The 120,567-nt window shown below is 42.9% G+C and overlaps 2 protein-coding genes and 1 pseudogene across 4 annotated transcripts; all 3 read right to left on the bottom strand.

Moving 5' to 3' along the window:
- Positions 1 to 28,241: 28,241 nt before the first annotated feature.
- TXNRD1 (thioredoxin reductase 1) lies at positions 28,242 to 92,492 on the bottom strand. Of its 3 annotated transcripts, XM_073021045.1 has the most exons (15): positions 90,503 to 90,611; positions 88,393 to 88,504; positions 66,304 to 66,426; positions 64,403 to 64,475; positions 61,823 to 61,942; positions 58,401 to 58,543; positions 57,886 to 58,001; positions 56,179 to 56,404; positions 53,470 to 53,562; positions 52,468 to 52,544; positions 51,239 to 51,395; positions 47,277 to 47,384; positions 44,249 to 44,344; positions 39,247 to 39,381; positions 28,242 to 30,173 (listed from the first exon to the last, which is right to left on the bottom strand). In XM_073021045.1, the coding sequence occupies exons 2-15, from the start codon at positions 88,486 to 88,488 to the stop codon at positions 30,111 to 30,113; spliced, it is 1,626 nt and encodes a 541-aa protein (XP_072877146.1). In that variant the 5' UTR covers positions 88,489 to 88,504; positions 90,503 to 90,611; the 3' UTR covers positions 28,242 to 30,110. The 3 variants fall into 3 exon arrangements, with proteins under 3 accessions (XP_072877146.1, XP_008002673.3, XP_037852533.2); XM_008004482.3 differs by lacking the exons at positions 88,393 to 88,504; positions 90,503 to 90,611 and adding an exon at positions 92,383 to 92,492; XM_037996605.2 differs by lacking the exon at positions 88,393 to 88,504 and having other exon boundaries at positions 90,503 to 90,605.
- On the bottom strand, positions 75,892 to 90,606 carry EID3 (EP300 interacting inhibitor of differentiation 3). Its single transcript, XM_073021046.1, has 2 exons — positions 90,503 to 90,606; positions 75,892 to 77,341 (listed from the first exon to the last, which is right to left on the bottom strand). Exon 2 carries the CDS (start codon positions 77,276 to 77,278, stop codon positions 76,163 to 76,165), a length of 1,116 nt encoding a protein of 371 aa, XP_072877147.1. The 5' UTR covers positions 77,279 to 77,341; positions 90,503 to 90,606; the 3' UTR covers positions 75,892 to 76,162.
- Positions 92,493 to 105,753: 13,261 nt separating the features above from the next.
- On the bottom strand, positions 105,754 to 106,595 carry LOC119623836 (large ribosomal subunit protein eL28 pseudogene; annotated as a pseudogene).
- Between the last annotated feature and the right edge of the window lie 13,972 nt (positions 106,596 to 120,567).

Genomic DNA, 120,567 nt, shown 5'->3' with positions numbered 1-120,567 from the left:
ACCCTGTGTGTCTTGTATTATAGCCTGGTCAAAGGCCTCAGAGTCTAGAGGGGAGGAGAACAAGTGCTGAGTTCAATCTGTCTGGCTTCAAGTCCTAACCCCACAGATTATCAGCTGTAAGACCTTGAACAAGTTATTTCTGCTTTCTGTACCTCAGTGTTCTCATCTGGAAAATGGGTATGGTAAGAATGACACAGGACTGACCTCACGGGGATGTTGCGAGAATTGAACATGAGTTTACTGCCTGTGACGCACTTAGAATAGTGCTGGGCATATAGAAAGTGCTCTATGACATTAGCTACAATTATGAAAGGAGGGGAGCCCACAAACCCCATTTGAGAGATTGGAAGTAACCGCGTGGTGGTTGCAGAAACTGTGGGTGGCTGGATTTTCTGGATGGTGGATAGACAGCGTCTCTGGCTACTTCCAAAGGGTCAAGAGGGAACTTTTCAGGGTGAGGAAGATGACACAGGGGGGCTGCAGGCTGCCCCTGGCCTCCCCCTTTCTGGGTCCCCTACTCATTTTCCCTTAGACAAACTCCCAGTGCCTGGAGTCCTCAGGGCTCCTGGCCTAAAACTACCCTTTCCATTGCATCCTCACTTGAGGAGGCCGGGGCTCAGCTGGAGAGGCCACCACAGGAGAGTGGGTGCTTCTGTTCGTTGTTGAGGAACCAGGACTGAGCTTCTAGCACAGGGTAGGTACTTTGTAACTATTTGTTAAATGATTAATTTTAATGAGTCAATCTTTGTTTTGTTTTTGTTTTGTTTTGATAGGGTCTCTCTCTGTCGCTAAGGCTGGAGTGCAGTGGCACAATCTCCACCTCAACCTCCTGGTTTCAAGCAATCCTCACACCTCAGCTTCCCAAGTAGCCAGGACTACAGGTGTTTACTACCACACCCAGTTAATTATTGTATTTTTTTCTTTTTAGAGATGGGGCCTCACTATGTGGCCCATGCTGGTCTTGAACTCCTTAGCTCAAGCAATCTTCCCTCCTTAGCCTCCCACAGTGCTGGAAATACAGGCGAGAACCACTGTGCCCGACCTAAATACCTTTTTAATTATCGTCATCTATCAGTGCCCAGATCTGCCTCATCTCTGGTCCTGCCCTTGATCAAGACCGTCCCAGCTGTGTCCTTCCTGTTGGGTCATGAACCAGGAAGCAGAATGGCCATACCCAAAATGGCTGCACCTGGGAATCCCCCAGAGGTCCTGTCTCCCCATTCCCCACCTCGACTTGAGAGATAGCAAAGGGAAAGAGAACATACTGGATGCAATAGTCAGATGCCTAAATCGTCTTCTTTATCACTGTCATTAGGAACCTAACACAAGGGCCCTGTGTCCTGGCTCCTCAATGGCACTGCACATATTCTCTCAGCTCTGAGGCTCTAAATAGCCTGCTTGTTAGGCTTAATGGGAGCGTCCGTCCAGAAGAGAGTGCTTGTGAAAGCAATGAAGGCTGAATTCACCCCACTCTTCCCCTCACCCTGCCCTCTGGAATGGATTATCCTTCCTGTGTGTCCCTCCGGGACATGCCACTACCAACACTTTAACAAACTTGTTCATCATTTTCCCTTTCCTAGCCCGTGAGTTTTTGAAGGACAGGGACCCTCTTCATTCATCATTTGTTTAGGGAACCCCTACCTAGGAGGTGGCTGGTACTACCCTAAATAAGGCAAGCAGAGATGAATAAGACACAGCGGAGGAATTTATAACTAGCCACCTCCTGTCTTACTCATCTCGGCATCCTCGGCATTTAACACAGTGCCTGGTAAATAAGACACATATTTGTTAAACAAGTGGATGAAAATCCCTAAATGACCCCAAATCAGGCTATGGAAGGTGCCGTAACTAAAATCCACTGTAGCACTGCTGTGGCAATCTAGGCCTCCTCCCCACCCCGCCCTCGAGGAGAGGCAGCGATGGCGACAGGACGGCTGTGAGTCACGTAAGGACTGAAGGCGTCCTTTATAGGGCAGATCAATAGCAGCACAGCCAGCTAGTGTTCCTCAGCCCAGTCCTGCCTTTTGTGGAAGAGAGACCTGCAAAACCGAGACCTGCCTTCCAGGAGTGGAAGTGGATTCACAGTGTCACAGTGTTCTTTGTTGTCGTTTTATTTTTTTCCCTTTTAACAAAAATTGGGTCACATAGTACATGCTATTTGGTAACTTTGGCTTCCCCCCGCCCCCCAGCACTTACTAGCTATAATGAATATTTTTTCCAGATTACTAAACTTACATATTAAGCACCTTTTTTATTTTTATTTTTTCTGAGACAGGGTCTTGTTCTCCCATCCAGGCAGGAGTGCAGTGGCGCACTCACAGCTCACTGAATCCTTGCACTTCTAGGCTCAAGCAATCTTCCCACCTTGGCCTCCCAAAGCACTGGGATTATAGGCGTGAGCCACCACGTCAGCCTTAAGCACCCTTTTTAATGGTTACATAATGTTCCATCTAAGGAATGTATATTACCCTTTACTTAACTGTTTCCCTGCTTTGAGATTTTAGGGCGGTACCAGATTTCTGCTATAATGAATATTCTTATCCTCAAATCCTTAGGAAAAATTCCTAGAAGAGGAATTGCTGAGTCAAAGAGCACACGCATGCTAACCCCTGGTGATAGTTATTGCTTTACAGAAAGATTTCCTATGAGGAATGTATGGGCAGCCCCCACCTGCCGTGAGCATTAGTGGACAATTTTTTTTTCTTTTTTATTATACTTTAAGTTCCAGGGTACATATGCACAACGTGCAGGCTTGTTACATATGTATACATGTGCCATGTTGGTGTGCTGCACCCATTAACTCATCATTTACATTAGGTATATCTCCTAATGCTATCCCTCCCCCTTCCCCCCACCCGACAACAGGCCCCGGTGTGTCATGTTCCCCTTCCTGTGTCCAAGTGTTCTCATTGTTCAATTCCCACCTACGAGTGAGAACATGCGGTGTTTGGTTTTCTGTTCTTGTGATAGTTTGCTGAGAGTGATGGTTTCCAGCTGCATCCATGTCCCTACAAAGCACATGAACTCGTCCTTTTTATGGCTGCATAGTATTCCATGGTGTATATGTGCCACATTTTCTAGTGGACAATTTTATACAGATTCACAGCCCTTGTCTGAATCCCCTGGGACCAGATGTGTTTGAGAATTCCGGATTTCCTAGAGAAAGAAAATATGAATTCTCTGTACTCTATCAGATTCCCAGCAGGGTCTAGGGCAGATCCACAATCTAACTCATTCATATTTGTTCAGGAAATCAAGTGAGCGTCCACAATCAGTGAGATAAATCAAGACCACAACGAGCCTCATGGCAGCTCAGGGCAAGTTTTCCCGTGATAAAGCTTTCCATTTGCAGAGTTTTTGCGGGTGGGATTTCTGGAGGGGACACATGCACCACTGTCAAGCTGCTCTGCTGCTTTGCAAGGGAAATTGACCTCGGGAAGACAGAAGGTAGTTCCGGAGAAAGATTAAGTCATCTGCTTGGGAGGCAAATTAGATCTGGGTTTCAATCCCAGCTTCGCCTACGATAAGCTGGGTGACTCTGGGCCAGTGACTCACCCTTTCTGGGCCTCAGTTTTGTCATCTCTGAAGAGTACCCCCATGCCAGAGCTGTGGAGATGACAAAGGAAAAGGTGTATGTAACGCTTGGCACACACCTCAATGGCGTTGAATCGATGGCCTTCAACAACTTGCCCTAGTAAATGGCAGAACCGGGAGGTGACAGCCTCTGCTTTTCCTGCAGTGCCAGGTGGGACCAGTTGAACAGTAAGACCCTTCTCATCCGGCAGCCCCCAGAGCCAAAGCCCAGAATTCCCACTATAACTCACACAGGCAGAAAGTCCAGAACTTTGGGTGGAAGGAAGGCCCAACAGGAGCCGCAGTGGAATTTCTCGCAGTGGCCCCAGATGGCTTCTGCCCACCTTGGTGGCGCTGGGGCACTCTGTCTCCCTGGCGCCCTACTTGGGTGGGGCCAAGTCCAGGCCAACCCCACCCGGACCTCCGCCAGGACCTATTTTGGTGTCCCAGTGTGTGGCTGTTGCAAATGAAAGCCTGAACAGTTTGATGCTACAGTTTCAGGAGTAGGTCAGCCCACCACCCCCCACCCCCATCCCCGAGCAGGACACCAGCAGGCCCCACAAAACATCAAGCTGCCTCATTGAGGACAGAGGCTGTCCAGCGGGAGGGGCTGTGAGAATGGGCAAAGGTGTGGTGTCCTCTGTCAGACCGCAGGTGGGTGCTGGGGTGGGAGGGGAGTATTAAGGCAGCAGGGGTGGCCAGAAGGGACACAGGTCTGCAAGGACAGGGTAGAGGGGACAGCAGGGACAATGTGAGGCCTCGTTCCATCTCATCCCACCCCCACAGACCTGGGGGAGTACAAAAATCATCCCTGGGTTAATTACAAAACTTGGGGAAAAAGAAGGAGGAGGAGAAGGAACAGAGCGGGAAATAAAGGCCTGAAAAGGCCTCTGTCAAATCCCTGCTGTTTACAAACCTTCACCAATACAGATTCTAGCACCTCCGTTGCTAAAGGCTCTTTGCACTGAGAACTCTTTCTGAGATGAGCTTGCCTTTGCCAAGAATAATTTTGCCAGGTCTGAGTTGCTATCCACCAGGAGGTGGGGAGATGGAAATTTCCAGAAGCCCCCTATCCAATGGGGCCTTTCACAACTCATTCAATAGACTCTGGAAAATAGCAAACCACCAGCTCATCTGTTTAGAAAATACTGCAGGGGTTTCTTTAAAAGAGTTTAAAACCTATTCTAGAATCCACTGTAAAGCATTACCAAAGGTGTTTCTTAATTGCTGCTAATTTTACACAGCAATGACTTTATCTCTAAATGGGCCTTTCAGTCTTCATCTATGTAGATATATATGTTTACATTTTTAAAATCACAGTATTATTAACAACATCCATAAACCTGTTCTCCTGGTTTGATAGTCCTCTTGTTAATTCTAATAATAGCATGTCATTTCATTGCATTCATGTACCACAGATTTCTTAACCAGACTATACAAAATAATTTTCTACCATTATAAACAATGCTGCAATGAACATCTTTGCATATATGCTCTTTTCACATACCAGCTGCTTAAATTAATTTTCAGTCATTTGCTAAGTGTATGCTTATTGGGTACCTACTATGTATGTTAGGCCCTGGGGTAAGTGAACAGAACAGATGCAGTCTCTGCCCCACAGTCTAAACGTTCTATATTTTAATAATTTTTGGATCTTCCTATATGGGGCTCAAATCTATTTTTAGAAATCTTCTGAGTTTAAAGTGGTAGCATTTGCAGCTGAGAAAGTGTACACTGAGGCCTGCCTGCTTCAGGAGCAGATGGAACACAAAGATTCCCGACATTGTTGGAGGTGGGGGCTAGTGAACCGCACCCCTCTCTTGCCTACTCATGGAGCCTGCCAGGGTCACAGGGATGGACAGCAAAGTGGCAGCTCATTTTTACAAGAGGTAGACTGGGGAACGGGAAGCTAGGGACAATGTGCAAGGCTGCCAAGACTGCAGCGCAGGAACCAACTTGCCCACCCATCACAGGGGCTGGTGGGGGGGCCTCTGCAGACCTCCATCCACCCCCAACCCCAGGGCCTGCCCCTCTGCACCCATGGTGGGGGCTGGCTCCCATGGGAGGGATGAGCTGAGCACGCTCACTCTTTCTCCTGAGCTCCCTAAATCGGGTAACTCTCTCCTCTCCTGACAGAGGCTGGGATGGTGCTCTCCTCTGGGGGCCCTTCTGAACGGACACACACATGGAGACCTAAAGCTCATGGGCAAGGTTGGCCAGTCTCTTCTGCTTACAGCTCCCTTCCCCACCTGACATGCACTCCTGACACCCACCTCCTCTCAAAGCCCAGCCTGGCCCTGCTGGGCTTCCAGGGCCTTGTCAGAGGTCCTTCCAGGCCAGGGAAGTCTTGGTACTTCCTGTGCAGCACCCAGGGGCTGGGAGATGGCTGGAAATGGCTGGATGGTGGGAGGGCAGGATTCCCTCTTCAGCCAGCATCTGCTTCCACCCTGGCCGCCTGGGACTGCCATTCAGGAAGGTGGTGGATTCAGGGGAAGATGATCAGGAGGCAAATCCCGCTCCCTCAGCTGCAAGCTGATTTTCTATCGCATCATCGTGGCTTCAGCATGGCTGAATTAACTGATTGAATCCTTCCTCTGTGCCAGGCATGGCACTGGCCTTTTAACATCTTCGTCCTATTGGATCCTCTGAGCAGCTCTAGGGTCCAGGAGCATTCGTAGTTTCTCCTTCATACCTGAGGGTGGATGACTTCTCCAGGATCACTCTACTAATGGGCAGCGATTGAGTTCAACCCAAAATGTGACTCCAGAGTTGTAGTTCTTCGCCTTTCTGCTTTGTCGTGTATACAGCACCTGGTAAGCCTTCCCCACCCCCTTCCCCAGTCTCTTTTGCTCCTTTCCTGAAAACGCATGAATTGCTTTCAAAACCACTTCTTGCATTAACAAAGAGGAAAGAAAGGTTCTCAAGATGTCTCTGAGACAAGGGGTCCCCAACCTCCAGGCTGTGGACTGGTACCCATGCGGTCTGTGGCCTGTTAGGAACTGGGCCCCACAGCAGGAAGTGGGGCGAGTCACTGTGGGCAAGTGAGCGAAGCTTCATCTGTTTTTACAGCCGCCCCTATCTCTGGCATCATCGTCTGAGCCCTGTCTCCTGTCAGATCAGTGGTGGCACTGGATTCTCATGGGACCGTGAACCTTATGGTGAGATGGGCATGCGAGGGATCTAAGCTGTATACTGCTTATGAGAATCCAACTAATGTCTTATGATCTGAGGTGGAACAGTTTCATCCCAAAACCATCCTCGCCCCCCTCACCCCCCGACCGTGGAAAAATCTTCCTCCATGAAACTGGTCCCTAATGCCAAAAATGTTGGGAACTGCTGTCTTAGACCACACAAGACATTCATGGTCATCATCAGGAAAAAAGCAGCAACCCTCAATAGCCAGACCTTCCATGTGCTGCTGGTTCACACGTAAGAATCGCCAACACAAACATAGCACATTCTAGATGCCAGCCCCTGTTCTCGGTACCTTACTCACCCAAAGTTAACTTATTTACTAATTAACTTTCCTTACTTCCCTAAGTTAACTTATTTTGTCCTTCTGACAACCACACAAGGGAGGTGCTGCTATTGCTACCCCCATTTTCCAGCTGAGGACGCTGAGGCACGGAGAGGTTAGACAATATGTCTGAGGTTACACAGTAAGTGATTCATCCAGGATGTGAACCCAGGATAGCTGGTGTTAGAAGCTGTGGGTGTAGCCACATTCTTCTAATTCCTTGTGATGAAGGAAAACAAAGAAGCCGATCCATTTAGGGAACCAGGATGCTGCGGTGGTTGGCAGTGGTGGTATTTCCGTCAGTCCTTTTGGCATAAATACCTCTAGATTATTTCACAAAACAGTCCCTGGGAAGCGTCCCTTATTTCCTAAAAAGGGGCGGCAAGGCGGCGGGTGGGGCTGGGTTACGGAAGCCCTTATTCTCCTTCTTAACCAGCAGACTCGTCTTACTCTCAAACCCAAGTTCTTAACCCTTCTTAGCCCCCTTATTGACTCTCCCTGATTCTCAAGTGTCTCCCTGCATAAAACATGCCATTTCCATAATGTGGCCTTTCTTACTTGTGGAGACGTCTCTTCCTTGCAAATATTGACAGAGCCTTTCCCTGCCGCTGAAGTAATACTCACCCCCACCCAGGCGGCATTCTCTGCTCCCCTGTACACCTTGAAGTGTATCTATAGGGTTGTTCGCTGATTTTATTTGCAGGAAGAACTGACAGGCCCCTCGGACTTGGAGCAAACAATGAACAGAACGAGGATTGAAAGAGGTGAGATTTTTAAAGTAAATGCTTTAAAAAGCAAAATGTGTGGTGGCTCACGCCTGTAATCCCAGCACTTTGGGAGGTTGAGGCAGGAGGATCACTTGAGCCCAGGAGTTCGAGACCAGCCTGGGCAACGTGTTGAAACCCTGTCTCTACAAAAAAAATACAAAAATTAGCCGGGTGTGGTGGTGTGTGCCTGCAGCCCCAGCTACTCAGGAGGCTAAGGTGGGAGGATCACTTGAGCTGAGGAGGTTGAGTCTGCAGTGAGCCTAGGTTGCACCACTGCATTTCAGCCTGGGTGGCAGAGTGAGATCCTGTCTCAACAAATAAATAAACAAATAAATAAATAAAGCAAATGCTTAGACTGCTTAATGACTATTTACTTCAAATCCAAACCTTCCAAATAGAAAAAAAAAAAAAAAGAAAAAAGAAAAAACAGGCTGCTTTAGGACGACTCACTTTGCTTTCCCTTTTGGCAGCTCTGATATTCTGCATGATGGCTAAATGATAATGAGCCCTTATGACAAGTATTGAGGAGAGACAGAGCCTGGGTGGGGTGAGGGGGCAGACATGACACACAGATCCATTTCGCCTGCCTGCCTTCACTGCCTAGTGGAGTCTCTGCTTTATATGCTGAGATAGACACTCTTCGTGTGCTCTATAGATTAGAAGAGCTAAAACTCACTTTCTCAGCTTCCCCTGCAGCTAGGGATGGCCCAGGACAGAGATTTGGCCAATGAGTTAAAAGCAAAGGTGTGTCAGGCAACACTGGGATGGCTGTGTAAAGGGTAGAGAGGAGGTCCTATCTTTCACCCCCTCTTCTTACTGCCTTACTAAATACAGACTTGATGGCTGGAACTACAGCAGCCATTTTGTGACTGTGAGGGAAAGAATGAGAAAATTGCAAAGAAGCAGATCCAAAACCTCTGACATTACTGAGTTGCTTCTCCAATGTCCTTATCCAACTGGCTGCAACTCCTTATGTCAGAAAAATGAACATATATTTCCTTAAGCCCCTGTTAGTGGGTGTTTGTTACTTGAAACCAGGAACACGCCTACTTTGGTGTTATTATCTCCATTATTCAGATGAAGAAAGTGAGGCCTAAGCCAATGAGTGTCTTTTTGAAGCTTACATTGTTAATCAACAAAACGTAACTGAAGTTTTTCCATGCTTTGTCCTGGCCTCTCCCCATTATTTCTCAGCTGCCTCCACCGGCCTGGCAGAAATTCCAAGCAGCAGAAGAATCTATTGACCATGAATGACTGGTGCTTCGTTCAAGCAGTTAAGGCATTTCCCTGGGTCAGTGGTCCAAGTGTCTGTGTGCAATCATAAGGCTTCCTCAGTGTTCAGATGTTACTCAGTTGGGCCTTTGCCATAGAAAGCGAACAGTACATTGTCTTAGCTGTCAGAAGCTTTGGGACTGTTCTTTAAGTCTGGCTTAAGTAATATTCAGTGACCTTTCCCTTCTCAGCTTGGAGGTATGGTTGAGAGCAGTCATTGGCACTCCCAGGTCCTGACCACCATCTTACTATACAATGGCAGGGAAAAGGACAACTGGACATTTACTGTGTCCAAAAGGGATGTAATGACCTTGGCCTCCTTCTGCCTGCGTAAATGCTTGTGTGGACTTATCCCTCACAGGTCGACCCAGCAAGACTTCTCCATTAACCCTTCTGCATGCTGGGCGGGTGGTTTCCTGGATTCTTTTCCTCAGTTCCCCAGTTCCCAACCTCCAGCTCTGGGCTATGGTGATTTTCCTGTTTACATATTCTTAAGTCCTCTGTATTGTATGTTGCCTCACTCATCACAATTGTAATGAAATCATGATGCATGCACCACTGTTTGTTTAAGGTTTGTTGCTCCTATTAGGCTGGAAGCCCAGGTGGGGCTGGGACATAGAAGACCTTCAGTGATGGTCTTTGGATAAATAAATGCAAGGATGACTGGGTGGTTTCAGTGGCTCTTTCTTCTTCCTGCTAATCCCCCAATCTCTGCTTCTCACTCCAGAAGCTGGCATGTTCTCTTGGCGTGCGCCATTTTTTCCTCTTTTTCTGACTTAGCTTTTGTTTTAGGCCTTGAGGTATGTATAGAGATAAATAATCATAATAATAACAATTAGCATTTATCAAGTACTTAGTATGGCCAAGCACTGTGCTAAGTGCTTTGTAAGTATGATCTCATCTAATCTACATACCCACTCTCTAAAGCAGATGCTGCTGATATTTTCATTTTATGGAGGATTCGGGGCACAGTGAAGCTCAGTTATTTTCTTCAAGGTCACACAGCTAGTAAGTGGCAGATCCAGGATTCAACCTGGACTCTGGGCTGCATGCTCCCCAAAATGCTCTCACTGTCCAACAGACATGGCCCTGATCATCTTGCATCCTCCAGCCAGGTTGAGGAGAAAGTTGTTACTCAAATAGTCCCACTGTATTAGGCAGGGTTCCCCAGAGAAACAGGAGATAGATGATAGATAGATGACAGATAGATAGATGATAGATAGATAGATAAATAATAGATAGGTAGATAGATGATAGATAGGAGATTTACTATGGGAATTGGCTCAGATGGTTATGGAAGCTGAGACGTCCCACCATCTTCCACCTGCCAGCTGGAGAGCCAGGAAAGCTGGTGGTATAATTCAGGCCAAGTCTGAGAGCTTCAGAACCAGGGAAGCCCACGGCAAGTGGGCAGGGGAGGCCACTGGTGTAATTTCAGAGTCTGAAGGTCTAAGAATCAGGAGCTCCAATATCCAAGATAGGAGAAGATGATGCCCAGGCCCCGAAATTCGCCCTTCCTCCACCTTTTAGTTCTATTCAGGCCCTCAACAGATGGGATGGCGCCTCCTGCAATGGTGAGGGTGGATCTTCTTCACCTAGACTAATTCAAATGTTAATGTCTTGGTAAAGGAATTTAAGGAGATGAAAAAAGAAAAAATGCTCATCTCTTCCAGAAACACCCTCACAGACACACCCAGGCATCATGTTTTACCAGCTACCTCAGCATCCCTAAGCCCAGTCAGGCTGACACCTAGAATTAACCATCACACCCACCATGAGCAGCACTGTGGAGAAAAATTCTGAGGGACGCTGGCTTTGCTCATCAAATCCTCTGTGACATGGGGAGAGCCTGCTGAGCACCAGGGCGGCTCCTTTCAGTGTCCTCCTGGGGCGAAGCCACAGTGGACACAGGGAGCAACCCTTCATGACCAGGTCCCGGTTTAGGTTCCCAATCCCTGGAACGCACGCCTGCCTGTAGGGCTGGAAGACGCTGCAGTGCTCCGCCTGGCCTCCCTTCTGGGACGCTGCTTTCGCCCAAGCCCTCATGCGCCTGGGCTCTCTGCAGGCCCCGCCCACTCGTCTTCATCCGGATTTCCAGGCTGCCTCTTCACAAGACGTCGACCAGCCAGGAGTTCTGTCCTCTGGACTTCACTTTAGAATCTTCCCACATAGTGCCGGGCACAGTGGCTCACACCTGTAATCCCAGCACTTTGGGAGGCTGAGGCAGGCAGATCACCTGAGGTCAGGAGTTTGAGACCAGCCTGGTCAATACGGTGAAACTCCATCTCTACCAAAAATACAAAAATTAGCCAGGTGTGGTGGTGGGCGCCTGTAATCCCAGCTACTTGGGAGACTGAGGCATAAGAATCACTTGAACCGGGAGATGGAGGTTGCCGTGAGCTGAGATCACGCCACTGCATTCCAGCCAGGTTGACTGAGCAAGACTCCATCTCAAAAAAAAAAAAAAAAAAAAAAAAAACTGGGCACGGTGGCATATGCCTGTAATCCCAGCACTTTGGGAGGCTGAGCGGGCAGATCACCTGAGGTCAGGAGTTTGAGACCAGCCTGACCAACATGGAGAAAACCCATCTCTACTAAAAACATAAAATTAGCCAGGCGTGGTGACACATGCCTGCAATCCCAGCTACTCGGGAGGCTGAGGTAGGAGAATCGCTTGAACCTGGGAGGCAGAGGTTGTGGTGAGCCAAGATTGCGCCATTGCACTCCAGCCTGGGTGACAATAGCAAAACTCCATCTCAAAAAAAAAAAAAAAAAAAAAAAAAAAATCTTCCCACATAGCGAGATGTAAAGGTGACTCAGCTGTAATCTACGTTACCCTCAGGGTGGTCAGCTGTCCTAATCAGGAGCATACATTTCATCAAGGTCCACACCCTAGAGGGGTGGCTGCGTGCTTCAGCTGTCTCCCTGTCTGATCTACACTGGAGATTTTGCTGTTTAGCAAGAATAAATGTTAGCAATGGGTTTTGTTGATGAAAATAGTGCCTTTTTAATGACTAGGATGGAATCCAGAAATGGGCTCTCTTTAGTAAAATTTGTGATTTTCAGGTATGCGGATAAGCTAAAATATTCTAGAGCCAGTCCCTATCCCTGTGGGAACAGGGTATAGATCTGGTGTTAAGGCTTGTGCCGTATATCTGGTTCGTAAAAGGGCCTGAGTCCAGCTGCCGGTTCAGAAGATGTGAGGACATTCGCCTTGGTAAGCCCGTTATCCAAGGTCCAGGTGGAGCACCTAACAGGGCAAATAATTGGGCCTCCTCTGGGTTTATCAAACAGGTTGAATGACTGCTTGGGGCCTTCTTGCTGGTATTGTCAATCGATTGGTGACATTTTAACCAAGTAGCAAGGTGGGGGAGTAACTTATCCTCACTACCTCTAACAGCTAGCAGCCTCTGATACCTACCAAAAATCACCTAAGTATTGTACAGTCAACCCAATGCCATAGGTGTGGGTCCTTTTAGAATTCCACGGGGGTTTTGTGCATAGCTTTAGAAACAGCTTTGACAGACAGTCTAAGTTCTTGATACTCGACAGCAGCGTTTCTCAGCCTCAGCACTGCTTCTCGTTTGGACTGGACAAGTCTTTTTTTTGTTTTTGTTTTTGTTTTTTAGACAAGGTCTTACTCTGTCACCCAGGCTGCAGTGCAGTGGCATGATTATGGCTCACTGCAGCCTCAACTTCCTGGGCTCAAGCAATCCTCCCATCTCACCCTCCCAAGTAGCTGGGACTATTGGTGTACACCACCATGCCCAGTTAATTTTTAATTTTTTTTGTAGATACGGGGTTTCAGTATGTTGCCTAGGCTTGTTGCAAACCCCTGGGCTCAAGCGATCCTTCTGCCTTGGCCGCCCAAAGTGGTGGGATTGCAGGCATGAGCCACCGTGCCAGGCCTGGACTGGAAAAGTCTTCGTTGCAGGAGCTGTCCTGTGCACTGCAGGATGTTTAGCAGCATCGTGGCCTCCATGCACTAGATGCTGGGAGAAACACCCAATTCCTGTGCCCAGTTGTGACAACCAAACATGCCTCCAGACATTGCTAAATGTCTCCTGCCAGGCAAAATTGCCCTGGTTGAGGATCACGGCTCTGGTACAGTAAGGTGAGAAATTCCAATACAGTTAATATGGCAATTAACCAAAGAAGGGGATCCTTCAACTGCCCGCTGGAACTAAGGCTGGGAACAACCATGTTGACCAAAACGCAGTCCCAGGTTTCCACTTTCTAGTGGAGAAACAACCTTAGAGATGATGGAGAAATTAGGTCTGGTGCACATCCTAATCTTTTTTTTTTTTTTTTTGAGATAGAGTCTTGCTCTGTCGCCCAGGCTGGAGTGCAATGGCGCAATCTCGGCTCACTGCAATCTCTGCCTGCCAGGTTCAAGCAATTCTCCCACCTCAGCCTCCCGAGTAGCTGGAATTACAGGCGCACATCACCATGCCTGGCTAATTTTTGTATTTTTTTTTTGTAGAGATGGTGTTTCACCATGTTGGCCAGGCTGGTCTCCAACTCCTGACCTTGTGATCCGTCCACCTCGGCCTCCCAAAGTGCTGGAATTACAGGTGTGAGCCACTGCGCCTGGCTGCACATTCTAATCTTTAAGTCATCTGGACATTTGGGCAAGAGCGCAATCCAAACACCCTCAGTGGAAGACGGGCCCTGGAACATGAGCCACTATTGCCATCCTGGCTGTCCCCGAGCAGTTAGCAATGCCGGAAAGTCCCACATCCCCATGGTCAGAAGTGGGTCTTTCCACCTGCGATTGCTTTGTGCAAGTGTGACATTTGATCACTGTGTAAATACTGGAGCATTCGCATCCTTGAAGTCACTTAGCTTCCCTGAGCCTCTATGCCTCCCTTTGGACGTTAAGGCTGGGAAGGCTTCTCCTTTTGTGCTGGACAGAATGGGTCCTTGTGGCATCTTTCCTCCAGCTCAAAGATCCATCTTCCTCCTCATGATGAATGCACAAGTGCGTCCGGAAGCAATATGCTGAAAGGTACCACGAGCCAGGCGTCCTTGGAGATGTCACTCCTTTCCGAATCCCATAGGGACTTTTAGGTGTCATGGCCCTCCTTGGAGCTCTGATAGAGACCAGCCACCATCTCCCTAGAAAATATACATGAGCACAGGATTTTGTATAAGGTTTCAGGGGCTTCACGGGGGACCCCTTTGGGAGTGAGTGAACCAGGTGAGGAAAATGTGGTTGGAGTCCTCTAAGACTGCTTTCAATTCCAACTTCTGTTCCTGGAGCAATGGTGGCCTCGTGGGGGAAATCCTGAGTCGGAGACCTGGGAGAGAGGTTGACTAAAGATGGAAACTGAGACGGCGTGAGTAGCACCAAGGCAGGGTGGAGAAGAGCCCCTCGAGGGCTGTCAGCTTTTCTGTTACCTCAGCTGGATGTGAAAGCGCCTTTACCATCTCCCTCTGCTGGTGGGTGCCCCACAGCAGAGAGAAGCCTCCGGTTTAGCAACTTCAGCTAGCAACAGCGTCAGGCCAGAATCTAATGCCAATGTTTTGTTTTCACATCTTTTCTTCCCCAAAGTCTTTGTTTTTATTGAATTCCAAAAGCCAAAAGAAGTATAAATGGAAATACGCAGGAATATTCCTTAAAAGTGGGCCCCACCCCTGCCCCTAGCCATTGGTTCTTCTCCCCACAGGTAATTGCTATGCGCCTCTTATATGTCCTTCCAGAAATACTTCATGTGTATGCAAGCTACCGAAATGTGTGTTTTTGCATTTATTTTAAAAATTAGTCTCCATGGCAAATGAGACTGGTTTCCATTTATGGTTTCAATCTATGGGTGTCTTTTAAAATAAATGTGTTTACATTGAAAAGAAGTAGGAATCACTTTGATGTATAGTGTTAGTAAATACAGTGATGACAAAACGTGTGACTGAGGCACACAATGACACAGACGGAAAGCTGCGAAGCCCACGGGGATCTGCTCCCAGCTCTGCTCTCTGCAGTGTGGGAGGCTGGAAGGTCCTCTGTTTAGATCCAGGCCCCCTGCTTAAAAGCAGCCCCCACCAAGTTCCCTTCTTCACCTGGGAAGGACAGAAAGACCCAGCTGGGGGCACAGACCCTGACCAAAAAGGATCCCAGCCATCGAAGGCATCTGTAGATGGGACCTGGCCAGAACATCAGGAGCATTTGGGGCCTCTCTGTCTCTATTGCTACATCCAAGGGAATGGCGGTTCACGTCAGACCATGCCTGATGTGTATTTGCATCCAGAAAGAACGTATCACCTGGATGCCATCCCTCCCCATGCTGCATGGGGGGCATGGGTGCAGGTGTGTACAACACACATACGTGTGTGCCTGTGAGCCCAGGGTGTGAGCCTCAGTAAAGGAGAGGAGAAGCTGCAGAAACAAAGCAGTGACTCAAAACTCCCTGTCTCAGCACAGCGCTGATCTCTCCAGCAGCACTTAATAGTTATGCATAAAACATGAATACTTATGCATGAATGAATTTCATTATAAATACAATTAACAATCTTGTTCTCAGATACGACACCTCATGAATCTAATGAACAAAGTTTACAGAGAGTCACATATCACTCTCCATAACTAAATTCAGATTTCAGGAGATGTGCATGAGGCAGTACAGGCAAGCCCTGAAACTGGGGCTTAGCCTGGGAAGGTTCTTGGCTTCACTCAGGAAAGAATTCAAGAGCAAGCCAGTGGTAGAAGAAAACAGCATTATTGAGGCAGCAGTGTTACAGCTCCATGTCTGCTCCTGCACAGCAGGGCTATACCCACTTTTTATTACATGCAAATTAAGGGGTTTTATACAGAAATTTCTAGAAAAGGGATGGTAACTTCCAGGTGTTGCCACAGCAATGGTAAACTGTCATGGCACTGGTGGGTGTGTCATATGGAGAGGTGACTTTAACTTTCCCCTGTTTCAGCCAGTCTCCACTCTAGTACAGAGTTTGAGCCCTGCCTCTAGAATAGAGTCCCGCCTCCTACCTCATATGCAGACTATCAAAATCAGCCCACGTAACTCAGAAGTATGTACAATTGTTATTTTTTTTTATTTTTTTTTTTGAGACGGAGTCTCACTCTGTCGCCCAGGCTGGAGTGCAATGGCTGGATCTCAGCTCACTGCAAGCTCCGCCTCCCGGGTTCAAGTGATTCTCCTGCCTCAGCCTCCCAAGTAGCTGGGACTACAGGCGCCCACCACCTCGCCCAGCTAGTTTTTTTTTTTGTATTTTTTAGTAGAGACGGGGTTTCACTGTGTTAGCCAGGATGGTCTCGATCTCCTGACCTCGTGATCCGCCCGTCTCGGCCTCCCAAAGTGCTGGGATTACAGTACAATTGTTATTAACAGCTTTAGAAGCTGTGTTGAATTCCAAAACGATAGGACATCTTTACCATGGCACAGAACAATTCTGAGATTAATTTAAAAAGGACAAAATAAAAACACACTCAGAAATGCATGCAACTGCCATAGTCACTGTATATCCCACTAATAGTCACTTACATAATAACAGGTTTGATTTTCCTAAAGCCACTGGATTCCTGTTCATTCATTGGTTGGAGGGATCACGTGACTCTCCTACCCAGCTGAGCCTTGGGGAAACCTACCTGAGCATCTGGCAGAGAGATGTTCACTGGGAGATAAAAACTCCAAGTTCCAGGCTCTACCTTCAAACAAATGTGTGCCTTGTTTCTCAGCAACCTTGAGAAGGCTGAGGCCACACCACAGAAAAATGTGAGTCTCATATGTTTGGTATATGAAACTACAACTATGTAGTTTTTAAAATAGACTTTGTTAGAGGAGTTTTAAGTCCACAGCAATATTGAGCAGAAGGTACAGAGATTTCTGTATACTCCCTGCCCACATACATGCACAGCCTCCCCCACTATCAACTTCCCCCATCAAAGTGGTCTGTTTGTTACAACTGACAAACCTGCACTGATACATCATTATCACCCAAAGTCCAGAGTTTACATTAGGGTCCACTCCTGGTGTTGCACATTCTACGGGTTTGCACAATGTGTAATGACATGGATCCCCCATTGGAGTATCACACAGAGTAGTTTCACTGCCCTAAAAAATAAATCTAGTTTTTATATACTAATTTTTTTTCACTGAGGTATAAACTGTAAGCTTTTTTCTCATATCATTAACTACTTTCTGAAAAATAACATTTAAATGGCTGTATTAGTTGGAGTACAGGCTAAGCAGCTATGCCAGAGACCCAAAGTTCAATGTCTTCAAAGAGTAGTGTGTGTAAGACATTTGTTCTTTCCCACCCAGCAGATGGAGGTGGGGGTGGGGGATGCTACAGGGTGTGGGTCATCAGGGCCCTGGTTCCTTCCAACTTGTTGCTCAGCATCTGCTTGCTTCTTGACTCATCTGCTTGCTCATGGCTGGCCTCCAGCCCTCCAGAGTGGGTGTCAGGTAATTCAGATGCAGGGGAAAGAGAAAGTGGAGAGCAAGTGTTTTTCTTACATGTAACATAACACATTCACATCCATTCTATCCCAGAGCTTAGCCACAGAGCAACTTAGTGTCATGGAGGCTGGGAAATTCAGTGCATAGCTGGGTACCCAAGCACATTGCTAAAATCTATGTGTGGGTAGAGGTTGGCGGGGCAAGGGGGGGTTCTACTACCAAAGGACAAAGGGAAGAAGGACAGAAGAACAATTAGATATTTCCAATCATTTGGATAAACTTTCTCCCATAGTTGGATATTTCAATTATTTTTCATTTTTCACTAATATAAATAATACTGTGAACACCCTTATACACCTAGCACCCCCTTCGTGCCAGCCACACTATTCTAAGCACTTCATGTGTGTGTTAACTTGATCCCCACAGCAACTCTGGGAGGTGAGCACAAATATTATCTCTATTTTGTGGTAAGAAAACAGAGGTACTGGGGGTTAAGTTACCCTGCTGCAGGGGCTGGGCTTGTAACCACTGCCTGTAGGAAAGCCTGCACAGGGCTTTCTCTTCAACACCCCTTTATTTCCATTCACTTCCCATTTCCCTCTCCATAGACGGCCCCTCTGATGCGGTGCATGTGTACTATTCTGCTTGTAAAACATGTACCATGGTTTCACGGGCATGCATTTTTAGTACACAGAAGCAGTTATAGGGGGCTTGGTCTCTCTTTCTTTCCACTCGCCTCCACCCATGGCATGAGTACTCCCCAAGTACTGCTCCACCATATTGCATCTGCCGCAGCCGACTCATCTATTCCCCAGTGAGGGCCATCAGGATGGAGTTCGATTTCCCCACACTGCACACGGTGCCGTAACGGGTGTCTTTGTGCACGTTCCCTTATGGATACACAGAATTTCTCTGGGGTTGAGAGGCAGGAGCCGTACTGCTGGGTCACGGGCTACACAGTGCCTGAGGTGTAAACACTGAGCAGCAAAGTCTCTTCTCCAACCAGCAGGGCCTGATGGTCCCCTCGCCTAGCTCATCATTTGGCATTAACCAGCTTTCTGATGTGTGCAAATCTGATGGCTGTAAAGCAATTTCTCATTACTTTAATTTGCCTTTCTTAACGACTCATGAGTTTGTACACCTCTCCTATCCTGGTAGACTTTCGGGTTTTATCTTTGGTGAACAAGCAGTTTTCAATGTCCTTTGCCCATTTTCTTTTGTGGTTCCTGTCTTCTTGTTGATTCGTCAGAGTTCCTTGAAGTCACCTGGGTCTAAATTCCTTATCGGTTTTAGACACTGAACTGTCCCCTCCCACATGGTCATCTCTCTATTAACTTTTTCCATGATGGTCTTCATGAATCAGAACTTCTGGGGCAACTGGCACATCAATGCTTTGCCTTTTGGTTTATGCTTGAGACCATGGTTTAAGAAACCCTCACCCACCTCTAGGTCACAGAGGTATTTTCCTATATGTACCATATAAATTGTACGGTTGTACCATATACATTTAGGTCTTCAATATGTTTCAAGTCTGTCTTTGTCATCCAGTGTTAGGTAAGGATCCAGTTTTATAGCTACACATATAGCAAGTAAGTTTTCCCAGAATTACCTGCTAAACTGTTTGCCCATCCCCCTTGATTTTCAAGCCCTGTAAAATTTTTTAGCTATGTGACCTTATTCATTCGAGCCCATAAACAAAGTGTGTTGCAGTAAAACTGAGCACCAGAGTGGCGGCCTGCTGTTCACAGGGATGGACACTAGGAGGCACACCTTCTCTTTTGCCTTGGAGTCACCTATGCCACATAGAAGCCACATAGTGTGAGCCTGGACGAGTGACTGACTCTGAACTTCCCTTTTTTCATCTAAAAAGTGGGTGTAGGGCCGGAGGCAGTGGCTCATGCCTATAATCCCAGCACTTTGGGAGGCCGAGGCGGGTGCATCACTTGAGGTCAGGAGTTCAAGACCAGCCTGACCAAAATGGTGAAACCCCATCTCTACTAAAAATACAGAATTAGCCGGGCATGGTGGCACACGCCTGTGAGCCCACCTACTTGGGAGGCTGAGGCAGGAGAACTGCTCGAACCCGGGAGGCGGAGGTTGCAGTGAGCTGAGATTGTGCCACTGCACTCCAGCCTGGGCAGCAAGAGTGAAACTCCATCTCAAAAAAAAAAAAAAAAGAAAGAAAGAAAGAAGAAGAAGAAAAAAGAAAAGTGAGTGTAGAAGAAAGAAAGAAGAAGAAAGAAAAGTGAGTGTAGCACCAGTTCTAAAGGTTCTTACAAGATTAGTGGAGCCACTGCGTGGAGGGCGTTTTGGATGTTCTTTCTCTGCCTGCAACTCTCATCAGTAACGCCTCTTCTCTTTTCATTTCCTCTCTGGGCCATTTTAAGGCCTTTATTCCTCTATGCACTTGTACTTCCAGAGCCCACATCATTCCAGACATAATGAAATGCATCACTTTCCCTCTGTCAATATACTTCATTTACAGACATACAGGAATCAGATTCAATTGCAGTTGATTGGCATAAGGCAAGTATGTAGGCATTTCGATTTGTCCATTGTAATTTTCTTCTGTTATTTTCCCTCATATTCTGGAGCTGTTTCAAAATGGTTTCAAAGGCTTTTGTAAACACTGGGCCTTTTGCTCATGGCACTTAGTGGGGATGAAACAGCCTCGCCTTCTCTACCTTAGCAACACTAACAGATCTTGTGGTTGTCATTCGTTTTTCTGTGTGTGGATATTGACTCAGAGCCCTCCACCTCTCCTCCCTCCTCAGCCCCAGACCCACCTCCCTGTCTTCTCTTTAGTGGACCCCACTGAGGGCCTGGCCAGGACTTTCCAATTGAGGATGAGGAGTGGCCATGAGGATTAAATGTTGCTATGTACATAGCACTTACAACACGACCCTACTATGCAGGGAGTAAGCATATGAGAAAAAGTGACTATTATTATTACACGATTTGGTTAGAATGGAGAGTGGAAAGGAAGGTGAGAGACAATTTAGTAGCAATTGCAAATCAGAGCAAAAGATAAAGGAAGCCTTTAAAAAGGTGGTTGCCATGGAAAAGACGAGACCAAAGAGAATGAAACCTGTGGGACTTCACAGTGTTCTTTCATTCCAATGATGTAGAAAGTACCGACAGTGTACTTGGGGCTGTTCCGAGAGCCGGGTTGATGGGAAAGCAAAGTCTAGTCTAGTCTTCCAAAGAAGAGTCCAAAGGGGCAAGAGGAGGTGGGAAGACGGCAGCCTCCACACAAGGCTTTGGTCTCCCCGCCCCCAAGCTCGGGACAGGCAGTTCAACAACAGAGGCCTAAAAAGTGGCTTCTCCGTTGGCCTGAAGAGTACAATTACTGCTCCTATTTTACAGAAGAGGAAACTGAGGCCAAGTGAAGTTAAGCACAGATAACTTGGCAAAAACTGCGCTGCTGGGATTCAAACCTGTGTGGCTTGGGTCTGGAGTGAGTTGGGAATTTAATCTGCTCAGAGTCCAGCTGTCTGTGAGTTCTGCAGGGCCAGGCGTAGGGTGAGGGAATAGGAAACTGAACTCTCAGCGCTGTTAAAGGACCAATCTCGCTCTGGGGCAGCATGTGCCTCCTTAGATTTTGCGGCGGGGGCCTCAACCTTGTCCCAGCCCTGTACCCGTGTGCCTTCTCTGCTCCCCACTGCCCCAGAATGGTGCCCAGCATTGGCCTGCATTTGGGCGCTTCTCTGTCTCCATGCCCCTCCAAACCCCGAACCTGGACTACATCCATGCTTTCACTTGCCAGGGGTCTGCCTGGCGCATCCTTCCTTGACCATGTTTCTAGATCTAAACCTTGCCATCCCTCATCATGTACGGGGTTCCCAGGATCCGCAGGGAATCCTCAGGCAGCTCTGTTCCAGTGTGGGCTCTTCCTACAGCTGCAGGTTCCTAGCAGAGCTTATCTCTTTTCTATCAGCATTCATGGCCTGTGGTACTTCATCATTCTTGAGACCTGAAACACCCTTCTGGGCGGATGTTGTGACATTTGTTTAACTGTATCCTGGACTTCGTTTTGGAACTCCAGACTCATGTCCAACTGCCCACTTACCATCTCTACTCAGCCGCCTCATAAGCATCTCAAACTCAGCGCCCAAAACCCAAGCTTCTGATTAATTCCCACCCATCTTCCTATAGTTTTCCCACCTCAGTGAAATGGCACTTCCATCCTCAATCCTTCCAATTCTTCAAGTCCAAAACTCTGGAGTCATCCTTGACTCCTCTCTCTCTCCCACCCCACGTCCAATTTAACAAAAAGTCCTACTCTCCAATTAGGTCAGAATGAGACTCAAATTAGGTCAGAATGTCCATCCACTACCATGGCTTAGGCATCATCTTCTCTCCCTTAGATTACTACAGCGGACTCCCTGCTGGGCTCCCACCTTCCACCCCTCCCTCAACCTCAGGCTGCCCTCAGCCCAGCCCCAGAGTGCTCCTGAGAACCTATAAGTTAGCACACCCCTCCTCTGCTCAGAGCCCTCCCGTGGTTCCCAGTGATGCCAGTGCAACAAGATCCTATACCACCTGCCCCTCTCCCTGTTCTGTCTCCAACCTTGACTCCTTTCCCCACTCAACTCCACTGTACTGGACATTCTTCCAACCTCCCAGGCATATGCTGCCTCAGGGCCTTTGCACTTGCTGACCTCTGTGCCTGGAATGTGCTTTTCCCCAGATATCTGTTTGGCTTTCTCCCTCACTTCTTTTGAGTCTTCAACCAAATGTCACCTTCTCACTGAGGTCTTCCCTGACCACCTTAATTACAATTCCACTGCCTATGCCCCACAGCCCTAACCCTACCTCTGCTTAGATTTTTCTCCATGGCATGCCAGGTGCGGTGGTTCACACCTGTAATCCCAGCACTTTGGGAGGCGGAGGCGGGCGGATCACGAGGTCAGGAGATCGAGACCATCCTGGCCAACACAGTGAAATCCCGTCTCTACTAACAATACAAAAAATAGCCGGGCGCTGTAGTCCCAGCTACTCGGAGGCTGAGTCAGGAGCATGGCGTGAACACGGGAGGTGGAGCTTGCAGTGAGCTGAGATTGCACCACTGCAGTCCAGCCTGGGCGACAAGAGCAAAACTCTGTCTCAAAAGAATAAATAAATAAATAAGATTTTTTCTCCATGGCACTAACTTCTATATAATTTACTTATTTGTGTTTTGCCTGCTTACTTCCACTATAACATAAGTGCTTTCACGATCAGGATGTCTGATGTTTGTTCACTGCTCAGCTCTACTGCCTAGAAAGGTGCCTGGTGCATAGTATTTGTTGAAGAAATGAAGGAATAACAATTTTTTTACACTCACCCACCTCACCTGACCACACTCACCCTACAGTGAGGTGTGTTTCTTCATTTTGTGTCCACTGTGCTCTGGACATAAAGGATAGTCCATAATTTTCTTCCTTCACTCTACTGATTTAGCAAACACTCACCCAGACTGTTTGCTTTTACAATTATTAGGCAGATTCTATGTATCAGCAGTATACACAAGAGGAAGCCAATGGTAAGGGCTTCTGAGGCCTCACTTGATATCAGTAGGATGTGTTTCCTGCATACCTACCACGTGTGAACTGCAGGGCCAAGGACCTGTCTGCTTTTTTTTTTTTTTTTTTTTTTTGAGGCGGAGTCTCGCTCTGTCGCCCAGGCTGGAGTGCAGTGGCCGGATCTCAGCTCACTGCAAGCTCCGCCTCCCGGGTTCACGCCATTCTCCTGCCTCAGCCTCCCGAGTAGCTGGGACTACAGGTGCCCGCCACCTCGCCCGGCTAGATTTTTGTATTTTTTAGTAGAGACGGGGTTTCTTCACCGGGTTAGCCAGGATGGTCTTGATCTCCTGACCTCGTGATCCACCCGTCTCGGCCTCCCAAAGTGCTGGGATTACAGGCTGCTTTTTTTTTATAAGAGTATGATTTTATAAGAGTATGATTTCTTCACACTCTTCAATTTCACTGCAAACAAGAATGTGCTTACATGGCTGGGTGTGTTGAAGAATGTAGGATAATCTACAAAGATGATGATGGGCAGGATGGTGGTGTGGAAAAATAGATAACTGGAAGTTAAAACTGGCTTCTGTGTTTGGCTGTTTAACCTTGACCTTGATGTTGAGTCGGCAGCTTTGCCTATTTAGCCCTCAGTTTCTGCGTCTGCGAACGGACTTGGAGGAGCCAACCTCCCTTTCCAATCTCAAATACTATGAAATAGTGCTGGATAGATGAACAATTGTACTAAAGGACGTTCACTGGCAAGACCACGCTCACTTAGAGGGCCAAGGGATGCAGAAGCATCCTAGTCTGCTCTGCTCAGCTTCTTGTGAGACCTTGTGGCACAAAAAAGTGCCCAGAGGGCAATGTGTCAATGCATCAGTGAAGTGCATTAGCAGGAAAGGTACTGCAGTGAAACCCTGCTTCCTTGCTATGGAACCTCACGTTTAAAAACTTAATGCCTTCCTATTCTTTTCCTAAATAAAATCTTGTAAAATGTTGAAAGTTGAGTGCTGTGACATAAAGAGGGTATAAGGCTTGGCCTACTTGTTCTATAACCTCCCTCTCCAACTCCCACGTATTAATTATCTATTGCTGTGTCAGAAATTACCCCAAAATTTAAAGCATGTTTAACCCATTCCTCAACTTCAGAATGATGTTGGAACCGTGGTGGGTGATGGTCAGGAAGGGCCTTCTGCTATAGCATCTTTCTTTCTAGTCTGGTCTATTTCTGTATATGAGAACTTGATGGACATATTCCTATTACCTAGTATTCTACCAATACTACAAGCTGAACCCTCCACCCCTACCTCTTCTAAACTGCTTGTTTTTAAAAGTTTATTAAAAATATAGATATTATCCCTTAATAGTTTAAGGTAGAACCAAATTTTAAAAATATAGATAGATAGATAATACTGATAAACAAATGCACAAGTCCTGAGCGACCTTTCAGTCATGGCTGCCCCTTCCTAATCCCATCTGATATTGTTTGGCTGTGTCCCCACCCAAAACTCACCTTAATTGTAGCTCCCATAATTCCCATGTGTTGCGGGAGAGACCTGGTAGGAGATAATTGCATCATGGGGCAGCTTCCCTCATACTGTTCTTGAGGCAGTGAATAAGTCTTATGAGGCCTGATGGTTTTATAAGGGTAGACCCCCTTCACTTCGTTCTCATTCTATCTTGTCTGCTGCCATGTAAGACGTGCCTTTTGCCTTCTGCCATGATTGTGAGGCCTCCCCAGCCACATGGAACTGGGAGTCAGTTAAACCTTTTTTCTTTATAAATTACCCAGTCTCGGATATGTCTTTCTCGGCAGTATGAAAACAGACTAATATACCACCCTCTGTTCTATCCCTTCATTGGTAACTACTGGCTTCTATTTTATAATCATCATTTTGAATCCTCTTGCTTTCCCTTAGGGTTTTACAGTTTTATCTCTAAACACTGTATTTCTTAGCTTTGTCTGTCTGTGCACATAATGAAATCATATTGCACATACTCCTTTGACTTTTTCACTCAATACTGTTTCTTAGATCTATTTTGTTACGTATATTTTGCTGTTAGTCTTGTGTTACATGGACACACCGCAACTCATTTGCCCATTCTCATGGTGATGGGTATTTGGGCTGCTTCCAGGTTTTTGGGATTTATTTTGTTCTGCAATTAATAACAGTGTTATGAACACTCCTGTACATGTCTTTAGGTGCGTAGACAGAGCATTTGTGCTGGGTATACACCTAAGTGTGAAACAGCTGGGTCATGAGCTATCCATGCATTTAATTCTACTGGGTAACAACCAGTACCATTTTTTGGTTTGGGGGGTTTTTGCTTGCACCTAAATGATGAAAAACTTTATTTTACATTAAGGTATCTGGAAAATGAAACTGCACTGGGGGCAACTGATAGATGAGGAATGATCCATGTGTTAAGTACAAAACTCAATTATACAATTATAGAATTACTATTACTAGTATCAGATACTCCAAACTATCAATGTTTAATAGAAGACATGATTTACCACACTAAAAGGCTAGATGTGACATATGACAGAATTTTAAGCCAGCAGCTATAAATGTAGCATCTACGTGTATATTTTAAAAATCAAATACTGAGAAAAAAACAAATATTGAGGAAGAGCTCTGGCCTTAAACAAATCTTACCTGAAATCCAACCAGAAAGCCAGTCGATGATCTTTTAACAATTTAAATTCATTGTATGAAAAAAAGTATGAATGCTAAATGAATCCAATGACAAAAAGGGCACTTTTTTTTGGGGAGGGGGTTAAAACTACCAAATAAAGTGGTTTTCTTAAAACATGTAAAAAAAAATTTCAAATCATTTTCGAAATGTTTGATATGCGGATCTTCACTGTTTTCCAAAGTGACTGAATAATTTACATCCCCACCAGCAATAATAATAAGTGTTCCAGTTGTTCCACATCTTTGCCAACACTGGATACTGGCACTCTTAGAATCTGCCATACACTGGGTACACATCAGGGCTCTCCACAGAAACAGAACCAATGGATTTTATACATATGTGTGTACATAAAATATGGAAAGAGGAGGGATTGGCTCATGGAGGCTGAAAAGTCCCACAGTCCCATCTGCAGGCTGGAGGCCCAGGAAAGTGAGTCATGGAGTTTCAGTCCAAACCTGAAGGCCTGAGACCAGGAAGCCAAGGGTGCAAGTCCTAGTCTGAGTCTAATGTCCCAAGAACCAGAGCAGCAAGGTCTGAGGGCAGGAGAAGATGGATGTCCAAGCTCAAGGGCAAATAACAAATTCACCCTTCTGCCTTTTGTTTGATTTGGGCCTCAAGGATTGGACAATGCCTACCCACACTGGTGAGGGTGACCCTCTTTATGGTCTCCTGATTCAAATCAATGTTAATCTCTTCCAGAAACACCCTCACAGACACACCCAGGAATATTTTACCAGCTATCTGGGTACACATAAAATTAACCATGCGGGCTGGGGACAGTGGCTCATGTCTGTAATCCCAACACTTTGGGAAGCCAAGGCAGGGTGATCACTTGAGCCCAGGAGTTCAAGACCAGCCTGAGCAACAGAGCAAAAAACCCCATCTCCACAAAAACTTAAAAAATTAGCTGGGCATGGTGGTGCATGCCTGTAGTCCCAGCTACCTGGGAGGCTGAGGTAGGAGGGTGGCTTTTGAGTCCTGGAGGTTGGAGGCTGCAGTGAGCTGTCTTTGCACCACTGCACTCCAGCCTGGGAGACAGAACAAGACCCTGTCTCAAAGAAAAAAAAGTAGCCACTCACTGTAGGTATAAAATGGTCTCTCACTGCAGCTTGATTTGCATTTCACTGCAGTTTAATTTGCATTTCCCCTCACTAGTGAGGCTGACCGTTTTACTGTTTAGGACCTTTCTACTTCATTAATATTTAAATCAATGGTTCCTGACATAACAGGAAGAAATTAAAAGGCTTTCTATATGGCCATCTCTGATAGGTATGGCTCTACCTGTCAATCCAATTACATCAATCTTCTAAGTGCCTCTGTAGTGCCAGACCTTGTGCTAGAAGCTGTGGGGCACACGGAGGTAAAGAACCCTCATTATCTAGTGGTGGTGACAGATAGACCAGATAGACACACTAGACTCCATGCAGAGTAATTCAAAGAGCTCTAGAGACAATACAGAGTACCCTGGGAGTACAGGTAGAGAACCAGCTGGAAGTTACATAGAGCAGGTGACCTTTGAGGGAGGTTAGGAGTAGTTATGTGGGGACATAGAGCAGGTGTAGCCAGAACAGGCAAGGGAAAGTGCAGGCCAGAGCTGCAGGCAACAGGTCCAGGGTCTGGCAGGGGACTATATGGGTCTAGTTACAAGCCTTGGGAAAACCTCAAAGGCTTGAGACAGGGAAGTTCAGGCAATAAAAGCCGGGCTCTAGTGTGGAAGTAAACTGGCAGTGGAAAGTCCAGTTAGGAAAGTGTTAGAACATCTCAAGACAAGGTATTTATTAAGCATGCAGCCAGCATTGCTTGATGGCATGCGAAAATGTGAAGTCCCAGGAATTGATACAGCAGACCTAAAAGCTTCCATTTGTCAGAGATGAATGAGAGGCTGCACTGAGAGGTAACTAAGAGGTTAGGCCTTTGAAGTCACAGACCCAACTCTGGCCTCAAAAACGTGATGCATTATTAACTGGCTGTGTAATCCTAAGAAAGTGACTCATACTTCTAAGCCTGTTTCTCCATCTATAAATGGGTACAAAAGCACCTTCTCTAAAAGGATTGTTGTAAGGATTACATCACCCAGGGTGTGTCAAGCACAGTGCCTACATGCGTCGCAGTAAACACTCATTTAGCTGTTGTTATTAGCACACAGCAACTACTTACCACAGAAAGGAAGTACAAACTGGGAAGGTTTTTGGTAAAGATTACATAAAAGAGGAGTTTCTGCTTAAAAAGTGATACCTAAGAAGATTAAGTGCATGTGAATGTAAAATCTGAACATGGTAATCAACATTTCTGTAAACATTTATTGACCATCTACGTGCCTGATACTGCCAGAAGATGGGAAATGGCAAGGAACTCATCAGTCTATCTATACTCAAATCAGCATAGCATCATTGGAGCCTACTCAGCAGCTAGTTCTTCAACACAATGTCAGAGATCTACTCAATACTCTTGGAAAGACTCCCAAGACCATCATTCAGTAAGAAGGCACACATGTGGATATTATTAACGCCTTTTAATGTTTCACATTGTTTTGTATTTTTCAGAAGATTTGTAACAAAAATACATGGAACTTAGTATATATTTCAACAAAATGGGTAAATACAGAATCTGAACAAGACAAGTCTGTAAGATACAATCCTTCTGGTGGGGATAGAACGTTCCACTCCACTAAGAAAAGAGAATCACAACATGATTAGGCCTGGCTATCTCATACTGCCTACTGTGCTAATTTCAGACTGGTGGACTTGGAGGAAAAAAGCAAATTAAAAATAAATAAATAAAACTGAATATGGTCAACTGCCTCAATTGCCCTCTCCTTTTCCCATTTCCTATTTCTTCATAGAGCCAGATGAGATGAGGACGTGAGGCAGAGCCGTGGGGGGACAGTCAGGGGCTCTGCTGTCTAAATGCCAGGCAGACGCACGGGTTCCCTGAGGTGGCCCAGAAATGTACTTGGAAACAACCACTCAGTGCTGTAACTGAGAAATACAAGTAGACAGAGGAGCAGGAATGAAAAAGGAGCTTCAAGAACTGCTGGCAGGAGGCCTGATGTCCACAGCACGTGTTCAAAACTCAACTTACAGTTAGAAAAGACAGCTGAAATAGAATCCTCAGCCAGTACATTGACAAACACATAACTGAGGCATTAATACCTCTTTATAATAACGCAAGTTGGAATGCTAACAAAGCATAAACACTTCTGCAAAAACTCCACAAGGCACAGTTGTTCATTCAACAGAAAAAGTCAAAACCACTTGGTTTTAAAATGAAAATCCTTCACATCCACCTGTGTTCAAAATAATAATAACTTATGATATTAATAACTTCCTTTAAAAAGCAATTACCACAAAAGATTTAAATCATAAGCATGAAAAGACTTATTTTCCTACTAATGTAGTCTTAGAAAGGAATAGATACCTAATACCATTATATGTTGTGTTTTTAGCATAAAGGTAAAGCTACCAGAAAAACTTTTAACCAAGTTACATGTTTTCCATTGCAAATGATCTCAGCTTGCTTAGACCAACACACAATAAACTAAAGACAGAAAGACGTGTACTGTTTCTCCCCCATTTCTGGTGTATGTCTGCCTCCATGACAAATAATAGTGAGAATCATACTGTGCTACCAAATGCCAGGCAATGGCTGGCCAGGTAGCCATTTCTCTTCCTAAACAGACCTTAAAATAATAATCATCTGTGATGTAGCACACAGAGGCAAATTTGGCTAGAGTCGATCGCAGATGTACTTGTTTTGGGCATATATGAGAGAAGAAACTGCTGAGCAGGTCAGTAAAGAACAGTCCATTTCAGCGGCAGGACAGTTCTCTTTCCTGGGACAAGCCTACAAAGCCTCCAAGGGAGCCAAACTATCCCTTCCATGCAACAAGACACCTTGTATGGATACTCTAGCCATGACTTACTTTTGGACAAAAATCAACTGCTAACGTTTTTCATCTCTAATATCATTAACACCATGGAGAAAAAAGAAAAAAAATGAACATTAGAAAACTTGACAACGAGAATAAGAAAATCTACAAGGAAAGGTCATGCTAAAACTGATTTGACAGTTGTTCCATCACCGCCTACCCCATGGGCTTGAGACTGGTGACTTCATGGATGCATCCCTTTGATGCCCTGCCAAATGTCAGCTTCAAGTCTGTCAGTGACCCCAGTGTGATGCTGCCTGCCTTCTATTCACCAACTCCTATCCAAAAGATCCACGGGGGCCTTGGGCGGTGGTAAGCACAGGACATGCGGGTGCCGAGAGCCCAAGAACCCTCTAGAAAACTTCGCCTTGGATTTGGGCACGGAAACGAGTCAGTGGTTTGGAGTCTTGGCAACAGCATCCACACTGGGGCTTAACCTCAGCAGCCAGCCTGGAGGATGCTTGCCCCAGAGCGCTTGGTCACAGACAATGTTGTGAATACCTGCAGGGGAAGAGAAAGCACAACCTCTTCAGATGCCTGAGCATATGAGGTAATGGGGAACAGTTCAGATAACGCCATATGCATTAAAACCGTCTTAGGGGACTACCAAAATGAATAAAACAGAGAAGTAGTATGATCGAGGATATTTTCTATTTCTCCAGAGAATAAAAGGGGGAAGACATTTTAAAACCAAGGTGAAAGAGAAAAAAAATTTAGGCTATATCTATTAAAGAATTTTGTTAGCATGGGGATGATTAAAACAAATCAGGTACCCCTAGTTGCTTGTCAACCCTCTAAAAGAAATTCACCATAGAATATTTTGGATATAAAGAAGGGTATAAAGTGCCCAGTTAGAGCCCCATGTGTGCCACCCTGATGGCCTTTTCCTCCTTTCCCTCCACCGAGTTGGTGCTTATCATTCCTAGGCATTTCTTCCTGCATTCTCTTGTGTTTTTTTAAGAAGCTTTACCTGCAAATGGCAAGATGATGTAGATTCCTCTGTTACCCTGCTTTTTTGTATCCCATATGGATACAAATAGCTAATTCTTCCATTTTTTCACTGAATAGAGTTCGATTCAATCACTACAGTATAGAACAACACATACAGTCTAGTATATATAGTGTATATTGTAGTATTTAATTATTCAACTAGTGAATATGAATCACACATTCGGGCTCCTTCTGCTGGCCATCCAAGCTGTTGCCAATGTGCTCTTTGCAATACAATGCTGTGACATTCCAGCACATCTCCTTGCACACAGAGCTGAAGTACAACTGCTGGGTCAGAGGGCAGGTGAAACTTTGGCTTGACTAGATTTTCAAGGTACCTGAACCAACCTATACTCTCATTTGCAGTGACTAACAAGTTCTCCTTGTTTCATATCCTTGCAAACATTTGTGTGACTTGACAGTTTTGGACAATTTTTACTTGTTACTGCTCAAGATTGCCTGTACATAAAAACAAAAATACTTGTGAATAAGGGTGAAGACAATTTTGTGTAAGGGAGGAACAATACTGAGAAAAATCTTGTCTGTTTTAGCTTCAGACGGTGACAAAGCCTTTACTTCTCAAAAAAAATCCAGACCAAATACTAATGGCCAGTATCTTAAAAAGTTTTATAATACAAATGCATCAGAAAATATGGATAATTCATATCCCCCCCAAAAAAACAATCATTATAAAAAGAAAGAGGCTCATCGTTGTTAGCAAAGATGTGCTAAAATCCTTGAAATAATTATCCTTTTTTTTTTTTTGGAGGCAGAGTCTCACTCTGTCACCCAGGTTGGAGTGCAGTGGCACAATCTTGGCTCACTGCAACCTCTGCCTCCCAGGTCCAAGCAATTCTCCTGCCTCAGTCTCGAGTAGCTGAGATTACAGGTGCCTGCCACCATGCCCGGATAATTTTTGGATTTTTAGTAGAGACAGGGTTTCACCATGTTGACCAGGCTGGTCTCAAACTCCTGACCTCAGGTGATCCACCCGCCTCAGCCTCCCAAAGTGCTGAGATTACAGGCATGAGCCACTGTGCTGGGCCAATAGTTATCCTTTTCATACTCATTATAGAAAAAACATTGACACTGAATTTTGCAACATTTTAATTAGCACTCTTATATGCAATGCTGGTGACACTGTAAACTAGTACAACTTCTTTGGAAAAGCAATAGAATTCTTTTGTTTAAAAAAATGTATGAGTACAGATGAGGACGGGGAAACAATACATGATCATAAAAATAGCTGTGTTAGAAAGGGGTATTAAGGGCGATTCAAACGTGCTTTCTTTTCCATTTTTAAAATGAGGAAAAGAATAGAGAGCCAAAGAAGACATTTAAACAAATTCCAGGCTTATCAATTTGCAAGCAAGCCTGGGTTCCATTTCTCAGAAACTGATTTAGAAATAGAACTTGTAGGAGATTTGGATACAAAACTAAATCCACCAAAATGAGCTCTTATCTGTTTTGTCTTATACTGATGTTGTTCTTATGTTAAAAAGATGGAGGATGCCAAACTGCCATCATTGATCAGTCTAAATAAAAAACTGGCCAAGCACCGTGGCTCACGCCTGCAATCCCAGCACTTTGGAAGGCCAAGGCAGGAGGATTGCTTGAGCCCAGGAGTTTGAGACCAGTCTGGGCAACATAATGCAACCCTGTCTCTCTCAAATATATATATAAGCAGGGAACAGTGGCATGTGCCTGTAGCCCCAGCTACTCAGGAGACGGAGGCAGGAACATTGCTCGAGCTTGAAAGGTCAAGGCTGCAGTGAGCTATCACACGACTGCACTCCAGTCTGGGTGACAAGAACCTGTCTCAAATAAATGAAAAAACCTGCTGAGGTCAACTTTGACAGATTTCATTCGTACACAACTGTTTTAGAATTTTTATAAAAACATGTATTTTTAAAAAATGAGCAGAAGGGGCAGCCTCCATGCCCTTCCATCCCAACACACAGGACTCGTACAAGGGTCAGGAACCCCTGGAGGCTTTCCACCTCACATACTCGTGTCTGTCCCCGCCACTTCTAGCCACAGAAGGCTCCCTCACTTTAGACTGGGATTATACTATTAAATTAAAAACAAACAAAAAACACCAACACTTTTAATATTTGACACTAAAATTCATTTTAAGACATTACAAAGAAGTATTTTCAAATGCTTTCCGCTTGAACTATTGTTTTTCTCCTCTATAAGTGAATTTGATTTGTTGAAATTACTACTAAAAATTATGTGTAATCCGTTTCCTACTCAATGACTGCAGCTCAGGCATTCAGAATAAATGACCACCAACCCCATCTCACACTGAATAAGGCAAATGCATTGCTAATACCCCAGGCGCTGAGAATCCCTCTCACACAGGACTTCAGTCAAAACAAGAGTAGCCTCTCCTCTTCCAGCAATTCCAGAATTCTGGTAATTCCCTTTGGAAATTACTTTGCTAAGGAATTTGTCAACTTTTGTAAGTAATTACTCCTCAGAGTCAAAGATTGCTCTCAACTGCCCAGGATTTTTACCAAAGTGAGTCACTGTGCCAGCCTACCACAGCTGGCCATGGAGCTGTGGCTATTTTTGAGCACTCAGTTTAAAGCAGTACTCAGGACTGGTTTAAAAATTATTATTATTTCTAATTAATCCACTGGACTAACACTTGTGAAATTCACTGACAATGTACTGGGGAAATGAAATTTTAAAAGGCATGTAAAATTAAAACACCATGTTTATTATTAGATCAGTCACTGTCAAATTATTGTTAAAATTTCTAAACTTTCTTCTTCATTTCTATCCTTCTCTGATTATGGACTAATAAACATTCTGTGGACCACATCTGAACAGCATTCCCTACAGGATATGTCTGGATGATAAAAACAGTGGGTCCAGTAGCAAATCCAATTACTATCCAACTCAGAACCCAGCATTTGGCAGAGAAAAGAGTTCCTTCTATGAACCCCTAATACCAAGTTTCACTCCTCCTAGATCAAGAAGCTTTAAACAAACAAACAAACAAACAAAAACTTCCCTGGGATAAATGCCCAGTAAGGAGTAGGATTGCTGGATCATATGGTAGCTCTACTTGTAGTTTTTTGAGGAACCTCCATACTGTTGTCCACAGTGACTGTGCTAGCTTACTCACAGAAGTAAAAAGAACAGAGATTACTTAAAGGCTGGGAAGGGCTGGGAGAAGCAGATAGGGAGAGATTTGTTAAAGGATATAAAATTATAGCCAGATAGGAGGAATATGTTCTATAGCACCTTAGGATAACTACAGTTAAACAATAATGCATACTTTCAAATAGCTAGAAGAAAGGATATGGAATGTTCTCAACACAAAGAAATGGTCAGTGTTTGAGATGATAGGCTAATTACCCTAATCTGATCACTATAAACTCTGTGTTTCAAAATATCACTATGTACCCCATAAATATGTACAATTATTGTGTCAGTTAAAAATAATTTTTAAAAATGTCCATAACTAGGAGTTTTAAGCCTTTGGTTTTTCAAAATCCAGTATCAAAGCAAGCAGTTCATAACCAGGGTTTTAAAAAAAAAAAAAAATCACTGGAGCTTTTTCACAATACATATCCCTCTCCAACCCCCATTAAAAATACTGTCATGACGACCTTTCAGTCCAGCCACATCTTCTCCCCTTCCAAGCCGCAGCCACATCTTCTATAATATCCTGGGGAAAAAAGCAGCTAACAGGTGCAGCTATTCAGCATCTATTAAATGCCAGGAACTCTCCTACACACTTTACAGATTGCATTTTAATCAACCCTACAGTTAGATATTCTCTTATTTTGTTTTATTTATTTATTTATTTTTTTCAGACAGAGTCTCGCTGCAGGCTGGAAGGCAGTGTCATAATCTTGGCTCACTGCAACCTCCACCTCCCAGATTCAAGCAATTCTCATGCCTCAGCCTCCCGAGTAGCTGGGACTACAGGTACGTACCACCGCACCAGGCCATTTTTGTATTTTTAGTAGAGACAAGGTTTTGCCATATTGCCCAGGCTGGTCTCGAACTCCTGATCTCAGATGATTTGCCCACCTTGGCCTCCTAAAGTGCTGGGATTACAGGTGTGAGCCACTGAGACAGGCCATTTTACTTTTTTTTTTTTTTTTTTTTTGAGACAGGGTCTCGCTGTAGCACAGGCTGGAGAGAAGTGGCATGATCTTGGCTCAGTACAACCTCTGCCTCCTGGGTTCAAGTGATTCTTGTGCCTCAAGTCTCCCACGTAGCTGGGATTATAGGCATATGCCACCATGCACAGTTAATTTTTTGTTATTTTTGGTAGAGATGGGGTTTCACTATGTGGTCAGCCTGGTCTCAAACTCTGGGCTTCAAGCGATCCACTCTCCGCAGGCTCCCAAAGTGCTGGGATTATAGGAGTCAGCCACCACGCCTGGACTCTTATTTTATTTAATGTGGAAACCAAGCTTCTGAAAACCTGGGTGGTATGGCCAGGTCTCACTGAGAGGAATTTGCTGAGATTACAACCCAGGTCTGTGTGTCTCCACTACATTTGTGCTGCCACCAAGAATCAGTTCCATTTTAAATTCTATGCCAAATATGGTAGGACAGTCTGTGGAGATGCAGTATCACCTGCACAGTGTGGTGCTTTGGGGTCTGGACTGCCTGGGTTTGAATCCCAGCTCGGCCATGATCAGGCTGGGTAACCAGGGGCAAGTTACTCAACCTCTTCGTCCTTGGTTTCCTCGTCTGTCAGATATACTACCCCATCCACCGTGTGGGGTGCTCATAAGGACTAAGTTAGTCAACAGGCAGGGACACAGTACTCAGCACACAGCAGGCCCTCATACACATTAGTGGTCTCATCATCGCTGTCACGAGTCTGCTCTTGCTACTACTTCCTGTGGCAGGACACAAAGCTGAGTGGTCTTCAGCTCTCCCTCTTCCCATTCCCAGCCAGTTGGCAAGTACTATCAACTCTACCCTCAAATACAACAGTGTCACTCCATTTCCACTGTCATGCCTCCGGCCACTATCATCTCCTCTCATCTACCTCACCAGCCACGTAACTGGATCTGCCACTCCACTTGCCCGCTCAGTCCAGCTTCCACGGTGTAGCTGGAGGAATGTTTCTGAACAATGTACCCGACCATGTTACTCCCTGCTTTATACCTTTTGGCTGAATCACAATGCCCCAAAGGCAGTCAAAATACCCTTCCTTAGTTTACCAGACCAACACTTACCCACCTGTTTCTCTAGCATATATATATATATATATACACACACACACACACACACACACTTTTTTTTTTAAACTCTCTAAGTTCTTTAAGCTATGGCAATATTGAGAGTCTTCTTCAGTTCCTTGAACGAGCCATCCTTTTTCCCACCCAGGCCTTTTGTACAGTGTTCTCTCACTAGCTAATGTCCACACATTCTTCTAGTTTTAGGTAAGAACTCCCTCCAGAATCATCCTGCCCCAACATCCTGTGATATTGTGAAATGATGAGAAATACATATTTGGCCTTCCATCCTGTCCCTGATTCCTGGCATGGGAGCTTCAAAAACCCAGGAATTTCCTGAGTGACACTAGTGAGATGAGCATCTTTTGCTATTCATAATGAGCCTCTTTCAACCACACCTGGGCTTATGCTAATGATGTGGCTCTTGGTGGGGCCCTACATAGCTTCAAGATGGCGGCTGGTTGCCAGAGGAACCAACCATGTCATCAGAGGTAGAATTTTTAGCCCCAGTTCTGGTCCCCTACAATATGGGGAAGGAGCAGGAGATTGGGTACTTACGAATGGTCAATGATTAATCAGTCATGCCTACATAATGGGACCTCTATAAATACCTAAATGAGGGGTTTGGAGAACTTCCAGGTTGGTGAATATCGAGGTGCTGGGAAGGTGCCACACCTAGAGAGGACATGGAAGCTCTGTTGTCTCCTGCCTCCCCACAACCACCTTGCCCTGTGTATCTCTTCCAATTGGCTGTTCCTGAGTTGCAACCTTTATAATAAACAAGTAAACATAAGTAAAGTTTATTCCTGAGTTCTGTGAGCCATGCTAGCAATTTATCGTGGGAACCCCTTGACTTTATAGCTGGTAGGTCAGAAGTATAGGAGTCCTGGGCTTGACACTGGCCTCTGCAGTGGTGGCAGTCTTATGGGAATGAGCCCTTGTAGGATCTGATGCTAACTCCAGGCAGCTGGTATCAGAATTGAGTTATGTTATAGGTCACCCAGCTGGTGTCTAGAAAGCTGGAGAACTGGTTGTTCGTGTGAGCAAAACCCCCACACATCTGGGGTCAGAAGTGCTCTGTGAGTAAAAAAAACAGATCACAAGAATCCCTGAGCCAAAGACCACAAAGGTGGTACCCCGGTGCCTCCAGCATTTTAGATCTACCCTGATCCTAGGATCTGTCAGACGGAACTGTTAACTGGAACATCACCCAGCTGTCTCCTCTCCTCCTAAGCTTACTCAAATCCCTGCTGCGTCCCCAGCGTCCAGCATGGCACTGTACACACAGCTTGACAAGTGTGTTCACAGAGTGCGATTTCACCCAATTTTTTATCTTGTTAATCAGTCAATAGCTTGGGGAAAACAAAAATATCAGAGTCCTATTAAAGCATCAGAAAATTCAGCCTCTGAGCTTCAACAACATAAGAGGACCAACAGATGGAGATGCACAGCCCCAAATGTGCCAGGCATACTAAGGAGAACAGGCCTTTGGCTGACCTCCCCACAGCCATGGGCTTTAGGAGACGTCCTGCATCCTCACTGCATCCTTCTGCCCAGCTGGCAGTCACCCTGCCAGATGCTGCTGTACACGCTGCTGCTGGATTGCAGCACAACAGCCTCCTGAGGGGGTCAGAGGCCAGCACACAGCAGTCTTTCTTTCAACAAGCCCACTGAGAGCTGAATTCAGACAAAAAAATTAGACACTCATATACAAAAGACAATAAAATTGTCTTTTCTTTCATCCCTAACAAAAATGGTTATTGAAGCTTGTGAGTATTTTGAAACAGCATCTACATTTTTAAATATATTCACTATTGTAGGTTGAATTGTGTCCCCATAACCCTAAAAGGCATGATCAAGTCCTAACCCCCAGTATTTGTGAATCTGGAAATAGGGTCTTTGCAGATGTAATCAAGTGAAAATGAGATCATGTTGGATTAGAGTGGACCCTAATCCAATGACTGGAGTTTCTTTATAAGAAAGAGGAGGGAAATTTGGACACAGACACACAGGGGATAAGGCTATGTGAAGAGGGAGGCAGAGATTAAAGTGATACATCTGCAAGCTAAGGAATGCCAAGGATTGCCATTGCTACCAGAAGGCAGAGGAAGAGGCAAGGGAGGATTCTTCCCTAGTGCCTTTGGAGGGAGCTTGGCCCTGCTGACACCTTGAGTTTGGACTTCTAGCCTCCAGAACTGAGAGAGAGAAAATGTCTGCTATTTTTAAGCCACCCAGTTTGTGGTACTTTGTTACAGTAGCCCTGGGAAACTAATGTACTTAAGAAAGCAAAGTTAATTGGCTCCTTCCCAACACAGGCAGTTTGAGTCATTACACTAAATAAAAGATCTATCACACATTAAGGGCATTAATCAAGACTTCAGTTTTTATATTTTTTGAAGCTTAATTCTATTTCCATCACAAAAACAGAAGCTTTCTATAAATGAAAGAAATAAATGATGCTCTAATCTCTCAACATGTTAATATTTTAGGCTTATATCCCAGCCAGGTGCCTATTAATAGAGGAGGATTCTTGATCACAGAGAAGACAAAGCAAAAGAAAGCTAAAACGTTTTTCCAGGTCTTAAAGCTGACATTCCACATACTTAGCAATGAGTTCAGTTGTACAAAGGCAATCATGAACAGAGAGAACAACCAGTCATGGAGCTGCTGAATGAAATCTGGCAAGAACGTGCATGCGTGTGTGCATGCGTGTGTGTGTTTGCAAGTGCAATGTACACCCTGGAAGCCACTGGCTACAACAGATAATCGCTGCCATTTTCAACTCCATATATAAGCTGGTATAGTATGACATGCCTCCTCCCACATCTTCCCAAGTTCTCCAATATAAACACATTTTTGGCTTACCATTCCTATGCAGTTAGGTATTACAGTATTTAACTCTTGGATGATAACTGGCAGCGAAGAAACACTGACACCCAGAGGCCTAGATTGGTCAATTTCTAGTTCTACTGTCATTTGATCTTTGGAAAGCATCATTTTCAAATCTCATTCACTGATACTGTAAGCTGAAGAGGCAGACAGTATCAATTAGCCTCAAGATAGCTGTGGAATAACTAAGATTGAAGCTCTTCCATTATTAACTGATTGCCATGAAAATAATTTAGAAGATATGATAAATAAAATATTTAAGGCACAGCTCTATAACTCACTCTCATGATTTTTACCACTTAATGACATGACAGAAGCCTCCAGCTCATACCATGAGCAATCAATATTGAAAGATGAAAACTAATTTTTAGAGATAAGGCCCTCTTTTGAGGAATCATTATCAAACTCAGGGTCTTAGATCTGCCACGTATAAGCTGGGTGGTGTGCATTTTTAAACTGTAGAAGTGTAGATGACCCACCTCTGCACAGACAGGGTGGATTCCAATTGTGCTGTCCAGCTGCTTTTTGGTCAGTCCACATTTGAGTGCAGCTGCGAAGCCTTGTGTAACTTCTCCAGCATTTGGACCCAGTACGTGAAAGCCCACAACACGTTCCTAAGGTAAAAAAAAAAAAAAAACCAATAATGCAATTAAGCTGATTTTTCTCCCCTTCTCTTCCTACACAGCCTTAGAGCATTTCTCCAGTCTATTTCTTAACAATGCAACTCAGAAATGAGCAGAGACTTTTTTTTTTGAGATGGAGTATCGCTCTTGTTGCCCAGGCAGGAGTGCAATGGCAATGGTGTGATCTCCGCTCACTGCAACCTCCGCCTCCTGGATTCAAGTGATTCTCCTGCCTCAGTCTCAGCTGGGACCCTATAGGCACACGCCACCATGCCCGCCGAATTTTTTTGTATTTTTAGTAGAGATGGGTTTGCCATGCTGGTCTCGAGCGCCTGATCTCAGGTGATCCACCCCCCTCGGCCTCCCAAAGTGCTGGGATTACAGGTGTGAGCCACCGCACCTGGAAAAACGGCCAGAGACTTTAATGACTGCTACTAGCAGCTATTTAGCCTAAAGACTCCCCAACATGAACCAAAACAGAGAGTATGATGTTCACTTCAAGCAGGAATGAAGGGACAAGAAACAGCTACAAGTGATTACTCATTTTATGAGAAAAAATACAAAAGGCAAAGATGCCTACAGGTCTTTAATCACCAAAATGTTCTGGAAAATATTACCAAAGGGCAGGGTGTCCTCACATCCTGTATTTGATTATCTCAGCTCCACAGAGACTATCTGTAATAGATGGGACCCTTGAGAGTAGTCAATCAAATTAAAAAGTCATTTTGACTGGGCAGCATAGCTCAAGCCTGTGATCCCAGCACTTTGGGAGGCTGAGGCAGGAGAATCACTTGAGGCCAGGCATTCAAGACCAGCCTGGCAACATAGGGAGACTCTGTCTGTACAAAAAAATAATAATAATAAATAAAAATTAGCTGGGCACAGTGGCTCACATCTGTAGTCCCAGATACTTGGGAGGCTGAGGTGGGAGAAATGCTTGAGCCCAGGAGGTGGAGGCAGCAGTGAGCTATGATCACACCACTGTACTCCATCGTGGGTGACAAAGACTCTGCCTCTAAAAAATAAAATAAAAATAAAAATTTAAAAGTAATTTTAAATAAGGTTTTGAGGATAAATAAATAGTACAAGAGCAATGACGTCTGAAAACATTTTTTGTTTTGTTTTGTTTTTGATAGAGATGGGGTTTCGCCATGCTGCCTAGGCTGGTCCTGAACTTGTGAGCTTAAGCAGTTCACCCAACTCAGCCTCCCAAAGTGCTAGGATTATAGGCGTGAGCCATGGTGCCCGGCAAAGTCTGAAAACATTTTTGAAAGCAAAAGAAAAATGTCTGGCACTCTAAAATACCTGTGTAGAAATTATTTTGGATAAATTAGAAATGTCAAACTCTGGCTGCCTCTGCCCAAAGCAGAGAAATCTGATGCACTCTACTGTCAAGCTGACAGATTTTCAGCACCAACTCAGACTAGACTATCTAGTCCAATCTCGTCATAACAGATGAGGCAGCTCAGGCTGTGGGGTACAGAGCTTGTCTAAGGTTCCATCACTCCCTGGAAACAATCAAGAGGTTGTTCTGCTGACAAAGGACTATAATATATGGCATATTATACTCTTATACATATTCACCCTGACAATTCAGGGTATATGGTATGAATAACGTGTATCTGTAGGAGGAACTACTAAAAAGCACTTAAAATAGATTTCCATGTAATAATGTGCAAAGGGTCTCAAAAAATAATGAGATTATTAAAAAGTTGCAGAGTTCTACATAATGAGGATGCCACCTGCAATTAAACCACCAACACTGTATGTTTGTTTATGCATTCATAAATAGGTGGCAAACAAAAGAACATAAGCATGAGAGACCCTACAACTTCAAAAGTTTTACCTTTTGAAGTGAAGGAAGACAGAAGACTGCACAGGAATAAGATAATAGTTAATAGCATGGTATATACATTGTGTGAGAATAAATGTACAGATCTGCCCTTACCTAGGTAAATGATTTGAGCACAATTATTTAACTTTCAAACGCTTCAGTTTCCTCATCTATAAAAAGGGGAAAACAACAGCACATATACCTCACAGGATTATGTAAGGATTAAATAAATTAATACCTGTAGAGCTCTATAGTGCCTGGTACATAGTAAGTGCTCAATAAATACAAGCTGTTATAAACTGCATATATGATGGTTTATCTCTTATAAGAAAAAAGCCCTGAAACAAATACAGCAAAAATGTTAATGTTCCTTGACTTTGGATGGTGAGTACTTTCTTCATCTTTATTATAAATGTTTTATGTAAAAAAAAAAAAAAAAAAAAAAAAAAAAAAAAGCAGAGAACAAAAGCCAGCAGTTAATAAACATTGTAAGTACGATTTAGAGTCAAGGACATGTAGACGCTGAAGTCAAGTGACTGACTCAAAATGAATAAAGCACGCCCCAGGGATAGTCAAGTTCTACAAGCTTTCCCCTCAGATTGGTCATGACAAAAGAGCAGTAACAAATATTCATCTTCTCTATTACTATCTTTATCTATGAAAATAACCTAAAACACTGTCACCCTACTTATGACCTGAACTACTGACAGGTTTATTGGTAGGAAAATTATTTTCCATATTAGTCTAGCAATGCCATTTGAACAAATGTAACATTGGAAAAAGAGCAAAATGCATATGATTAAAATGGATTTACTTGGTAGGAAGGAGACCTTCAAGGTTTCACTGACTGCTATGAGCAACTGAAGTCTCTCTCAGTGAGACAGGGGCAGTTAATATACTGCAGATGAGAACGGCTGACATTTTCTTCTTTTGTCTGCAGTAAAAGTGACATCTAATGTATACTCATATAAACTTTTAAGAAAATTTGCCTGAAAAGGAAAAGAAAACTGCCAGGCATTGTGGCTCACGCCTGTCATCCCAGCACTTTGGGAGGCTGAGGCAAGAGGATCACGAGGTCAGGATATCAAGACCACCTTGGCCAACATGGTGAAACTCTGTCTCTACTGAAAAACAAAAATACAAAAATTAGCTGGGTGTGGTGGTGCGTGCCTGTAATCCCAGCTACTCAGGAGGCTGAGGCAGGAGAATCGCTTGACCCAGGGAGTCAGAGGTTGCAATGAGCCAAGATTGCACCACAGCACTCCAGCCGGGCAACATAATGAGACTCCATCTCAAATAAAAAAACAAAGAAAAGAAAAAGAAAACTATATATACAATTGTTTTTTATGTTAGTTGTGTAGCTCTTTATGGGTTATCCTAGTATATTCATTTGAATCTTTTTTGCAGAGGATTCAGGAATTTTTCTAAAACCCTCGGTTCTACCAAAACACCAACCTGTAACTGTCCTACTGCCTAAAGCAGTAGTTTCCAAATAGGATACATGGCTTAATTATATTCAAATTTCAAGATTAAAACAATATCAGAGTTTACTAGGCTTTTAACATATAGGTTCTTTAACATCATTTATACTTTTACTGAGGCCATTTCTTTATAAAAGTGTCAGCTAAGTTAAAAAGATCAGTTTTCTTAAGAGTCAATATACTACTTAAAGAGAATGTGTGTATATGCATACCTGTGTCCCAGGTTACAATGTGTGGCAGCAGTCAAAAAACTTTAAAAATATGAATTATCCAATCCCTCATTTCATACATATGGAAAAAAACCCTGTGAGGTATAGAGTTTGCTCACAGGCTTTCACAGGTGTCTGCTAAAAAAGTACTGTCATAGGCCGGGCACAGTGGCTCATGCCTATAATCCCAGCACTTTGGGAGACCAAGGCAGGCAGATCACCTGAGGTCAGGAGATTGAGACCAGCCTGGCCAACATGGTGAAACCCCATCTCTACTAAAAATACAAAATAGCTGGGTGTGGTGGTGGGCGCCTGTAATCCCAGCTACTTGGGAGGCTGAGGCAGGAGAATTGTTTGAACCTGGGAGGCGGAGGTTGCAGTGAACCGGGATCCCACCACTGCAGTCCAGCCCGGGCAACAGAGTGAGACTCCGTCTCAAAAAAAAAAAAAAAGAAGTACTGTAATGTATTGCATATTGTACTCTTACACATATTCACCCTGACAATTGGGGGTTTATGGTATGAATAAAGTATATCTGTGGGAAGAACAAGAAGCACTTAAAATACCTTAGATTTACATGTAAGAACACCAGACTAGTGTTACATGTAGCAGCAGGCAATCAAATCTTAGAACTCAATTAAGGGCTCTTTCTCAGTAGTGCCAGCTGCTGAGGATCAAATGTGCGTTGCTCCTGTTCTTTTTTGTTATTAATTATATTTAGGTAGTCTATGACTTTATTGCTCCTCTTCTATAAACACAAACACAGACAGTTCTCAAGTTGTGCCTTTGGTTCCTTCACTCAGTAAGTTTTGGCTGCCTGTTGACTAAGTGCAGGGCTCTGTGTCAGTGAAGATGATGAGGGAGCAGGCAGTACAGCCAAGGTCCTTGCCAGCTGCTGATACCTATTACCTGAGACAACTGGCAGGCGAAATACTGAAGGAATGCCATCTGTACCATGTGACCAACTAAGCTATATATTAAAAACTAAAGCCGGGTGCGGTGGCTCACACGTGTAATTCTAGCACTTTGGAAGGCCGAGGCAGGTGGATTACAAGGTCAGGTGTTCAAGACCAGCCTGGCCAACATGGTGAAACCCTGTCTCTACTAAAAAAATACAAAAATTAGCCGGTGTGGTGGTACGAGAGTCTGTAATCCCAGTTGGTCGGGAGGCTGAGGCAGGAGAATGGCTTGAACCTGAGAGGCAGAGGTTGCAGTGATCCAAGACAGCGCCACTGCACTCCAGACTGGGCGACAGAGCAAGACTCCATCTCAAAAAAAAAAAAAAAAAGAAAAACTAAATAAAATTATTGGAAAGGACTGAGAATTGCACTTACATTGTCTTTAGTATTACAGATTATTTTTGCATAACATTTGTTGTTATCTCTTGATGGAATCGTCCATTCCAATGGCCAAAAGTAACTATGGTAAACCTAAAAAGATACAAAAGCAAAATTTAGACCCATTGTTTTAAACAGTAAGTCTGTCAAACATACATGGTGCAAGACAGTGGAGACTCTTTAGTAAGTAGACTTTCATTAATAAAATTCACGGAATAGGAATCTGGTCAAAAGGTAAATGACTTTAAACTCCTTGCTGTCAAGCACTTTTGCTATAAGCTCAGCCTTTAATTATGTATCTCAACCTCAAAAGAGTACACCCTAACTAATAACAAAAAAGAGTGAGGGAATGACAGAAATAAGCCATTTAATTACCTGCTGTCTTACACTGAAAACACACACATATACAGACCTCAATACTATCTTGTTACTCAATGTGAATGACAACTTGGGCAAAAAACAAGTAAGGTGCCAGGATCAATTACGGTAATTATCTAGTTCTCTTGCTAAATGCTTCCAAAAGACATTTCCTCCTTTGGCATTATTCACTAAAAGCAGTGAAGGAAGGAGACAGGGAAGGAATGAAAGAAGGAGGAAGAGAGGAATGAAGGAAGGAGGGAGGGAGGGAGGGAGGAAGGTTGGAAGGACAGCATCCTTACTGATATAATTCCTGGTTGACTAAATGGATTTTTTTTCTCCTCCAGCTGCTAGCCTCAGTTCAAAAGATGATTCGCTACCTTTTATGACCAAATTGACTATGAAGACATAAGAAGTGTTCTTCCATGTTGTGATAAATTATATAATTTTAAAAATAAACATGGGTTACAAAATTTAATGTACAGTATCATAGTATCACAATTATATAGGAAAAAAATTAAAGGAATCACCCCAAATTGTTAACAATTGCTGTGTTACAGATATAAGTCCATGAGTAATTGTTTCCTCTTTCCCTTACATTTTTCAAAGTTTCTTCAACTCAAATACATTATACTTCTATAACAAAAAAGCAAATTTAAAAACTTAAATATTGTCTATCAAGAAATATGAAATATATATGAAAAATTTCCAATTTTAATTATATATGCATGTCATGTATATACACACTCATATAGGAACTCTATCTTCAAAAAATAATCTGAGAAACAATGAATTATAAAGATGTTTGTCATTCTATTTATAATAATGAAAAACTGTAAACAACCTAATCAAAGAATGGCTTAACAAATTATAACAGCACCCCTTAAAAGAAGAATTACACTTTTTAAAAATGGAGATTTTAGAGAATTAAAGATAGGAAATGTTCATGACATAACATTACCATTAAACTTGGACCTAAAACTGTAACTTCATCAAACTTTGAAAAAAATTAAGACATACATACCCACACAAAAATCACATATACATATATACATACATAAAATATAAAAATGCATCAAAATATTAAGAGAAAAAGAAACTGGAAGGAAATACACAAATATATTAATAGCAGTTATCTCTTCATGAATTAAAATTTCCTTTTTGATATTTTCCTAATTTCGAAACTTCCTATAATAAAGATATACTTCTTCTTTTTTTGGGTTTTTTTTTTTTTTTTTTTTTTTTTTGAGATGGAGTTTTGTTCTTGTTGCCCAGGCTGGAGTGCAATGGCCCAATCTTGGCTCACCACAACCTCCACCTCTCGGGTTCAAGCGATTCTCCTGCCTCAGCTTCCCAAGTAGCTGGGATTACAGGCATGCAACACCACACCTGGCTAATTTTGTATTTTTAGTAGAGATGGGGTTTCTCCATGTTGGTCAGGCTGGTCTCGAACTCCCGGCCTCAGGTGATCCACCCACCTCGGCCTCCCAAAGTGCTGGGATTACAGGCATGAGCCACCACGCCCAGCCAGATACATTTTTTTTTTTTTTTGAGACAGGGTCTTTCTTACTCTATCGCCCAGGCTGGAGTGCAGTGACGCAATCTCGGCTCACTGCAAACTCCGCCTCCTGGGTTCATGCTATTCTCCAGACTCAGCCTCCCGAGTAGCTGGGACTACAGGTGCCCGCCACCACGCCCGGCTAATTTCTTTTTGTATTTTTAGTAGAGACGAGGTTTCACCTTGTTGGCCAGGATGGTCTCAATCTCCTGACCTTGTGATCTGCCTGCCTTGGCCTCCCAAAGTGCTAGGATTACAGGCGTGAGCCACCGCGCCTGGCCTCAGATATAATATTCTTATAATCAGAAAAAAATGTTAATATTGCATTACTAATAGACCAACATATTACATGCTACTACCAATGCATGTAATAAAGAAAAAGATTATTAAGAGATTTAAAATAGGCTTTTATATTTAAAAAAAATTGACTTATTCACAAACCTGGTCTTTCAGAAGGTTTTATTGGAAATTGTCCCCAAAATGATTTAAAATGCAGTTCTTCTGGGTGGCATTATTTGTGTATATAGAAATAGTGTATTTCACATGCACTTTCCTCATGATAAAATGTGAGCAGAAAAGTTAGTACAAATTAGAGGGTAATGCTAGAAACAAACAGTACTAATGGTCGGAGAAGTGGAAATGTTAATTTTTATTTTTTCTTTTCATTTTCCTATAATTAATCAAGAGAAATCAATAAATGTGATTTTAAAAATTAAAAGGGAATATGATTGGGCCAACTGACAGAATTAGAAAATGAAAGTTAAATCAGATAAAAATTATTACACCAATACTAAATTTCCTAAAAGTGGTAACTACACTATGGTTACATACGAAAATGCCCTCATTCACAGAAATACACAATAAAGTATTTAGGGGTAAAGGAGCATTCAACTTACTCTCAAATGATTCACAGAAACACACACACACACAAAGAATGAGAAACTACTAAAAGTGTATAAAATAAATTGGCACAATGTTAGTAATATATGAATTTGGATAATGGGTATATGGAAATTCTTTGTACTATTTTTCAACTCTTCTGTATACGTTAAAATTCTGAAGAAAAAAAAGTAGTGATATAACATAGGAGAAAAGAGGAAAAGAACTCACCTCAATATTTTCTTCCCCAAACTTCTCCACAGCTTTCTCCTCAGAAAGGCCACAAGCACCGTATTCCAAAGGAGTAAATACAGTGGTTGGAACATTTTCATAGTCACACTGTTTAAAAATGGAGGTAAGGAGTTATAATAGGCAAAGTTCTAACTTAAAAAAAGAAAAGTACACTTCAAAAAAGTTCAAAATTGACAAAGGAAATAAGAGTAATAAATTGCTACCAAAAGTATGTGAAGTCTCAATCCCAGATATTCTACTACATTGAGACCCATTAACTTATTTGAAAAGTTTAGTAGAAGTGTGAAGTCTAGTAAGACTATGAGAAAAAGATTCATGCAGCTTCTCTATCCATCAAATAACTGATGTTATCAACAATGACACACTTTCTTTCCCCTTAATAAAGCAGCCAAAAATAATATTGGTGTACCCAAATCTGATAGTCTTGTATTATCAGTGATAAAAAATTAAAAGAGTTCTTTAAAACATCAGTTAGGTAATACATATTAACAGCCATAATACATTTTATCCTTTTGGCCCAATAATCCCACCTATAGAAATCTATAATAAGATTATAGATATAATTTAACATATAGATGATATATTACTATAGTTTACTATAATATACAATACTAACATAGTAATAGTCTGATATACAGAAAAGGCTACATGTATTAATTGAACATTGCTGTAGTACTCAATAGTGGGAATGTTGGAGTAGCTTAAAAATCCCAATTAGGGCCGGGCATGGTGGCTCACGCCTGTAATCCCAGCACTTTGGGAAGCTGAGGCGGGTGGATCACCTGAGATCAGGAGTTCGAGACCAGCCTGGACAACATGGTGAAATGCCATCTCTACTAAAAATAACAAAAATTAGCTGGGCATGGTGGCAGGTGCCTGTAATCCTAGCTACTTGGGACGCTGAGGCAGGAGAATTGCTTGAACCTGGGAGGTGGAAGTTACAGTGAGCCAAGATCGCACCATTGCACTCCAGCCTGGGGGACAAGAGCGAGACTTCATCTCAAAAAAAAAAAAGTAAAAAAAAACAAAAAACAAAAAAACCTCCCAATTAGAAAGTGATTCTATAGTTCATACTCTTAATGTAAAACTGCACTATGCAGCCATTAAAATGGTAAAGAAGACCATGAGGGAAAAAAGGTTAACTCTTAGGACTATTTTCAAAGCATACTGTATGATGTTAATAGGTACAGAGGACAAGAGGATTCCATAGTCAAATGAACTTGTAAACAGCTGGATTAAGCAAATAAATGAGTTCCTCTCTATCAGGTTTCTCAGAACCTTTAATATGCTGCTGTGAATTGTGAAAAAATATATTATGTAAATGACAAGGGTTTATAATGCCATCTGGTAAAAGCCTAGCAGTTATACACAGAGGTGATCCAAAGTAACATTCTGCATTTAAAATAACAGAAGTGCAATTCTCACTCTCTAAAACAGGAAGATAAAATCTTTAAAACATGCTCGCCTCTAGAAACAATAAATATAATCAATTTTCTCTAAAAAGAATACATAGACCCTTGAAATTCTAATTTAAAAGTAAAGGCAGACAATCACTTACACCACAATGGTATATTAGGGACCATTTCATCCTCCTGCTTTAAACAACTAGAAAACCAGACAAGGATGGAGCAACACTTTTTAAGACATTGACCAAGAGGCAGTGCAAGCCTGTGATCCCGGCGGGAAGGGAAACAAATGAACTGAGTCCTGTGACTGCTCCAGCTTACTGCTCAGAGGCAGTTTCTAAGCCTCAGTGCAGGGAGGGAGAGCTCAAACAGAGCCCAGGGTCTTTCCTGTAAGCCAAGGTGGTTTCAAGTTGCAAGTCACAAAACCAAAGCGGATGGAATTGCATGTGTAAAGAGAGTTCCTGAGGTCTACAGAGGTCTTCTTAGATTATGGCTGAGACATACAATAGTATGTCCAAGGAAACAAAAAGACCCATGAGTTTTTTTCTGTTTTTTTGGAGACAAGGTCTTACTCTGATGCCCAGGTTGGACTGCAGTGGCATGATCACAGCTCACTGCAGCCTTGACCTCCCAAGTTCAGTTTATTCTTCCACCTCAGCCCTCTGAGTAGCTGGGACTAGAGGCACACGCCACCTCACCCATCTCATTTTTTGTATATTTTGTAGAGATATGGTTTCACCATGTTGCCCAGGCTGGTTTCGAATTCCTGGGCAAGTGATCCTCCTGCCTCAGCCTCCCAATGTGCTGGGTTACAGGTGTGAGCCACTGTGCCCAGCCATATCTTACTTTAAAGCACAACTCCATTCAATGATTTAGCTTTTTTTTTTTTTTTTTTTTTTTTTTTTTTTTTTTTTTAAGGAAACCACTGAGACATGAATTTAAGAATAAATTAAATGCATCCAATCTCAAGCTATATTGAGATACCTGATACGCAACAACTGCAACAATGCACACAAGATGTAATTCAAAGAGGCAGTCTTGTTAAATTTATTCTAAATAGTAATATGAACCAACTGCTATTCCCTAAATAATCAGTCAATCTGGCATTCAATATCTTAACCCTCAATCCATTAATTCAAAATATGAGATTTTATTACATTACATCCCAAGTAACCCCAGGTCACAAATTTTGCTAGCATCACTCTTTGAGGTTCCCATTACTGTAACCAACTGAAACCATGATAAGGAAAATGGGTAATGCCAACATTATTTACAACTAATGTTTCTGGAATCCTTTTGAAAAAACAGCTGTCTTTATTCTTTTCTGGCCATCTAGTCCCATGAAACATACTGAAGAGTTTTAACATCCTATACTAGCTTTTAAAAAATCACTTTAGGCCAGGCACGGTGGCTCAAGCCTGTAATCCCAGCACTTTGGGAGGCCAAGACGGGCGGATCACGAGGTCAGGAGATCAAGACCATCCTGGTTAACACGGTGAAACCCCGTCTCTACTAAAATACAAAAAAAATTAGCCGGGCGAGGTGGCGGGCGCCTGTACTCCCAGCTACTGGGGAGGCTGAGGCAGGAGAATGGCGTGAACTCGGGAGGCGGGGCTTGCAGTGAGCTGAGATCCGGCCACTGCACTCCAGCCTGGGAAACAGAGCCAGACTCCGTCTCAAAAAAAAAAAAAAAAAAAAAAAAAAAAAAAAAAAAAATCACTTTAAAATTTAATATAACATTTAATGTATTCAACATTCTAAGACAGATTATTTTCTAAGGACTGGGTAATAAGGCCTGAAGAGTGGTTTAAGCTACTTTGCATACCGACACCATTACCTAAATCCTCAAGTCCTTTTATAGCCTAGATAAGTGCCATAAAAAGACTCAGAACATTTTATTTATATTGATAATGACGACATAGATATAAAATGCAACTATTTAGAGTATATGGATATAAAGTACACTATTCAACAATAGTGCTGAAACCTATTAATCAAGTTCTTTTTATTCATAGTGTGAATCCAAGATGTCAATTTTCTTTTAGACAGAGTTTTGCTCTGTAGCCATGGCAGGAGTACAGTGGTGCGATCTTGGCTTGCTGCAACCTCCGCCTCCCAGTTCCCGGTTCAAGCAATTCTCCTGCCTCAGCCTCCAGAGTCGCTGGGATTACAGGCATATGCCACCGCGCACGGCTAATTTTTGTATTTTTAGTAGAGATGGGGTTTCGCCATGTTGGCCAGGCTGGTCTTGAACTCCTGACCTGGTGATCGGCCTGCCTCGGCCTCCCAAAGTCCTGTAATCACAGGCCCGAGGCACTGTGCCCGGTCGAGTGTCAATTTTCATAATAAAGTCACAATGTACAACAGCCTTAATAATATCTTGTCTGAAATACAGCTAATAAAGGACATCTAGGATGCCATCACCAAAATAACTAAATTATTCAAGATCTGCAAAACTTCCCAACTGCCCCCTAAATAAGGAACTAGGAGTATTGCTGACAACAGTATCTAATGAGCAACAAGCACAACACTCACCTTGACAGTGGAACCTGCATAGAGCCTCTGAGCCAGCAATCTTCCTGCCTGGATTGCAACTGGGGTGAGCTCCACCTTATCCTCCAATATATCGCCAATGGCATAGATGTAAGGCACATTGGTCTGTTCTTCATCTGTGACAGGTATTTTTCCAGTCCTGCAATTTTATACAGTTAAAAATAATCATTAATTACCATTATTAAGGAGAACAAAATCCTCTGTTTTCCCAGGGAAGTCCAAAATTGTGACTCTAGCTGAGGGCAATGTTCTAATGTATTAAAAATATAACAAAACAGCTCAAAGGAACAAAATAGCTTTTCATGACAATTCTGGTCACTATTCTGAAAATCAGAGAAATAAGAAAACTAAGAAATTTTAGAATGGAAGAACTCCAACACAATGGTTAAGAGTGAGGATTCTAAATTATAACTCCCCCCAAAATGGAAAAAGAAAACAAACAGGAAATACTAATGTGAATGGCACTGGAAGAAAAGTTTTCTAGTTGAGCTCTTCAACTATGGTAAAAATTAGCTTTAAAAAATCTAAAATTCAGCCAGGCACAGTGGCTTACACCTGTAATCCCAATACTTTGGGAGGCTGATGTGGGTAGATCACCTGAGGCCAAAAGATGGAGACCAGCCTGGCCAGCATGATTATAGGTGTGATGGCAGGCACCTGTAATCCAGCTACCAGGGAGGCTGAGGCACAAGAATTGCTCAAACCCAGGAAGCGGAGGTGGCAGTGACACGAGATTACACTACTGCACTCCAGCCTGGGTGACAGAGCGAGTCTCTGTCTCAAAAAAACAAACATACAAACAAAAAACTAAAATTCTATAATTGACCAACGCTGTAAATAACTGAAATAGTATTAAATATGACATAACAGACCAGGCACAGTGGCTCACACTTGTAATCCCAGCATTTTGGGAGGCCAAGGCAGGTGGATCACCTGAGGTCAGGAGTTCAAGATCAGCCTGACCAACAGGGCGAAACCCCATCTCTATTAAAAATACAAAAATTAGCCGGGCATAGTGGTACATGCCTGTAATCCCAGCTACATGGGAGGCTGAGGCAGGAGAATGCCTTGATCTCAGTGGGCAGAGGTTGCAGTGAGCCGAGATCACACCATTGTACTACAGGCTGGGAGACAAGAGAGAAACTCTCTCTCAAATAAAATAAATAAATAAGTAAATAAATAAATATGACATAATAAAGGTTTTTTCTTACTTTTCATTTATCTTCACCCCTACAGTTTCTAAGCCAATTTTTCTTGTGCAAGCATCTCTTCCTATTGCCAGCAACACCTGAAAAATTATTAATGTATTAGTGACTAATAACAAAAAGGCTTTGCATTTATTACTTAATCATATTTTTCTCTGCTTACTAAGCTAATCTGATTTCATTTTTCAAACTCGGAAATAAATATTTCACTAAGAAAATAATGCAAGAGTTTAAATAAATTAAAATCTTCAGAAAAAAATCCTTTGAACATATATGATACATTAGAAATTATTTTCCATTTCTTATTAGGAAAAAGAGAATTCATAATTAATAAACCTATCCCAGTTTAAAGACAACGACATCATAGTCTATAACTAAATTATTTTTTAAGTGGTTGTCTGGAGAGATGAAAGGAAATAGCACAGAACAGAAATTCCGGCTCATTTAAAAACTCTGCTGCCTTTGTATAGCCATTTGACTAATAATACTTTAAGTTACAGTGGAAAAAATCTGAAGCCATACCTTTACCAAAACAATTTTTTTTTTTTTTTTTTTTTTTTTTTTGAGAGACAGAGTCTCACTCTGTTGCCCAGGCTGGAGTGCAGTGGCACAATCTCGGCTCACTGCACTCTGCGCCTCCTGGGTTCAAGCAATTCTTCTGCCTCGGTCTCCTGAGTAGCCGGGACTACAGGTGCACGCCACCACGTCCGGCTAATTTTTGTATTTTCAGTAGAGACGGGGTTTCACCATGTTGACCAGGATGGTCACAATCTCTTGACCTCGTGATCCACCCGCCTTGGCCTCCCAAAGTGCTGGGATTACAGGCGTGAGCCAACACGCCCAGCCACCAAAACAAATTTTAATATTATAAGTTACTGAGATGTCTTAGAATGGGCATAGAACCAGTACATTTGGAAATCACTAAGAGCCATTTTAAGTTCCTATAAGATACCCAATAAGCATGTTATTTGCTTTCTGATAAAGTATTAACCTGGGCCCGTTCCTTACCGTATTATACTCTCCTTCAATGATTTCCTCACTATTGGTGGACTGAGCTACTACTCTGAGTCGGCCTGGTGTCCCCGCTTCAATTTGTTCAATCTGTAAGAGTGATGAAGTTTTACTGTGAAATAAAGACATTTATCAAGTTGGATTATCTACCTTCCCCTTCCATCTGGTTAATCCAAAGTTAAAATATAAAATCTTGCTTGATAGGTCTTTTATGTCCCATCTCCCTCACTTAACATTATTAGGATGATAAATGATTATCTCCTTTTTCACTGCTCAATGTTGTCTGCTAGAAGGACTTTCTTTTAAAGAGTTCTCAAACAATAAAATTCAGAGAAAAATGGGGGAAAAAGCAAGCTACACAAAGCACACTACCATCCCTAAAATCAAACCAATGACTTACTGCTTTTCCCAGGTTTCTATCTTGTGATTCACCCAGAATCATTAATCCCATGGAGGGCAACTGTTGCCCAAATTCAGAGATTCTCTTTTGACTACAGATGCTCAGCTTTCATTGACAACAAAGGATAGATTAAATTAGAGTAGGTCAATAGTGATATGAGTAACAGCTAGAAAGTCTTAAAAATCGCAGTGGGTAAGGAGATGTGGGTGTTTATCAGAACCAGGGGTTGTTTTCAGTTGTTAAGGATGTAGAAAGAAATGAGCGAGCCCTGATACTTGAGTGATGGCAGATGAGAATAAATATATCAACCCACTACACATAGATGTCAACGACAACCTACAGACTAGGTTTAATGACTTAGAAACCCACCTGGAAAACTATCCAGGGTTATTTTATTTGACATCAATAAATAATAAAAATTTCCTTCCTGAATTCCCTTTCCTTCTTATATAGTTAAATAAGCCTCTCTGAACACACTGGAAAAGTCTTTCTTGTTTAATTAAAATGTTCTAATCCTTGGAAAAGAGCTTAACTGGTCCATTGCTTAAGATTAGTTTGGAAACGTTAAGGGCCTCATCCCACCTCCACCCTTATTCACTTTTGTACTTCAATCAGGCCTTTTTTGTATCTAGAACAATATTTCTTCCCACAGAGCCTTTCTACACATACTACATTCTCTGTAAAAAATGTACCCTCTCCCCACTCTCCACAGAAGGTTCCTTCCATTCAGTCACTTTATAATACAGCAAGAGTTTAATACCCAGCTGTGGGAATCAGATACTCTGGTAACCCTATTTTGCTAGGAATAGTCCACCAGCTTTTTAAAAGGGTCCACAACTCCCCAAATGTTAAAAAAATATATATATAGGAAGATGTAACTTCCTATCAGTACAGCATATACATACAACTATTGTTCACTGTTGTTAGGAATCATAGCTCTACTGCAAATATAGCATATATACCTCTACTGCTACAGGCCAGGTGCAGTGGCTCAAGCCTGTAATCCCAGCACTTTCGGACGCTGCTCTGAGAGGACCACTTGAGGTCAGGAGTTGAAGATCAGCCTGGCCAACATGGTGAAAGCCCTCTCTACTAAAAATACAAAAATTAGCCAGGTGTGGTGGCACGCACCTGTGGCCCCAGTTACTCAGGAGGCTGAGGCAACAGAATCGCTTGAACCTGGGAGGCAGAGGTTGCAGTCAGCCGAGATTGGGCTACTGCACTCCAACCTGGGTGACAGAGCCAAATTCCGTCTCAAAAAAAAAAAAAAAAAAAGTAAAAATAAAAAACAGCTACAGTAATCAAGCACTGACAGCTTCCAGGAAATTTGTGCCTTAATCTTCACAACAATATTATGAGATAGATTCACTTTAGACTTACTCTCTACCAGATACTTTTCTAATTACTTTATAAGTGTTGGCTAATGCAATTCTCACAAGAATTGTTAGATGCTGTTATCAACCTCATTTTACAGAAGAAACAGGTTCAGAGAGGTAACTCTTCCAAAGTCATAGAGCAAGAAACTGGCAGAATAGTATGTGAATTCAGGTCATTCCAATCCTGAAGTTCATATTCTTATCTATCAGCATTAGGAGATCCATAGTCACATACACAACTCAAGTCAACCCACTGAGAGATGAAAAAAAAATGACAACTACAATTCCTTAAGTTTAACAAAATAGTTCCACCATTTTCCCTGCACTAGAGAAAATTGTCTCAGACGTACACTGTGTTCAATTTTGTCACTCTTATGTATCAAAACATTTCTGATAATGTTAACAAATCCCAGGTGTGACTTGGTATAGTATTAGATCTTTTCAAAAGATTAAAAGAGCGAAAAAGGTTAGCACACATAAATAAATGAGATAAGCGGGATGCCAGAAGTATGTAGTGTTTATGTTGAGACTGTACCATATACCAAGGGGGAAATGTCCTACAGGGAGCCAGGGAGTGCAAGTAGGGCCTAGTCTTGAACTCTTATTTAAATCTCTGGTGTATATGAAGAAACAAAGTATTAACAGACCAAAGATGACAAAGGAATGCATAAAGGAAAGCACTGAACAGAAGAAAACCCAAAGTGAGAAAGTTGACAAGTGAAGAGATTATTAATCTATAAATAAGAACAAAGCTATATAGGTCTTTAGATGGTAGGGAGGTACGAGTTTATATACCAGCATACAACAGTAGGGGAATCAGCATTCCTGATGGTTTATAATGCTGAAAGGATGCTTCCACCACCAACTCAACTCTCTTTTTGCCTTTTACCTGAATGTGGAATCAACAAACCTACAGGCAAACCCACTTACTTTAATTGGTACAAACTGTCTTATAAACTTGATGCCATGTTCTTCCATGTGTTCACCAATTTTGTTGGCCATGTCCTGGTCAAATCCTCTAAGAAGAATGGACCTAACCATAACAGTGACATCTAAACCAATACCAGCAAGAAATCCAGCACACTCCAAAGCGACATAGGATGCTCCAACGACCAGGGTCTTACCCGGGCAGTAAGGCAAGGAGAAAAGATCATCACTGGAAAAAAAAAAAAGAAAGAAGAAAAAAAAAGTTCCTATATGAATAATTACTAAATCCAAGTACACATTTTTACGTTGATAAGAACATACTTTCAAGATGATAAGCATTCTACTAGCTACACACATAATACATGAGAAGTTTTTATAATTCTTAGATACCCTTTCTTGCCACTCAGTTGCTTTGTGAGTAGCTCAAGCTACCCAACAGCTAAACACAGCAAACTGTGTGACTTCTGATATTAGTCAGTTAGCCCAATTCATCTTCACACTAAATGATTTTGAACTGTTTGGAATAAATCATAGATTTGCAAACCCTAACCTCCATCCTCATGGCACCACTCAGCTCTCTCTGAGGTGGAAAAACCTGTGTTACTTGTCCTCAGCTGAAACACCAATTATTATCAAGAATGTGGACAAGAATGGGGGGTAAAAAAATCTTTCAATATCTTATAATATAAAAGTCAACTATAAAAAGTAGAACCTGACAAAAGTCTTCTAGTTGAGCTAGGGACACAGAGATCATAAAAGCATGGTTAGAGAATGAGTTTTTAAAAAATATCAGAAGGGGGCCTGCTATTGTCTGAATGTTTATGTACCCCCAAAATGCATAGATTAACATCCTAAACCCCAAGGCAATGATATCAGGGGTGGGGCTTTTGGGAGGTGATTAGGCCATGAGGGCAGACCAGTCATGAATGGGGCTAATGTCTTCATAAAAGAGGCCCCTGAGACCTCTTCCACCATGTGAGAAAGGATAAAAGCATATACCAAAAAGAGCCTTAAGGAGAAGAGTAATTTGTAACACAATCAGAAACTCCCGAGCAAAAGGGATCCAAACACATTTACCAACACTCTGTCTTAATGACTTCATAATTGAAAGCTCCTGAACAATGTCAGCAGTGTTACCATTTGACAGGCAAAAATAAACCACACAGCAAAACATCTCCTTGCTTTACTCATTTCAGGAGGTCCTTCTATACTGACAACGTAACCATTCAACAGCATTGAGTAGGGTCTACAGTCTGATAAATCTAAATGACCTGCCAGCCTCTATTTCTTTTAGCAGCCACTCTGCAAGTGTTAAAGGGTAATATATGATCCTCATTTTACAAAATCTAAATGTATATATGTATCATACCTATTTTACAAAATGTGAATATCCATTGATTACATACTTACATACTCACACACGCATAAATTTCAAATACAAATGCAAATATAAATCTATACTAGTATGTTAGTGATACTAATTCTGTGTGGCAAGATGACCAATGTTTGAAGTTTTCAATATTTAAAATGTTCTCCTTTAAAATCATTTTTCCTTTTTCTCTTTCTCCTAAACCCCTGCCCCCAGAGAGGGCACAATGTGGCAAAGAAATCTGTCTGAAGTCCAAAAAATTGACGAAGTGGGTTTGAAGAAAAATGTGAAAGCAAAATCCACAATAGGTTTTTCTTTTCCACCCTGCTTTTTTTCTTTACCTGCTAATGCAGTATTCTTTGTCACCAGGGATGCCCAAGTAACGTGGTCTTTCACCAGTGGCAATGAGAAATCTCTCTGCTGAATAAATTTTTTCTTTGCCTTTATTATTTGTTGCCTACAAAGGAATCAATACGAAAACCTTATTAAGTAATCATTCCTCAGAATTGTAAACTTCATAGTTAACAAAGGCCATTCACTACATTGTCTCATTTCATCCTCATAATGAGGACAATAATATAGTAAAAAGGATAAATTAAGACAGAGTAGTTAACAGACTTTCTCAAAGTCACAATGCTAGTAAGTGCCAGAGCCAAACCTCAAATCCAGGTGGTCTGGTCCAGTACGCTTACATTTTACCATCCCTCCACACAAGGCCCCATAGGATGATATGACAGCAAAATCACCAAACTGGATAGTCTGGGTCACAGTGGCTATTACTTTTATTATAATACTTTAACATTTTCCAACCAAAGCTTTAAAAAAAAAAAAACTAGTCAGGATGTCACATAATTACCTTAATCCTGTGAGGACCAATAAACTGCCCGTAAGCATTCTCATAGACAACTTTTTTCTCCCGCAGAGCTACTCGGTAGCCCCAATTCAAAGAGCCAATGTGATTCTGTACAGCTTCTATCATTCTGTCCCAATCATGCTTAACTGTATAAGAAAATAAGACAAAATCTTGTTTGGCTTTTCAACTCTTGGCAAAGATCATTTCTCAATAATCACTCAAGTGAAATACAAGGAGCAGAGCCTAAAAGGCAATCTAAAAGGGCAAATCCTCCATTCTGAGCACATATGCCACTTTTTCATCTTCAAATATTCTTTCTCTTTTATAAGACTAATACAATTAAATAATACAAGACAGATCTCCTGACGATTTTAAACTAAAATAACAATACACAAACTTTTCCCTTCTTTATCTAGAAATGAACTTGAATTTTACTGATTTCTGGGATATATTAAGGCTTAGGATTCTCTATTTGTAAGAAAATCCAAGAGATTCCGATGTAGCCAAGTATGGAGTTACTACACTAGTAACAATGTTTATGCCAGGGGCTGGCAAACTGAAACCAAGGGCCAATCCAGCCCATCACCTTTTTGTAAATAAAGTTTTATTAAAATACAGCCATGCTTATTTATTTCAATATCTTCTAGTGCTATTTTCACACTACATGGGCAGAGTTAAGTAGCTACTAGAGACCCTATGCCCCAAGAATCCTAAAATATTTACCATCTAGCCTTTTATGGAAAAAATTCACTGACCGTTCATTTAGACAGAATTTTAAGAGTCTATCACATTTCCCTCCAAACTCCCATATCTCATCAAAGAGAAAACTTTTTTATTCTTTTTGATTCTGTCATAATTAAATTAATCCTCAGGGCACTAAAGTAATATTAAATTTCAAAGGATAAAAATCAACCCTTGGGTATTCAATAATCTCTCTTTTTTATTCCCCACCCAGACAGAGTCTTGCCCTGTTGCCTAGACTGGAATGCAGTGGCTCAATCTGGGCTCACTGCAACCTCTGACCCCCCAACCCCAGGGTTCAAGCATTCTCGTGCCTTAGCCTCCCAAGTAGCTGGGACTACAAGTGTGGGCCACCACGCCCAGCTAATTTTTTGTAATTTTAGTAGAGACGCAGTTTTGCCATGTTGGCCTGGCTGGTCTCAAACTCCTGACCTCAAGTGCTCTGCCCACTTCCCAGCCTCCCAAAGTGCTGGGATTACAGCCTCCCAAAGTGCTGGGATTACAGGCATGAGTCATTGCACCCAGCCTCAATAATCTCTTCTTTAGAGACAGGGTCTCACTCTGTTGCCCAGGCTGGAGTGCAGTGGTACAATCATAGCTCACTGCAACCTCGAACTCCGGGGCTCAAATTATCCCCCTGCTTCAGCCTCCTAAGAAGCTGGGACTATAGGAGAGGGCTTCCGTCCCTGACTAATTTTTTTTTTTTTTTTTAGAGACAGGGTCTTGCTTTGTTGCCCAAGGTAGTCTTGAACTTCTGGTCTCAAACTTATCCTTCCCCTTGGCCTCCCAAACTGTCGGGATTACAGGCATGAGCCACCTGGCCCAATAATCAGTATCTTATAAATGACTAGGGAAATAAATGAGATACAGGTAAATATACTCTGGTGGTAGGCAGAAGACAGGTCCTAGGGCAGCTGTGGTTTGGAAGGAAGAAGAGAATCAACATATATTGAAAGCTTCTCTCATTGAAATGAGGAATGTGAGTCTCTAATTCAGTGGGCAAGTAGACTGGCTATACAGTAAGTGTTGAAAACAGGCTTATAACACTTACTGGCCAGCCTCTGGAAGTGGGAATGACAGCACAAAAAACTGATTTATAGCCTCCAAGAGAACAGATAGATTATGGATATTGAATTCAATTCATATGATCATAATATGTTAGAGCGAACCTTAAGAGATTGGTTCAACTGAAAGAAAAAAAAAAAAGTAACTGTAGATGCCACTGTGGTTATGGTTCTAAAGGACCAGGTAGCTTGTGGGTGGGGAAGGCTGCAGGAAGGTTGGACTAACCTGCCTGCCTGGCCTGTCTACCACCACTACAAAAGTCTCAGGACTTGCTGTTTCTCTACTAGGAGTGGAATAGAATAGTATATAACTCACCTATACATGCTAATCATCTAAGCTGCAGTAATTACCAATGTTTTACAAAATTTCTTCTTATATCCCTCTCTCTCTTAAGGATCTGAGCAAACAATGTGACCCCAACATTATAAAACTTTAAAAGTTAGTGATTTTCTAAGATTCCAGACTTGGAAAAGGTACTATTATCTTAAGTAGGAAGTAAAAGCATCAAGAAAAGAAGCATAACTAGTTTGAGTGAGAGCAAAATTTTTCCAAGCATGTATTTATGCCTTATCTTTACATTTAATACACAATTAAAACCCTGAAAAAGCCACAAAATAGTTTAACCTGGCTACTGGCTGGAGTATTTTCCCTCAAATGCTCCATAATGCATAGGTCTCAAACCTCAAATCAGATAGGGGTTGGAGTTTCACTCTTCACAACAGAGTGACATACGTCATAAATTAGCCAGGAAGCTATGCCAAATCTCACTTTATTCTTCTACGAGATAATGCAATCTACTTTCTAAAATTAACAATTCTGCCGGGCATGGTGGCTCACGCCTGTTAATCCCAGCACTTTGGGAGGCCAAGGTGGGTGGATCACGAGGTCAGGAGATCAAGACCATCCTGGCCAACAGGGTAAAACCCCATCTCTACAAAAAATACAAAAAATTAGCCAGGTGTGGTGGCGGGCGCCTGTAACCCCAGCTACTCGGGAGGCTGAGGCAGGAGAATGGCGTGAACCCAGGAGGCGGAGCTTGCAGTGAGCCGAGATGGCGCCACTGCACTCCAGCCTGGGTGACAGAGCGAGACTCTGTCTCAAAATAAATAAATTAAATTAAATTAAATTAAATTAACAATTCCAATCTCTTCAACTCATCTAGGGTTTCTAGAGTACTCTAAATATTTTTAATCCAACAAAGTCTAACCACCCCCTCCTCAACAAACAACCCCCACCTCCCCCACAATATCGGCTCATGAAACAAGATTTCTTTGGAGGAAGAAACATGCAACAGCTTCGAAAGAAAGCAAATGCAATTAGTACTTCCTTACAAGTTATAAACATTATATGATTTCTCACAAACACTACATGACAATATATTCAAAAGAACGCTAATTTTATATTATAGAAATACCATAATCCAAATGCAGTATCTGTTGTTACCATAACTATGTAAATACTTGACAAAGAATAACTCCAGTGATTATATCCATCAAAAATATAAACAATAAAAACAACTAGGCTATTTGCTCTCTTCATGAAAACTGATGATGCATTACAAAGACTGCAGCTCAAACCCCGAAAAGCACAAACAGAAGAGTAGCTTTTCCCTCTCATACCTGTCTCCTCAACTTTCCATCCATAGTTTCGAGAGTCTTGTAGGGCTTGCCCTAATAAAGCTGCTTGATGCATCAGTTTTTTAGGTATGCAACCCACATTCACACATGTTCCTCCGAGACCTACAACAACATTGAGAAATCAGTTTATAGCCTGCTTTCCAAGCCTTACAAATCTTCAAAGAACAAAGTCAACAATTATTACAACTCTAAGAAATATTGTATTATATTTGCTTAATGTGGCCAATAATAAAGTTTATTCCTAAATCTTATAACATTCATCAGTTCAGAGACCCTTACATACCAAACACGGTAACATCATCCTAAAACGAAACAAAAAGAGGGGCAGATTTCCACGATTTCCATATACTTCAAAGATAGAAAATTAATTGATTGCTGATAAAGATGCCAGAAATTGAAATTTTACTATGTACACAACCCTATATAGATGACCCGACTTACAATTTTTCTCTTCATGTTGATACCCATACACCCATACTGTGTTTCACTTTCAGTACAGCATTCAATAAATTATATGAGATATTCAACACTTTATTATAAAATAGGCTTTGTGTTAGATGATTTTGCCCAACTGTAGGTTAATGTAAGTGTTCAGAGCATGTTTAAGGTAGACTAGGCTAAGCTATGATGTTCAGGAGGTTAGGTGTATTAAATGCATTTTCGACTTGTTTTCAACTTGCAAAGCATTTTATCAGGATGTAGTGCCCCATTGTAATTCAAGCAGCATCTGCACTTGCCATTGAGTCTATGCACAGAGGTAACTGATAAAGGCGTTGTTATGCTAGGTGATTAGAGTGTAGTGGTTCTTAAACTACACATAAAATTTGGTGTATATGGGCCAGGCGTGGTGGTTCACGTCTGTAATCCCAGCACTTTGGAGGCCGAGGTGGGTGGATCATTTGAAGTCAGGAGTTCGAGACCAGCCTGGCCAACATGGTGAAACCCCATCTCTACTAAAAGTACAAAAAATTAGCCGGGCATGGTGGTACAGGTCTGTAATCCCAGCTACTCAGGAGGCTGAGGCAGGAGAACTGCTTGAACCCAGGAGGTGGAGGTTGCAGTGAGCCAAGATAGCGCCACTGCACTCCAGCCTGGGCAACAGAGTGAGACTCCATCTCAAAAAAAATTTTTTTTTGGTGTACATGTGCATTTTTTTAAGGTGGTGGCCTACAGCATTCACTTGGTTTTTTAAAGGATGCATGACTTCCCTTGCTTCCTAAAAAAAAACTTTAGTATCCCTAAGCTTAAAGAACATGGTGACATCTTGTTACCATTAGAACAAAACACAGGCAGGTGACCAAAATGACGTGAGTTAAGAGTGAAAGATGGCAACAGACTTCACAGCTCAAAGTCGGTCCTCTGAGCAGAATGGTACCAGCGTCTCTCTGGAGTATAAACTTCACAGGTCAGAAGGAGAATACCTAGCAACAAGAGCAGTGTCTGACACAGATTGACACATTAAATGTCTGCTGAATGGATGAATCGGAAATTGTGACATCGCCTTATCTGGACTTCCTGCTTCTTGGTTCCTTCTAACGCAAGTAGCCAAGTAATCTTTTAAAAATGTTATATTATCACACGGCTCCCCTGCCTTAGAGTCTTCAAAAGCTCATTTATATGCTCTGATTAGTCCAATTTAGTCCAAATTATATGCTTTGATTAGTCCAAATTCCTTATCTGGGCCTACAAAGCCCTCGATAGTGACACCTGCCTTCCTCTCTGGTCTCACCTTACACTACCACCTCCAGCTCCCATTATCTATGCCACAACCATGAAGGACTCTTACCTACCTCAGGGCCTTTGTATGTGCTATCCTCGAAGAAAGAGAAGCTGCCTGGAAAGTTCTGCCTCACCTTTTGACAGCTGGCTCATTCTCATTCTTTGGCCTCTTCTAAATGTCACCTCTTCAGATGCCTTCCTTGATAATCTTCTCAAAGTTAAACTCTCCTTTATCCACTTCGTCTCTATGCCACTATATAATTTTTTCAATACCACTTACCACAACTCCTAAAGTTCTTATATATCTTTTGTCTCCCCACTTAGAATATAAGCTCCACAAGGGCAGGAACTTTGAATGTGCCAAGTTCACTGCTATATCATCACTGCCATGGCTCATAATAAATGTTCAATAAACATTTGTTGAATAAATGAATAATGAACATATAATTCATCAAGACTGAGAAGTAGTAAGGGGCTAGGCAGTAAGGTATCTCATTCCAGTTCAATGTAGGAGGTAGATTTAAAACAGAAATCCATATATGAAAAGTTTAAATTTTCAGTTATTAAGCCCCTATAAATGCTAGATAACTCAAATATTTACCTTTAAATCATAGCTTATAGACAAGATTTTTACTTCTTGACTCTGTGCCAAAGAACCTAGATTTTTAGGATTTAACCTGATCCATTTTAACTTGGCTCAAATAAAAGATATATATGTTTTGGGGCTGGTTTTTCTTTAACTTAGTTTTTAATTTTTTAAATTAGGCTTTAGGAGCCACTTAGATTACTGCCAGGGGAAAACTACTTCAGCAACATCACTTCTAGAGTATTTTAAAAGCTTACCCCATCTAGTTCCAAGAGGGGTGGGAGTGACAAAGTCCAGGACCATCACCTTCTTGCCATATTGGGCTGCCTCCTGGAAAATAAAATTATTAAAGTGAGTTGGAAAGGTTTGACAGATTGGAAATGGGCTGTTAAAAATCCATGATTTTTTTTTTTAAGCTATAGAGCTTAAAGCATAACGAGTAATTAATACCTGGGTACTTCACACACATCGTGATGATTAATTCAACTCCAGGATAAAAATTAACAGATATTCGGATAGTTGTGAGAGTAGATTTTAAAATTATGCATAATAGAGTAGTAAAATTGTTAGAATCCACTGGAAACCTTAGACTTCTCACAGAACTCCACTCAAACAGTAACAGATTAAGCAATACCTGAAAAAAGAAAGTGGCCATTTCCAAGCAAGTCGCCAAGTAGCTGAAAAAGCAGGTTTACTGACAGTCTACAGCCCTTAATGCAACCTGTATCCTATAAGGTGATATTTTAAAAATCATTTTAAAGTTTAATCTAATTTGGTTTCTAAAGCAGAATACTGAAGAAGTTTTTCTTCTGTATTACAAGATTTCCTAAAAATTTCACATGAGGAGCTCATTAAAAAGTTGACAATATCTATGATGTTTCCAATTCTATTTTGAGGGAAGGAAACAAGAGTTAGAAGTTTGTTTTGCAGAGTATCTTTTGTTTCTCAGAGAATAAACTTTGTATATTGGCAACTAGACCTCCAAAGGTTATTTGAAAGGACTGAGTCTACATGTCTTTCAAACACACCATCACTGGAGTAAAACACATCAGGTATTATTCCTGAATTGCTTTCAGCAAATCACTGCTTTATGCTGGTCTGCCCCTAACTTGGGCAGCTTCTACCCATTACTGATTCAACACAAGCTACACCTTAGGGAAGTATAACCACTTCATCTTTTAAAGGAACTTGTTGGGTAAGGATGACAGGCCCAAGGGGTCCTCACAAGGGGAAATTTATCTTGATTCAGGACCAGGAGACTCACTCCTAAACTTCTTTATTTATACATCCTCTTCCCAATCACCCTCAGACCACAGAGTTAGTGGTTATTAACTGCACATACACAGAAAGCAAATCATTTTCAATAAACAGGTTTAAGAAACCCAATTGCTCTCCCTCTTTTTTACACTGGAGAGAAGGGGTTATGAACAGGGAAATCATTCAAGTGAAAAAGACAAATATTAATTAAGAAATATATTTGCTTAATTTCAAACCATTTCCACACAACACCCATATATATATATGTGTATATATATATATATATATATATATGTGTATATATATATATATATATATATATTTTTTTTTTTTTTTTTTTGAGACAGAGTTTTGCTCCTGTTGCCCAGGCTGGAGTACAATGGTGCGATCTCAGCTCACTGCAAACCCAGCCTCCCAGGTTCAAGCCATTCTCCTGCCTCAGCCTCCCAAGTAGCTGGGATTACAGGCACGCGTCATGATATTTGGCTAATTTTGTATTTTAGTAGAGATGGGATTTCTCCATGTTGGTCAGGCTGGTCTCGAACTCCTGACCTCAGGTGATCCACCTGCCTTGGACTCCCAAAGTGCTGGGATTACAGGCGTGAGCCACTGCACCAGGCACAACACCCTTATTATCTCTGAGAAATCAACTAAACTTTAAAGTGAGTGGAAACATGTTCCAAACGACTGGGCCCCGTACTTTTATATAAGTAATGTATATTTCAATCTGGAAAAATGATTTATAAAGTGGTCCCTTATCATGTCCACGTCCTGCCCAAGTTAATATGCAAAATGTCACAAAAGTGGATCAAATAAATTCCACAGAGAGTGGAGAGAACCCTGTCAGGGATGTTAATATTCTAACTACCACCCAGACAACACACAACACAAGGAGCCTTGCCTTAGCAGCTGCCAGGCCTCCTGAGCCACCTCCAATGATGATAAGGTCATAGTCATAGGACTCGGGAAGATCCTCAGGGCCGTTCATTTTTAGTAGCTTTTGAAGTCTGCCCTCCTGATAAGCCTAAAGAAAAATAACAGGAGAGAAAATAATTTAACTTAAAATCAGCAATGTCCAAAAAGCTTTGTAAGAAAACCTTTTCTTAAAGAAAAATAAAAGGAATTTTCAAAGGGAAGATGTTGTCTGATTTATAATTACAGCATATAGATGGAAATATTCAACCTTCCTTAAAGCTGTGAACTGCTTGCTTTATCTTAGTTTATTAGCCCCAAACACTGTCATTGCTAACTACTTTGAAGTGTTCGTATAGTACCTCCACATAAGTAAACCAGCTTAGGTCTAAATCAGGTTTAATCATCAGCCTTTTTTTCCTAGAATTTTTAAACTAGGTTTTAAAGATAGGGGCTTGGTAAATATAGGCATAGCTTAATCTCAATATAACAATTTTAAAAGATCAGCCAAATATTTATTTAAGACTTTTCTGTACTGTTTGGCTGGGGCATAACATCTAGAAAATCAGAACAGAACTGTCAATTGATACTGACCTGCATGAAAAGTTAAACGTGAAAGTTGCTGCTTTTGTAGGATATTTTAAATAGGCACAACTCTGCAAAGTTCATTCCTTTAATTGCATATGCATGAAGTCTCCCACTTTTAATATTTACTTTCCATATACTTAGCAAGTAACAGACTTTTATAATTTAGGTGTTAGACTCTCAATTTTTAAAAAATCCTTTCATTCTACTAATATTATTCTGATACACATTAATTATATTTCAAATCAGTTTAATATGATATTTTGGCGATATATTTAATATTATCTCTTACTAAAATAAAAATCTATGTTAACAAGAAATAATGACTGAGAAAGTTGTTAATAAGCACAATAAAATGTTTTCAAAAACTCAAGTCTTAGGCCAGGCGCAGTGGCTCACGCCTGTAATACCAGCACTTTGGGAGGCCGAGGCGGGAGGATTACTTGAAGTCAGGAGTTCGAGATCAGCCTGGCCAACAGGGTAAAACCCTCTCTCTACTAAAAATACAAAAATTAGCCAGGCATGGTGGTGGGCGCCTGTAATCTCAGCTACTCTGGAGGCTGAGGCAGGAGAAGCGCTTGAACCTGGGAGACAGAGGTTGCAGTGAGCCAAGATCGCACCACTGGACTCCATCTCATTTAAACAAACAAACAAACAAAAAGTCTTAACTTTAATAACAAAAAGAGCCCCCAAACTTACCAGCCCAAACTGCACATTTCTCTCTTGCCTACCATCAGATGCAGGGGGTGAAAGGCAGAGCTTGGGGTCAGCAGAAGAACAAGGTTCTTGGGATGTGGAAGGGGATGCGGTGGAGCAATGTGAAGGAGGAAGCACAGCACTGTGGCTACCTGTTGGCAGCATGGCGGGCATATGTAGTGCCTCAGGGACTGAAGGGAGAACACCTGGAAACCAGCAACAGTGGGGGCAAGACTGCACCACCCTGACAGTCTGCACAAAAGGTCTAGCATGAGAGGCTGGTAAACACAGCCAGTACTCATCAACTGGCATTATGGCCAAGGCTCCTCCTTCAATACAAGGCACTGTGGGGGAAAAACAATTTGGTAGTAACAGCCATTCGATCAAAGGATCAATTAAGCTTCGAGGAACTAGTGTGACTCCCTACTCAGTCTCAAAGAGCATGACTTACTGGTTTAAGAGTTAACTAACAAATGCAGTTAGATGTCCTGCTAGAAAAATAACATACAATCACTTTTAATTGCAACCTCATTTTATCTGCATGAACTTAGCAAAGATGGTGACAGAACACAATAACTGGCTGTCTAAATGAAAACCACGGTTCTGGAAACCCCCTCCTCCAACATACCTACTAGAACAAATACCAGAAAATGTATCCTCATGCTGAAAAGCCACATACTCCCCTCCACCAATGTTTACAATCAGTTCCTTACTGAAATTCTGTATCTAACCTGAGATCTCCTGGTTCAAACTTAAAGTCAAATTGTATCAACCAGTGCACAGATTTTACCAAAAAAGCTCTGAATGAACCTCATCATTTTAAAGCACTGTAGGTAAAACTGGTAAGACACAGGCAATTGAAGCATTCAGTTGACCTTGGAATTAAACATTATGAGGCTGAGCTCAGTGGCTCATGCCTATAATCCCAGCACTTTGGGAGGCTGAAGCGGGCGGGTTGCCTGAGCTCAGGAGTTCACCACCCGCCTGGGCAACACGGTGAAACCCTGTCTCTACTAAAATACAAAAAAAAATTAGCCGGGCGTGGAGGCGTGCACCTGTCTTCCCAGCTATTCGGGAGGCTGAGGTAGGAGAATTGCTTGAACCCAGGAGGTGGACGTTGCAGTGAGCCAAGACCATGCCACTGCACTCTAGCCTGGGCGACAGAGTGAGACTCCATTTCAGAAAGAAAGACAGAAAGAAAGGAAGGAAGGAAGGAAGGAAGGAAGGAAGGAAGGAAGGAAGGAAGGAAGGAAGGAGGGAAGGAGGGAAGGAGGGAAGGAGGGAAGGAGGGAAGGAGGGAAGGAGGGAAGGAGGGAAGGAGGGAAGGAGGGAAGGAGGGAGGGAGGGAGGGAGGGAGGGAAGGAAGGAAGGAAGGAAGGAGGAAAAGAAGGAAAAGAAGGAAAGAAGGATAGAAAGAAAGAAAGAAAGAAAGAAAGAAAGAAAGAAAGAAAGAAAGAAAGAAAGAAAGAAAGAAAGGAAAGAAAGAAAAGAAAGAAAGAAAGAAAGAAAGAAAGAAAGAAAGAAAGAAAGAAAGAAAGAAACTTTATGTTTTAAAATTTTAACCGAACTTAAAATTGAAAGTGCTATCATTCCATTCCATGTAAGTGGTACCTCACCTAAAATAAAAATAAGATAGAAGGTAGAAGACAGCTCCCCCAGACAACATAAGAAGGTAGTACAGAAATGGGATAAGGAAAGGAGAAAAATGCCCCCATTCTCCTCCAATTACAATTGCTAGAAATTACGTCAACTGACTGTGGTGGCTGCTACAGAGGTTCTCAAACTTTTTCATCTCATCTCAGGACTCCTTTACAATCTTAAATCAGAGCTTTAAAATTGAGACTCCAAAGAGCTTGTTAATGTGGATTTTATCTATTTACTACATCAGAAATTAAAACTAGGAAGAAACTTAAAATATTAACAAATTTAAGAATAATATATTTATGAAATGTTAACATGAGTGTTTTTATTTAAAATTTTTTTTAAATTGGTGAGAAGAATGGCACTGCTTTGTATCTTTGCAATTCTCTTTAATGTCTGACAACAAAAGACAGCTCATATCTGTTTTTCTATTCAATCTGTTGCTACATCACCTGTCATGTAACCTCTGGAAAACTTCACAGTTTACATGCAAGAGAAAGTGAAAAGGGCAGCTGGGCACAGTGGCTCACGCCTGTAATTCCAGCACTTTGGGAGGCCAAGGTGGGAGGATCACGAGGTCAGGAGATACAGACCATCCTGGCTAACACGGTGAAACCCTGTCTCTACTACAAATATAGAAAATTAGCCGGGTGTGGTGGTAGGTGCTGTAATCCCAGCTACTAGGGAGGCTGAGGCAGAAGAATGACATGAACCCAGGAGGCAGAGCTCACAGTGAGCCAAGATCACACCACTGTACTCCAGCCTGGGCAACAGAGCGAGACTCCAACTCAAAAAAAAAAAAAAAAGAAAAGGGGCAAACAGCATCTTAGTATTATGAAAATAATTCTGACCTTAAAGTATGCCAAAAGGGCCTCATACACTTTGAGAACCACTGCTACATAATATGAGTAGATGACCTGCAGGCATTCGTCACTCGTTGGCAAGGCTTACACATTGGATAGTCTTCCTTTTCTTCCACCTGCCTGTCATAGTAATCCAATCCCTTTCCCCAGCCCCATTCCTACTAAAACACTGCTCCAGGCTCCCCGCAAAAGGGCACAATACAGAAAGCAATTCAACTGTGGCAGTCTTTTAAAATCCTGACTTTTCCCCCAAGCTTAGTTTCTATCCTTTGCCAGCTTTGTACTTTTTTTCCCCCTACCATTATAGATGGCTCTGGTGCAGAAATAACCTGCGTTAAAATACTTGCTCTACCACTCACAAGGCCAGGTGACTTGGACCAATCACCTAATCCTTAACAAAGCTAACAGGTTCCCGACCTCATCAAATGGCTGAGTTTAAGAAAGACAATGCATGTTAGCATAGTGGCTGGTAGGAATTAATCTCTTTAAGTTACTAATTCCCCACTTCCTGAAGAAGGAAAATTGCCTGGAACTAAGTCAAGAAGTGCTGGAATGTATTTTACTGGTGTCCTCCGCTGAGTTTCCCTGCGTCAATCTCCACTATTTTGAAATGTCCTCTTCCTAACAAATCTTGATCCAGCACATAGACAAGACTAGCATGATGTTACATTATTTCTATTCAATGTACAAACATATTACCCTTCCGCAGCATTCTCTTGGAGGCTGGCGGCTTCTTTAACCAACATTCTAAGAGATTCCAAGACAAAAGGCCCATTTTATCCATCAAGTCTCTCTTCAGTTCCCAAGATTCTCCTTTTCTTTCTTACAACTCCAGTAACACATGTAGCCACAGCACTTAGCACAGACATTGTTACACTACCTGGGATGTCCTCTTTTCTCCACTCCAACCCCTTCATGCCCTTCAAGCTTAAATTAGAAGCCTTTACTTAACAGCCCTTGTGATATAGTTTGGCTGTGTCCCCACCCAAATTGAATTCCCACATGTTGTGGGAAGGACCTGGTGGGAGGTAATTGAATCATGGGGGCAGGTATTCCCTGTGCTGTTCTCTTGATAGCGAATGAGTCTCATGAAATCTGACGGTATTATAAGGGGGAGTTTCCCTGCCCAATCTCTCTCTTTGCCTGCCACCATCCACGTTAAGATGTGGCTTGCTCCTCCTTGCCTTCCTCCATGATTGTGAGGCCTCCCCAGCCATGTGGAACTGTGGATCATTAAACCCCTTTCTTTTGAAAATTGCCCAGTCTTGGGTATGTCTTTATCAGCAGTGTGAAAATGGACTAATACATCTTGAGTTGGGTGTTCCTCCTCTGAGATCCCCCTACCACCATTACACAATCCCATCAACTCTGCAAGGGTGGGTATCCTGTCTTTCATCTCTGTGGCCCCAGACTTTGGGAGCACTACTACCTCACTAGGGGACAGTCTAATCTTAATGGAACCACCACCATATACGTGGTCTATTGTTGATCTCATGTGTAACACATGATTGACCTTATACAGTGCATGACTGTATTCTGGTAAATGATTTATGAATAAGAGATTATATTTCAAATGCCTCCTTCAAAGAGCCTCCCCTTAACCCTTCTTCTCAGGCAGCACTTCAACCTCTATCCAAGCAATTCTTCTTCAGAGCTATCATCGTTAACAGGAATATGTTGTCTTTCTCCACGATAGGGTGAACAATAGTTCTCCAATGTCAAAGTCTGGATCCCTAGAACCAGTGACTATGTTACGTGTAAAGAGTGATTAAGGTTCTAGAGAGAGATTTTCCAGGATTATCCCACTAGGCCCAATGTAATCACAAGTGTTATAAGGAGGAGGCAGAGGGAGACTTGATTATAGTACTAGGAGATGTGAGGACAGAAGCAAGCGGTTGCATTGCCAGCTTTGAAAATAGAGGAAGTGGCCAGGTGCGGTGGCTCACGCCTGTAATCCCAGCACTTTGGGAGGCCCAGGCAGGCAGATCACGAGGTCAGGAGATTGAGACCATCCTGGCCAACATGGTGAAACTCCGTCTCCACTAAAAATACAAAAAAATTAGCCAGGTGTGGTGGCGGACGCCTGTAGTCCCAGCTACTCAGGAGGCTGAGCCAGGAGAATGGCGTGAATCCAGGAGGCGGAGCTTGTAGTGAGCTGAGATTGTGCTACTGCACTCCAGCCTGGGTGACAGGGCGAGACTCCGTCTCAAAAAAAAAAAAAAAGAAAGAAAATAGAGGAAGTGACAGATTGTGGGCCAGGGAATCCAGGTAGGCTTTGGAAGCTGAAAAAGGCAAGGGAACAGATTCTGCCTCAGAGCTTCCAGAAGGAACCAGACCTATTGATAACTGGATTTTAGCATCCAACTTCCACAACTGTAAAATAGTGTTATTTAAAACCACTAAATGTTTGGTAATTTGTTAGAGCAGCAAAAGGAAACTAATATACCCACTAAAACATGAAATCGTGAAAGGTGGGCAGTTTTCTATCCACCATTTTTCAACCAGTTCCTAGAATAGTGACTGGCAAAATGGGCATTCAAACAGTTGTGGAATAAATTAATTACCAATCACTTGGTAATACATTCTCCAGGACAAGGGTCTAAAAAGCATGACAAATGGTCAGAGACTCAAAGGAAAGTAAATGAACCATTACAGAGATATCACTATGGAGGGAGGTGGCATCATGGAATTTGCTGACTCTGAACTAGAGAGTGAGGCACTAACATGAGAGTCTACAATGAGAAAAGTTTTTTTTATACATTATCTCAAAGTCTTCCAGTCAGATGTTTATTCCCATTTCATATAGTATAGAGGCCCTCAGAGAAAGAAACTTGCCCACGAGCCAAGAATTGAGCCCACGTTCAATTTCAGAGATTACAAACCTCTTGCTTTTCCAACTATACTACATACCATAATTCATATCTCAAAGTACTTATCACAAACATTTTCTACTTTGATTCTTACTGTAAACTTAAGAGGCATTATTCCCACATGGCAAATGACAAACCTGATGTTTACAGGTTAAATAATAATTTATCCAAAGTACATAACTAGAATGTTATAGAATGAGGATCTGATCCCAGATCCTTTGACCAGCAAGTGGTTCTACCATTCAATAAAGTTCTATTATTTAAAAATATTCTCAAAATATTTTTAAAGTATTTCTTAAAAATATTGTCCTAGGCTGGGCGTGGTGGCTCACACCTGTAATTCCCAACACTTTGGGAGGCCAAGGCAGGAGGATTGCTTAAGTCTGGGAGTTCAAGACCAGCCTGGGCAACATAATGAGACCTTCTCTCTTCCGAAACAAAAAAAATAGCTGAGTGTGGAGGCATGCAGCTGTCGCCCCAGCTACTCGGGAGGCTGAGGCAGAAGACTCACTTGAGTCCGAGAGATCAAGGCGACTGCAGTAAGCCAGGATTGTGCTCTGGGCAACAGAGCAAGACCCTGTCTCAAAAAAAAAAAAAAAAATTATCCTACATTTCAGCTAACTGAACCTGCAAAATTTAAAGTACCCTAAGCCGGGCGTGGTGGCTCACACCTGGAATCCCAGCACTTTGGGTGGCCAAAGCAGGCGAATCACGAGGTCAGAAGTTCAAGACCAGCCTGGCCAATATAGTGAAACCCTGTCTCTACTAAAAGTACAAAAATCATCCAGGCGTGGTGGCGGGTGCCTGTAATCCCAGTTACGTGGGAGGCTGAGGCAGGAGAATCACTTGAACCCAGGAGGTGGAGGTTGCAGTAAGCCGAGATTGTGCCATTGCATTCCAGCCTGGGCAACGAGTGAAAACTCTGTCTCCAAAAAATTAAATAAAGTTCTCTATATTAGCAAGAAACAAGCAGATTTGCAGTTTGATTCTTAATCTCTATAATTTCCTTTTTGCTTCAAGGTAACCAGTCACTTTAATTTCAAAATTTCAAAAATGATGAGGCAATCCATCACACCTCATGCCAACCAGTACAAATAGAAACAGTAGTGGTCAACTTCGTATTTTAACAGCTATTAGAGAAGACCCAAAAAATTACCTCTCCTAAGCCTCCAGATGATCTATTAATGCTTTTAAATCATCACTGTCAAATACTCCTAGTAAAGACATGAGGCATTCAACAGAGCAACTGATTGTCAGTAAAGTATCGGGGCGGGATCTGTTTGCTGTCATTAAGAGTACTTTTTCTTCCAACAGCAGATCTCTGCAAAACCCAAGGAACTTGGTTGGTAGAGACATGCTGGAAATGAGGATCACTGAGATCAAATGATACTTCCATGACTGCTACTATAAATCAAAGGATACTAGACACTAGCAAGGGTGAGCGCTCTTTAGTATGTGAAAGGAGGAACTAATTTAGAAAATAATTGGCCAAGTTTCATAAGAAAGTTCTGTTTTTGCTAAAACCACTACTGTATTATTGGTGAAGAACCTCATCCCCATACATGAAAGATCCTTCCTCTCAGTCTTGGTATCATTTGTTGAGTCTTTGGATTTCTCTTTCCTGTACTACTAGACTTACTAGGAAAGTTTGCCACTGCTATGCAAAACAGATGCCTAAACATTTGCCAAATTATTGTTTAATGGCAAAATTCCACGACTACCAAAACTTAAGCTTCTATAAGGATCAAAGGAAAAAAAGTTTATGGGCATGCTTACTGCACCTTCTCAAGTTGTTTTCCTAATGACCCAAACTTTTGGCAATAATCTCCAAATAAGGTTGTAATTTATATTCTTAAAACAACTGCAAGCAACAGAAAGAAAAAAGCCTTTATGGCTTTACACTAAGTGAAGAACATCTAGATAAACTAACATGTTTCAGTTTCAAGCAGGGTCAGTTTCCTGGCATTTAAAACCCTATTAAGAAATGCAAAATTTGGCTCACACTTGTAATCCCAGCACTTTGGGAGGCCGAGGCAGGTATTTGCTAGGTGTGATGGCACGCACCTGTAATCCCGGCTACTTGGGAGGCTGAGGCACAAGAATTGCCTGAACCCCAGAGGCAGAAGTTGTAGTGGGCCAAGATCGCACCACTGCACCCCAGCCTGGGCAACAAGAGTGACACTTGTCTCAAGGAAAAAAAAAGATAAAAATGCAAAATTAAAGTGGGACAAATATTCAAAGTTGTTACATGATGAAACAGTGCAGATTCTGAAGGACATTCTATGTACTAGCAAAGACCACAAAGGGACACTAGGGGCCAGAGAAGAAATTCAGTAGATAAAAACTACAAACGGACAGCAAAAGATTTTGTGTTCAACGTATAATAGTTAGACAAAAATATCTTCTGAGGATACTAATAGATGAAGTTATTCAATTGTTGCCCAGCTTAACAATCAAATATAACAGTTTTTCCATAAATCTAATTGGTCCTCTCGTGCCTAACTTCTAACAATTCCATGCATTTTACCTTGCTATTCTCCTGCCTAGAATGCCTTTTCCTTCTCCGCGTTTCTACTCAACTTTCAGCCCTTAGGTGACACCTCAACTACTACAGCAGACACACTACATTTGCTGAGTCTAATAACAGAAACTGTTAAGAATATGGATACTCCCTCATAAATCCTGTCTTCTTTGCAATGACTTTTTTATTCTTAATGTTGCATATTAACTGCCTTACAGACAAGTTGTTGTTTGTTTGCTTTTTTTCCACTTTTGTTTTTTACCCACTCTTTTCCCAACCTGGTTAGGAACTCTTTCTGGGATTCTCTTGGTTCCCTATGACAGAGAAAGCAATGTATCACAGAGCATCATAATTGATTTTCGTAAATTATTATGTTTTGCAAATTATCAAATATCCCTTAATTTGGTATCCAAAAACTTGTTTTTATTAATAGTCTTAAAGGGCATTCAATAAAACGCTCCCATAAATATGCCAACGAATTTTTTTTAATAACAGAAGATCATGAGCTTATAAATTACTAAGAAAAATATGCTGCACAGTAAAACAATGTCTGATGTTCTTGAAGATACTTTTTCACTTTACAAGACATACAATATGTGCTTCAGTTTACATTTGACTCTCCATTTGAGATAACTTCAGAAAAACACACAAAAAGGATCCTATACTAAATCTTTAGTATGAGGAGTATGTAATCATAGCCTCAGAAATTTCAAAAGCTGCCACAATGTTTTTCCACTCCTGTAAAGTCAGAGATATGACTCCCTGTTTCCTACCATGGCAACTGGAATCATTTCCCTCACCCATTTGGTTAACATTCATCGGCTCTAATATTGGCAGCCTGTCTTCATCAAGCCTTATTCTTGCAAAACCATCTCTTACAATAAAAGAAACATAAAATATATTCTCCACAGTACGAGAAAAAGAGTTTGGATCAATCACAAACTCAAAATAGGACACAGGAGTATCAGGATACTTTCGAAAGTAGGTTTGCAACAATCCCAAAATCCTTTCTATGTTTTTTTCTGTCGCTTCTGGATAACTACTCAGGTCCAGCTTCCGCAACTTTGTAGGCATATTCCCATTTTCCTCCATCTTGCGAACTTTCTTCTGGTGTTCAAGTCGGGGCTTTGGTGCAGAAGGTTCTAGTTTGAATGAACCAAAAACAAAATGGAATGTCTCAGCTTTTACCATCCAGGATGTTGCTTCCTTTTCCATTGCCTTCCAGAAGGAAAGAGCTGTGTTATCATCACAATCACTCAAGTCGTCAGGCTCGCCTTCCATCCAATTCAGACCCCCGAACAGAAACAGAAAGTCACAAAATGCTAACTGATTAAAGAAGTTCAGGTCAGAGTTTAACTGCTTTGCCTTTTCTTTACCCAAGTCAGAAGCCATCACAAGAAACTGGGCGTCGAGGGCTGCTTCTCTGGTTCGGCTCACTCCATCAAACAGGACGTTGGCTTCCTCCAGAGCCTCGGTCAAGGAGTTGTTCGCCGAGTTCACGATGTCCTCCCGGTTCTGCCGCACGCAGTACATGAGCTGCCGGTACTGCCTGCGGATGCTGCGGCACTTCTCCTCGTCAGCGGTGAGCTCCAGGAGTTTTGGGTCTATGTCGGCCTCCCCAGAGCTGAGGTCTTCGGAGCAGCCCGAGACCCTCACCGCCACATCCATCTTCATCGGCGCTCCCTCCGCCGCCGCCGGCTTCGCCGCGTACTCGCTACTATGGATGACCACGAGCTGCTCCTCTCCTTTCTCTTCGTCTCCCTTGCGGGAAGCTTTTTCAACCGACATGCCGGCCACTGGTATCTCCGGGTAACGGCCCTCCCAGCTTGTGGAAACTGGCGGCAGTTGGAGCTGCGGACGCCCGCCCATGCGCATTAGCGGCCCGGCCCGGCGCGACCCGCCCCCAGCACGCTCCGCGGGAAGACAGCCCCGCCCCGGCCCGGATGCGCCACGACCCGAGGCGCTGGCTCATAGGCAAGCGCCGCGCACCGAACACGCGCAATAATGGGCCCCGACCCCAAAAGCGACTTAAGCCCGCTCAGGGCACAGCTGTTCTTTTTCAAAGCGTTTACCGACTGGATCACCTCACTTTAAAAAAAACACTTTTGGACAACTTGAGACAAAACTGTTGAGGACACTAAAGGTCCTGCGCTTTAAAACGATCGCTGCCATCATATACCGCAGTGAGGTCGACCGAGGGTTTTGTTTTTTTGTGAACTAAATCTGGCTGGACTGTAACCGCCGGTAAGGCCAAGGCCCGTGAAAAGCAGAAACTCCATTAAACAGGCCGAACTCTCAGTTCTTTTGCAAGGTGGTGTTTAGACTTATTATACAAATGTAAATCGGGTTAATTACTTTCACAGGTCCTCTTTAAAAACCAAATCCCCTCCATCACCCCATCCCGAAGATCTGTGGGGTCCGGGGAGCCTCCAGTATGCGTGCTAACCCCTGCAGGAAACTGAGTGCTCGCATTACTCAAGTGAACTTTGGTTCTCCACCATTCAGGAGTGGAAGAATAGAATGATGGGTAGAGATCTCTGCAAAAGAGCTATTTACTTGGAAGCTTGCCAACATCTAAAGGCCACCGACACTGAATGGGTAAGAACTCTGAACCCTAAAAGGTCAGCAAAGCTATGAAGATTTCAGAAACAATCTAAGGATATGAAAGCTTAATCTGTAAACTGGGTGACTAAGCTGCGCTGGAAAATTTACCCATTGGATTTAATGGGGTCACTGGAAACTCAAGTGCAGTTAACCACAGGACTCCGCTTATCTGTCTCACCAGTAGCAAATAGCAAAGTATACTTAACAACGGGAATTAATACATCTGGTTTTTAAAGAGAACATGCACACAACCAACCCATGGGCATCAACAGCTTTCCAAACCTGCAGCAGGTGCACCTTAAAAAAAAGACACCCACAACTGCACCTGTCCAACTGCCAGTTTCACAGCACCAGGAAGTAAATTAGCCCTACCATCCTTTATGCAGATAGACTTGTTCGTATTTCTTTAGCATTAGCAGAAGGTTTTTTGCAAATGCATAAACAGCAAAATCTAGTAGTATTAAGTTACTCCAAAATCCTTATATTACCATTTGCCCCCAATTATTTTATTAACTAGGGGTAATTCAGGGAAATACATGCATTTTTCAAAACACCATGCATTACGGTTAGTTGTACGTGTATATTATCCTATGCTATTAGATTGTCAGCTTCTCAAAAACAAAAGCTGGGTTTTACATCTTCCAAACATAGCTGTTTTTACATGGATGCACTTATGTACTGAATGTATAAATTAAAATAGATTTAAAACTGTCCCAGCATCTACTGCAAGTTATTTGGCAGCAAAGATTAAGTTCACAGATTCGTGGAAGTAATCCTATACACTGAAAGGAAAAGTTGACTGCTCTTCAGAAAAAGTTCTTATCCCTCTTCTGAAATAAAGAAACAATGAGAGATAGGTAAGTTGAGACCCAGGATCATTAAAGGATCATATCTTTCCCAAGTCTGGCCAATTACAAACCAGTATTTAAACTTGTTTTAAATCTTAGGTGAAAATACAGCTAAGAATTCCAAGACCCAAATCCAAAAAAGTCTGCTTTTACAGTGAACGATATTCTTAGGAGTTGCTCACATCCACTTTAAATTCAACAATAGCTATTTACGAAGATAAGCCAACCCTTCCCACCCTATGGTGCCTATTTTCTCCAGGCTCCGAGGAAGGAAAATAGGCTGACACCAATTTGCTACATAAAGACCCTTTCATCTAAGCATTTCAAAATGCCTTAGAAAACTATATTCTCCCAACCTACTTATAAAGTATTACTAATACCATTTACAGGGATTTCTCAGGAGATAACAGCCCACACAGTTTGCTCAGAGCAACAGAGCATATCAAGGCAAGCATTATTAAGTTGTGATTTACAGTGCTGAGTGCATTCTATGCTAGATCTCCAAGTACGTTATTAACATGTAACTTAGATCATCCTAAGAAAGGCAGACTTGCATCATATTCCACCTTTAAAACTCTGCCTTTAGGCCAGGCGCAGTGGCTCACACTTGTAATCCCAGCACTTTGGGAGGCTGAGGTGGGTGGATCACCTGAGGTCAGGAGTTTGAGACCAGCCTGATCAATATGGAGAAACCATGTCTCTACTAAAAATAGAAAATTAGCTGGACGTGGTGGCACATGCCTGTAATCCCTGCTACTCAGGAGGCTGAGGCAGGAGAATTGCTTGAACCTGGGAGGCGGAGGTTGCGGGTGAGCCAAGATGGCACCATTGCACTCCAGCCTGGGCAACAAGAGGGAAACTCCTCCTCAAAAAAAAAAAAAAAAAAAAAAATCTGCCTTTAGACATTTGCTACAAAGTGAAACAATCTCAAGTTTAATAATTTTCCCCAATCATATAAAGAATGGGATTTCCATGCTGGTTAATCTTTAAATCATTAAACAGTGATTTCCTAACCTAAGGTCCAAGTGCTACTAATAATTATTTAAATGAAGCTTAAAAAGAAGAAACTGCACTGCTGATAAATTTGTCTGTGACTAGGAATAGAGAGCAAGAAGTGCACTGGTACTTCACAGCAATCGATGGAGTCTACCTTATTCCCACAGTATAGACTAGTTCAGGCAGCCATAAGACTGGGTTGCCTCAGAGATAATTTAGCTCCCCTCTTCCCCCTTTTTCCTCTTTCTTCGCTCAAGAGTTGCTAGTCAGGGTTCAATACAACCCTCCATTTCCTTTCCTCTTTTCTTCAGTCTTTTCTCCTATATTTTCAGTTCCTTTTCTAGGAGTTTAGGTTAATTCCAAGCATTCTGAGCTCTTTTCCACAACCCATACTGCTCAATACAAACGTGACAGGGTGGATGACAAAGGTCACATGTCTCCCTGTAACCAAATAAAGGAAGAAGTCACATGGAGTCCACTATTTTTCTCCAGTGAGATTTTGCTGTAAGACTTATCTATAACAAATGGATTTTTAATAGACTTTTTGGAGCCAAAGCCAGGAATCAGTCAAGTTTGAGTCCCACAAACTAACATACACACTTATCCTATCAGCTACCTCCCTAAACTTTTCTATTCCTTCTTTCATAGCAGCTTTTCTTCCTTCATACCACGAGGGCATCTGTTTAATATTGAGTTGTGAAGACATGTGGTAAAGTCCTAGTTTGATTTGCCAGAGTTAGCAGGACATTAGGTATAGTTTCTCTTCCATCTTAATTTTTTTTTTTTTTTTTGGGACGGAGTCTTGTTCTTGTCGCCCAGGCTGGAGTGCAATGGCATGATCTCAGCTCACTGCAACCTATACCTCCCGGATTCAAATAATTCTCCTGCCTCAGCCTCCCAAGTAGCTGGGATTACAGGCGCGAGCCACCACACCAGGCTAATTTTTGTATTTTTAGTAGAGATGGGGTTTCAGCATGTTGACCAGGCTGGTCTTGAACTGCTGATCTCGTGATCCGCCCGCCTCAGCCTCCCAAAGTGTTGGGATTACAGGCGTGAGCCACCATGCCTGGCAGTTTCTCTTTCATCTTAATTTTCTTTAAAGTTATGTTTGTGTGTACATATTTTGTGTTTTGTTTTTTATTATTAAAGGTGAACTTTGCTATGATAAGACAGATGTATTTTTTTTATGAAAATTTGTTTTTGAAAAGACCACAGACTGTAGGAGGGGACAATCTAGGTTCCAATCTTGACCTATTAGCTATTAGTATTATCTTAGCCAGCTTGCTTAACCTCTCAGCCTCCAGTGTCTTTATTTATAAGACAGGAATACTACTACAGTTGACCCTTGAAGGAAACAGCTTTGAACTGCACAGATCCACTTATACCAAAGCGATAAAAAATACAGCATTTACCCAGGTCTGCCTGCTCCTTAAAGAGGAAAAAGCTTGTGAGAAATAAAGAAATACCGTATTTGTGAGATGTGAAACCTGTGAATATGGAGAGCTGACTTTCCATATATGCTGGCTGTACAGGGCAGACTATGGGACTTGAGTGTGTATGAATTTGGGTATACACAAGGGTCCTGGAACCAATCCCCTGAGGACACCAAGGGACAACTGTATTTATACCATATAATTACTATAGTGAATGAAAATTATGTAATGTATCTGACAGTGTTTTCAACTACTAAGTAGGTACTTAATAAATCAAACAATCCCAAAGATAGCAAATATTTAAAAACTATATACAAACCAGTAGTTTCACTTCTGAATGTTGCTTTAGGAACAGAAAAAAATTTTTTTTAATTTTTTTGTTTATTTGTTTGAGGCGGAGTCTCACTCAATCGACCAAGCTAGAGTGCAATGGTGTAATCTCGACTCATTGCAACCTCCGCCTCCCGGGTTCAAGTGATTCTCCTGCCTCAGCCTCCCCAGTAGCTGGGATTACAGACGTGCAAGCTAGAGTGCAATGGTGTGATCTCGAATCACTGCAACCTCCGCCTCCCGGGTTCAAGTGATTCTCCTGCCTCAGCCTCCCCAATAGCTGGGATTACAGACGTGCGCCACCATGCCCAGCTAAGTTTTGTATTTTTAGTAGAGATGGGGTTTCTCCATGTTGGCCAGGCTAGTCTCAAACTCCTGATTTCATGATCCACCCGCCTCAGCCTCCCAAAGTGCTGGGATAACAGGTGTGAGTCACTGCGCCTGGCCCCAGAAAAATATTTTTAAAGGTTAAATCAGTAAGGAGGAACACAGGAATATATTCCACTATAACAAATACCAGTGAAAAGAAATTTGCCATATAACAAAATTTTAAAAACCTACTAAGGCTTCAACTGTTCAAAGTGTGTATAGTAACACTTAGAAGGGTAAACCTCTGTACCAGACATTCTGAAGCAGATCCACAGTTTGAGTTTATATGCAAAATTATTTATGTGCATTTTTCTCAGGAATAGCTCCTTAGATTTCAGCAGATTCGTTTAAGTCTAGTATCCAAAAGAGCCTTTGAATAACTGCTTTATTCAAATAAGAGGGCATTATCATTAGAGAAGTAAAAGAGGCCCACTAAATAATCTGGACTCACTCATTTGAAATACTTTGGAGTAGATAAAATCTCCACCCTTGCTCTATGGTCAAATCATATACTTAACGACACTTTAAAAACCCAGTGCTGGTTGACTTGCCAAGCCTCAAGAATATAAACAAGGGTGTGAGATGAAAAGAACAACTTTTCAGGTTATAAGAGCCTCCACAACACCTCAAAAGACAGCAATGACTAGGTGTGTTATTTTGATAGACAGGGAGGTAAGAAGCACTGGGTGTGTGGCTACTAAAGGATGCAGCATTCAAGAAACTCCATGCAGGGATCAAATGAAAAATGTCTGATTAGTTGTCACTTACTTTCTTCAGCAATTGTAACATAAGTCTATCAGATGTCTCACTCTGCCATATAGAGTGGTTGTCATCATTAAAAACAAAATCAGGCCGGGTGTGGTGGCTCACACCTGTAATCTCAGCACTTTGGGAGCTGAGGCAGGCAGCTCACAAGAGGTCGAGAGTTCGAGACCAGTCTGACCAACAGAGAGAAACCCTGTCTCTACTAAAAATACAAAATTAGCTGGGCATGGTGGCGCACGCCTATAATCCCAGCTACTCAGGAGACTAAGGCAGGAGAAGTGCTTGAACCAGGGAGGCGGAGGTTGCAGTGAACTGAGATCGCACCACTGCACTCCAGCCTGGGGGACAGAGAAGGACTCCATTTCAAAAAATAAATAAATAAATATAAATTTATTTGTCAACAAGTGTTTGTATATTACTTTTTTTTTTTTTTTTGAGATGGAGTTTCGCTCTTGTTGCCCAGGCTGGAGTGCAATGGCACGATCTCTGCTCACCGCAACCTCCACCTCCCAGGTTCAAGCGATTCTCCTGCCTCAGCCTCCTGAGTAGCTGGGATTACAGGCGCCCACCACCACAGCCAGGTAATTTTTTGTATTTTTAGTAGAGAAGGGGTTTCACCATGTTAGCCAGGTTGGTCTCAAACTCCTGACCTCAAGTGATCTGCCCTCCTCAGCCTCTCAAAGTGCTGGGATTACAGGCATAAGCTACCACGCCCAGCCTGACAAATGAATTTTTAAATAAGTACATTGCTCTACAGACTTGTGTTAGAGATTACAAAGATAGTGCCTAGCCCGATGTCAACACAGACGCTCAATAAATACTAGCTAAATAGATGTGAAGTGACTTTCTTCCCAACTGACCTGGACACACCTGCATAAAATGCTGAAGGCAGACAATGTTGCTGTCATACAGCTTTTAATTCTGAACTGCTTTCCAATATGCTGCCTAGAATCTCTTCTGAACAACCTAGAGCGTGGTTCCTGATAGCCCATCTTCAATAAAATCAGATACCTTAGAGCTAAATCCTTTAAGTGAGTCTCTTCTGGCCCTACCACCATCTATATTTACTCAATACATATTTACTGAATGCACACTAGGTGTTAAAAAACAAGCCTAGGTCAACAAAAAGCCTTTTGTAAAGACCTACTCTTACAAAAAATTTAAAAATTGGCCAGGTGTGGTGGCATATGCCTGTATTCCCAGATACTCAGGAGGCTGAGGCAAGAGGATTGCTTGAGCCCAGGAGGGTTGAGGCTGCAGCGAGCCATGATAGTGCCACTGCACTCCAGCCTGGGTGAGAGCGAGACCTTGCCTCTAAAGAAATTTTTTTCAATATATGGGAGATACTAAAATGTATCATTGTTCTCCTAAAGAAAAGTACAAGTAGGCACAGAATGAAATTCCATTCAGCAAGCATGTAATGAATGAACACCTACCATAAGCCAGCACTATGCTAGGAATACCAAGATTTGCATGGGCCTGACCCTGAATCATGAGCACACCACAGCATCTCATCAAGGACACAAACATGTATCTCAGTAGCAACAACATAAAGCCAAGTGCCAGAAGTATGAGTACACGAGAGTGAGCTTTGCAGGCAAACAGGTCTGGGTTCCAGTCCTGACTCTGCCACTTAACTAGCTTGTAATCTAGGCATGCTCCTTAAATTCTCAAGGCCTTTATTTTCTCATCTGTAAACCTGGATAATACCACCTCCTTCACAGGACTGCTGTGAGGATTTAATCACTAAGTATTACAGTATTTAGAGTCTAGCACATAATAGGCATTCAACAAATAAACGTTACAATCATTAACAGGCAAATTTGCTTAGATATCTGCTGGGCTCTAACATATGCCTGGGACCACAGGCATAAAGAATAAGACTAGCTCTCTGACCTTGATATGTAAGCCAAAAAATTATCATTGGCAGGATTCCTCCTTTTCCAAAAATAAAGATTTATAGGAGTGCCGTGGGAACAGAGGAGGAAAGGAATGGTAAACTTTGGCCTTGTATTCTGAACAGGCAGGCAGTTGGAAAAGTGGGTTGGGTTAGGGAAGAGAAGATAGGTGTTGAAATAAAGAATAGAAGTGAGGAGGAAAACTGTAGGGAGAAATATTTTAGCTGCAATGATATTCCCAGGAGCCTCCAGTAAGTGAGGGAGCAGAGCAGGAGATAACCAGAAAAGCAGGTTAGGGCTAGACCCTAGAGGGCATTGAATACCAAGCTAAGGAGCTCCCACTTCATTCTGGATGCAGATCTGGGGCCAGTGAGTAGCAATCAGGAAGATGACTGGCAATGGGAGCTGGAAGAGGAGGGAGATCAGAAGTGGGAGGCCAGTTAAAGACTGATGAAATGGTCCAGGCAAAAGTAAATAGGGGCAAGAAGGTGATGCCTAGAATAGTCAGGCGCTGGTGAGTAAACAGAAGTGACAGGAAATCTGAAGCCTACACCACCAGAATTTCAATGCTACTGTTAAAGAACAGATACACAGCAAAAAAACAAGTTTGTGTTTACACCTGGTAGAAGTAGGAGGAACTCAACTCTACAACCACTAAAATTCTATATTTATTTGCAGTTCTAACAGTCTAAGACTCTTTTAAATCTTGGTAGTCCTCACCCCTTACTTCCTTTTAATGTACGCCAGAGAATCTGTCACTTCCCTCATCTTCAAAGCAATCCTCCACTCCTCCTCAGGCCTCAACTTTAATCAAGCCAAAAGCAGATACATTACTAATGCCTCCAAAAAGAAGGGATTATTTCAGAGGAAAGAAACAAAATAAATTGCATTTTCTGTCAAGTTCTGGTAGCCTCTGAAGTTAAGAATAGTTAAGAAAGGGGATGGTTGGAGAGTTATTCAATTACCACTCATGTCCTGATGTCTGTTTCTGGTAACTGGAAGTTAGACTTGAAAGGAGACCTGGCTGGGCGCAGTGGCTCTCATGCCTATAATCTCAGCACTTTGGGAGGCCAAGGTAGGCAGACGGCTTAAGCTCACGAGTTTAAGACCAGCCTGGACAACATGGTGAAACCCCCAATATACAAAAAATACAAAAATAAGCTGTAGTCCCAGCTACTTGGGAGGCTGAGGTGGGAGGATGGGTTAAGCCCAGGAGGTGGAGGGTGCAATGAGTCGATAACGCACCACTGCACTCCAGCCTGGGCAATAGAGCCAGACCTTGTCTCAGAACATGAAAGGAGACCTGCCTTTGTCTCAGCATCTACCCCCTAAGACTGGAACATAGGGCCACCACAACTGTCTGCAAAATTCATCTGGATATTAATCCCACATTGCTTTGTGCCTGTCATCCCTCCTAATATTGCCCTGAAGAAATTATTTAAGCCCCGAGTTGCCAGTTTTAGTCTTATCTCCCATGATTACCTCAAACTACTAAGTCTTAACTATGTCTGACACTTGGTATTATACCAGTAAACACTTTTTCACTCACTCTGCTTCTCCTCTCAGTACCACCAATAGGCCTTTCTACAAGTGGTTTCAAAACCCTGGAATCCAAAGGGAGATGCTGATTTATATACAAAACAGGTTCCCTATAAGAATACCGCAACTTTTCTTTAAAAACCAAGATGTTCATGAAAGCCATATGTCTTTGAGCAGTAGGAACTCTATTCATAGTTCTTAGCCATCTTGGAGCTCCCTAGTTCCAACTTTATACATGGACATACAAAAGCCCTAGCCACAAACAGCTTGGTTCCCTATTTTTCTATTCATTGTTAAAGTGTTCAATAAAAGTGTTACTCCCTTATTGGGCTCCTATTTGCTGTTTTCTAACAAATATGTTTTGGGTATTAAAAGACTAGTTCTTTGTTTTCCGCAATTCTAATTATCTCATCAAATGATCTTGACAAAACTACCCTATGTACAATAATATTAAAGCGTCTCAAACTTGATATTTATCCTAAGAATTATTGGAGGGAGGTTATTTAAAACAAAACAAAAACAAAAAGGCAGGCCGGGCGTGGTGGCTCACACTGTAATCCCAGCTCTTTGGGAGGCTGAAGTGGGTGGGTCACCTGTGGTCAGGAGTTCGAGACCAGCCTGACCAACATGGTGAAACCCCGTCTCTACTAAAAAAAATACAAAATTAGCCGGGCATGGTGGCGCATGCCTCTAGTCCCAGCTACTTGGGAGGCTGAGGCAGGAGAACCACTTGAACCCAGGAGGTGGAGGTTGCAGTGAGCTGAGATCATGCCACTGCACTCCAGCTCCACTGCACTCCAGCTGGGGCAACAAGAGCAAAACTCCATCTCAAAAAAAAAAGTGGGGGGCGGGGGGCAGATTCCTAGCTCTTTCCCGAGTCTACTTCAAAAGAACTTGAGTAAAGCCTGGGCATGCATGCTTAACGAGTACTCCAGGGGATTCTGAGCAGGTGGTCTGGAGACAACACTTTTTTGGAACATTCTTCTGGAAAGCTTTCATCCTTTATCAAGGGAGTCACCTAGGCTCACCAACTTCTTCCAGCAGGATTCTTTCTCCCTGGTCTTCTATAGTACACTCACTGTGAAAGCAAGGTAGGTTTTGCTGCTGTTGTTTATTCAGGGAAAAGGGGATGAGGAAGAAACAATATTAAAAGGAGAAAAGAAATGTGGACATTTTGAAGAGCTCCCTCCATTATTTATGTTGCAATTAAAGTATGAAATCTTAACCTTCTTTTTAAGGTGTGGACTTTAGGACTATAAGCACCCAATTCTCCACTAAATAAATGCCTTTCTCCACTGAAACCCAAAGCTCCTTTAAGGTTTTCAAAACCTACCATTTAGCCCCAAATGTGGGCAATAATTGGCTGAAAGCTCACAGATCTTTCAAACCAATAGTCCTTACCTTGCTTTTTCTCTTCTTCCATTTCTTAGCACTCATTAAGAAACAAAAATAGGGCTGGGCCCGGTGGCTCACACCTGTAATCCCAGCACTTTGGAAGGCTGAGGTGCGTGGATCACGGGGTGAAAAGTTCAAGACCAGCCTGGCCAACATGGTGAAACCTTGTCTCTACTAAAAATACAAAAATTAGCCGGGCACGGTGGCAAGTGCCTGTAATCCCAGCTACTCAGGAGGCTGATGCAGGACAATCACTTGAACCCAGGGGACAGAGGTTGCAGTAAGTCGGCATCGTGCCACTGAACTCCAGCCTGGGCAACAGAGCGAGACTCCTTCTCAAAAAAAAAAAAAAAAAATAGGCTGGGCGTGGTGGCTCACACCTGTAATCCCAGCACTTTGGACCACAAAGTCAGGAGTTCAAGACCAGCCTGACCAACATGGTGAAACCCCATCTCTACTAAAAATACAAAAATTAGCCAAGTGTGGTGGCGTGTGCCTGTAATCCCAGCTACTGGGGAGGCTGAGGCAGGAAAATCGCTTGAACCCAGGAGGTAGAGGTTGGGGTGAACGGAGATCATGCCACTACACTCCAGCCTGAGCATCAGAGCGAGACTTTGTCTCAAAAAAAAAAAAGACACAAAGTAGGGTAAGTTTACTTAAGAAATACGCTAAATGATTTCTTTTAAGTGTTCTTGGTGGTATGCTTTTCATTCATGGCACTATACCTCACTAAATGTCGTGACCTGCAGTCCCAGAACTTTAGGAGGCCGAGGCCGGATGATCGCTTGAGCCCAGGAGTTCAAGACCAGCCTGGACAACATAGTGAGACCTCCATCTCTAAAGAAAAAAAAAGTTTTCAATTAAAAAAAAAGAAAAAACAGAACATCAGACCAAATCAATTGAGTTCCAAAGCTTATAAAAAGAGTGACTCTTTTTACTCCCATTGCCATTAAAACCAGGAGCATCAGTAGGATTACATAAAGATCAAATTACTATATAACTTTATAAACTTATGGCATAGGTAAAGATAACAGAATAATCAGACAGGAAGATATATACATATATATATTATATATATATATTTTTTGAGACATGGTCTCACTGTCACCTAGGCCAGGGTGCAGTGGCGCAATCTCAGCTCATTGCAACTTCCACCTCCCAGGTTCAAGCGATTCTCCAGCCTCAGCCTCAGTCCCAGAGTAGCTGGGATCACAGGCACGCACCACCAAGCCCTGGCTAATTTTTGTATTTCTAGTACAGACAGGGTTTCACCACGTTGCCCAGGCTGGTCTGGAACTTCTGAGCTCAAGGTGATTCGCCTGTCTCGGCCTCCCAAGGTGCTGGGATTACAAGTGTGAGCCACCCGCCCAGCCAGGAAGGAATATTAATATAATAGACCATTGTCTCCTTTTACCTGCAAACTAAAGATCTGAGTAACACAATATATTTTAACTAAAGCTAAAAGCCTCTGTATTTCCATTAATTATTTTCCATTAATTTGCTGTTTGAAGTCTAGATCCATTCCCTATAACGATTTGTCAAAAATAAATACTTTTAGAAGAAAAGGTAATAAATAAAAATTCAATTATTAGTATTTTTCCTAAGGCTGCAACACATCTAAATATATTTTTACATTTAACGCCGTCCTCACTCAGGTTTACTTCTAAGAAGGCAATGTTTTCATTTCTTAAAAATTACAGAGATATAAATGAATAAGGACAAAAATCACATAGATCATGGTGATGGGATTACAGGAGGTTTTCTAACCTGGTAATCTAACACAGGTGAGATTTAAAAAAAAAAAACAAAATGCACCCAGCCTCCAAGCATTTTTCCAACACTGTAAGCTATAAATCCCTCAGTGGCTGTAACTCCTCAGTGGCATAGGTCTAAGGAAGGATTTCTATAGGCTCTCATAGGTCTAAGGAATGATTTCTACTGTTTGCTACCAGCCAAAGGGAAGACTTCTTCCTTTCCCTTCACCCAACTGTTAACTCTGGGCTAAAAAAGACACACCTGAAGGAAAACGAAGTCACCCCAAGAGCTTCCTGGTTGCTCTCCTCCAGAGCCTGGGGTTTTCGGGTCCCCTACCCCTGAGAGAATTAAGAGGAAGAGGAAGATTACAGGGCCACCTTGATGAAAAAGATAAGCATTTCCTGATCCCCTTTTCTCAGGACTTCCCTAAACAACCAACATTTAGCAGATTACACTGCTGCTAAAAAATTTTATTTAGGGCCGGGCGCGGTGGCTCACGCCTGTGATCTCAGCACTTTGGGAGGCCGAGGCGGGCGGATCACGAGGTCAGGAGATCGAGACCATCCTGGCTAACACAGTGAAACCCCGTCTCCACTAAAATTACAAAAAAAAAATAGCCGGGCGTGATTGTGGGCGCCAGTAATCCCAGCTACTGGGGAGGCTGAAACAGGAGAATGGCGTGAAACCGGGAGGTGGAGCTTGCAGTGAGCCGAGATCGGGCCACTGCACTTCAGTCTGGGCGACAGAGTGAGACTCCGTCGGTGGCGGGGGGGAGGGGAATTTATTTACAACTGGGAGGGAAAGAGGAAGGGGAAATAGGAGAAAAACGACATCTTTAAAAAGCTATTTTAAAAGATGAAAATCGTTAGAAATTTCAAGTTTCCCGGGATGTGAAATTTGTCCAACGTCTGATCAGCTTCGATTAACACATGCGCTAGCCCACAAGCGTTTTTTCGTCATTTCCCAGCGCTGCGTCCTGTTTGGAGGGTCACAGCCACGCTGGCTTTAAAGGCAGGCTGTGACCACGCTGGGCTCAACGAGCTCATCCCCCGTTTAAAAAGACATGTTACTCTCTCCTACCTTCAAGGTTGGACCATGGCCGCCTATCTTTCTCTGTTTCACAAACACAACGGGCAGATCGGTTTCCGCGGCCAATTCCGAGAGCGTTCCTTCCAGGGCCCGACCGTACTCTGTGGCACAAAAGCAGAGCGGGGCGTGTAAGGTGCTTCTCCCCCGCGGCCAGGCGGGAACTGCGCCGGGGGCGGGGCTTCCGTCCCGGCCCTGCAGGCACCGCGTGCCCTCGGGTGACTCCCTTGCAAGTTAGCATGACTTGCTGCATTTCTGACAAAGGCTAAAACTCATACTTAAGCTTGAAGTCTGACCCGGGCAAATCCGCACACTGGCAGAAAACAGGGCCTCAAGGTTAGCTATAAACGTCAGAGTTCTAGTCAGAGTTAAATCATTGCTCTGCTCCGCTAAAATTAAACGTCCTACTTTCCCGGTAAATCCCGAATTCAGAAAAGCTTCAAAAAAGAAGCTTAATACACATTTATCTCAACTTTAACAAAACACCTCCCAATTTGATCTTGCTTTGAACTCTGCATCTATACTGAATGCCAAAATCCAACCTCCAATGTTTCCTTGACATTTGAAACCGTGGAGGAAAATAAAGAACACTCTGCCTATCTGCTGCTTTCTTAAAAAGAATCCTGAACTATACACGACACTACAGATGAAACTAGGCACTAACGGTAAAATTTCACAAAGGGGTGAACTCAGTGGAGCATAGAGATTCCACAGTTACACTGACATGAGGCCTATTCATGAGACATAAATCACACCAACATTCAAAAGTATAGCTGCTTATTTGGGAGGCTGAGGCGGGTGGATCATGAGGTCAGGAGTTCAAGACCAGCCTGGCCAAGATGGTGAAACCCTGTGTCTACCAAAAATACAAAAATTAGGGCGTGGTGGCAGGTGCCTGTAATCCCAGCTACTCGGGAGGCTGAGGCAGGAGAATCGCTTGAACCCGGGGGGCGGAGGTTGCAGTGAGCCAAGATTGTGCCACTGCACTGCCTGGGCAACAGAATTGAGATTCCGTCTCCAAAAAAAAAAAGGAGAGCTGCTTAATGGTAATAATGGTAGCTAATATATCTATACTGCTTCACATATATTAACATTTCATTTCAACTTCACAACCACTCTACAAGTAGGTATTACCAGGCCCAACTTACAGACAGGGAAATAGGTACAGAAAAGCTAAGAAACTTGTCCAAGCTCAAGGAGCTACTCAACAGCAGAGGCAGGATTCAAATCCAGGCAATGTGGTTGACGGTCTTAATCACTATCCTGTGAGAGAGTGAGGAAGCCCTGGGGTCGTCTTCGCCGCCCCATTTAATAGTCTGTGTCCAGCTGGGCACGCCACTTGATCTTTCCGAGCCTTGCTTTCCCCACTTGTAAAAACATGGAGACCCCAGGTGTTTTGCCAGCGTCTCAGGATTTCTGATTAAATGGTGTGAAAATTCCTGGAGAAGCATTCTTACATAGTTATGCTTTCTTAATGCTGTCAAGGATCTGTCAGTCCACTCAACACATTGTCATCTACATTTCAAGACTCAGGCTCTGTAAGAAACGATTCAATACCCATTTTCTCCGCTGTTCTGCAAATTGTCTCTACAAAGAGCAAGAGGAAGGAAACCGCCAGCCTACAGGTGCCGGTCTCACCTACCACATGCTGACGTTTTGTGTGACCGGGTCGAAACCACACACGCCACGAAGCTGCCTGGGTTTGGAAAAGCCTCCCCGTCTGCTCAGACACGCCTTAAAGTATCTCCCCTTCCCCGAGACGCACACCGCTCCCCACAGGCGCAATGCTGTAGTCCCCGCCGGCAGGCCGTCCCCCGCGTGCTCCCATCCCTGGGCTTGGGGCTTTGTCTGGTTTCACCCGACGCAGAGCTTACAAGAATTTGAGAATGATGAAGACATCAGGCACTCCTTCAGGACTCGACCACCTTTTGCTCCGCCGCAAATGCTGGACCGAAGGAAACTGAGGTGAAAGGGTTGCTGTTTCCTAATGGCTACGAGAAGCCACGCCCTGCGCCGAGGGGGCGGGCTAACTGCCAGAGTCAGAATGACAAAGCAGAAATCCACTCCTCGTGCAGCCCTGGCAACCTATGCTAATTGGCTTAGCAAGCTGAGAGCTCCTAATTGGGTGACACCACATCCTCTGCCTGCTCATAGCCGCCCCCAACCTAAGAACAGAGCAAAAAAAAATTTAAGGCAATTCTGGAACCAAATTTGGAATAAGTGTGTTTTTAGTGAAGAAACTAGACTATGCCCTAAGGCAGTAGCTCCAGAACTTTGCTAGCTGTTGTCATCACGTTAGGGTCTTTAGAATTCTAGTGCCTGGCTCCCACCCCTAGACATTCTGATGTCATTGGTGTGGAGTGTGACCTGGGCCTCTGCGTTTAAAAAAAAAAAAAAAAAAAAAAAAAACTCCAAAGGTGATTCGAGTTGGCAGCAAAGTTTGGGACCCACTGCCCTAAGGTCATGGATTAGTCAGTTTGGTAATCCCCTGAAGGAAGTTATTAGGCTTTTGAAAAGAAACGTGGAGTTCATCCTGACTAATCCTGAAAAGAAATGACAAATTCTCAGGAACACACCCAACTTCCCCTGAGAGCACCTCTTCCTTATCAGACTCTGAGTTTAGTTTTTATTGTTTTAAGAAAAACTGAATGTCTTTTAACTCCAGCCGCACCCAGCCACCTGCTGCTACTAAGGTGAGCCATTCTCTCTCATGCTCCCCTTCTCTTACTCATGTTCTTACTCAGCACCACGCACTAGCAGGGTAGGCATATTTGCTGAATAAATACATAATAACTGACTGACTGACTGAATGAATGAATGAATGTCTTTCCCACTTCTTTGGATAATGCCAGATTGAAGCACTCTCAGGTGAGAGCGTTGCAGGCTCCCAACGGCTAGCAGAAGCTACAGTCCCTCTAAACAAACAGGCAACCACTGCCAGGTCCTGCCAGGTCCTTCCAAGGTGAAACTCAGAGGCTTGGTTTAGCTTCCTCGCCCTCTAAAGGGGCACACACACACACACACACACAACACACACTAACATGACACTTCCCCTGTAAGGTGATTATTGACATGAGTGTTTCACCTGATTCTGGAGTCCATAGAACAGAATGGATCTAGTATATGGGTGTTCAGGAAACAATGTGATTTATGGAGAAAAGAAGGAAAAACATGAAAAGACTGGGTCTAAGGGAGAACACAAAACATTTACTCCTGGCTCCCAAGCCAAGTTCTGTATTAATCATTGTATATGCCTTTATCTCATTTAGTCTACACAATGACCCATGAACCAGGGTCATAAATTTCTCTTTCTTAGAAATATATCGAAAATACACCTTATTTCAAAAGCATGACTTAGGACACAGAAGGATCATTTAATTTGAAATAATGTACTAAAAGCAAGTAATAAGGATTGATATGAAGAGCCTTGCCATTAAAAGCATCTTGTATAGACAGTTCAGCATGATTATAGTTAATATTTTCTACCGGCATTCCAAAACAGGCTAGATAAGGCATTTTAACTTCACATTGTTCCTAAGTGAGCAAATTATAGCAAAGATGCCCAGAGTAGCACCATGTAGTTATTTTTCTTTTAAGTTAAAAATCACCATTTTAAAACTATCTTCTTTTGTTTCAAATCGTTCTTGCTGCTGTTAAGGGCCTAGATGCCTTACCCTTGTCATGAATTCTCAAGGAAAAACTCCTTAGTTCTATTTAGTTGCTGGTTAACGGAAGAACCTCATCTTCTTCCATCATTTCTCATCATGCAGCAATTTATTTATTTATTTATTTATTTATTTGTTTGTTTGACAGTCTCTTGCTCTGTTGACCTGGCTGGAAAGCAGTGGTGCATCTCAGCTCACTGCAACCTCCATCTCCCGGGTTCCAGCGATTCTCACGCCTCAGCCTCCCAAGTAGCTGGGACTACAGGCATGCACCACCACACCTGGCTAATTTTTTGTCTTTTTGGTAGAAATGGGGGTTCAACATGTTGGCCAGGGTGGTCAAACTCCTGGCCTCAAGAGATCCGACTGCCTCAGCCTCCCAAAGTGCTGGGATTACAGGTGTGAACCACTGTGCCTGGCTGTAGCAAATCATAAACATAAAATGTTTTAATCATACATTTTGCATCTCTTGACTGGGCTCATTCTTCCTTTTGAGAATTATCTTCCCTCCCTAAGGACCTAGTCCTTCAAAGCTCATTTGAAATATCACCTCCTCTGGGAGTCTTCCCGGATTTCCAACCAGTGTTAATTGCACCTTCCTTCTTCTTTGTCCCCCAAATACCTAATAATAATTACAAATATTCTACAAGAGCTTTGGATAGGCAAACCCTTGTTTATTTTGTCTTTACAGAATCTGGTATATAGTAGGTACTCCGAAAATACTGGAAATAGACCTCTCTATGTTCCTGAACTGTCATCTAAGCTGTAACAAATATATGCAGGTGTTTGATAAAGGCTCCTATTATATTAAACTACTGTTCTACCTATAATAAGCCTTTCTCTCATACACACACACACACCCCATACTGAGCTAGAATAATCTTTCTAACACCCAAATCTTCTTTACTCAAACCTTTAGTAGCTGTCTAGGGCCCTCAAGATGAAGTCTAAACTTCTCAGTCACGCTGACATGGCAAGGCCCACCCTTGCTGAACCTAGCTGTCTACGTATTCTGTACTCCACTTAAAGCAGCAAAACATTGCTGAAGGAAACACAGAAATTAAAAGTGATTTCACTTTAAAGTCAAGACCACAAACTTCAAATGCGTCCTCAATGTTGCCCAGCAATCCTTTGCATCCCTGGAATATTTGTTTTCTCAGGATCCAAAATGACTGTTTCACACATATCCCTCTTTCCTCAAACTTCTAATGCCCCTACACCTTGCATTAGCTCATGACCTACTTTCTACTTTAAGAAAATAGCACCAATCAGACAGAACTCCCTTAAATTTTCTTCTCAACCAGCAAGCTGCCATATTCTCTGCCTTCACTCTTATTATCTCCTGATGAGTGAGAAAAAAAGTGGTAGGTAGTGAAGTCAGAGGAACAGTGAGAGGTCAGACCCATCATCAGGCCATAGTCAGGATTTTGGATTTCATTTTATTTATTTTTATTTATTTATTTATTTATTTTTAGAGAGAGTTTTGTTCTTGTTGCCCAGGCTGGAGTGCAATGGCACTATCTCGGCTCACCACAACCTCCGCCTCCCATGTTCAAGTGATTCTCCTAAAGCCTCCTGAGTAGCTGGGATTACAGGCATGCGCCATCAAGCCCGGCTAATTTTGTATTTTTAGTAGAGATGGGGTTTCTCCATGTTAGTCAGGCTGGTTTCGAACTCCCGACCACAGGTGATCTGCCCGTCTCGGCCTCCCAAAGTGCTGGGATTACAGGCGTGAGCCACCGCACCCAGCCTGGATTTCATTGTAAATATGTTAAGAAACCACAGTGTGAGGCTGGGCGCAGTGGCTCACGCCTGTAATCCCAGCACTTTGGGAGGCCGAGGCAGGTGGATCACGAGTTCAGGAGTGCGAGGCCAGCCTGGCCAACATGGCAAAACCCCGTCTCTACTAAAAAGACAAAAATTAGCTGGGCATGGTGGTGGGCGCCTATAATCGCAGTTACTTGGGAGGTTGAGGCAGGAGAATCGCTTGAACCTGGGAGGCGGAGGGTGCGGTGAGCCAAGATCGTGCCATTGCACTCCAGCCTGGGCAACAAGAGCAAGACTCCATCTCAAAAACAACAACAACAAAAAACAAAAACAAAAAAACAAACAGTGTGAAGAGAAGGAAATGATTGTTGTACATTCAAAGAATTGCTCAGTCGTGTGGAGAATAGTGAAGGCCAACTTCACATGTGTATGGATTCTCATCTTTTATTTCCTTCTTAATATTAATGAATGAACATCAGTCTTGAAATTAGCCTCCCCCTCTGGAATCATCAATTGCTTGTTCTCTACCTGATCACTTACATCATCATACAAATGCGATGTTGTTTTACCATTTTAAAAAAGCCTCCCGACCTGGTGCGGTAACTTACACCTGTAATCCCAGCATGTTGGGAGGCTGAGGCAGGAAGATTGCTTCCCAGCAGTTCAAGACTAGCGTGGACAACATAGCAAGACCTTGTCTCTACAAAAAAATTATAAAAGTCAACCAGGTGTGGTGGTACCTGCCTGTAGTCCTAACCACTTGGAAGGCTGAGGTGGGAGGATCACTTGAGCCCAGGAGTTCGCAGCTGCAGTGAGCCATGATCATGCCACTGCTCTTCAGCCTGGATGACAGAGCAAAACTGTCTCCATAAAGAAAGAAAAGGCTCTCATGATCCCATGTGCCCCAACCCTTGTAGTTACCACCACCCCATTTCATTGCTCTCCTTCGCACGCACACACACAAAGCTTTTCTGAAAGAGTTCTTTTTACCTTGAAGAAGAATAAAGTAGGGTAGGGAAGTCAGGAAAGATCTCAGAATGTGATGCTTGAGCAGAGCCCAGAGTGCTATGAGGGAACAGGCCATGAGAGTATCTAGGGAAGAAATCTTTCTAAGCAGAGGAAAGAGGAGGTACTTATGAAAGCTAATCATAAAATTGGGTCATTCTTGTCATACCCAACTAAATCAGAGCCAAGGGGCTAGGGGGAAAAGCATTCAGGATACAAAACATTGCTCCAAGAATGTAATTCTCTGCAAGCCTGACTGCTGAAACTGCCTGTTGTAACCTGAGACCAGCTTTATCTATAAATGCTATGATAACTTGCTGATACTGTAGGACTAATTTTGCCCACTGCTATCACTCACCAGAGCTTGCCGGCTCCCCAAACCCTAACTAGTCCCAAAGAACTTTCTTGAAGAGCAATATGTAACATCTCTCCTATTTCTAAAACCTCTAACCTTCTCTTTGTTCTTTGGACATACTGAAGACCACCCTGTCTGCATATATGTCCCAAATTGCTATTCTTTCTTTCCAAATAAAAAATTTTAATTTAGAGACTTGTCTCTACATTTTTATTCTGGCTTCAACATACTAAAGCCCTAAGCTAGGAGTCTGCTTGACTTATCCAAGAATCTACAAAGTAACCAGTATGTCTAAAGCCTAATGAGTGAGGAAAAAAAGTGGTAGGAAGTGAGGTCAGAGGAATAGCCAGGGGTCACATCCATCATCAGGCCATAGTCAGGATTTTGAATTTCATTTTAAATGTGGTAAGACGCCAGAGTGTGAAAAGAAGGAAATTATTGTTGTATGATAAAATAATTGCTCAGTTGTGTGGAGAATAGGCTCCTTTAAGGAGGGCAGGGACTTAAAAGTGGAGATATGGCGGGGCGCGGTGGCTCATGCCTGTAATCCCAGCACTTTGGGAGGCTAAGGCGGACGGATCATGAGGTCAGGAGATCAAGACCAGCCTGGCTAACACAGTGAAACCCCATCTCTACTAAAAATACAAAAAATTAGCCGGGCGTGGTGGCAGGAGCCTGTAGTCCCAGCTACTGGGGAGGCTGAGGCAGAGGAATGGTGTGAACCTAGGAGGTGGAGCTTGCAGTTAGCTGAGATCCCACCACTGCATTCCAGCCTGGGTGACAGAGTGAGATTCTGTCTCAAAAAAAAAAAAAAAAAAAGTAAAAGTATACAGACCTGCTAAGACATTACTGTGCTGGTCCAAGCTAGAGATGATGCTACAGATGATAAAGGCTGATTAGTGAGGTTAAAAAATACATTTGAAGGTAAAGCTAATTGTACAGATTTATGTTATACAGTTGTACAGATGGATGGAATAAGAAATGTAAGAGAAAGAGAATCAATGATAACTCTAGATTTCTGGCTTTAGCAATGGGGTAAATGATGGCACTCTTCAAGGAAAAGCAGGAACACCCAGAGGGGAGGAAGAAAGATGGTAGCTGGGGGAAAACAATAGTTTGGGACAAATCCATAGTATGAGTTAAGAGATCTATTATTTATCCAAATGGAGAGGTTGACCAAGCAGTTGGATATGTAAGTATGGAGTTCAAGGGAGAAGTCAAGGCTAGAAATAAACATTTGGTGTCAAATATAAAAGATATTTAATACCATGTGTATTAGTCACAGTTCTTCAGAGAAACAAGACCAATAGGATACATGTATAGAGAGAGTTTTTTTTGTTTTGGTTTTTGTTTTTTAAGAATTGACTCACACAGTTGTGAGGGTTGATAAGTCTGAAAACTCCAAGGCTGGCCAATAGGCTAGAAATTCAAGCAGGAGTTGATGTGGCAATCTTGAGACTAAAGGCAGTCTGGGTGCAGACTTGCTTCCTCCTTGGGAAACCCCCGTCTTTTCTCTAAGGCCTTCAACTAATTGGATGAAGCCCATCCACATTATGGATGGTCATTAGCTTTACTCAAAGCCTACTGATTTCATTGTAATCACATCTAAAAAGTACCTTTACAGCAACACCTGTGCTTTTATCTGCCAAACAACTGGGCACCATACGTTAGCCAAGTTGACACATATAATTAACTGTCACTCCATGGGACTAGATAAGATTACCCAGGAGTTAATGTATTTAGAGAAATAAAGATGGCTCAGGACAGAGCCCTGGCATGCTCAAACTGCAAAAGGGGAAAAGGATCCAGCAATGGAGCCTAAGAAAGAGCTGGAGGGAGGTAGGAGGAAAACCGAGACTGTGTGGTGTCTCAGAAGCCAATGAAGAAGTGCTCCAAAAAGGAAGATCAACTATTTCAAGTGCTGCCAAGAAATCCTATAAGGTAAGGTCTGAGTCATGGAGGTCACTTATGAAAATGATGGGAGGTAAGAAATCCTAATCAAAAGAAGTTCAGCAAGAAATAGAAAATAAGGAAATGGACGGAGTAAGTATACCCAACTCTTAAAGGGTTTTGCTATAAAAACAAAACAAAAAAAAAATAGGAAAGGAGCTAAAGAGGGATGTAGGATAGCGAAAGGTTTTTGTTTTTTGTTTTTTGTTTTTTTTTTGAGACAGAGTCTCGTTCTGTCACTCAGGCTGAAGTGCAGAGGCACGATCTCAGCTCATTGCAACCTCTGCCTCCTGGGTTCAAGCAATTCTCCTGCCTCAGCCTCCCGAGTAGCTGGGACTACAGGCACACACCACCACACCCAGCTAATTTTTGTATTTTCAGTAAAGGTGGGGTTTCACCACGTTGGCCAGGCTAGTCTTGAACTCTTGACCTTGTGATCCACCTGCCTCAGCCTCCCAAAGTGCTGGGATTACAGGCATGAGCCACTGTGCCTGGCCAGACTTTTTGGGTTTTTTTGGTTTGTCTAACAAGGAAATTATTACAGCATGTTTTTATGCTAAAGGAATAATCCAGTAGAGGGAACTTTGGCAACTTCCAAAGAAGGAGCAAAAAGAGATCATTGCAGAACCAAAGTCCATTGAATATACACTTACTATGCAGCGTAGACTTTGAAGTCAAATCCAGGTTGTATTACTAACTACAAAGTCAAGTTACTCAGCCTCTCTGCTTCTTCATCTTCTTTCTACAAGGCCCTTTGTGGTCCTTCCACCCCTTCATCTCACCCAAACCTCCCCTCAATCCCCACGATCCAGTCATTAGTTTGCTTTCAGTCCCTGTAATTACTGTGCTCTCTCCCACCACAGGGCTTTGCTAACTTCCAAGCATTGAGCAAACCTAGTTTGAACAGGTTTTCCTTGGGAAAACCAACAGAGAAGTCATATCCCCCTATGAAATGTTCCCATCTTACCATGTATTCTTTCTGCCTAGTACTTATCACAATTGCAATCATACTTTTATGAGTATTTGATCAATGTCTGCCTCCCCCACTGTAGAATAGCACAGTCCAAGAGGACTTTCTGTGGTGATGAAAATGTTCTAAATCTACACTGTCCAACCCAATAGCCACTCACCACATGTGACTATTAAGTACATAAAAGATGACTAGTACAGGTGTGGATGTGAAGTTCTTATGTTGTTTAAGTTTAATTAATATAGATGTACATAGCCACATGTGATCAGGGACCAGGATTAGTTATGCTCACCATCATATTCCCAGCACTTAATATAGTAAGCACACATAGTAATTGATCAGTAAATAATTGCTGAGAGATTAAATCGGTAAAAATACAGGTATTACTTAATTTGTAGATTCCATCTTTTTCACAGAGAAAAGGAGAGAAACTTTTACATGGTAAATGTTAGGGGGTCCTCAGTTTTATAAAGGTAATTTAGCCTTTAAGAATTTGATTGGGGCTGGGCACGGTGGCTCACACCTGTAATCCCAGCACTTTGGGAGGCCAAGGCAGGTGGATCACCTGAGGTCAGGAGTCCGAGACCAGCCTGGCTAACATGGTGAAACCCCATTTCTACTAAAATTTACCAAAAAAAAAAAAAAAAAAAAAAAAATTAGCCAGGCATGGTGGCAGGTGCCTGTAATCCCAGCTACTTGAGAGGCTGAGGCAGGAGAATGGCTTGAACCTGGGAGGCAGAGGTTGCAGTGAGACGAGATTGCATCATTGCATTCCAACCTGGGCAACAGGAGCGAAACTCCGTCTCAAAAAAAAAAAAAAAAAATTGATCTATCAGCCAGGTGTGGTGGCTCACACCTGTAATCCCAACACTTTGGGAGGCCTAGGCAGGTGGATTACTTTAGGTCAGGAGTTCAAGACCAGCCTGGCCAACATAGTGACAACCCCTCTCTACTAACATACAAAAAAATTAGCCAAGCATGGGTGGTGGGCGCCTGTAATCCCAGCTACTCAGGAGGCTGAGGCAAGAGAATCGCTGGAACCCAGGAGGCGGAGGTTGCAGTGAGCCAAGATCGTGCCACTGCGCTCCAGCCTGGGCAGCACAGCGAGATTCCATCTGAAAAAAAGAAAAAAGAAAAAAGAATTTGATGTATCCCAGAAGGAAGCTGTAATAATAAGTGTGAACATATTGGATAGTCTGAATAAAACAACATCTGTACTATGCCTGGGAGAGTTCCTAGGACATACTAGGTGCTCCAAATGTGGTAGTTCATAAACTTCAATGGGTACAGAGAAGAGAAGTAAATAATAGGATGGAAAAAATGGGGAAGGCTTCATAAAGCAAGCTATTTTTGAACCACAGCTTGAGGAACAATGAGGGTAGCAGTAATGAGAATGGGAGTAATGCCTAAGAATTTTTCAGTGCCCCCTATATGCCTGACATAAATCTAGCTCTTACAGGATTAATTTAATCATTACAACAACCCAATGAGGGAGATATTATTATTTCCCCCATTTTACAAATTTTAAAAACTGAGGTATAAAGAGGATAATTATCATGCTCATGGTCACCTAGATTTGATGTCAAAGCTGAGATTGATATGTAGGCCTTGGTTCTTAATGCAGTGCTGTTCTACCTCTAGAGCAGAAATTTTCTAGGCAGATGGAGCAGTATATACAAAAGACACAGTGTCTTTTGCATAGGGATGCAGAAGCATAAAGGGAGATGAAACCAAAAGGTTGGATTCAGTTATTACACCTATGCATGAAATTAGAAACTGATATTCTAGGAAGTAAAGAATCTTGCCAAAGGTCACAAGGCAGCTAAGTGTTGGAGTTGGGATATAAATCCAAGTGTGCCTATCTCCAAATCCATGGTTTGTCTTACGAATAAATAATATATAGTGAGGAACAGGCTAAAAAGAGGTAAAAGCAACAAGTAAACCTGGTAAACTTGATCTGTAGGGACAAAACCCCCCCGGTAACTTTCTGATAACAACCAAGGAAAAAAATCATCCATGAAACATCCACCCTGAAAACTCTGGAATCTACTCAGGGGACTATATGACCTGTAGTCATTCTGTCTTTATTTATTTTATTTGCTTGTTTTTTGGAGACAGAATCTTGCTGTGTCATCCAGGCTAGAGTGCAGTGGTGCAATCACAGCTCACCACAGCCTCAAACTCGTGGGCTCAAATGATCCTCACGCCTCAGCTTCCCAAGTAGCTGGCCAGAAGCATACACTACCACGCCTGACTAATTTTTTTTTCTTCTTTCTTTTGAGATAGAGTCTCGCTCTGTTGCCCAGGCTGGAGTGCAGTGGCGTGATCTCAGCTCACTGCAAGCTCCGCCTCCCGGGTTCATGCCATTCTCCTGCCTCAGCCTCCCAAGTAGCTGGGACTACAGGTGCCTGCCAGCATACCCAGCTAATTTTTTTTTTTTTTTTTTTTTTTTGTATTTTTAGTAGAGACAGGGTTTCACCGTGTTAGCCAAGATGGTCTTGATCTCCTGACCTTGTGATCCACCCACCTCAGCCTCCCAAAGTGCTGGGATTACAGTTATGAGCCACCGCGCCCAGCCTATGCCTAATTTAAAAATTTTTTTGTAGAGACAGTGTCTCACTTTGTTGTCTAGGCTGGTATCGAACTCCTGGGCTCAAACAATCCTCTCACCTCAGCCTCCCAAAGTGCTGGGACAGGCATGAGCCACTGTGCCCCGCTCCCGTCTTTATTTCTTATATCAAGCTATATGAAAGACATCTGTTTACATGTCAACCACTCTTAGAACCATCACCTATTGAACACCTCTGTGCCAGGAGCTTTACATGTTCTCATTAGTCATCTCAATAACCCTTTGGAATATGTATTATTATCTCCTTTTACAGATGAGTAACCCAAGGTTAAGTGACTGTCTCAAGAGCCGACAGCTAGTCCAGGATTTACACCTGCACGCTCTTCACTCTCCATCACAGTATTATTCACTTGAGGGGTTGGTCTTTCTTACCCTGGGATCTGGCACAGTGCCTTTCCCATAATCGGCACTCACTCAAGGTTTGAATTCAACTGGCACTTCAGCAGGCTTTTTACTGTTAGTGAAGTGGAAAAGAGAAGAAAGGGAGTGTAAGGTGTTCTGGTAAACCAGTTCTGAGTGGTGGTGAGGAGGCCCTGATTTGTAGTATTTGCTAATTTCCGGAGTTGACATATTCCCACTTTGGCTAATTTCAAGCTACCAACCTTCTTGCAAAATTCCTTGATGTCTAACAAGGGCTCTCTTGAGCTGGTACGAGCCAGCTCCAGCACACTGCCCAGAAGCTCAAGTCATCAGGTACAAGTTACTTTCACTTCTGTGTCTTCTCTTCACAGCAGCTCTCTATACTTATACTCAGAAGAATAAGGATTGTTCTACATCTGCTAAAGCCTACCTTTACCAGAGCACTACCACCTATAATCTATCCTAATTCCAAGTGGTCTTAGGGGACCCCACCTTTCTTCAACATCCTTTTCCTATCTTGTATTCAGGGCCGTTCAAGCCATTCTGCCTTCAAATGTGCCCAGGTCTCCTCTTTTGTAAATCTCTGGGCTAATCCCATAGCATCATCTGGCTTTCTACTAACAAGCAGTATAGCTCAATAGTTATAAGAGCCTGTAATGAAATCACATAACCTGCCTTTTCTGCTGGCAAGCTGCATGCCCTTAGGCAAGTTCTGTTACCTCTCCCTTGTGGTGAGTAAAGGAGTGCCTTCTTTACTCATCTGTAAAATGGTGATAAATAAAGTATCTACACCTTATGTGGTGATTGTGGAGAATGAGATGAGTAAATAGATGTAAAGGATGTAAATAGATGTAAAAGACTCAATAGTTGAGTTATTATAATCATTACGGCCTCATGCATGGTATAAATCCATGATGACCACAGTGTGGTTAGAAGTTTGAATTTTCCCCTTTTACAAATTGGTCATTCACAGTAACTGTCAACAAAACATTACAGTGAACACTGATCAAAACTTAACTCAAGGTGGGGTGCAGTGGCTCATACCTGTAATCCCAGCACTTTGGGAGGCAGGTGGATCGCCTGAGGTTGGGAGTTCGAGACCAGCCCGACCAACACGGAGAAACCCCTTCTTTACTAAAAATACAAAATTAGCCAGGCATGGTGGCGCATGCCTTTAATCCCAGCTACTTGGGAGGCTGAGGCAGGAGAATCGCTTGAACCTGGGAGACGGAGGTTGCAGTGAGCCAAGATCACGTCATTGCACTCCTGGGCAACAAGAGCGAAACTTCATCTCCAAAAAAACAAAAAACCTAACTCAAGGAGTAGCATATTCATTTTTGCAGTTTACTTTTAATTAGCATTCTATGGCTAAGCATGCTATTTTCCACAGTGTGTATATTCTCATTACTCAGAGCTTGTCTTTTCTTGTCAGAAGAAAAAAAACATAATTTTCTTTTTTTTTTTTGAGACGGAGTTTTGCTCTTGTTGCCCAGGCTGGAGTACAGTGGCACAATCTCGGCTCACTGCAACCAATCTCTACCTCCTGGGTTCAAGCAGTTCTGCTGCCTCAGCCACCCGAGTAGCTGGGATTACAAGCATGCGCCACCACTCCCGGCTAGAAAAACATAATTTTCTTAAACAACTGGCTAAAAGGAGTGAAAGGAACACGGAAAAATGTCTTTAAAAATTAGTGCCTGCATTCTGCATTACATGCACACACATGCATAATGTGCACGTGCTAGTACATGCAGAATATTCCCCTTCTGCAATCCACTTGCTTTGGGTTGCTCAGTGTCCCATTTCAATCTTAGAGGAAAGAAAAGGGTTTTCATGTAGGAAACCACTCATCAGAAGTACCTCAAGAGGTACAGGCTCCATTCAACTCAACTCTCAGATGTTTCATCTCATAAAAGTGCAGATCAACCACCCTCACCATCAGCCAAGGAGTTATATACTAATTAGTAGTGGTAAACAGCTATTAGATCCTAAGATGAAAGAAGTGTCACATAGCTTATTATTATTAACCTCTAAATTCTTAAACATTATTAGATAGTTGATCTTGAGAGGAACATCCCCCTCTAATTTTTCTGACAGCCAAAATCCCAGACTCCTGAGACAGTTGATGGCTACCAGTCGTTAACAGAAAGCTATGGTCACTTCGTGGAGCTGAGCCTGAAGGAGCCTTGGATCTTCCTAACGCTCTAGGCCCTGGTTTGAACTGAAAGCGACCTATGTCTCATTAAGAGGCATTCAGACCAATTTCTCCACCCCAAAGACAGATGAGAACCTTATAGTTCTCCACCAGTATATATCTGAATTCCTTCATCTATAGATTTTTTGTTTTTTGTTTGTTTTGTTCTGTTTTTGTGATGGAGTCTCACTCTGTCACCCAGGCTAGAGTGCAGTGTCACTATCTCGCCTCACTGCAATCTCCGCCTTCCAGGTTCAGGCCATTCTCCTGTCTCAGCCTCCCAAGTAGCTGGGACTACAGGCGCCCGCCACCACGCCCGGCTAATTTTTAGTATTTTTAGTAGAGACAGGTTTTCACTGTGTTAGCCAGGATGGTCTCGATCTCCTGACCTCGTGATTCGTTTTTTGTTTTTTTGTTTTTTTCTTTGGAGAAAGTCAGCTGACTATTGCTTTGGGGGCAGGGGGCGCAGGAGCTCTTGGTGAGGTGGTCCACTTCCTCTTCACCATCACAGGCTTCTGGCTGCTGCAGGATGGCGCTGGCCCTGCAGAAGGCTGCCATGTGCAGGTCAGGGCGGGTACTTGTTCTTGAGGATCCTGCGTCTAATGCTGCTGAGGGTGGCACGAGCATTCTTGTTTTTTTGTTGCTGTTTGTTTGTTTTTTTGAGATGGAGTCTCACTCTGTTGCCCAGGCTGGAGTGCAGTGATGCAATCTCGGCTCACCACAACCTCTGCCTCCTGGGTTCAAGTGATTCTCCTGCCTCAGCCTTCTGAGTAGCTGGGACTATAGGCACACGCTACCATGCCCGGCTAATTTTTGTATTTTTAGTAGAGACGGGGGTTTCACTATGTTGGTCAGGCTGGTCTCGAACTCCTGACCTCGTGATCCGCCCGCCTCCGCCTTCCAGAAGTGCTGGGATTACAGGCGTAAGCCACCGTGCCCAGCCTGAGCATTCTTGTTGATGGTGGTCTGCACGTAGGAGGTGGCAGGCTTCCGCTGGCTGGATCTCTGCTTCACGACCACGACACCTTTGCCATAAGCTGCCGGCTCCACGCCCGCAGTCTTGCAGTGAATAAGCCCAATGTAGCGGAAGCAGTTGCAGGCTTTCAAGTTATTGGGCTCGGTGCTGTAGGTCTCCTTATTCCTCTTGACAGGAAACTGGAGCAGTGCTAACCACCCATTGCAGATGCGCAGACATGGCGGCTTCTCTTGCAGCGGCAGCCAGAGACCGAAAAAGTATCTATGGATTTTAAATGTTTTTTTTTTTTTTTTTTTTTTTTTTTTTTTTGAGAGGGAGTCTCACTCTTATCGCCTAGGCTGGAGTGCAATGGCACTTTCTCAGCTCACTGCACCCTCTGCCTCCCAGGTTCAAGCAATTCTCCTGCCTCAGTGTTAGATATGAGTTCTAACTTTCTTTTTCAAAGAATCAGTATGTCAGTATGTTCAATTCCTTGCCTTCTACTTTTTTCTTTCTTTCTTTTTTGAGATGGAATCTCGCTCTGTCGCCCAGGCTGGAGTGCAGTGGCGCGATTTCCGCTCACTGCAAGCTCCGCCTCCTGGGTTCATGCCATTCTCCTGCCTCAACCTCCCGAGTAGCTGGGACTACAGGCGCCTGCCACCACGCCCGGCTAATTTTTTTGTATTTTTAGCAGAGACTGGGTTTCACCTTAGCCAGGATGGTCTTGATCTCCTGACCTCGTGATCCCACGGCCTAGGCCTCCCAAAGTACTTGGATTACAGGCATGAGCCACAGTGCTGGGCCTTTTGCCTACTTCTTTTAAACTTAACTTCCTCCTAAAGCAACCTTTTTGGATTACCTACTCCACCCTAACTCATTCTGATTACATGTTCCACCCTAACTCATTTCGATTACCTACCCCATCCTGACTCACTACCTGCTCTGTCATAACAATTTTTCCCGCTAAACCACGCCAGCACCCTGTCACTCTCTTTAAATTAGCCAATCGGAATTAGTTTAGCCTGTGCAGTCTAACCCTAGCCAATAGGGGAAGGACACAGCAGCAGGGGCCACATGTGTCAGGGATAAGAATCCCAAGGGAACATCCTTCTATAGAAGTAACTTGCCTCGCTGAGAATTAAAAAGAAAACTTTATATTCAAGTGCTATTTCTTTTGCGGCACTGAAACTTTACTTATAACATCAGCCTCCCAAGTAGCTGGGATTACAGGGACTCGCCACCATGCCCGGCTAATTTTTGTATTTTTAGTAAAGACAGGGATTCACCAGGTTGGCCACTGGATTACAGGCATGCATCACTGTGCCCAGCCCTAAATGCTTATTTACTCTTTCTTAAAGTGAATCCAAATACATCTTTCTTTCTAGAGTCTCGCTCTGTTGCTCAGGCTGGAGTGCATTGGCTCAATCTTGGCTCATGGCAACCTCTGCCTCCTGAGTGTCAGGCCTCTGGGCCCAAGTTAAGGCATCATATATATCCCCTGTGACCTGCACATATACATCCAGATGACCTGAAGCAACTGAAGATCCACAAAAGAAGTGAAAATAGACTTAACTGATGACATTCCACCATTGTGATTTGTTTCTGCCCCACCCTAACTGATCAATGTACTTTGTAATCTCCCCCACCCTTAAGAAGGTTCTTTGTAATTCTCCCCACCCTTGAGAATGTACTGTGTGAGATCCACCCCCTGCCTGCAAAACATTGCTCCTAACTCCACCACCTATCCCAAAACCTATAAGAATTAATAATATGGCCAGGCGCGGTGGCTCACGCCTGTAATCCCAGCACTTTGGGAGGCCGAGGTGGGTGGATCACGAAGTCAGGAGATCGAGACCATCCTGGCTCTGCTAAAAATACAAAAAAATTAGCCGGGCGTGGTGGCGGGTGCCCATAGTCCCAGCTACTCGGGAGGCTGAGGCAGGAGAATGGTGCGAACCTGGGAGGCGGAGCTTGCAGTGAACCGACATTGAGCCACTGCACTCCAGCCTGGAGGACAGAGTGAGACTCCATCTCAAAAAAAAAAAAAAAAAAGAACTAATCATAATCCCACCACCCTTTGCTGACTCTCTTTTCAGACTCAACCTGCCTGCACCCAGGTGAAATAAACAGCCTTGCTGCTCACACAAAACCTGTTTGGTGGTCTCTTTACATAGATGTGCATGAAACTGAGTAGCTGAGATTACAGGCTCGTGCCACTACACCTAGCTAATTTTTTTGTATTTTTAGCAGAGACAGGGTTTCACCATGTTGGCCAGACTGGTCTCAAACTCCTGACCTCAGGTGATGCGCTCACCTCGGCCTCCCAAAATGCTGGGATTATAGGCCTGAGCCACCATGCCTGGTCTATTTAATCTTTCAATAATCTCAGGAATATCCTGAGGCTGTATTGCTATAAAGGAGGCTATATTACCTCCTACTCTGCTTGACAGGATTCAATGTTGACTATTAAGTGGCTTTCCTCCTTCTCGGAGGAAAAACATGCATGAGGCCAGTATTTAGTCATTACCCTTTCCTTTTTTTTTTTTTTTTTTTTTTTGAGACAGAGTCTTGCTCTGTCGCCCGGGCTGGAGTGCAGTGGCCGGATCTCAGCTCACTGCAAGCTCCGCCTCCCGGGTTTATGCCATTCTCCTGCCTCAGCCTCCCGAGTAGCTGGGACTACAGGCGCCTGCCACCTCGCCCGGCTAGTTTTTTGTATTTTTTAGTAGAGACGGGGTTTCACCGCGTTAGCCAGGATGGTCTCGATCTCCTGACCTCGTGATCCGCCCGTCTCGGCCTCCCAAAGTGCTGGGATTACAGGCTTGAGCCACCGCGCCCGGCCAATTACCCTTTCTAAGATGGCAAAGTATTTTCCATCTCGCTACCATCAAATAATGACCATATTAAGGTGTTTCTATACTTATGATTTAAACAGGAGACAAATGAAAAAAAGGACTTACAATGAAAATCTTAGGGCCCCTTAAGAATTATGATAAATCTACTCTGCCCTTGCTCTAGAAATTGAACAACAACAAAACCTGAATGACAGCACATCTGTTTACAACATGGTTTATTTTAAAGCCACTGTTGAGACCTATTACTCAGAACAAAAGACTTTTGAAAATATTACTGGTCATTGACAGTACATGTGGTCACCCAAGAGATCTGATGGAGACGTACAAGGAGATGAATGTTGTTTTCATGACTACTAACACAAAACCCATTCTGCAGCCCAGGGATAAAGCAGTAATTTTGACTTTCAAGTGTTATTATTTAAGAAATGCATATTATAAGGCTATTGGTGCCATAGACAGTGATTCCTCTGACAAATCTGGGCAAAGTAAGCTGAAAACCTTCTGGAAAGGATTCACCATTCTAGATGCCATTCAGACCATTCATGATTCATGGGAAAAAGTCAACGTATCAACATTAACACGAGTTTGGAAGAAGGTGATTCCAACCCTTATGAGTGACTTTGATGAATTCAAGACTTCAGTGGAGGAAGTAACTGAAGATATAGTGGAAATAAGAAGAGAACGAGAATTAGAAGAGAAGGCCAGGCATGATGGTGCACATCTAAAATGCTAGCACTTTGGGAGGTCAACGCAGGAGGATTGCTTGAGCTCAGGAATTCAAGACTAGCCTGGGCAACATAGTGGGACCCTGTCTCTACAAAAAAAATTAAAAATTAGCTGGGTGGGCTGGGCACGGTGGCTCACACCTGTCATCCCAGCACTTTGGGAGGCCAAGGAGGGAGGATCACGAGGTCAGGAGATCGAGACCATCCTAGCCAACATGATGAAACTCTGTCTCTACTAAAAATACAAAAAAATTTAGCGGGGCATGGTGGCATGCGCCTGTAGTCCCAGCTACTTGGGCGGTTGAGGCAGGAGAATCGCTTGAACCCAGGAGGCAGAGGTTGCTGTGAGCCGAGATCACACCATTGTACTGCAGCCTAGGGACAGATTGAGACTCCATCTCAAAAAAAAAAAAAAAAATTAGCTGGGTGTGGTGGCATGTGCCTGTAGTCCCAAGTACTTGAGAGGCTGAGGCAGGAGGATCATTTGAGCCTGGGAGGTTGAGGCCACAGTGAGGCATGACTACTGCATCACTGCAGCACAGCCTGGGTGACAGAGTGAAACCCTGTCTCAAAAAAAAAAAAAAAAAAAACACACAGAAAAAGAAGAAAAAAAAAACACAAAAAATAGAGTCTGGTGATATGACTGAATTACTGTAATCTCATGTAAAACTTGAATGGATGAGGAGTTGCTTCTTATGGATGAGCAAATAATGATTTTCTAGAGATAGAATCTACTCCTGATGAAGATGCTGTGAATACTGTTGAAATGACAACAAGGGCCAGGCACGGTGGCTTACTGCCTGTAATCCCAGCACTTTGGGAGGCCAAGGCGGGCCGGATCACCTCAGTTCAGGAGTTTGAGACCAGCCTGGCCAACATGGAGAACCCCATCTCTACTAAAAATACAAAAATTAGCCAGGCGTGGTGGCAGGCACCTGTAATCCCAGCTACTTGGGAGGCTGAGGCAGGACAATCACTTGAACCCAAGAGGCAGAGGTTGCAGTGAGTGGAGATAGTGCCTGGGCAAAAAGAGTGAGACTCTGTCTCAAAAAAAAAAAAAAAAAAAAAGAAATGACAGCAACAGAGTTATAATATGACATAAATTTAATTGATAAGCAGTGGCAGGGTTTGAGAGGATTGGTTCCAGTTTTGAAAGAAGTTCTACTGTAGGCCAGGCGCGGTGGCTTACGACTGTAATGCCAGCACTTTGAGAGGCCAAGGAGGGTGGATCACATGAGGTCAGGAGTTCGAGACCAGCCTGGCCAACATGGTGAAAGAAACCCCGTCTCTACTAAAAATACAAAAATTAGCCAGGCATGGTAATGCAGCCTGTAGTCCCAGCTACTCAGGAGGCTGAGGCAGGATAATTACTTGAACCTGGGAGGCGGAGGTTGCAGTGAGCTGAGGTTGTGCCACTGTACTCCAGCCTGGGGACAGAGTGATATTCCATTTCTTTTTTTTTTTTTCTTTTTTGAGATGGAGTCTCGCTCTGTCACCCAGGCTAGAGTGCAGTGTTGTAATCTCAGCTCACTTCAAGCTCTGCCTCCCGGGTTCACACCATCCTCTTGCCTCAGCCTCCCGAGTCGCTGGGACTACAGGCGCCTGCCACCACACCTGGCTTTTGTGTGTGTGTGTGTGTGTGTGTGTGTGTTTTTAGTAGAGACGGGGTTTCACAGTGTTAGCCAGGATGGTCTCAATCTCCTGACTTCGTGATCCACCCACCTCGGTCTCTCAAAGTGCTGAGATTACAGGTATGAGCCACCGCGCCCGGCAAGTGATACTCCATTTCAAAAAAATAAAAATAAAAAGTAAAAGAAAGAGAGAGAGAGAGACAGAAAGAGAGAGGAAGGGGCCAGGTCCAGTGGCTCACACCTGTAATCTCAGCACTTTGGGAGGCCGAGGTGGGTGGATTACCTGAGGTCAGGAGTTTGAGACCAGCCTGGCCAACATGATGAAACCCTATCTCTACTAAAAATACAAAAAATTAGCTGGGCGTGGTGGCAGGTGCCTATAATTCTAGCTACTCAGGAGGCTGAGGCAGGAGAATTGCTTGAACCCAGGAGACGGAGGTTGCAGGGAGCCTAGATTATGCCATTGCACTCCAGCCTGGGCAACAAAAGCAAAACTCTGTCTCAAAAAGTAAAAAGAGAGAGAAAGGAAGGAAGGAGGGAAGGAGGGAAGGAGAGAAGGAGGGAAGGAAGGAGGGAGGGAGGGAGGGAAGGAAGGAGAGAGGGAGGGAGGGAAGGAAGGAGGGAGGGAGGGAGGGAAGGAAGGAGGGAGGGAGGGAAGGAAGGAAGGAAGGGAGGGAGGGAAGGAAGGAAGGGAGGGAGGGAGGGAGGGAGGGAAGGAAGGAAGGGAGGGAGGGAGGGAAGGAAGGAAGGAAGGGAGGGAGGGAGGGAGGGAGGGAAGGAAGGAAGGGAGGGAGGGAGGGAGGGAAAGAAAGAAAGAAAGAAAGGAAAGAAAAGAAAGGAAGAAAAGAAGGAAGGAAGGAAGGAAAGAAAGAAAAGGAAAAGGAAAGAAAAGAAAAGAAAAGAAAAGAAAAGAAAAGACAAGACAAGACACCAGCACATCTAGGAACACCTGTCATGATATCTACACCATGAACATTATACATAAGACAGGTGGGGCAAGTCATGGAAGGTTCTACAAGATAGTCTCAGAAAAAAGAAAGAAAGAGAAAAAGAAAGGGCAAAGAAAGAAAGAAGAAAAGAAAACAAAGAAAAGAAAGAAGGAAAGAAAGGCAGGCTGGGCACGGTAGCTCATGAGACTTCATCTCTACAAAAAATACAAAAATTGGCTGGGTATGGAGGCACATACCTGTACTCCCATCTACCCGGGAGGCTGAGGTGGGAGGATTGCTGAGCCCAGGAGTTCAAGGCTGCAGTGAGCCAAGATCATACCACTGCACTCTAGCCTGGGCAATAGAGTGCAGGCTATTAAAAAAAAAAAAAGAAAAAAAGAAAGAAAGAAGGAAAGACAGAAAGACATTGCTATATATAAAGGTTTCAAGGTTTATTCCTATTATTATTAATTATTAATTTTTTTTTTGAGATGAAGTCTTGCTCTGTCACCAGGCTGGAGTGCAGTGGCATGATCTCGACTCACTGCAACCTCCACCTCCCGGGTTCAAGGGATTCTCCTGCTTCAGCCTCCCGAGTAGCTAGGACTACAGGCATGTGTCACCATGCCCAGCTAATTTTTGTATTCTTAGTAGAGACAGGGTTTTACCATATTGGCCAGGATGGTCTTGATCTCCTGACCTTGTGATCCATCCACCTTAGCCTCCCAAAGTGCTAGAATTACAGGCGTAAGCCACCACACCCAGGCTCTCCCTATTATTATTATTGCATGAGGAAAATGAACAGGCAATTTAGATAATGAAATATAACACAGTGAATACAATTTAGATAGTCCCAGCGACTTGGAAGGCTGAGGTGGGAAGACCACCTGAGCCCAGCAAGGCACATATAGGAAATACAACATACAGGAAAAAATATTGTGCCTTATTAATAATCAAAGTGATGCAAATTAAGATAAAGAAATCTGTTTTTACCTCTCCAATAGGCAAATAATGACTTTTTAAAACTTATTATTTCTTTTCTTTTTTTTTCAAGACAGAGTCTTGCTCTGTCGTCCAGGCTGGAGTGCAGGGGCGCCATCTGGGCTCACTGCAAGCTCCACCTCCCGGGTTCAGGCCATTTTCCTGCCTCAGCCTCCCGAGTAGCTGGGACTACAGGCGCCCGCCACCACGCCCGGCTAATTTTTTTTTGTATTTTTAGTAGAGACGGGGTTTCACCGTGTTAGCCAGGATGGTCTCGATCTCCTGACCTCGTGATCCGCCTGCCTCGGCCTCCGAATTTTTTTCTTTTTTTTAAAGATTTTGTGTGGGACTGGCTCAGTTTGTCCAGCCAGATTTTTTTTTTTTTTTTTTTTTTAAACTGCACCACCACACCCAGCTAATTTTTGTATTTTTAGTAGAGACGGGGTTTCACCATGTTATCCAGGCTGGTCTCAATCTCTTGACCTCGTGATCTGCCTGCCTCAGCCTCCCAAAGTGCTGGAATTGCAGGCATGAGCCACTGCACCTGGCTCAAAACCTATCAATTATTTCTTACTACTAAGTACAGAGAACTCTTTGAGCTTATGAAGTTATTGATTAGTATACACCATTTAAAGGGCTCTAGAACCTTAGAATTATTCATAATCTGATCCATAAATCCATTCCAGTAATCTATCCTAAGAAAATAATTCTAAATACAGCAAAAACTTCATGTACAAAGAAAAATATTTCTAACCTATTATTCCACAATAGCAAAAAATTGGCAATAGAGGCCGGGCGTGGTGGCTCAAGCCTGTAATCCCAGCACTTTGGGAGGCCGAGGTGGGTGGATCACGAGGTCAGGAGATCGAGACCATCCTGGCTAACACAGTGAAACCCCATCTCTACTAAAAATACAAAAAAATTAGCCGGGCGTGGTGGCAGGCGCCTGTAGTCCCAGCTACTCGGGAGGCTGAGGCAGGAGAATGGCATGAACCCAGGAGGCGGAGCTTGCAGTGAGCCGAGATAGTGCCACTGCACTCCAGCCTGGGCGACAGAGCAAGACTCCGCCTCAAAAAAAAAAAAAAAAAAAATTGGCAATAGACTATTTGTCCAAATATAGTAGAATGGCTAAGTAAATACATGGACTATTTTGTAGTCACTGAGAAAATTAAGAACTTATATAACTTGTAAAATATTAAATAATAGAACACAGTTTACAAAAAAGACATAAAATATTAATAGTGGCTATCTCTGGATGCAATTATATGGTTTTTTTTTTTTGTATTTTATTATACTGTGGTCTCTAAATTTAAAAAAAATAAACATTTTTATAGACAAAACCAAAATGCTTAAAGAATATTTTGAGCCTCATTCCTAAAATAAACAGAACAACCTCCCATGTATCCTCATTCCCTATGGAAGAAAGCCGCTTTACTTTTCAACTCTTAACCTCTCATCATTCTCTGCCCCAGGCCTTGCGAGGTTTGCTCTAAATGAACATGCCATGATGCTTTTCTAAGTTGCTTTTGTTTACATCTTTAAATGTCTTACCCACTACCTTTGTCCACCTGGAAAACACCTATCCAACAGCAACTCTGTGATCCTACAGCCTTTAGAGATACTTGATTACACTGACATTGGAAGGGAGGCAGAGGCAAACAAGTAAAATGATCTTAAAGAAAGAGGTTGTGCCTTACTCATCTTTTCTCTCCTGCCAGTGCTTGGCATACAAATAGGTGCCCAAAACGAATCTGTTGAATGAGTAAGTATCAATACCAAAGTGGTGAGAACTGAACTAGCTAGGGTACCTCCGCTCGTGAGGGGTTTTTATTTGTTCAAAGGAAAACAATCCCCAAAGAGGCAACTGGGGAAGCAGACAGGCCTGGGCTTGACACAGCAACACTGAGCAAATTATTCAAATACTGAGCATCTGCTTCCTCACAACAACAGAGTTAATTCCAACAACCACACAAAGCTATTGTGAGGATTAAGAGAGATATGAGACACTGCCATAAAAAGAAACTCAAATATTAGCTCCTCTCCCATTTGCTGAAGGCATTAAAACCATGTCCTCCATAAGCAGCCAGGAGACATGAATAATACACATCAGAACCCCCAAGCTAGTGACATATGGCATCCAGATGCATATTTTTGGTAAACTGCTGAAATCTTATGTCTGTTTTCCACATTTATAGCTATAGAATGTCAGCAGCTGCCAGACCAAATTAAGATGATTATATTGATGTTGTCTGTTCCTTAGATCAAAGCTCCTAGGAAGACACCCAAAGTATAGATACAAGTCTTTGTAAATCAACAAGCCCTGTGAGTGGCAGCTCATCCACAGGGATAGGGAAGGTGTGTGTAGCTGGCATGGTGGCAGATTGTACAACTTCTGCCACCAGACACACCATCACATGTGTGTGCGACATACACCATTACATCTAGGAACACCTATCATGATATCGACACCATGAACATTATACATAAGACAGGTGAGGCAAGTCATGAAAGGTTCTATGAGATAGTCTCAGGAAGTAGTGGGAGGGATCACAAATTGCCAGTAGGTTCACAGAAAGCCAACCGTCCTGTATACTAATACTTTACTATGTTTTTATTTCCTCATCATAAGAAGGTGATATCACCACCTACTTGTGTGGTGGTATTCTGAAGATTAAATAGGAGAACATGCATAAGCCTCTGGCACAGGGAGGATAGCATGTATGACTACTACCACTGCCTACACACAGGACATGAATGCCAGGCCTCCTGGTGCTGAATCTCTCTCTCCAATACCAATCTCAGCAGAACTCAGTTGAACCTGATGGTTGTTTTCAAATAATAACCTTAATTTATGTAGAGTGGCCAAAATATAGCCAAAAGAAGGAAGAAGAAAATGTTAGGGTGGAGAGAGAGGATCCCCTGGTAGCACAACTTCTCTTCTTGATTTTCTTTGAGAGGTGATACTACTGCAAACACAGGAATTCACGGGGCACTCACTCCATTACCAATCCAGTTAGACAGTACACAGGCCCTTAGTACTAAAGGAAAATAAAAGGAATTTGCTGGGGGCGGGGGGAAAAAACCACACACACAAGCAAGTCTAATTCCTTTAGACAGGAAGCACACCTGCCTAATATACTACTGTATTCCCAGTGCTTAGTATACAGAGCCTAGTGCACAGCAGGCACTCAATAAACATGCTGAATGAACAAATGCACCCATCTGATTCTATACCAAATATTCCTATCTACCAATTAATCTTCTGACTCTTTAAATACCCACTATGATCCAGGCCCTGGGAAGATTACATAGCCAACACTGGTGTGAAAAATCATGCCTATGGAGGGTTCTTTTGGAGCCTAGAAGAAACAGATAAAGGAGGTATTTATTCATGAAACCAGCACTTAGAGACTATATCAGCAGTTCCAGCTCCATGATTGCAAGCTCATGGAAGACATGAACCAGATCACATCTCTCCTGTGTGGCTAGGGCCAACTGCACATGTAGAATGGTGTTTCTCCTATTCTTGGGACAAATACATCTCACAAAACCAAAACTGTGTTAATATTCATGCTTCCCACTTGCCTTAGAACGGCGTATCAAACTTGGTCTTTTTTTTTTTTTTTTGATACGGAGTCTTGCTCTTGTTGCCCAGGCTGGAGTGCAATGGCACAATCTCGGCGCACTGCAACCTCCGCCTCCCGCGTTCAAGTGATTCTCCTGCCTCAGCCTCCCGAGTTGCTGGGATTACAGGCGCCCACCACCACTCCTGGCTAATTTTTGTATTTTTAGTAGAGATGGGATTTCACCATGTTAGCCAGGCTGATCTCACGCCTATAATCCCAGAACTTTGTGAGGCCGAGGGGGGTGGATCACCTGAGGTCGGGAGTTGAAGACCAGCCTGACCAATATGGAGAAATACCATCTCTACTAAAAATACAAAATTAGCTGGGCATGGTGGCCCATGCCTGTAATCCCAGCTACTCGGGAGGCGGAGGCAGGAGAATCGCTTGAACCTGGGAGGCAGAGGTTGCAGTGAGCTGAGACTGCACCTTTGCACTCCAGCCTGGGCAACAAGAGCGAAACTTCGTCTCAAAATAAACACATAAATAAACATAGTGAGGAGACTGGTGTTTCACATTTTTAAATTTTTTTTAGCATTGGTCCTAATAAAAGACAACTAGATTCCCATATTTGCTTCTGGGTTAATTTTTTGCAATATATGTTGTTTTGGTAGAAGTAAATGAAAAATCCAGTCTCACACAGAAAAGTAGTTGGAAAAGGAGAAAGTTAATAGATTCTTCAGTCACTGCACCTCCCCTCTGGCAATACACATTTAAAAACATAAGAATAGTCTGAAAAATGATAAAGTAACGAGGACATTTAAGATAGAGCAAAGGGGCCGGGCATGGTGGCTCACGCCTGTAATCCCAGCAATTTGGGAGGCCAAGGTGGATGGATCACCTGAGGTCAGGAGTTCGAGACCAGCCTGACCAACATGGAGAAACTCCATCTCTACTAAAATACAAAATAAGCCAGGTGTGGTGGTGCATGCCTGTAATCCCAGCTACTCTGGGGGCTGAGAAAGGACAATCACTTGAACCCGAGAGGTGGAGGTTGTGGTGAGCCCAGATTGTGCCATTGCACTCCAACCTGGGCAACAAGAGCAAAACTCCATCTCAAAAACAAAAACAAAACAAAGAAAGAAAGAGCAAGGGAAGTATAACTGGGGGACCACTGGGACAAAAGTCAATTCATAATCCAATGCTTATTTTCTGGGACTGAAAATAAAGTTCATACATGTATTAAATCACAGACTCTTAAAACTTTCTTAGCCACTTAGTAACAGTTTTAGAAATAAAACATCTGCCATTTGTTACCAAAAAATGCAGGTTTTCCAGATTCAGAGAGTAAATCCTTACAAATCATGCTCCCTAAGCACTTAGTGCATTCATCCTGCCCATCTCTTCTGATGTTACCTCCTTTACCTTTCCCATCCTTGAAGGACAAGTTCATTTGCTTTATCTTATATTAGCTTAATTTGCTTGTTTGGTTATTGTTCTGTTTGTTTTTTTTTTCTCTAATTCACAGCAAGTTGCAAGTGACTTAAGTTTCCCAGGAAAATTTATATTTTTATAAAAGGCTACTTTTGGAACCAGAAGAAATTTCATATATTGAGATTTCCTGTCATATTATGGAGTATTTAGGGGCAAGAGCCTTCCTTGATGAAGGAATAGAAGGGTCACTGTAGAGGAGACAGACAACACGGTATTATTGAAATAACGTAGGCTTCAGAATTACACAGGCCTGTGTCCAAATTATAGATCCAGTATTTATATGAAGTTAGTTTTTGTTGTTGTTGTTGTTGTTTGAGTTTTTTGTTTGTTTGTTTTTTGAGATGGAGTTTTGCTCTTGTTGCCCAGGCTGGAGTGCAATGGCGCAATCTTGGCTCAACACAACCTCTGCCTCCCGGGTTCAAGCGATTCTCCTGCCTCAGCCTCCTGAGTAACTGAGATTACAGGCATGAGCCACCACACCCAGCTAATTTAGTATTTTTAGTAGAGATGGGGTTTCTCCATATAGGTCAGGCTGATCTTCAACTTCCAACCTCAGGTGATCCACCTGCCTCAGCCTCCCAAAGTGCTGGGATTACAGGCATGAGCCACCGCACCAGGTCAATGTTAAGAAAGTTAATTGACTTTTCTGGGATTCAATTTCCTCATTTATAAAATATAGAGAATATCTTCCTTGCTGAGTTCATGTGAGGATAGGTGACTATACTTAACCCAGCATAGTCCATATAAAACAGGAACTAACACTCTATATGTGGTAGTTATTATGTGATGCTCTCTGTGTTAGAGAACCTATCTTTAGAAACATCAAGTAATATGTCTTGCCACACAACTACCTCATTCCTCCTGACCCTAGAAATGAAACTTACATGCCAATTGCTCACATGTCCCAATTGCCATATATATTTCTCTGTCTAGTTGAATCCTTTCTTTGTTTTGTTTGTTTGTTTGTTTGTTTTTGTTGTTGTTGTTGTTCTGAGATGGAATCTCACTCTGTCACCCAGGCTGGAGTGCAGTGACGCGATCTTGGCTCACTGCAACCTCCGCCTCCTAAGGAGGGTTCCAGCGATTCTCCTGCCTCAGCCTCCTCAGTAGCTGGGACTGCAGGCACACGCCACCACACCCAGCTAATTTTTTTTTATTATTTAGTAGAGATGGGGTTTCACCATATTGGCTAGGCTGGTCTCAAACTCCCAACCTCAGGGAATCCAGCCACCACAGCCTCCCCAAGTGCTGGGATTACAGGTGTGAGCCACCACGCCAGGCCCTTTCTTTGTATTCGTTTGGAGACTGAGCAGAGACTGTCAATGCCTAGGACTCTGCTTCCTTTAAGCTATTAGGCATGAAGTTTACCTCCTCTTCCTAATCTGGAGAGGCCCACTTTTCCTAATAGAAATGATTGTGCTGGCCACTAGGAGATTCTTTTTGTTTTTTGAAACAAGGTCTCACTCAGGAATCCAGGCTAGAGTGCAATGGTGCAATCAGAGCTCACTGTAACCTTGAACTCCTTGGCTCAAGCAATCTTCCTGCCTCAGCCTCCTGAGTAGCTAGAACTACGGGCTCATGCCACTATGCCTGGCTAATTTTTTAATTCTTTGTTTTTGTAGAGACAAGCTCTCACTCTGTTGCCCAGGCTGGTCTCAAACTCCTGGCCTCAAGCGATCCTACCACCTTGGCCTCCCAATGTGTTGGGATTAGAAGCATGAGTCACCAACAGGCCTAGATTAGATTCTTAATAATGTTTGCCTGTGAGCCCTTGGGATTTTCTGACCCATAAAAAAGGAGCACCATGGTCCTAGAAAGAAACTTTCTGCTATACTCCACCAACCTTTCTCTCCCTGGGATTTCCCAGTAGCACTTTTCATGGATCTTTTACCTTTACTGATCTTTGTATGTCCCTGCCAAAATTTCTGAATGCATCTCGATTTATATTTAATTCAAATACTATGTGCATTACTTATCAGAAAGGAGACAATTTTGCAAAAACAAAGTTACCATAAAACCAGCAAATACTGTATCTGT

This window comes from Chlorocebus sabaeus, chromosome 11, assembly GCF_047675955.1.
Source record: "Chlorocebus sabaeus isolate Y175 chromosome 11, mChlSab1.0.hap1, whole genome shotgun sequence".
NCBI classification, from domain to species: Eukaryota; Metazoa; Chordata; class Mammalia; order Primates; family Cercopithecidae; genus Chlorocebus; species Chlorocebus sabaeus.
Note: the sequence above shows the minus strand (reverse complement) of the source record. Positions and strands in the feature narration are given on the sequence as shown.

What these genes read in the sequence shown, in the direction of transcription:
- EID3 (XM_073021046.1), bottom strand. Translation starts at nt 77,278, where the DNA reads ATGTCGGTTGAAAAAGCTTCCCGCAAGGGAGACGAAGAGAAAGGAGAG.
- TXNRD1 (XM_073021045.1), bottom strand. Translation starts at nt 88,488, where the DNA reads ATGTTGTCCAGGCTGGTCTTGAACTCCTGGGCTCAAGCGATCATCCGG. An exon ending in GAGGCCTGGCAGCTGCTAAG is followed by an intron (nt 64,476 to 66,303) that starts GCAAGGCTCCTT and finishes TTTATTTTCCAG; the next exon opens with GAGGCAGCCCAATATGGCAA. An exon ending in AAAGAATACTGCATTAGCAG is followed by an intron (nt 56,405 to 57,885) that starts GTAAAGAAAAAA and finishes TTTTTTTTCCAG; the next exon opens with TGATGATCTTTTCTCCTTGC.